The sequence below is a fragment of the Hibiscus syriacus genome, unplaced genomic scaffold (assembly GCF_006381635.1).
Source record: "Hibiscus syriacus cultivar Baekdansim isolate YM2019G1 unplaced genomic scaffold, ASM638163v2 tig00110788_pilon, whole genome shotgun sequence".
NCBI lineage: Eukaryota > Viridiplantae > Streptophyta > Magnoliopsida > Malvales > Malvaceae > Hibiscus > Hibiscus syriacus.
Window position 1 is genome coordinate 1426121 of NW_024062863.1, and position 107436 is coordinate 1533556.

Below are 107436 nucleotides of genomic sequence, written 5' to 3' on the forward strand. Positions count from 1 at the left end.
GTTAAACCTAATTCTCTCCTAAGTGTCCAAAATCTTTCCTTGTCTAAGGGTTTTGTAAAGATATCCGCTAATTGATGCAAAGTATCAACATATTCTAGAACTACATCTTCCTTAGTGACATGGTCTCTAATGAAGTGATGTCTTATTTCAATGTGCTTAGTTCTAGAGTGTTGGATGAGATTTTTAGTGAGACAAATAGCACTAGTATTGTCACACTTGATAGGAATGGTACCTACTTCAATTCCATAATCAAAAAGTTATTGTTTCATCCATAAAACTTGTGCACAACAACTACCTGCTGAAATGTATTCCGCTTCAGTGGTAGATAATGCAACACAATTTTGTTTATTTGAAAACCAAGAAATCAGCATATTTCCAAGGAATTGGCAAGTACCGGAGGTGCTTTTCCTATCTAATTTGCATCCTCCATAATCCGCATCAGAAAAGGCATGCAAGCTAAAACTAGAGTCTCTAGGATACCAAAGACCTATACTAGGAGAGTCCTTAAGGTATCTAAAGATCCTCTTAACGGCTAGTAAATGTGATTCTTTAGGACATGATTGAAACCTAGCACACAAGCAAACACTAAACATAATATCCGGTCTACTTGCGGTTAGATAAAGCAATGAGCCAATCATGGATCTATATAATTTAATATCCACACATTTACCTCCTTCATCTAAGTCAAGCTTTGTAGAAGAGCTCATTGGAGTGTCATGAGGTTTCCCATTTTCCAGTCCAAACTTCTTGAGCATATCTTTGACGTACTTAGCTTGATTAATGAAGATGCCATCTTTTCTTTGCTTGATTTGGAGTCCCAAGAAAAATGAGAGCTCCCCCATCATGCTCATCCCAAACTCACTTTGCATTAGCTTAGAAAATTCTTGGCAAAGAACATCATTAGTAGAACCAAATATTATATCATCAACATAAATTTGAACTACTAATAAATCTTTACATTTTCTCTTTAAAAACAATGTAGTGTCAACCTTTCCTTTTTGAAAAACCTTTTTCAATTAAAAAATTTGACAATCTTTCATACCAAGCTCTAGGAGCTTGTTTTAAACCATAAAGAGCTTTTGTCAATTTTAAAACATGATCCGGAAAATTTGAATCTTAAAAACCTGGAGGTTGTTCTACGTACACTTCTTCTTTTATAAAACCATTTAAAAATGCACTTTTAACATCCATTTGATATAATTTAAATTCATTGAAACATGCAAATGCTAATAACATTCTAATTGCTTCCATCCTAGCTACGGGAGCATATGTTTCATCATAGTTTATGCCATCTTCTTGAGTATAGCCTTGAGCAACAAGTCTAGCCTTGTTCCTCACTATATTACCACTTTCATCAAGTTTATTTCTAAAAACCCATCTAATACCTACAGTAGATTTATTACTAGGCCTTTCAACTAATGTCCATACTTTACTTCTCTCAAATTGATTTAATTCTTCTTGCATAGCCATAATCCAATGTTCATATTTTAATGCTTCTTTGATGTTCTTAGGCTCTATGCATGAAATAAATGCAACATAATTATAGATATTTCTAAGAGAAGATCGAGTAGTTACCCCTTTTGATGGATCACCTATAATTTCACCATCCTTGACATAGTTGTACTCTCTTGGAAAAGATACTTCCCTTTCTTCACTGGTTGGATTCTCGAGGGGATCATGAGTTTCCTCATCTTTTGTTTCTTCCTTTGATGATGATTCTCCAACGTCATGTCTAACGTCATTTTCTTGTACAATACCTACATCATCATTAACAGAAGAATCCTTCCTCGGAAGGGGATTATCATCGAAAACAACATGTATAGACTCTTCTACAACTAAAGTTCTTTTATTAAATACACGATAAGCTTTAGAATTTAAGGAATAACCCAGAAAAATTCCTTCATCACTTTTAGCATCAAATTTGCCAAGGTTTTCTTTACTGTTGTTTAAAACAAAACATTTACATCCAAAAGGATAAAAATAGCTAATGTTAGGCTTTTTATTTTTGAGAATTTCATATGGAGTTTTCTTTAAAATTGGCCTAATCATTACTCGATTTACAACATAACAAGCGGTATTTGTGGCTTCCGCCCAAAAATATTTTGGCAAATTATTTTCACAAAGCATGGTTCTAGCCATTTCTTCTAAAGTTCGAATTTTCCTCTCAACAACTCCATTTTGTTGAGGGGTTCTAGGTGCTGAAAAATTATGGCTAATACCATTAGAATTACAAAACTCAATAAATCCAAGATTTTCAAATTCAGTTCCATGATCACTTCTAACACTAGTGATAGAGTAACCTTTTTCATTTTGGATTATTTTTGAAAATGTGATGAAGTTTTCTAATGCTTCATCTTTAGTACTTAAGAATAGAACCCAAGTGTATCTAGAATAGTCATCTACCAAGACAAATGCATATTGTTTTCCTCCCAAGCTAGTAGTTCTAGTTGGCCCAAAAAGATCTAAATGGATCAATTGTAATACTCTACTAGTTGATACATCATTAATAGATTTAAAAGAAACTCGTTTTTGTTTTCCTTTAGCACAAGCATCACAGATTTTATCATTATCAAATTTAAGCTTAGGCAACCCTCTTACTAAGTCTCCTTGAATTAACCGTTGCAAAACACTCATACTAGCATGACCTAGTCTCCTATGCCATAACCAACTATCATGCTCATCCTTAGCAACTAGGCATAAATTAGTCATATCAATAGAATCTAAATGCACCATGTAAATGTTTCCTATTCTATGACCAATAAGCATAATCTGATTAGATGCAATGTCAATGACTTTACAACCATTAATTTCAAATAAAACATTGAATCATTTATCACACAATTGACTAATACTCAAAAGATTATGCTTTAATCCATTCACACACAAAACATTTTAAATTTGTATGGAATAGGTATTACCTATAGTACCAATACCTTCAATATGACCTTTTGAATTGTCTCCAAAAGTCACTTCTCCTCCATTTTTGGCGTTAAGCTCAATGAACCGGCTTTTGTCTCCGGTCATATGTCTTGAGCATCCACTATCAAGGTACCATGAATTTGAATTTGTTTCCCGTGCCTTGTAGCAATGCTCCTTTCCCTACAAACATAGATTAATTTTTGATTTTTGGTACCCAAATTCTTTTGGGTCCATATTCATTAGTTTCCAAAATCCTAGTCCCCTTAGGTATCCATTTGTGTAGGATATTTTTATCTTTAGTAGTAATGAGTTCTTTAGGAACCCACATACTTCTAATGATTTTTCCATTAGAGGTTCTTTGGGGACCTCTATGATTGTAGTTTCTAAAACTTTTTCTAACAAAGTTGGATTTTGAATTTCCACCTTTTTCAAAATGTTTTGTTCCAAATTTATCAAAAGAAGTTTTAAGATCATCAATTTTCTTTTGATGATCATCATTGATCTTTGAAAGTAAATTTTGCAAATCTAAATTTTTCTTTTCAAACTCTTCTAGTTTGATTTGCAAATCTTTGATTTTACTTTCAAGATCGTTGTTGGTTTTGGATATGAGTTTGTTTTCATTTTTCAATTTTGAAACATCATTTTTATATTTTAAAAACAATTTCTCATAATCCGAAGCCAACCCATTGTACTCCTCAAATAACTCATCATAAGATAAATCATCAAAATCGGATGAGTTAGAGGTTACCTTAGAATCTTCCCCGAATGCCATCAAGCACAAGTTTGCTACTTCTTGTTCCTCTTCATCGGAACTTTCTTCATCGCTCCATGTAGCCATATGAGCCTTGTGCTTATTCTTTGATTGACCCTTTTTCTTCAATTGTGGGCAATCATATTTGACATGCCCCGGCTTTTTGTATTCATAGAAAATGATTGGGTCCTTCTCTTTTGGTTCATTTTTGAGGCCTTCGTTTCGTTTGAATTTTCTTCCTTGGTAAGGTCTCATCAATTTTCTGAACCGTTTGGCAAACAATTTCATTTCCTCATCATCATCATCATTATTAGAATCACTCTCATCTTTTGTGGATTTGAGAGCAACTTCAATATTTTTCTTCTTCTCATTTTCCTTTGGTGTCTCTTCAACTTTATCAAGGTCCACCTCATCTTCAAGCATCATCTCATGAGTGAGGAGTGAATCGATAAGTTCTTCAAGAGTTAAGGACGATAGGTCCTTAGACTCGATGATTGCCGTCTTCTTTGATTGCCATGATTTTTGGAGGGAGTAGACTAACTTCCTCACAAGCTTTTCATTTGAGATGATCTCTCCATATGATTTGAGAACATTGACAATCGTTGAAAATCTATCCGTCATAACTTTGATGTCTTCATTTGGTTTCATCCTGAAATTTTCATAGCTATGCGTTAGAATACTAATTTTTGATTTCTTTACCTCATCTGTACCTTCATGTGTGACTTGAAGCTTGTCCCATATTTCTTTGGCGGTTGTACACGATGAAACTCTTCCATATTTATCTGGTCCAAGAGCACAAAAATAATATGGATGGCTTTGGAGTTGAGCTGGAACATTCTTGTCTCTCCTTCACTCCACAACCTTGGATGAGTGATAGGCTTGATGTATCCTTCTTATACGACATTCCATGCTCCCATGTCACTTTCTTGAATGAAGTACATCATTCTATTCTTCCAATAGGCGTAATTAGCTCCATTGAAGAAAGGAGGCTTGTTGACGGGCATCGAATCAAGACCGGAGTCGTAATTTGAAGTGGAGGCCATTGATGACTTGGTAATCGATGTAACTCTTCCCAAATCGACTCAAGAGGCGATTAAACCTTCAAATGAGTGAGGCTCTGATACCAATTGTTGAGTTAATCGATCGACAGAATCGGCCAAGAGGGGGGTGAATTGGCAATTAAAAATTTCGTGGAAGCTTTTGCAGAAAAATTGAAAGTAATTGCACAGCGATTTACAGTGGTTCGACTTTCTCAAACAAAGTCTACGTCCACTACCTTAGCTATCCACACTAAGGATTTTCCAACAAATTCACTAATTTGTTCTTTCTTTTGAGGCCAAAGAGATAACCTTACAAAATCCCTCAAGAGTATACCCCAACTCTTTAGAACACTCTTTTTCCCAAAGAGAAGATTACAAATTTGCAAACTTACAAGAAAACCTCACAAGGTAAGATATTTGCACAATTCTAGAACAAGAAAAGAACACTCAAAGATAATTACAAATGAGCACAAATGGTGTTCTTGAAAGCAAAATGAATATTGAAATGAAAATTGGCTTGATTTACACAAACTTGGTGTTTGATGCTTTCTCTCTTGTTTCTCTATGATTTCTTGTTGATCAAGGGCTTCAGAACTTGTTTAAATACACCTTGAATCACTTCTGAACGTTGGTGATAATTAGTGGAGTCAATAGAGCTGTTTAAGTGTGAAAATAATTAATTTTTCTAGGTGGAGCGTCTCATGCATCGATGCATGATCAAGGATGCATCGGTGCATTCGTGTAAAATTCAAATATTTTGACCGTTGGAACACTTGATGCATCGGTGCACCAAGTGTGCATCGATGCATGAAATGCATTCGATGTTTGAAAAATAGCCTGGTGCATCGATGCATGGCTTGTGCATCGATGCATCAAATGCATTCGATGTTTTGAAAATATTCAGAGTGCATCGATGCATGGAGAGTGCATCGGTGCATGGAATGCATTCGATGTTCAATTAATTCATCGATGCATGGACTGATGCATCGGTGCATGCCTTTGAATAATTGATTTAAGGCTTGTTTTTGGTTCAAAATACTTTGTGAAAATTGTTTCAAAAATAGTTTAAGTACAAATCACAATTTTACACATTTAGTAAGGTTTAAAATTGATCTTGAAAAACTTGGAGTAATAATTTGATATTCGGTTAATTGAATCGAATATAAAATTGTAAAATCATTTGTAAAATCTTAAAATTCATTTAACTTAATTTGTTCTATCGAAATATCAAAAATGTTTTCAACACTTCCCTTTCTTCAATGGTTGGATTCTCGAGAGGATCTTGAGTTTCCTCATTTTTGTTTCTTCCTTTGATGATGGTTCTCCAACGTCATGTTCAACGTCATTTATATTTATAATACCTACATCATCATTCAAACAAGAATCCTTCCTCGGAAGGGGATTATCATCGAAAACAACATGTTTAGACTCTTCTACAACTAAAGTTCTTTTATTAAATACTCGATAAGCTTTAGAATTCAAGGAATAACCCAGAAAAATTCCTTCATCACTTTTAGCATCAAATTTGCCAAGATTGTCTTTATCGTTGTTTAAAACAATACATTTACATCCAAAAGGATTAAAATAGCTAATGTTAGGATTTTTATTTTTGAAAATTTCATATGGAGTTTTCTTTAAGATTGGCCTAATCATTACTTGATTTACAACATAACAAGCAGTATTTGTGGCTTCCGCCCAAAAATATTTTGGCTAATTATTTTCACAAAGCATGGTTCTAGCCATTTCTTCTAAAGTTCGATTTTCCTCTCAACAACTCCATTTTGTTGAGGGGTTCTAGGTGCTGAAAAATTATGGCTAATACCAAGTATATCTAGAATAGTCATCTACCAAGACAAATGCATATTGTTTTCCACCCAAGCTAATAGTCCTAGTTGGCTCAAAAAGATCTATATGGATCAATTGTAATACTCTACTAGCTGATACATCATTAATGGATTTAAAATAAATTCGCTTTTGTTTTCCTTTAGCACAAGCATCACAGATTTTATCATTATCAAATTTAAGCTTAGGCAACCCTCGAACTAAATTTCCTTGAATTAGCTGTTGCAAAACACTCATACTAGCATGTCCTAATCTCCTATGCCATAACCAACTATCATGCTCATCCTTAGCAACTAGGCATAAATTAGTCATATCAATAGAGTCTAAATGCACCATGTATATGTTTCCTATTATATGACCAACAAGCATAATCCAATTAGATGCAATGTCAATAACTTTACAACCATTAGTTTCAAACATGACATTGAATCCTTTATCACATAATTGACTAATACTTAAGAGATTATGCTTTAATCCATTCATATATAAAACATTTTTAATTTGTATGGAAGAGGTATTACCTATGGTACCTATACCTTCGATGTGACCTTTTGAATTATCACCAAAAGTCACTTCTCCTCCATTTTTTGCATTAAGCTCTATGAACCGGCTTTTGTCTCCGGTCATGTGTCTTGAGCATCCACTATCAAGGTACCATAAGTTTGAATTTGTTTCCCGTGCCTTGTAGTAATGCTCCTTTTCCTACAAACATAGATTAATTTCTAATTTTTGGTACCCAAATTCTTTTGGGTCCATATTCATTAGTTTCCAAAATCTTAGTCCCCTTAGGTATCCATTTGTGTAGGATATATTTATCTTTAGTAGTAATGAGTCCTTTAGGAACCCATATACTTCTAACGATTTTTCCATTAGAGGTTCTTCGGGGACCTCTATGATTATAGTTTTTAAAACTTTTTCTAACTAAGTTGGATTTTGAATTTTCTCTATTTTCAAAACGTTTTGTTCCAACTCTATCAAAAGAAGCTTTAAGATCATCAATTTTCTTTTGATGATCATCATTGACCTTTGAAAGTAACTTTTGCAAATTCAAAATTTTCTTTTCAAACTCTTCTAGTTTGATTTGCAAATCTTTGATTTTACTTTCAAAATCATTGTTGGTCTTGGATATGAGCTTATTTTCATTTTTCAATTTTGAGACATCATTTTTATATTTTAAAAATAATTTCTCATAATCCGAAGCCAACCCATTATATTCCTCTAATAACTCATCATAAGATAAATCATCTAATTCAGATGAGTTAGAGGTTACCTTAGAATCTTCCCCGAATGCCATCAAGCACAAGTTTGCTACTTCTTGTTCCTCTTCATCAAGACCCTCTTCATCGCTCCATGTAACCACATGAGCCTTGTGCTTATTCTTTGATTGACCATTTCTTTTCAATTGTGGGCAATCATATTTGACATGCTCTGACTTTTTGCATTCATAGCAAATGATAGGGTCCTTCTCTTTTGGTTCATTTTTTAGACCTTCATTTCGTTTAAATTTTCTTCCTTGGTAAAGTCTCATCATTTTTCTGAACCGTTTGGCAAACAATGCCATTTCCTCGTCATCGTCATCTTCATCTGAATCACTCTTATCTTTTGTGGATTTGAGAGCAACTTCAATGTTTTTCTTATTCTCTTTTGGTGTCTCATCAATCTTATCGAGGTCCACCTCATCTTCAAGCATCATTTCATGAGTGAGGAGGGAACCAATTAACTCTTCAAGAGTTAAGGATTTTAGGTTCTTAGCCTCGATGATTGTCGTCTTCTTGGATTGTCACAATTTTGGAAGTGAGTAAACTAACTTCCTCACAAGCTTTTCGTTTGGAATGATCTCTCCATATGATTTGAGACCATTGACAATCGTTGAGAATCTATCCGTCATAGCTTTGATATCTTCATTTGGTTTCATCCTGAAATTTTCATAGCTATGTGTTAGAAGACTAATTTTAGATTCTTTTACCTCGTCGGTGCCTTCATGAGTGACTTGTAGTTTATCCCATATTTATTTGGCGGTTGTACAAGATGAAACTCTTCCATATTCATCTGGTCCAAGAGCACAAAATATGATATGGATTGCTTTGGAGTTGAGCTGGACCATTCTTGTCTCTCATTCACTCCACAATCTTGGATGAGTGAGAGGCTTGATATATCCGTCATCTACAACATTCCATGCTCCCATGTCACTTGCTTGAATGAAATACATCATCCTATTCTTCCAATAGGCATAGTTACCTCCATTGAAGAAAGGAGGCTTGTTGATGGGCATCGAATCGAGACCGGAGTCGATATTTGAAATAGAGGCAATTGATGAGTTGATAATCGATATAACTCTTCCTGAATCGACTCAAGAGGCGATTAAACCTTCAAATGAGCGAGGCTCCGATACCAATTGTTGAGTTAATCGATTGACGGAATCGACCAAGAGGGGGGTGAATTGGCAATTAAAATTTTGGTGGAAGCTTTTGCAGAAAATTGAAAGTAATTACACAACGATTTAAAGTGGTTCGACTTTCTCAATCAAAGTCTACGTCCACTACCTTAGCTATCCACACTAAGAATTTTCCAAAAAAATCACTAATTTGTTCTTTCTTTTAAGGCCAAAGAGATAATCTTACAAGTCCCTCAAGAATATACCCTAATTCTTGAGAACACTCTTTCTCAAAGAGAAGATTACAAATTTGCAAACTTACAAGGAAATCCTCACAAGGTAGATTGTTTGCACAATTCTAGAACGAAGAAAAGAACACTAAAAAAAGAATACAATTGCGTACAAGTAGTGTTCTTGAAAGCAAAATGAATATTGAATGACAAATAAGCTTGAAATGCTCAAACTTGAGGTTTGATGCATTTTCTTTGATTCTTTCTTGATTCTTGTTGATTGTTGCTTCTTGTTTTTTATCAATGACTTCTAAACTTGTTTAAATACACCTTCAAATGATTCTGAATGTTGGGGATGCTTAGTGGAGTCAATAGAGCCGTTTAAGTGTGAAAACAATTAATTAAAGCAGTTGGGAGCGTTAGTGCATCGATGCATACCCATGGTGCATCGGTGCATTAGTGTAAAATTCAAATATTTTGACCGTTGGACCCTTAGTGCATCGGTACACTAAGAGTGCATCGATGCATCAAGTGCATTCGATGTTTCAAAATAGCCAGAGTGCATCGATGCATGGCTGGTGCATCGATGCATCAAATGCATTCGATGTTTTCATAAAATCTTCAGTGTATCGATGCATGGTATGTGCATTGATGCATGAAATGCATTCGATGTTCAATTTAATTCATGGTGCATCGATGCATGGATTGGTGCATCGGTGCATCACTTTGATGAATTGATTTTAGGCTTGATTTTGGTTCAAAATACTTTGTGAAAATTGTTTCAAAAATATATTAAGTATAAAACAAAATTTTACATTTTTAGTAAGGTTTGAAATTGATCTTGAAAGACTTGGAGTAATAATTTGATATTCGATTAATTAAATCGAATACACTTAGAAAATCATTTGTAAAATCTTAAAATTCATTTAAACTTAATTTGTTATATCGAAACATCAAAATGTTTTCAACAAAAATAAATTTAGTTGACTATAAGGGTTCATACATTCTTATAAACGTCATATTTGAAACAAAAACCTTAAAGAATAACTATGTCTGTAAACGAGCCGAACGTTTAACAAACTATTCGTTGGGAAGTTCATTTATGTTCGTGTATTTATTATTAAACAAACAAACATGACTAAGATTTTATGTTCGTTTAATTAAATGAACGAACACAAACAAAGGGCTCAGTCGTTCGTGAACGTTCGGTAATATGTTTGTTTACGCTCGTTCATTTTTTTGTTTGTTTACGTTCATTCAATTGTGTTCGTTTATTATTTTAACGAACGAATATGAACAAACTACATTCCTTAACAAGCGAACATGAACAAGAAATTTCGTTCGTTTTGTTATTCGTGTTTATTCATTTGCTTAGTTAAAGTTAAACAAACAAATATGAACATACCATCTTTCGATTCGTTTACAGGCCTAGGAATAACAACAATCTATTAATCACTTAGATTGCTTGATTTGTACTATCACTTATAAGATTAAAATAGCATAATAAAACTAACTTTATTTTGTTTTTATTTAAAATTCATTTTCGATCAAAAATATATTTTAAAAATTAAATAAAATATTTTTAAAGATATTTTTTTATAAAATTTAATTATTAAAACATTTTAAATAATTATAGTTAAAGTTTTAAAAAATTAATAAGTGATAATTTTAGTGGGATGAAGGGAATACAAGTTATACAAAGTATAACGACAAATAAACGACCACACAATAAAAACATGACATAGATTTACATAGAAAATCTTAAAAGATTAGTCTAGGGTGAATTATGAATAGAAGGTAATATATTTCTAAATATTTTTAACAATTTGACAATAAACGTTCATACACTTTTGCATACGTAATGCTTGATTCTCAGACCTAAAGAGATAACAACAATCTCTTAACCATTACAATAACGAGATTATTAGAGATATCTTATTACAAAGATTTTATTCTATTTATAAAATAAAATACTTGGAAAAGATCTTATATTATAAAGAATTAAGTCGGATCAAGAGTTAAATTCTAATATAAAATCATGTTAATATTTTTTTTTTTGAAAATCAATTTATATAATCTTTGTTAGTGAAGTAGTGACTTAATGATGTTTAACATCATGAAGAATCCACCCCTTAGCTTCTCTCTCTCTCTATATATAGTGTATCAGTTACGCCTATATGTATATATATTCCTTCCAATGTGTTGTAACCTTAGAGCCAATAATGTGGATTCCATGTGTAAAGTGAGAGGTATATATGCAGCTTCTAGTGGTATATATATATGCTTTAACCATATCGAATATCTAATCTTATAGTATTATATATTCAGCTAGGTTTTGTCTTGAGAAGAAAAGCATGAGATATTGGCTTGACCCTTGCAATATGGAATAAGTCAATTAACAATGAATAATCAATGCATGACCAATGCAGAAGTCAATGGATGTCGTTGCACGGGGGAAATTGATATCCAAAGCTACCAATTATCTCTATATAAACCCATACCCTGCATAGATCGGTTTACAAGCAACTAAGCATAAATTGGAGAAGGTTCCAGTTTCCCTCAAAAGCTTCCAATATTCCTTCATTGGAGCCTATGAAGGATACTGAAACGCTTACTCTGTCCAGGATGGATCGGGAGGACAGCCTATGAAGGATACTGAAACGCTTACTCTGTCCAGGATGGATCGGGAGGACCGACAGTCGTTTTTTTGAAAATTTAGATTTTTTTTTTATATTTATAATTTATTTTTACTCTTAAAATTTTATAAATTCTTCCGGTAATATAAAATCATGAATCCGAACTCCGCCGCATTATTGTTTGATTCTTCGGCTGCATATGTAGATGATTTGAGGGAATGCTTTCTTTCCTGTTCTGTCTATAGCACGGCACCCTCATCAAGCTGTTCAAAAATGGAGTTAAAGGTACGTAAAAGAATGATACTAGTTATAATTCAGAGCTTTCAGCCCTTAAATATATGTGAAAGATTGGATTGATGCACCTTCAAGTCAAGAATTAACCTAGGCATTTCTCTATTTCTCGGCATCGTCTCTATTGAGCAGTCACACTATTCATATATTTTTGGTCAATTGCTCCTTTAGCCCCCCAATAGGTTTAAAAACATTGAAATTAAGCCATATCCCCCTCAACTTTTGTGGTTCAGCTGCTCTTTAAATCCTATCAATTTTGAAATCAATGAAATATTAAATCTTACCTGCCAATTTTTTTAGTTCGATTACTCTTTAAGCCCTTATTATTAAATTTGATTACCATTTCTTTGTTTAATTACAAAGCATTAAAAGGACAGAAAATGAAAATCAATGTTCTTGAGCTTCAAATTAAAGTGAAATTTAAATGCTTTATTATTAATCTATTTTTTTAGACTTCTACATGATTATTCTTTCGGTGTCAATACTATGCATAGCTCATATTACACTATTTTTAAAAAGATAATTATAAGATAATTATAAGATAATATGTGTTAGTTTGATATGTTATATTTATATATTATTAATTAATAAGATGATTACGTGACACATTTATAAAGATTTTTTTAACTTTATAAATGGTTTTAATCTACTGTCATATATCATTAAATACTTATTTAAATATTTATTTATAACACATCACGGTAGATTAATGTCACTTGTGATGAAATTTTTTATATCCATTAATTGTATATGTATGAATGTATGTAAATTTTGAATATTCAATTTAATTCAACGATTAAATAGGTATACAAATATTGCATATATATTTGATTTCAAATTCGTTATCATTGCAAGGGTAAAAGTATTTAAAATATTTTAGATAAATATTCATACGATGGATCAAACGTTTGACGAGTTACTTTTTCTAACTTGAATCAAGAGTTAATAGTCGATTGAGGTCCAAATAAAATAGAAAAGACAAATATGAGAAAGAGAGAAGAAAAGGTAATCTCTTTCTAAGTTACAAGGGTATAGATATTTGGAATATTTTGGACATACGATAGTTCAAACATTATAAAACGGAGAGACTTAGTCGATTATTGATGGTTTATTTTCTTTGATTTGGGCGAAAAACTAATAATAAATTAAGGTCTAAGTGAAAAGGAGAGAGAAGTATCATTTCTTTCTAAATTAGAAAAAATATGAATTTATATATTTTACATGTGTGTGATACGACGATGCAAAAGAACAATAACCTCCCACTAACACGCTTTGTGTAGGTTAGGATGATTTGATTATTCTATCTTATTTTTATGGAAGGGTTGCCTCTTCGGAATAACTATTACTCGTTATATCTCAATTACAATAAACCTTATAAACAATGTATTGGTTGCTTTCAATCTGAATAAAATAAGGGCCTTAGCTGCTGGCAACTTTATGTATCCTAACGAGTATACTTTGCCGCAACCCAAATATTCCAAATACAATTACTGACAAATTACAAAAGAGGAATTCTTGTCCAAAATCGTATGAATATTTGTCATTATATTTGGACCTGTTACAAATGATTACTTAGTATACTAAACAAAACATGGGAAATAGCCTGGGAAGTTTCGGAGCTAAAACATGTAGCATAAACCCAACTTTGGCAAACTCGCCAACCGGCAAGGGTTGCGACTTTGAGAAGTGGAATATCGGGTATCTGACTGGACTAACGTTAATGGAGCTTCATTTTCAATTGCAGCCCCCTGAGTTGGTTTAGGGGTCATTTTCACCACTACACGTGGCATGCTGCAGCTCGTTAATATCACGCCGATAACCTCATTGCTCTGTGATATTTAAAAACATCTTATAGGGTTACAAGGGGAAGGATCCCTGAAACTTACTCTGCATTGAGATATTGTTTCCTTGTCCTTTTGTTTTTAGCACTTTTGATGGAACCAAAACCACTTCATTGGTTGTTCCAGGTTCATCGGATGTTACAAAAGACACTTCCATTAAACAAAGACTAAACTTTTGTTGTCTTCCCACATGTCAGAAAATACCAGGAAACGTCTTTGTTATTTGTTTTCATTGGGTGATAACACGTCCTCAATTTTTTATGCATATTGAACCCGAAAAGTGATGGGAAATACAGACTGAATTCTCGAATGGAGTCTCTAACTCTCTCTATATAAATCTCCACACCTGGCCTGGTTTTTGTGTAAATTGAGTTTTGTGCTTGCTAGTGAGAGGAAACCAATAGGGACCCGAACCGACCCGACAATCTCTAACTCTCTCCCTCAACGATGCTTCTGGTATTATAGCCTTGTGTTTCTTTTACCTGGAGAGGTGAGAGGAAACCAATGGACCTAACAATCTTAACTCTCTCCCTCAACGGCTCTTATGGTATTGGAGCCTTGTGCTCCATTTACCTGGAGACCCGCTGAGGTGAGAGCGTTAAAGAATGTTGGGCTCTCGGTCTGTTGGGCGCTTATAGGAACGGTAGTTAATGAAGTATTAGTGCGGGATCGATCCTGTCGGGATTGCTAAGCCGTGCTGTTCTGGGATCAGGTAAACTTCATAGCTGACCCTGTCGGGATTGCTACGCTACGCTGGAACCTGGTAAACTTCATAGCTGATCACTGCTTTATAATGCACGCTTAGTGATAAATTCTGAATTCGTTATGCCCCGTTAAATGATGTCCTATAGCATAGGATGATCATAGAGGTACGATGCGCTTTCACTAAAATGTGATAAATTAATGATTCGGTGGTGATGTATAAAATTAGAGAAATAATATTGTCAGAAAAAAAGAGTAGAATGAAAATAATGATAAATTATTTTAAAAAATAAACTAAATACTATATTAGTAGATAAAGTCGTCGATAGTTGAAGGTGACATTGATAAAGTTGTGGACAATTACCACTACTTTACTCCTTTTTCTTTGAAAACATGAAAATGAAAGTAAAGAGGTGGTCGCTTATGGATCCTTCCCTCATCTCTGCTGATTTTTATCAAATTAATCTGCAGGATTGGATCATGGCTAATCTTAATTCCAATCTTATTGACACGCAGTGGCAGCTTCCTTGGCATTGCCTTTTCGTATCGACCCTTTGGTAACTATGGAAAAATCGCAGTGATAAAGTCTTCAACAACACTTCTCATTTAGCTTGTGTTGTTCATTGCAGAAGCATCACTTGGACTAGATATTATGCCGAGAGTAAATCCCATCTACCCTTTCTGCTACCAGTGTTCACGTTCCAGTGCATTGGAAAGCTCCAAACCCGAGCTGGATAAGTTTGAATGTTGATGGTGCCGTGTCTATTCATACTGGTTTTGGATTTATTGGAGGCGTCTTTCGCGACCACGAGGGTGCTTGGGTTTTAGGTTTTAACAAGACGATTGGCATTACACAACCCCTCCAAGCGCAATTTTGGGCGATCTTCATTGGTATTCAGATTGCTTTTGGGATCACAGTTCCGAATTGCTGATAGTTCATACGGACTCCCTTGAAGCTGTCAAACTATTGGAACATCCTAATGCTGCTACAAGTTCTCTTCTCCTCATTCGAGCTATGGACAAAGCTCGTCAACAAGCATGGGTAACGGTCATTCATTGGACTCCTCGTCCAGGCAATGTTCCAGCGGATTCCATAGCTAAACTTGTCAATCCTCTCAGCCACGAAACGATCATAACGGAAGAACCCCTCTCTTAAGTCTTTTAGGGCTGTTTGTTTACTTCAGAATGATTAAACGTTGAATGATTCAAATGCTGAATGATTCAGAGGCTCTGTATGAATTAGCTCTGAATGTGACATGTTGTTTGGTAATGACTCTGAATCATTCAGAATGTACTTCTGTGTTGAATCATTTAGCACTGTTTTGTTGAATCAGTCAGCACTAAATCATTCAGAGGTGAGAAACAAATAGTCGGTTCAGCATTCAGCGCTGAATGATTCCATTCAGAGCCAAACAAACAGCCCCTAGACAATAATAAACTAAACATGAATATGCTGTAAGAACCTGGTTTCCCTTCTTTTAAATAATAAAAAAAGTATATAGACTAAAATATTTTTCTTAAAATTATTCTTTTAAGGGGAGAAGTCTAAAGAATTAAACTTTTGGTATTTAAACTATAATTATATTGTAAAATTCTAAAAGGTCGTTGAGTATTAATAGAGACGATTTTTTAATTTATATAATTTTTCGATATTTATGCATTGACAATGAGTAGATATGGGCATGAGTCGGATTTCGACCAACCTGACCCGACCCGAAAATTTTATATCCTTCACTTGATCTAACTTGTCTCGATCCGATTTTTTGAGAGAAAATCCAAACCCGACCTGAAATAATAATAAAATATTAATTTTATTCAATAAAATAGTGATTTAATTAAAAAAAATAATATATAGAGGGGTATTATTGTAATTATTCATAAATATATAAGGTAAAATTATATTTTCCCGGGTCAGGTCAAGTATTTTTCACTCTAAACCTGAATCTGGCCCGACCCGAACATCATCTTTTAAAAAAACCCAACACGACCCGACCTTAACCTCATTTTAAAAAAAACAACCCGATTAGGTCGTGTCGGGTCAAAACCCGTTGGGTTTGAGTCCCATGCCCATCCCTAACAATGAGCCAAGTACGCATTGTGACTATTTTTTCTCGAAAAATATCATTTTGATATTTAATTTTAATTTTTTATCAATAATTTTTAATCTTCTTTTAATCCGTACCCAAGAAGTATCTTATACAATATATAAAAAACTGAAAAAATAAAAAAATACATTTAAATTAATAATAACAGATCGAATTTTTTTTTTAAATTAGATGTCTAAAATTTTAATATTCTTTCCTTAAAAATAATGGATATACAAAATTTTTTATTTTTTTCCCTTAACAATTTAAATTAAATTATTATTTTTTAAATAATAGGGACGCACTTCGCCCCTAAAGGGCTTAGTGCATCCACCTCTGACTAACAATAACTTTAGTATTCCGAACTAAAATGTTAACATTTTAAAATATTATTTTCCATAAAAGTTAAAATGAATTTTTATACGTAATATAAGATTAAAATATTTATTTTTATAATAAAAATATTAAAACAAACTTTTACATATAATGCAAACAACCTTTATCAGTTTTACTAACGTTTTTAGTAATAGAAGGACAAATTTAACATATATGAATAATTTAAGTATGAAATTAGAATATTGTAAAATTTATGAATTAATTTAAAATAAAGATATATAGTACGAGGATGTCTGATTATACCCTACATACGCTCGGTTGCTGGATTGGCTCAAGTGACAATAAATGATTGGTTAATTACACGTGGCATTAGTTCCATTACCACGGATATATATCTTAAAAGATCAGCAACGTACAGTTACAGCTTTGAGTTTATTAGTCTCATATTAATACAATATATATAAGGAAAAAGATTTCCGATCATAATCAGAGTGAGGGTTCTTGGACTGATGATAATGGGGCATTTCGTGCTTCTTCTCTTAGCATTCACGTCATTGCAACTCCTCTGCTTCGCCTCTGATAATGATGTGGTAATTTGTTTTTATATCCGCATCGATTCGCTGTGAATATTTGAATCTGTTAAAAGAAATGTGATTTTTGTTTGTTTGGGTTGGCTTTAGGTTTTCTATGATTCATTTGAAGAGTCATTCGATGGGCGATGGATTGTCTCCAATAACGCTGATTATAAAGGTGATTTATTTATTTATGGATCTCGTCAGCGGAATAAATTAATAACCATCTTATAGATTTTATTTTTCTCTTTTTGTTATTGATCTTGTCATTGTTTTTTTATAATGAAAATGTTGATTTGTTTATTAATATTGTGCAGCTTATTATAGTACAAGTGAAGATAGTATCTGTTAGAGCCTGAGTTGATTTTGCATTTGAATTAGAATAATGAACATGCTCCTTGATAATATGAAATTGCAGGATCAAAATATGCATAGAAGAAAGCTAAAATGATGGATCATTAGGAAAGTGGAAATCATGATAAGATATACTTTAATGATGTTTAAACCATGTCTTTGATCCTGCTTTTTAACATTGTGATGAATTGGCCATTGGCAATTTGATGATCTTATTCTTCTGATATCAACTTGTATGCCTGGTGTACTTTTCGTTTTTTCGCCATTTAATGTACCTCAGCGATTCGCTTTCATGGACAATGCCTTTCACATTCGAGATGCTGGAGTTTGCGGTGTTGTCGAAACTGTAGACGATGCTGTGTTATAGACATGTTTTTCTGAAGGATATAGTTATATGATTTCCTAGGCCTATTGGATTTTTTCAGAGTGACAAATATACATTGATGTGATTTTCTGGGTTGCAGTTGTATGGAAGCATTCGAAGAGCGAAGGGCACGATGACTATGGGCTTCTCGTTAGCGAGAAGGCACAGAAGTATGCAATAGTGAAAGATCTTGATGAGCCTGTGAGTCTCAAGGATGGGACTACTGTGCTTCAATTCGAGACTCGCTTCCATAACGGACTTGAATGCGGTGGTGCATATCTGAAATACCTTAGACCTCAGGAGCCCGGGTGGAAACCTAAGGAATTTGACAATGGATCACCTTACTCTATCATGTTTGGACCCGACAAATGTGGACTAACAAACAAGATGCATTTCATCCTGAAGCATAAGAATCCTAAAAGTGGGGAATATGTCGAACATCATCTTGGAAATGCACCATCAGTCCCATCGGACAAGCTTACACATCTGTACTGCCATCTTGAAGCCTGGCAACGTGGTTAGAATTTTGGTCGATGGACAAGAGAAGACGAAGGTAAACTTCCTCTCAGATCCTCCACTTATCCCTGATAAGATGATTCCGGACCGAGATGAAAAGAAACCGGAGGACTGGGATGATAAAGCCAAAATTCCTGATCCAAGTGCTCCGAAGCCGGATGATTGGGATGAGGATGCACCTATCGAAATTGAAGATGAGGATGCTGTAAAACCGGAAGGATGGTTAGACGATGAGCCTGAGGAGATAGATGATCCCAAGGCATCTAAGCCAGACCATTGGGATGGTGAATGGGAGGCCCCCAAAATTGATAACCCAAAGTGCGTGACAGCCCCCGGTTGTGGCGAATGGAAGAGACCGATGAAGCCGAATCATGCTTTCAAGGGAAGATGGTATCCTCCTATAATTGACAACCCCAATTACAATGGTACTTGGAAGCCCCGGGACATCCCAAACCCCAAACATTTCGAGGTCGATAAGCCTGACATTGTGCCTACTGCTGCAATTAGTATTGAGATTTGGACCATGCAAGACGGCATATTGTTTGACAATATTTTGATAACCAAAAACGAGAAGGTTGTTAAGTCATATCGGGTACCCAATGGAAGCCGAAATTCGAGATCGAGAAGAAAAAACAGAAGGCTGAGGAAGAAGCTGATTGTTCAGGGCTTCAGGCGATCTGGAAGGCTTCCAGGTTTTATACTGTATAACTTAAAGTTGGCTATACCTCTGTTGCAGAAGAAGGTCTTCGAAGTCCTATACAAGGTTGCTGATATTCCTTTCTTTAGCAAACACAAACTTAAAATTCTCGTGAGTTTCTTTAATTTGATATTTCATGTGCAAATTTATATTTCAATCTACGGATTTCATCTAATGAAGTATAGCTTATTTTTCTTTTTGGATTTCATCGAGAGGGCTGAGAAACAACCGAACGCCACCATAGGTTTCCTGGTCTCCATTATGGTGCTCATCCTCGCGTTTTTCTTCATGCTTATTTCTGGTGGTAAGAAACAAGTGAGTTTTTCGAACCCGTCGTGTCTGGTAACTATGTTCTAGTTTCTGTTTGAATAACTCATTTGATTAAACGACGTGCAGCCAAGATTCGGGAAGAAAACAGAGGTCGCCGAGACATCAAATGATCAAGGAGGCAGTGGAGAGAAGGAAGCTGAAGAGAAGAGGAAGACAACAAAGAAACTGCCGGTGCTCCCCGCCAAAGGAGGCGTGACACTTGAAAAACGTAGAAGAAAGAAAAGAATTTGGCTGGTGATTATCATTTTCAGTTTTGGGCAAAGTTTTGCAGTTTAGGTGGGTTTCCCGTGGCTGAAACATTCTTGGTACATCTGGTTTCACTTCTGAATGTGAGTTGTGTTGATGAAAAGAAGAGTGTAAATGAGACGCTGATTTTTTATTTTCTTTCCCCCTTCCTAAGCAGTTTGAGCATTTTAAGTTTATTTAGGAAATGCCTCTGCTAAAGCATGTGTTTTATCAATCGACTTCAAGCATATTAACATCAGGAAACCCCATGAATTGTTGTTGAATCCCGCCTCCCCTGTTATTTGTCTCTATCTAAGTTGTAGGTTTAATAATCATATTCTAATTTAGTCAATTTTAATTTTTAATAAATAATTCAAATATTACAAGACAGTATGATTAAATTATATGTACTTAAAATGATTAATTGAAAATTAAAAACTAAATCTATAATTTACATAAATTACATGAGTAAAATTTCAAAATAAATTTGCCAGTCATGTATGAACATTTCCGCTCTGCCTTGGTAAACTACTACACTAGTAACTAAATGGTTCTTTCTATTTATTTATTTCAATGAATTGTTTGTTAAAACAATTATACTACCATAATTTTTTCAAAAAAAAATATACACTTCTTATCTAAACTTAAAATGAAATTTCAATTTTCTCCAAGCTATAATTACAAAGTCAATCGCCGAGCATATATGATTTTACTAAGTCAAATAGAATACTCACCCAAATCTGACACACGTGCGTATAAAGATAAAGATACCACAAAAATATCCATAAAGATATTCTTCTTAACGGGGGAAAAAGTTGTCTCTGATGTCTCCTTCGAATGGAAACAGAACAGAAACGCAACAGTTCAACTTAAACATGTTTCAAACAAATGTCAGCCTCACTACCAAAAACGGAAGATAAAGAAAAAGAGAGAGTCAAAATTTAAGCAAGTTTAAGCTTCTAGATGTTCTTTTACTACTTATAACAAAAAGATACCATTTGGGATTCCCTACTCCCAAGTGAATTCTTTTTTTTTTGGTTTACCTGGAGTGATAAAATATTAATATTCATCGCTTAGCAGCTCCGGTCTTCTTAGCAACAGCTGCTGAAAGAGGGGGAAGATCCTCCTCGTCATCCGACCCCACATCCCCGTACTGCCAAATTCCACGCCTACCGGTTTTTGCCTCCTCCTGGAAGCTCTCTAAATTGTCGGTCACCGATTTTCTGTCCTTGGATTCCCATCTCTTCCTTTTCTCCAGCCTAGCTAGTCCCTCCTGAAACAAGTGAGCAACCAGTGAAGAAATTGGATAAGCATGGTAAAATAATATGACCTACTCCAAGGTCGTATTTTGCAATATTAAAAAATTATGACAAGTATTGATGTTCGTATCTTGTGAGTTTTTAGTAATATAGAAAAGGATAATCATTCAAACCTGTAGCATTGCAGCATTAATGCTAAGGTCCGATTTCTCGGCAACGAGAGTAACAATGAGAACGGTGCCAGTTCCTTGTCCCTTGACTTTTCCACCTGAAACATCCCTTTCTTCTATCATAGCAGTAAACTGCAGTGAGCTCCCCAATGTCTGCTCGCTCAAAAACTGAGCAGCCTCGGTACCAAACTCATCATCAAGGTTTGGAACTTTGAGAAATGCAAGACTGCATAGCTGAGCAAGCCCGGGAGATGCTGCTACTGAAGAATCAAGAGGTCGTAATTGACTGTATGGAACCTCCTCTTGATTCCCGTAATCAATATAAAAAACTTCAAACTTGTCATTCGGAGATTGAACTCCTCCTCCAGGTGCATTGACAACCTTCACAAGCCAAAGGAGGAACACAAAAACATGTCAAATGGCATACAAAGATGCATAACAAGCAAACGTGCAGGCACGCGTAAAAGGAAACAACCACCCCCACAAAATTTAAAATATAAACAGTCACAGAGAAGATTAGGAACTTTGAAAAACAAAAGATAAAATAAAAGCCTCAAGGACTGAAAATCAAGTAAATGGAAATAACCATAGCACGATTCCAGGAATTATCCATGCTAAACTGAGCAAGGACAATGTCACCCTTCTTGGGATTAAAAGCACCGATCACAGGAGCTTCTTGAATATTTAAAGATGCAAGCTGTTTTTGAATAGCTGATACTCTCTGATCTCCCACCGTCTGGACATAAAATTTTCCACCACCAAGTACTTCTGTAATAACCACCTGAAAAAAAACAAGAGGAGTAATTCACCAGTTCATGACAGTTAGAAAGTTCTATCTAGTTGAGTTCCTCGAGGACCTGCAGTAGTTCTTTTTGTTTGTTTTCAACAGCAGCTTGTTCGTTGGAAACTTCCTCCCCTTCAACATAGTTCTCCCAAATCTACAAATAGAAGTGTAAAGATAAATAAATCCAAAATGTTGAATTAGCATTACCAAAAGAATAATGGGGAAAAGGATATGAACTGATTCTTACTTTCAGCTTCTGCCTCTTGGCAGATTGCTCGGCCTGTTCAAGAAGGTGAGCATCAGGAATCCTATCACTACCAAATGAAGTTTGTAGCTTAGCCAGGCCAGCCTCAAGGAGTGTAACAGCGATATTGGTTTTTGACTCCCACAAAGATCCCAAAAATGTTCCGGTTCTATCAACGGTTTCAACTTCAACCTATATAGAAAAACATGCATTAAACAAAAGCACAAAAACAAAAATGGCATACAAGCAGTTCGAAGAGAAAGACCGATACCACAACATCTCTCTGCATGATCTTTCTTCTCATCAGTGCTATGGCTTCATTTGAGTAAGGCTCCTCACGACCAGGACACCTGACACCTGAAAATGAGAAGGCAATACTACAAGTTTCCTTCGGAATCAGCAACTTAAAACGATGACCACTTAAGACATATTCCACAACAGCTGGTATCCTGCCCCGATTCAAGAATGGCAAGAAATCTCTAGCTTTTTTGGCCGATGCCTGGTATGAGACAAGACAGACATATATGGAAGTTGGAATTCAGATAAGAAATAAAAATATTCCAGAGAGAATAATTGAACATAAAAGGAGATACAGCTAACCATTGTAAGGTCTTGTATGTGCATGGCCGGAGGATCCTTTGCTGAATGAATTCCTTTCTTTCCAGAAATAGCACGGGATTCAGCAGCCAGAAGAGTATCATAATAGTTTGATCTTTCCTCAAAATCTCTATGTCTTATCACAGTGCCAAAGCCACGTCCAACCACCAACTCTGCCACATTCAACCCAGGCTGCTGGTTGCCTTCTGTGGATGCAGTTGCTGCCGCAACCTCGTCACCATCACCCTTGACTGGAGACATGAGGAAGACTGAGCCAAAATCCATTACCCTTGATTCTCCAGGTGCAGAAGTAGCTGCAGTTCCATCTGCCATGGTGACCTTCCTGGAATATTCCATTTGTACAGTCACCTGACAATAGCAAGTTGACGATTTGTAAATATATGTTCAACACTACCAAAATAAGCTTTAAATGAAAAGGAATTCAAACCTGTTTTCCAATAAGGCGTGTTCTTAAAAATTCCCTTGCTTCACGGGCATAAGCAGCTGGCTTTTCATCTCTACGAGGATTGCCTATTTTTGGACATCTAATGCTTGAAAGATTGACTCGAAGTTCAGCAAGAGGACTGCCATAAGGAATAGAATCATCAGCCACAACAATGCAGTCTCCACTAACAACCTCAACAACCTGAGAAAAAAAATATAATACCGTAAATAATTACAAAAGCAAGAACCTGCTAATACAAATATCATGAGAAACTAATTCTATTACCTTCCCTGTGAAGTTTTGATCACGAATTGCCTTGGAGTTTGTAGCTGGTGGTACATAGTTTGTCCACATCCTCAGCCGAGCCTTCTTGGCTTGAAGCTCTGCAGACTTCAACCGCCGTTTGGCGTCATCCTCCATCATATTAGCACTCCATTCAACATATTTTGCTAGACCCTTTATTTGAGAATAAATGGTTAGGATGAGAGGTGAGGGAGGGGGAGACAGAGAGAATTCAGAATATATTAACACAAAATCAAGAAAAGGGATATTGGTATGAAAAGAACTCTGCTAAACCAAGAAATAGATGGGCATAAAACCAAGGAATTACATAATGTAGCATCTTTAAAAATGTCACAAATACATAAAACAGAAAAATTAAGGTGTAGGCTTGAATGATATATACTTATCAAGTTTGTATAGTGTTTAGGAAAGAGAAGGTAAGCTAGAGATCTAAACCAGAACATTGGACCAAAAAAACACAACTAACAATTTGTTTGAGAGAATGGAAATTAAAGATTTAAGGTACATGAAAAAACAGTCTGGTAAAGATCTGGCAATAAAGGACGGTAAAGCTTCTTTTTCCAACAATAACATGGAACAAAATGATAGTTACACAACCAAAATTATCAGTTCCAATACCGTTGCAATGTAAGAAACCTTTTCCAGAAGCTTCATTTTAAGATATATCAAGTGTACAAAATTCTCTGGCAAGGAAAAATGGTCACATTATAGTTATCAAGAAACTGATGTTTTTGAGGGTATAGAAGATTTTACAAGCAAAGGCAGAACAAAAAACTTATCTCAAGTCTAAAATATGAATACTGCAAACTATAATTCAGTAATAGTCCAATGTTGGCATCATTCATTAAAACATATGTTAAGGTTGAAGCAAAACAAAACCCAAGAACATACATTTTCCACAAGCTCCAAAGCAAGGTCTTTTGCTGTATCACCTTCAGGATAATAAACTGACCCAATCAAATTGCTGAATTTGTCAACACCTTCAAGAACAATACGTACCTACAAAAACAACCTTGAATTAGCCTATTATTCAAAATTAGTGAACAAAAGTCATCTTAGAGTATTCATTCATTCACTTCTCTATTCAAACAGTGAACTTCTGTAAAATATTTTGCTTCTGGTCCAAAGGGATCAGGGGAAACTTCAGCAGAAGCTGTCGATGAGGCAGCAAGCCTCTGTGCAGTTGTTAAGGCGGTCTGTGGCTCAGCTGAAGCATCTCCATTTTGTTCATCAGCAGTAAAATCTGTTTCAATAACAGTTTCGGCAGCAGCCCTTCTACCCATTGATGGGGACTAAATAAACAGGGACCAGGGTAAAGATATTCAAAAGAGAATCTCGTATGATAACCAAAAAATAAAATTAAAAAAAGGGTCATGAATTAGATCTTGTACCTGGATACCAGCAACAAAGACTTGCACAAACTGAAAATCTGGAAGTAAATAGACTCGAATAGTACTACCATCGCGAACCTGCTCAACAATACCTTGCATTGGACTGCCCTTACTTGCAGCTAGAAGACCCATGGCATCCAAGTTACTTGGGTCACCAATGGCGGATGGAGGTAAATTGCGTATAGAAGCCTCAGCAGCACCAGGCACCTACATCCACAAATACGAAGACAATGATCATTTAAAAACTACTTTTTACTAGATCAGTGAATCAAATATATTATGGACTCTCACAAAGGAGAAAAAGATTACCTTGCTCCATCGGCCTAGACCTTCTTGTTTGGCTTGTTCTTCAAGGCGTAACAATTCAGCAAGAAAAGGACTTGCGTCCCCTTTCTGCTGTCCTTGCTCCCTAACCTGTACAAGCCAGGATCAGTCAGATTTGAGTACAAAAAAGAAGGGAAAGTGACCTTTTCCAAGTATTTTTACAAACAGAAAAGCAAATTACCTTTGCCCAGCCTGCAGAGACAACAAGCATCGCCACATTTTTGTCACCACCAAGGTAAACAGACCCAAATTCTCGGCCTATGCTTGGAACTGTGTATTCAACTCTAAAAGTGACTTCCTAAGAACAGAATAAACTAATTAGATCCATAAAAAAATCTAAAAAACCAAATGTTACCTATATCAAGTAAAAACAATGCACAAATTAATTGAAGAGACACAGACTTTTCCAATGCAGAGCTTCCTCAAATACTCTCTGCTGTCCCAGGCAAATGGCTCATCAACACCTCCTCTACGGGCCTATTATTTAGACAAAAAGGAAAAGCAAAGAAAACATCAGCTGGAAGTTTTCCTCAAAAGACATGCACCAGAAACTGTAATCTTAGACCTTGGCAATTATACAATCAAAACACATAACCCAGTAAAAACTCTCAGAAACAACTCTCATCCAACAAAATCATTATTAGCTGACCCTATTCCCATATGTAATGGGGTAAGAGGAGGTAGGGTAGTAGTCTGCCCCAACGCCAGGTTGAGAACAGCTTCCGTGAAAGACCTCCGTTATGAATTGCCCGTCTAACTCAGTTGGAGCGCAAGACTCCCTCGTGGTCGTGGGATCGAGTCCCACTGCCAGCAATAAAAAAAGTCAAACTAACAAGCAAGTCATCAAATTTAATACCGAACCAAGCCAGAAGCAAACTTGCACTCAAACGGGCTTTACCAGTCTAGGAGCAATGAGAGATGCAAGGGTAATGGTTTTCTCAGGGGGAGGTCCAGGCCTGTTAGTGGTCAAAGCCGTTACCACCAAGCTATCACCCGATGGAACTGCTTTGACTCTCCCTTTGTACCACCCCGTGCCACCAGCTGCTGATGTCGCCATCGTCAACAGCTAAGATCTACGTTAAAAGTCAGCAAACACTCTCACTTACTACATCAGTATTTCGATGAATAAACAGAAATACTTGCAACTTCAAAATAACACAATTCAAACAAAAAATCATCCAGATCTGTAACACCGGATTAATAAATTCATCGAAACGGCCGAAAATTCATCGTTTAACATGCTACATGCAACATAAAAACGTCAAAATTTTAATGACAGGTTCGATTCAGAAACTCGATCTGTTAATTTACCAAACAAAAGCTTCGAAAAACAACAAAAATAAGATCAGTGCATGCAAAATCAGATTACAGCAATGCAAACGAAAGAGATCTAATATATGAAAAAAAAAGGATATGGAAAATTATCGGCACTGATGTTTTTTTACCTGGATCAGCTGAGGAAAACTGAAACCTTATTGGTCTATCACAAAAATTGATAGAAAGGCCTTAATTCAGCTCCGTTTATTATTTTCTCAGTGTTATTTAGAGAAAATAAATAAATAAATTTCAAAAAAATATAAAACACAAGCGAAGATACAAGATAGAGACGGCGATCAGGGAGAGATAGGAGATCGATATGTAAACAGAAGTAGGCGACGTGAGCGATGACTATTTATGTACCCTCTTTTTTAGGGAAAATTACATCGACTGCCACGAAATTTACTCGAATTTGACCATAGTGAAAGTGAATCTTTCTTCGGGGTTTAAGATTTATGAACAGATTTCGGGAAATCATAAATTTTATTTATTTTTAAATGTTTTAATCATACTGAAATACTTTTTTTAACTTTTAATTCTACAGTGAAGTAAATTTTAAATTTAATTTTTTGAGATTTTTTAAATTTTAAATTGTATTTAAACAACTCTTTTAACTTAAATTAATATTTATTTAATTAATTTTTTATTTAAACATAACTTTTATTGTGTACGAAATAAATGGTAAAAACTTATTTGAGCACAATAGAAATAGTTTTATATGAATTTACTTAAGCCATACCAACTTTATAAGCTTGTTTAGTAGTTAAAATTTTGATAATATTATTTTTAACGTAGTAAAATAATAAATAATAAACTTTTTTAATAACTTTAAGGCGGCAACCTATATAAATAACTTAACTGTTAAATTATAACACGTGACTTTAAAACATAATAAAAATTTAAATATATTGAAAATGGCATATGACTTTTATCTGCTTGTAAGTTAAAAAAACACATTGTTCCTATAGGAAATATTTAATCTGAAATGAAAAATTAAATATGGAAATTTGAGTTTAATTTCAATGTTAGTTTCGTGCTCAAAGTTTTTTTCTTTTCTAATTAGGTATCTATATTGTTTTACTTTAAAACACGAGTCGAATATTCTTGACATCATTTGCTTTGAATATTAAGGTGAGTATTGAAATTAAATTCAAATATCAAATTAGATACGGAAGTGAAACTATAATAACCTTTTAAAGGAAGCATTTGGTAAATTGTTTAGGTTAAACTAACGATTTAATTCGGATCCAACAAGTTTTGACCCGATCCAATATAAACAGAGTTTTTCTTATTAAATTTGGTCTTGGGTCGGGTTTAATGTGAAAGTTTTTGGGTTCAGGTCAGAATTGGATTTAGACTAAAAAATCTTCAACCCGACTCAAACCAGATATTTTTATTATATAGATTAAGTTATTTACAAGAATGTCATCTAATATATAACTGTTTTAGGGTTTCTTTCTTTCATTTTTCTTGTTCTACCGATGATGCTGGATTTCTCTTCTCTCTAAGATTTCTTCATTTCCTCCCTCAAATCTTATCTCTCGAGTGAATTTAAGAGCGAAGATAAAAACTAAAGGTCCTTGGATTCTTATTAAGTGCAGCTACTCAACCAAACAACCATTTACCTTCTTAAAACGTAGCCACTTACCTGAAAATAATTCTGCTCGAGTCTCAATCTTAGACTTTTTCTCTTCTACATCGTACTTAGGCAAGTTTCATCGTTAAAGAGAATGTTCCAAGTTTACAAGTCATGATCTAAAAGGTGATTACCCAACCCTTTTACAAATCCAAAAGCATGGAGACCTAACTCTTTTACAATTCCATGAGCAAAGGGTTATCTTTATGAAAATTTTCTTTTTGTTCAATTTATTTAATAACATAGGTCAGGTCGGATTGGGTATAATTAGAGTCGAGTTTATATTTTATTTTTGGAGCTGATTCAGATCGGATTAAATAATATTAAATTGGAGTTGAGTTGGAGTCGGATTATGGTTTCATTGTATCGGGTTGGAGCAGGCAAAAATCTAACTTGACTCAACCCATTGGCATCTCTAACATGCTCATCGATCTTCTAATTTTCTCAATCAAACTGCATAATTATTTTAATGATGTTAACGAAGTCATGTAAATTGTGACATGATAGTTAAAAATTTGGTGTAATTATATATTTGGTCCTTGTTACTTACACATTTTATTAATTTGGTCTATCTTACTTAGATATATGCCACGACACATTATCGTCTATGTTAAATGTTAATGACTGATGATTTAATTTATATTATTTAAATAGTTAAGTAATCTGATTGACAAAATTAAAAGATCAATAATCAAATTAAAATATCAATAATCAAATTAAAATTCACCTATAACAGGGTTTCAAATAGCAACCGAATAGCGGTATCGCGACTGTTATATCGCGGTCGTGGCGGTGTCCGAAACCGCTACCGCGGGAAATAACGGTGTGAAGCGGGATCACACCAATAGCGGCGGATTGCGGCCGCTATTTAATGGATCGTGGCCAATCGCGGCAATAGCGGACCGCTATTATGCTATTATTCCGTTATTTTATTTTATTTTTAAAAACATGTTTTTTATTAAAAAAAATCAGCTCCTTCGAAAAAAATTCACAATCGCGATATCCGTAATGACCGCAATAGCATCCGTTATATCCGCAACTGTGATAAACGCGACTCGACCGAAAATATGACCGTGAACGTTATTTAAAACCCTGAATAAGTGATGACGGACATAATTTACCTAATCATTTATCTTTGTTACTTACTATTTAAAATTCAGCAAAAACCCTAATCAAAATAATAAAACATGATTATAAAATCATGAGAAATTCATTCACAACATGATTAATCCGAGTCTCGCGGCAACAAGTTTCTCTCCGAGATCCGCCACCCAAAGATTTTAACTTTGGGAAGGGTGGGAAGCTTCGAAATTTTGGAATCATCCCGAATAGTACATGCCTTTCATAGAAGCCAATTGTATCTTGATTTTGTTGAATAAACTCTCGTGTTATGGTGCTCCCAGATGAGCACGTCGTCCTCACATGGTGAGATGATTGTGCCGAGGATGGCTCTTGCATCAACCTCTGAAAAAATTGAAGTAAATTTTGCTGTATTCCACAAAGGAAGTCCTTGCACCATAAAATCCTTACAACGAGAGGGGATATCTGAATTGTTGATATAGGTCGAGATGAAGGAGATTGGTTTGGATCCACCCCACCTATCGAAATGAGTTCTCACATTACCATTGGCGCCAATCCTACAAAAGTAGCTATCAACAAGAGTCTGCTTAGCTTTGAAAATACCTGACTACACAAATGATGGCCTCTCTCCAAGTTTAGCTTTAAGAATAGATGATCGGGGAAGTACTTGGCTTTAAGAACTTGCCAACTTGGAAAAGCAAAGAATTCGGATTGTGGATTAGCTTCCAAACCTGATTGTCCAGCAGGGCTATATTGAATAACTTTAAGTTGCGAAACCCCATCCCACTGTCTCTCTTGACTCTACATACCTTGTCCCAAGAAATGAACGCCCATCCTCCAGAGTCGTGCTTCCATAACCACCAATATGCTCGCATCTGAGACATAATCGCTTCAATGATACCCTCCGAGAGAAGGAAACAAGACATGGCGTAGACGGAAAATGCTTGAATGACCGACGGGAGGAAGACTAAAACCGAAAGCTTCCAATTTATTACGCCCCACCACAAGTGGGAGACAAAATATGTTATGGGGAAGTGGATAAAAAGCCTGCACCACTTTTCTGCGCAAAAATTGCTGTTTTCCATTACATGAATATACTGTTTCCCTGCTTATGGAAAATGTTAGATTATGTACCAATTATTTTTTACGAGTATGACATAAGCATATAAGATAAAATAATTGATTTTCCATTAATTTTTTCTGTTCAACTACGACATTAGACTAGGGTTCAGGGAGGTAACATGGGGATGCTTTGTCAGAAGGTTAAAGTTCAACATTCTAATGAATAAATTAAAAGTTATCATTTGACTAATTAAGGTCAAACTATTATTTTAGACTTGCATATTTCAACTCAAAATTGTTTGTTCACATGGAGGATCATTTGAAAATAAGTTATAATCCGTTATTACACGAAGACCCTTTTGTTATTCATCAATCTTTGATCATACCAAAATGGATTCGAGGTTGTTTGAGCCTGCTAGGACCGGGAATGTTGATGTTTTAAACAAGTTACTAGGAGAAAATCCTCTGATCCTCCACACCATCTCACTTTAATCAGGTGAAAATCCGTTACATATTACTTCAGCTGCAGGGCACACCGGTTTTATTCGAGTGATTTCGAGTTTAAGGCCTTGAGTATGCCAAAGAATTAAACAAAGATGGTTTTAGCCCTCTGCACATGGCAGCCGCCAACAGACATATCGAGGGCGTAAGAGAGCTTTTGAATGTTGACATGAAAATATGTTGCGTAGAAGGAAGAGATAACCAGACCCCTCTCCATTTTGCAGCTGTGAAGGGGAGGGTTGACGTGATCGACGAAATACTTTCATGTTGTGCCGAGTGTATCAAAGGCGTGACGGTTGAAAAGAAAACCTGTTTGCACCACGTTAAGAACAGCCAATTTGGGGCCATTAAATTTATGGTTTAATGGATTCTATAGAGGATGAAAGAACTCTTATATCTTAAGGATGAGCAAGGCAATACTGTTCTGCATCTAGCTACTTGGAAGAAACAACGGTAGGCAAGTATATTTCATTATCTCCTGCTAAAAATTTGTTTCTTTACAAATTTTATGGAGTTGATTTCCCCTGATTAGAGGTAACAATGAGATGATCAAATGGTATTTCTGTATTGTTTCAGGTGATAGAACTATTACTAGGTTGTGGAACAACTAGTTCAGTCTTGATGGAAGTAAATGCAGCAAACCAATGTGGTCTTACTGCCCTGGATGTCCTGCAAATGTTTCCTAGTAAAGCAGGAGATAGAGAAATCGCAGAGGTGCTTCAACGTGCCGGAGCTGTGAGAGCTAGAGATCTTTTGATATCTCCATTTCCTTCATATGAATCTAGTGATGGAGTTATAAACCAACCCGGAACTTGACCGAGATGTCGATGGCTAACAGATAACGTGGTAGAGTACTTCAAGTTCAAGAAAGGCCGAGACTCTCCCAGCGAAGCACGCAGTGCTTTATTAGTGATTGTTGTTTTGGTGGCCACTGCCACCTTCCAAGTCGGACTCAACCCTCCCGGCAGTACATGGCAAGATAATAGTAATATTAATTCTCTAAACCCGATCAATGGCATCACGGGTCTCAGCCGAGCAGGGAAATTTGTCATGGGAACCAACAATGGAAATACTTTCGCACTATTCGTGGTTTTCAACTCATTAGGTTTTTCGATGTCGTTTTTGTTGCAGAAGATGACTATCGGATAGAGCAAAACCGCAATTGATAATTTGAGGAAAAATAAAAATGAAGATAAAAGAAAGACAAAATTTACGTGGAAAACCCGTAAATAATATAGGGTAAAAACCACAGACAACGGTAGAAGAATTTCACTATGAGAAAATATGAATTACAACCTCTCTCGATCTACTAAGGAGAAAACAATGATAATTCTCTCTTGATAAAAAGAATAAAACAACTCTTAAGAAACTCTCTAAATTCTCTCTAGCATTGGAAGAAAGGTAGAATGCTTTAGGATGGTTTTGAAGCTAAATGAGCTAGGGTATTTATAGTTGAAGTTTAAGGACTAATTTGTAAATACCCTAAATTACAATGACTAAAAATGATTTTACCATATATATATATATATATATATATATATATTATGCACCTTTCGATGCCCCCAAAGACAAAGCAATTTAATGCTTGCTTTCGGTGCACATGGCACCGTTTTTCAACAATCTCCCACTTGAAGATATGTTTGGAACAATCATATCATCACACCATTCTTTCTACCTTGTACCATCATGTTGCTTATGTCTCTGATAGGCCACAAGAGGATCGACACCAAGTAAATTTATCAGCATTGATCGCCTTCGTCATAAAATATGCTATGTTGTCTTTGGTATGGATCTTCTGCATATCTACTGTCACTTCTTCCACCTTTTCACGTATGAATGGTATTGAACTCGTATGTGTTTTGTCCTTGAATGAAATGATGGATTCCTTGCTAGATACAAGGCTCTTTGACTGTCATAAAATAGAGAGACATACTCTTGATTGTGCCCAAGCTCCTCCAATAGCATCTTCAACCAAATTGCTTATTTACTGGCTTGTGTTGCTGCTACATATTCTGTCTCTGTTGTGGATATAGCCACAACTGACTACAATTTTGAAACCCAGCTTATAACTTCACCAGTAACTTTGAACACATATCTTGTAGTAGATTTGCTTTTATCTAATTCCCCTGCATAGTCAGAATCTACATACCAATTGATTAGTAAGTTTGATCCTCCGTAACATAATGCAACATTTGAGGTCCCTTTGATATATCTCAAGATCCTCTTTACTGTATTCCAATGCTCTTGAAATAAGCACAAGGGTCTGCATTAAGTCTGTTGTATCCAAGTCACATAATGAAGGAATCAAATCTCTTATACCAATACCTCGCCGCTTGCTTTAGACCGTACAAAGATTTGTTCAACCTGCAAACCAAGTTCTTATTTTCTTTTTTTTCAAAACCTTCAGGTTGGAGTATGTAAATCTCTTCTTCAAGATTTCTATGAAGAAAAGTCATTTTAATATCCAGCTGCTCTAGATGTAAGTTCAATGTAGCACACGTTGTCAAAACTACTCGAATTATTGTTAGTCGAACCACAGGAGAAAATATTTATTTGAAATCAATACCTTCTTTTTGAGCATATCCTTTGACCACAAATATTGCATGATACCTCTCAACTTTATCGTCACTATTTTCCTTGATTTTGAAGACCCATTTGTTACCAATTGGCTTCCTTCCTTGTGGTAGTGGCACAAGGTCCCATGTATTATTTTTATGAAGGGCTTCAATTTCTTCTTGCATAGCCATCATCCACAGTGAAGCATCTCAGCTGTTTATTGCCTCATGGTATGTTGATGAATCACCGTCCTCTGTTAAAAGGCAGTATGCAATATTACCTTCTATAACATAATCTGAGTGCCAATTGGGACTTCTTCTCATACGATTTGATTGACGAGTTGTTTGAGCTTCAGAACTCTCTGGTTCTTGTTCATCATGTGATGGTTCTGCTTCAAAAGAATCTCCTTGTTCAAACTCTTTTTTCACATGTATCTGAGTAGTCTCTGACTTTTCAGCGCTATCATCGTCTTCTTTTCTTTGTAGTTTATCTTCTACAAAGACAACATCTCTGCTGATGATCACTTTGTGGGCAGTGGGATCCCACAAGCGATACCCCTTTACTCCATCAACATACCCCAAGAATTTGCATTTCCTGGATTTTGGATCCAACTTTGAAATTTCTTAGGAGTTGTGCATCACGTACACAATACTTCCAAATACATGGAGGTTTGAATAATCAGCTGGTTTACCAGTCCACATCTCCATTGGTGTCTTTAGCTCTATTGCAGTTGATGGAGCTCGATTCACCAAATAACAGGCGGTATTGACTGCTTCTGCCCAGAATGATTTTCCTAGGCATGTATCCCTCAACATTGCTCTTGTTCTTTCTAACAAGGTTATGTTCATCCGCTCTACCACTCCATTTTATTGAGGAGAGTTCGCCACTGTGAACTGTCTTTTAATGCCTTCTTTCCTGTAAAAGTCATCAAATTCTTTGCTTGTGTATTCTCCTCCATTATCTATTCTGAAACACTTGATCTTATTTCCAGAATCAAGTTCCACCCGTGTCTTGAAGTTTTTGAAAGTTGAAAACACATCTAACTTTTTCTTAATAGCGTACACCCAACATCTCCTGGAGTAGTCATCAATAAATGAGACAAAGTATTTTTCTCCGCCTAGGGATGTAACTGGTGCTTGTCATACATCAGAGTGAACCAATTCTAAAACACTTTTGCCTTTAGAATTTGACGTATTGAATTTCAACCGGTGTTGCTTACTTGTTATGTAATGCTCACACAAAGTAAGTGATACATTCGTTAAGCCTGGAAGTAGATTTTGCTCCACAAGGACTTTCATTCCTTGTTCTGGCATGTTTCCAAGTTTCTGATTCTATAACATTGCAGAATCTGAACTACATGAGGCAATAGAGGCTTCTACTTCTAGCAAAGTCTCTCCCTTCAGCATGTACAAGTTTGCTGCTATCTTTTCGCCTTTTAGCACCACAAGCGCTTTATAGAACACCTTCATGATTCCTTTTCGTGTTTCAATCTTGCTTGCATTATTATCCAACAATCCGTAGGATAATAAATTTTTCTTCAGGCCTTTTACGTGCCGCACATCTCGAACAACTTTAATTGTTCCATCATACATCTTCAATTTGATGGTTCCCTAGCCAAACGATCTCTAAGGCATGATCATTCCAACTATACACATATCCTCTTGAGACAGGTTCATAATGATAAAACCATTCTCTTCTTAAGGTCATGTGATATGTTGCTCCTGAATCAGTGAGCCATATATCTGCATATCTCTTTCTACCTTCCAAGGTGGTTGACGCTTCACAACATAGAACATCTCCATCATCTGAAGTGATTGCGGTATTACCTTGTGGATTGAAGTTTTTATTTAGACTCCAACAATCATTCTTCAAGTGACCCTTCTTTCCACAATTATAGCACTTTAAATTCTTCTTGCTCCTCGACTTCGATCTACCATGTTTGTGACTGCTACTTTGGTCACGTTCTGTTGATCTCCCTTTCATCGTTGTCAACATTTCTGCTTGTTGCAGATTTACTTGTCTGTCTTCCTTGTTCTTGCGTCGATTTTCTTCTTGTAGAAAAGCAGCTGCAACGTCATCAAAGACTAGATTGGTGACATTACTATTTGTCAAGTTGATGATGAGTTGATCATACGAATCAAATAGACTTTGAAGTAGAAGTTCAACACGTTATTGTTCTCCTATTGTACATCTTAAGGATGTAAGCTGAGAAAATAACGTGTTCAATGTGTTTAAGTGCTCTATCAATGAAGTAGATTCTGGTATCCGGAGAGTGTACAATTTCCTCTTAAGAAAAATTTTATTGTGCAACAATGTGACCTCGTATAATTTGGTGAGATGATCCCATATCTCCTTAGCTGTCTTCTTCTCCTCGATGCTTGACAATACTTCATCTGCTAATGCTAGATGAAAATTTGTCATAGCATTCTCGTCCATTTCGATCCATTTGTTGTCATCTGTGAAATTCACTAGCCTTTCACTGATAGCTGTTAAACAACCGTCTTTCCTCAGGATGACCTCCATCTTCAATTTCCACAATGAGAAATTTCTCCCATTGAATTTTTCAATATCAAATTTCGTTGCCATAGCTTCTTTTACGGATAGCTCCCACTATTTCACTATTGTGAATAGTTCTCTAGAACCTTCAAAGAATGAGTAATAACTTCTTACTTTCTTATGTTGGAGGATCCATCTTTTGGTGGCAACCACAAAGATAATAAGAAGATATTACACACTCTAATCTGGCTCTGATACCAATTGTTGCGGAAGACGGCTATCGGATAGAGCAAAACTGCAACTGATAATTTGAGGAAAAATAAAAATGAAGATAAAATAGACACAAAATTTACATGGAAAACCCCTAAATAATATAGGTAAAAACCACGAGCAACGGTAGAAGAATTTCACTATGAGAAAATAGGAATTACAACCTCTCTCGATCTACCAAGGACAAAATAATGATAATTCTCTCTTGATAAAAAAGAGAAAACAACTCTCAAGAAACTCTCTAAATTCTCTCTACTATTGGAAGAAAGCTAGAATGCTTTGGGATGGTTTTGAAGCTAAATGAGCTAGAGTATTTATAGTTGAAGCTTAAGGACTAATTTGTAAATACCCTAAATTATAATGACTAAAAATGATTTTACCATAAATATATATATATATATATATATATATATATTGCACCTTTCAGTTCCCCCAAAGACAAAGAAATTTAATGCTTGCTTTCGGTGCACATGGCACCGTTTTTCAACAGCTTTTCTGTAACATCCCAAACTATGGGTTAGTGACTTAATTGTAAAGTTTTAGAATTTGGTGATTAAAGTAGAAGAATGGGTTAGTTCAATGATTTATCTGGAAATAAATTCTAAAAGATGTTAGTAATTATAAAAGGTATTAAAGGGCAAAAGGGTCATTTGACCAAGAGATGAATTAAATAATGTTATATATATATGGATAAGGATGAGAGATTTTCCAGAAATCTCTTCTCTCTTTTCTTCTTCATTTTCTCTTCTCCACGTGAAAAACTCAAAGCAAAGGTGAGTTCTCTAATTTCTTGATTGTTTGTTGATTTTAAGCATGAGTTTTGATCCTTAGAGGATAACTAAGCTTAAGGAAAGCTTAAGTTATTTTAAAATCAAAAGATGAAGAAGTTATAAGAGATTTAAGAAAATGAGTTTTTATATGGAATCATGGAATAGAGTTGATAAGTTGAATTTTAAGTTGAATTTGACTTGTCATCTATGAGAATAAGAAGATAGAAGTGTTAGAATTGTATTTAGAACATATGGAAAATTAAGTATGATTCTTGAATTTCATATGAAGGATAGGATTTTGAAGTTATAGATGATTTTCATGGATATAAGTTAGTTTAAGTAATGGTAGTTGAGTTTAATGACATGGTAGGGGTTTAAAATAGAAGAATTGAATGAAAAATTGATGATTTTCGAGCTTAAAATATAATTTATGGGTAGAGGGAACCGATACCCTATGAATGGGAATCGATTCCCCCTCTTAAACGAAAAATTCCAGTATGTTCAGGGGGTATCGATTCCCTTGGGGGGTATCGATTCCCCCCTAAATAAAAATATAGAATTTGATTCATAAAACCGGTTTAAGTTATTAACATAAAGTTTAAAGTTTAGGCTTCTGATAGTTGTTTTGAAATGATATATTTATGTAGATATTGAGCCTAAACAAGTTCCGGAATAATCAAAGGATTATAATCGAATCAAAGCAAGGCTAAGGTGAGTGTATCTTATTTTATAGAATTATATGGAAATTGGACTTGTGATAAGTCTATTTCCTATAGTTATAGTGCATGAAGTCTTGATTATAAGTATGTGAATGACATGAAATGTATGTATGCTTGATTATATGTGTTGACATGTTTTTGTATGTAATGATATGATGACAAGATATAAGATATGCGACAAGATATCTGTAATACATAAAAAGGTGATATAAGTTGTGTAATAAACCATGTGAATTGATATAAATAATTTGGAGAATAAATAGAAAGGTGGGATAAAATAAGTAGTATTTACTTATAAGGTAAAAGGAGATTATATGAACAGATAGTATTGATAGGTCACATAAGACTACATGCCAATCTTTTAATGTAATAAAAGTGTATATGTGAAATGACATGATAGGTGATAAAAATCGTGAGCCTATATGAATATGTGGTATATGTGATGTATGGGAAACATATGAGAACAAGATATGACAATGATTTACATGTCATATGAACACCAGAGAAGTGATATTTCCTATAATTATAGTACATGAAGTAATAAATTTAAATATGTGAATGACATGATTTTTATCATGTATGAATTCATGAGTAAAAACATGTGTGAATATGATTGGTATGCATTATGTCATGTGAACATAAGAGGACAGAGCATAAATTATATGATATGAGATATATGAGAAAAGGTACATGTAATATGTGAATTATATGTTTATGTGAATATGTGATATGATATGAGATTCATAAATACATGTTTATGAGATATATGTTTACACACACATATGGTATGTGACAGAAGAGAATGAACATGTGATTATAAGATCAATGATTACACGTACATTTGGTACGCGACTGAAACGAAAAGATATATGTTCATAAGAGAAAGGATATGAATAAGTAAATTGACTGTTATAAATGATAATGTCCATGGTATATGATAAGAGAGCTAGTGGTATAGTTGGCATGCCAAGAGTTGAGGGTATACTTATGTTCTACGGAACATATGGACAGAATTACCTATGTCTTTCGAGACATATGGACAGTATACCTATGTTCTACGGAACATATGGACAAAATTACCTATGTCTTTCGAGACATATGGACAGTATACCTATGTTCTAAGGAACATATGGACAGTTTACCTAGGTTCTTCGGAACCTATGGACAGTTGCCGAGGATCTTTATGACCTCTGGATAGTTACCGAGGTTCCTTGTGACCTCTGGATATGTCCTTCGGGACATTGATCGAGCTGTGGTAACAGCATATGTGTGCACAACCTCAATGTACTCACATACCTTAGGTTCTCACTAGTGTACATGGGCTAATAAAGAGATTAAACAAACATACTGAATGTGATATGTATACGATGGGTTTATAAATGGTTATCAAAGGTAAATGGTTTGAAATGTGTTACATGAACCATATGATGTTTTGTGTGTTTCTTAATGATAATGATAGAGATTATGATAATGATGGTATATGTTTATGTATGCTTTATGTTATATGAAATATTATATGTTTTATATGCCTCACTAAGTCAACGACTTAGCGTGTGATTGTTTCACACGTAGGTTTCGAGAAGAGTAAAGAGTAATGCGGAGCAAGACAGGTCAGTTCTCCTTACCAAATATCAGATCAAAAAATATATGTACTGTATATAGAGTGTAGTTGGCATGTAGTCTAAAGATATAAATTGTATGAACTCTGATATATTTTATAAACGTTTTGAATAAGTTAAATGTTATAAAAGTTTTTAAATTACTCACTATTTTATACGAATAAATGTTTGAAAAGTCAATGTGACACTTCGGACTCGTATCCGGGTCGGATACGGGTTGGGGGTGTTACATTTTCATGATCAACATCCTCACAAACAAATTCCCGTTGCAGTTCAAGCTCCAGATCTGCATCGTTGCGTTGTTTTTCACATACAACACTACGATGGGTACTATTGTACCGAGTTTAAGCTTATTCAATTTCTTGGTTACATTGGTGTTTTCTACAATCACACCGCTTGTAACCAAGTTGGTGAAACGACTAATCAAAGTGGTCAAAGAACTATTAATGGATATATGCCAAAAATTGAATTTAAACCTTGAAATGACGTTTAATGTGTTCCTTGACGCATTGCGTTAAATTTTTTAACTTATTTACTATGCAATTGAATCATAATATATTTTTTAATTAATTTATTTTATTTACAACATCAAAATTCAAAAAATTTAAACACCGATGAAGATTATAGTTAAAATATATAACATAAAATATATAAATGATATGATAAAGTGCCCAATATGATGTATATATATATGTTAAAACATTTTATGTAGTACTTATGTTTTAAAAATATCTAATATGATACGTGTATTTTAACAAAATATCTAATACAACGTTATTTGAATTATTATCATAGTATTCATGAAATTTAATTGATTGATCTAACACTTACTAACATGGATAACTAACTTTACTGGGAAAAATAGAAATATATTGACAAAGCTTTGCTATTTGCACTGTAAAATACAAGGAAATATGATATCCAATGCTCTAAGTCTCGATAAAACTATAGTGGTGAACGGACGCTTGGTGGTGGTTGGAACGCGTAGGCAAATGCAACACACTAAGGGAATTCTCTGGGTGCAACTTAGTAGGTCTAATGGCGCCCGAGTTTTCTGTTGATTATTCGCTGATTTCTTTTGTTTTCTTCTCTTTGAAGCACGTGTTTTCTTCTCATGGTTTTTTTGATTTCTTGATGGATTGGAGAAAATTATTCAAGTGTGCAGAATCTAATGATCTTGAATATTTCCCCCCAAATGTTCACGATGGTACTCTGATTGTGCTTCCTCCCTCTGAGATTCTTGATGTAGGAATTTTAGAATGGAAATTATCTCTTGTGGGTCAGTTTATTGGGGTCACATCGAGCTTTACGTCAGTACAAAGAATCATTGATGATCTCTAGAGTAAAGCCTTGCTGGGCTCGCGTGTTCAGGTTAGTACTGCTGGCAAAAATCTCTTTATCTTTTCATTTGATAATGAATCTGTCAGAGATTGGGTTGTTGATAATGGTCCTTGGTATGTACAAAACAAAACCCTAATTCTAAGAAAATAGAAACCAAACCTGTAAAGCCTCTCTTTCGATTTAACTAAGATTCATATATGGGTCCATTTATACAATGTTCCCTTAGAGCTTTTCACCCGAGTAGGACTTAGTTACATTTCTAGTGCAATTGGTTTTCCACTCTCGATGGACTCAATCACTGCATCTAAATCTAGACTTGAGTTTGTAAAGGTATGTATAGAAATAGGTGTCAATGATATCATTCCCAAATACATTGATGTTGCTCTCAAAGATGGACAGAAAACTTTGATTTATGTAGAGGTTTCATGGTTTCCTCCTTCTTGTAATAAATGTAAAGTATTTGGGCACAATGATAAAGCTTGCCAGCAAAGAATCAATTTCAATGCCAATTCTAGTCCTACTCAAGTCTGGAAAAAGAAGGAAGCTATTCCTAATCCAGTTGAAATGCATGCTGGAGGAGTTGAAGTCTTGCAAGAACCAACTTGTAATGTCTCTAAGGAAGCTGAGGCCTCTAACATTCAGGAGGGGCTAGGAGGAATTACCTTGAACCTTGCACCTAATCTTGATGGAGGAGATGATGCTTTACAAGATTCATCAAGTAAATACCCAAAGGAAACTGAATTTACAAATCTGCAGGAGGAGTCTGAAGCTACTGTAACTAAAAATCTCGAGCACTCTATCATTCTTGGTATTTTTGTGTATCTTCTACATCAGGATGCTAAAGATGTTACTGTTTCTGACCAATTTCTTTCCCAGCCTGTTGAAGCTTCAATTTCCCAACCTTCAACCTCTAAAAAGGGAAAATGTAGACCTAGTAAGGTTAATGTTAAGGGTTCTATATCAGGATCAAAAAATAGATTTGATGTGCTCAACTCTGTTGATGAAAATCCAAATTTAAAGAACCAACCAAGAAAGACTAGAGAAACTTCATTAGGAGTTGTTGGTTTAGTCAAAGAGCTAAAATTGAAAAAGAAAAATCAACTCGATAAAGCAAAAAGTCTATCCGTTGAAAGTCAAGGTGGATCCTCTGGATCACCAAGCCTATGATAATAAGTTTTTGGAATGTTAGAGGACTTAAAAGTCCTCTAAAACAAAATAAAGTGGCCCTTAGAGCCATGCAGAACAAGGTGGATGTTCTATGTCTGTTAGAGACCAGAGTCAAAATGGATAAATCTGAGGCAATTCTTAGTTCTAAATTTACCAATTGGAATATTTGTTCCAATTATGATCATGCAATAAATGGCAAAATATGGTTGCTTTGGAGGAAGGGAATTGATTTCACCATAATTCAAGTTGTTGATCAGTGTATTATTGCTAAAGGGAAGTTCCAGAATAAACTGATTTTCATCTCTGCCATATACGGCAGTAATGATGGAGTGCATCGTAGGCAGCTTTGGCATAAGATGAATGAATTTTATTCTATCGTTGATCATTCTCCTTGGGTCTTAGAGGTGATTTTAATATTTTTTTGCACTCTCAAGAAAGCTCTGACCATGAATTTTTAGGCCATTACATCACTCCTGACATGAAAGATTTTCAAGATTTCACTCAAGATCTTGCTTTGACTGATCATCCTTTCTTTGGCCCCAATATTATGTGGAGTAATAAACAACAAGACTTTTATCTTGCTAGGAAGTTCGATAGAATCATGATTAATCCTAGTTGGGCCTCTGCTTTTCAAAACTCCTTTGTTGAGTTCCTTGCTCCTGGTGTCTCTGACCATAGTATGGTTGTTATTTGGATTACTAAAGATCCTCCTGCATCTAGACCAAATCCATTTAAATTCTTTAACTTCTGAACTGCCCATCCTGATTTCTTGAGTATTGTTAGACAGTCTTGGTTCCACAATATTCCTGGTAATCCTATGACAGTCTTGTTCCTCAAGTTGAAAAGACTTAAAGTTTGTCTTAAGGGATTTAATAAAGATAACTATAGCAACCTTTCAGACCGTGTTAAACTAATGAGGCTTGAGCTGAAAAATCAACAACTTCTAACTCTTAAAGGAGAGGAAGCCATTGAGAAGGAACTTGGATTACAAGTCCAGTTGAAAACTCTTGAAGATACTGAATCTAACCTTCTCAAACAAAAGGCTAAAGTTCACTGGATTAGAGATGGTGACAAAAACACCAAATTTTTCCACTCGGTTGTAGCCTTTAAAAATAAGAGAGACACTATAAGAGTTCTTATTGATGACAACGGGAATAGGCTCGAATCTTTTGAAGCCATGTCTAACGAAGTGATTTCTTATTTCTCAAAGTTTCTTGGTACTTCTGACCCTTCGGTCAAGGATATTGACCCTGCTCTTTTCAATAACCTCCTCAACTTTTCCATGCCGGTTAATGCTCCATATTATTTTGTTAAGGAAGTTCTTGATGAGGAAATTAAAAATGCAATATTTTGCCAAGGCAACGATAAAGCCCCTAGACTGGATGGATTCACTCCCTATTTCTTTAAAATATCATGGGATATTGTGGGCAAAGAAGTTATAGAAGCTGTCAAATATTTCTTCAACAATGCTTATATTCATCCGGCTTTTAATTAAACCATTATTGCTCTTGTCCCTAAAATCCCCTATCTTAGTATTGTCAAGGACTTTCGGCCTATTTCTTGCTGCTCAGTTATCTACAAGACAATCACTAAAATTCTTGTTAATAGGATGAATGTCTATCTTCCGCAGATTATTACCTTGAATCAGACTACTTTTATCAAAGGTCGAAACATTATTGATAATTCCCTTCTTGCTCAGGAATTGGTTAAGGTATATGGTAGGAAAGTAATTTCACCTAGATGCTCCATGAAAATCGATCTTCATAAGGCTTTCAATTCATTGCATTGGGATTTCATTTCATCAATCCTTCGATCTCTTCAATTCCCAAATATTTTCATTGCTTGGATTGAAGTCTGCTTCTCACAAGCTAAGTATTCAATTTCTTTCAATGGTTCTCTCACTGGATATTTCAAAGGAGCTAGAGGGCTCAGACAGGGAGACCCTATTTCTCCTTATTTGTTCATTCTAGCAATGATCGTTCTCTCTAATATGCTCAATTTAGCTGCTACTAAAGGCATATTTGCTTACCACCCAAAGTGCAAGAAGATATGGCTTACTCATATTTTTTTCGTAGACGACCTTTTAATTTTATGTAAAGGCAATGTTGATTCAGTGGTTTGTGTCCTCAGTGTCCTTGACCATTTCTACCAAGTTTCAGGACTTAATCTTAATTCTTCCAAAAGTGAACTTTTTATTGCGGGTATTTCTTCAAGGACACTAGAGGATATTAAAATCATTTCTAGCTTCAAGATTGGGATCTTGCCTGTTAGATACCTTGGCATACCTCTTGTTACACGAAAGTCATCAATGAAAGATTGTGAACCGTTACTCGGAAAAATCAGGCAACGATTGCAGTACTAGTCTGACAGAAACCTTAGCTACGCTGGCAGGCTTGAACTAATTCGCTCTGTCCTGTTCAGTGTCTATAATTTTTGGTGTAGGCAACTCATACTTCCAGCTTCTATTCTTAAAACAGTGAATCAACTCTGTTCCAGGTTTTTCTGGAAAGAAGCTGACAAATCAGCAGTCGGTGCTAGAGTTAGTTGGGAGAACATATGTCTTTTGAAGTTCGAAGGAGGTTTGGGTCTGAAAAACACTTCTAATTGGAACAAAGCATATATCATAAACCTCATTAGAAAGATCCTTGCTGGTGATGGTTCGCTATGGTAGCATGGCTTAAATCATATGTCTTTAAGGATCATGATTTCTCGAACTTTGAAGCAGGTTCAAATGTTAGCTGGAGTTTTAGAAGAATTATTAAGTTGAGACCAATCGTTTATCCTATTGTTACGTCTACACCTCAGCCGATTAGAAAAGTCTGGGATAAGATTCGGACACAAGGCATGAAAGTTATTTGGCATAGACTGATTTGGTTTCCTATGCATATTCCAAAGCATAGTTTGATCTCTTGGATGGCCTTACTGGACAGGTTACCTACCAGAGACTGGTTACAGCGAAGGGGATTATGTTCTGAATCTATATGTGTTAATTGCTGTCAACACCAAGAATCGCGGGATTATATTTTTTCGCAATGTTCTTTTGCTACTGGACTTTGGAAAGTTGTTTTGAATCTGAATGGTATGACTTATACTGCTCTAACTTGGGAAACAATGGTCTCTCGGGCAAGCTCTACTTGGAAAGGGAAGTCTCTAATCACTACTTTACTGAAGATTTCTTGGAACGCATTCATTTACTCCATCTAGCAGGAAAGAAATCAACGTATTTTTCAGGGTCGATTTAGATCGATTGATATTTTGCTTAAAGACATAGTTGAAACTGTTAGTATTAGACTAAGGGGTAAAGATATAGATAGATATGATAATACTAATCATTATCTTTGTAATGCTTGGGGTATAGTCTAACCAGTCTTTTGTTCTTTTGTAACTAGGTTGCTTAATTTCTTTTGATGATTGGTTGATTGGTTGTAGCTACTTTGATCTTTGGGTTATAAATTGATGAATTATCAACAAAAAAAAACATGGATAACTCATGCACCATTATAACATATGAAATGATAGTTTAGGTATGACATTTATTAATAGTCATAACTTAAGTACAATAATAATATACAAATAATAGTTTGAATATAACATTTATCGATCTATTTAACCGAAATTCCATAATTATACCAAATGATATTTTAAGTACTATATTGAAATTTTGACAATATATATATATAACATTGAACATTTTAAAAGTATAAATATCATATTATACATTTTATCAAAGTAAAGGTACCAAATTATACGTTTTCTCAATAAACATGTATCGCATTTCTACTTTATTGGCATAAGTACCAAGTACATGTACCGAATGTTATATTATCTTTATTTTCTTTAAAGGGCATAATATTGTTCAAAGAGGCCTATGAACATTGAGCGTAGTTCATTCATCAAGGCCTAAATAAGTAGAAGAGAGCATTCGGGCCGGAACAAGGACCCACATGATTCCCACCAGTGATTTTTAGGATTAGTTCGTTTTTGTTCTTCTACTAAAACCCTAATTTTTATTCCTATAAATGCATAGCCACCATAGAGTTCATCATAGCAGCTGCGTTAGCATCAATGTCATCCGCCGTTTCTGATTTTCTTCTTCAGTATTAAAGATCTGACTGTTATTTGTTTTAAATTTATTTATCTTCATCGTAAAGAAGATCGCAGTGATGACCTCATAAAATTCAAGCTCAACAGACCGGAATGCAGCCTTCTCTTTTTGAGAATTTTGCGTGTCGATAACCCCGCTGAACTGAGTGATCTTTTTTTTCCATCTTTCTCTTTTTCTTCAAAAAATATTTTAAGAAACTTTTTTTTCTTGAAAATTTGAAAATTTTGAGGTTTCGATGAGGAGTTATAGCTCCCTCTTCCGACTAATGTTGAAGAAATCAGCTGGCAGAATCGAACCTATAACTCTATCTCCACCACTGAGTAACCTCTTTATTTTCACCGATGTTTTAGAAATCTGAAGAGATTTGATTTTCATGTTTTTCGAGTTTAATCTTTCTAGTGGATGATGATGAAGCAAAAAATTACACATAATCCAACACTTGATCTGAGATATTTCGTTATCGAGTGATGTTAAATCATTGCTTCTGAATCTGCTGCGAATTATAGTTTTTAGTGTTTCAATTGTTAAATTTTCACGGTTTTGGTTTTCAACTTCAAATAAAAATTCAGGCGTGTAGAATCATCAAATGATGAATTTGGAAAATAAATCTTAGGACACCTTCCTACATAGCTTAAAAAGCTATGGATGAGAAGATTATTTCCTTTCTGATGATGATGTTAAGTTTTAGTATATAAATTATCTTTTTCTCTTGTGTTAATTGAGAATTTGTTGAATCAAATTTAAGTAAAATGAAATTAAAATATGGATGAATTCTGACACAACGATGATCTAATCCAAGGAAGTTTTTTCCCATTTGATGATTCAAAGGCAAATGCATACGGTAGAAACATAAGAATCAGAAGGCTTGTCATGTCAAATAATCTGAAATCAACTCAATAAACTCCCATTGTGATAAATTGCACAACCAGCAAAAAATTAAGGATTAATTACATTTTAGGTCAGTTAATTAAAATGAAATTCATATATGATTTTGTGTAATAATTATGAATGATTGGAGTGCAGTAACCAAAAAAAGAGAGTATAATATACAATCAACAAATGTTGGTTTTATCAATGATGTTCCGTCACAATCTAACGCCACTTCTGTGTTTCTGCTGCGTTTCGCCATGGATCTTTGCTGAATTTGCCCTGATTAAGAACTCAATGAAAGCAGTTAGGTTTTTCTGTCAGACCTAATTTGGATCATTGAAGCTTTCGAGCATGAAATTTTGATATTCATCTATTATTATGCAAAAGTGAAGCAGTATTAGCTTGATTATGCTGAAGGGGGTTACCCTTACCTTGATAAATAAACGCATGAACATTTGCCATTTGCTACAACGAAACTGCAAATTAAACAAATAGGATAGAAGGAACATGCTGGACTTTGTAAAAGTCTTCACCTCGAACCCTATCCACGAATGCTTTCGGCATCCCTTCAATATCCAACTCACGGAGAGCACTAAGTGATTCTGTTCCTTCAGGAAGCATCTTCAAGTTCCCACAGTTGATTATCCGCAAAATTCTAAGCCTTACCACTGCGCCTTTTTCAAGATTGAACCCTTCCAATGATTCCAGGGAGTGAAACTCCAGGAACTCAAGTTGGTGAAAGCCATTCACTGATATCGCCATTTCTTTTCCATCATAGGAGCGAGCTTTCAGTCTCATAATCAGTAATCGTGGCAAATTCTCAAGTATCCTCACTGAATCTTGCTTGAGATGAGTGTGCTGTAATGTCAACTGAGTCAGATTTGGTGGGAATTCATGTGAGTCAGGTAACCGACTTATTCTTCCTTCTAGACGCAACTTGACTAGTTTTTGATGATCGGAAAGTTGAGTGAGTGACGGAAAATCAGCATCTTCAGTACGCAGGTACAGGGACTGAAGTTGCTCAAGTGCTAAAATGGAGTTGAATATTTCATTAGTTTTGAAGCTGAAGTTTCCTCTGATACCCAATTTCCGCAGGCTGGTTAACTTTGCCGGGTTATTTTGCATCCATTTTTCTACATTCATTTCTGATAGAACTTGGAGATGCTGCAGTGTGTCGATTCGCAGCTGCCCTCCGAATTTATGACCGCACATATAAAGATGTCGTAACTTTATCAGCTTCCATATTACATTTGGAATTATTGTTAGATGAGCATTTTCTGCTACATCAAGTGTCTGCAGTTTTCGCAAAGAACTTATGGCGGGTGAAAGCTCCTGTAAGTTGGTCTTCTTCAACCCCATGTACTTCAAATGAGTTAGTGCTCCAATTATGCTTGAGACCTTAGTACACGGTATACCCTCCAACTCAAGGATTCTTAGCAATCTGAAGCTTTTGCCAATATAGTCTAGATCACTGCTTTCCATTTTGTAAGGATCGTTGATATAATAATTAGCCTGGCTTTGGTTCTGATCAACTCTGAAGAATAGGAGTGACCGAAGGTGGGGATTTGAGTACTTGCATTGGGGCCACTGAAAGGTTGAGTAGACAGCATGACGACGAGATTTTCCCGAAGGGTGGAGACTTTGATGCCCTTGAATCTCATAAAAGCTCTCTTCTTTGGCCTTTGAGATGGACAGGTCTCGGAGCAGATCATGAAGACGACATTGTTTAACTCGATCGTTAATGCTCCACTTGGCTACTTGAACCATGTTTCTCTCAATCAGCTCAGTCAAGTAATCCTCTGCTACGTCCTCCATCCTTTCGCCTTGCTGCGTAATCAAACCCTCTGCAATCCACAGCCTGAATAATTTGTGTGAGGGGATCAAGCGGTCCTCTGGGAATTGGCCTAGATGGAGGAAGCAAGATTTGAGGTAATATGGCAAATCATTATAACTCAAAGCTAATATTGCCGACACCCCATCTGCATCTCTTGCAAAGTGTGAGCTCATGTTGGAAAGAACCCTTTTCCATTCCCCTAGATTTCTTTTCATTGAAAGCAATCCTCCTACAATAATGATGGCAAGTGGCAATCCAGCACATTTCGCCACTATTTCTTTCCCCGTTTCCTCCAACTGCGGTGAACCATATGAGTCGTTGTTATGAATGAAGGCTTTCTTGCAGAACAATATCCAGCCATCTTCTTCACCAAGGAAACGCAAATCATAGGGAACACTTTGAGGGTCTGCTTTCAAAGCAATACCATTGTTGCGAGTTGTTAGCATCACCCTGCTTCCGTTGTTTCTGTCCGGAAAAGCCCTTGCAATTGATTTCCAGGCTTCGATACTCCATACATCGTCCAAGACTACCAAATACCGCTGCCTTCTTAGGTGTTCATAGAGAATTGCTTCAAGTTCTTCTTCATCCAAAGATTCCAATTTTCTTCTTGCTGATCCCACTTGCTTTATGATTGCCTCAAGTAAGTCTTTAGTACTGAAGTCCTGCGAAACATAAACCCAAGCTCGAGAAGGGAAACGAGCCTGGATATTACCATGATTGTAAACCTTTTTGGCCAGAGTTGTCTTTCCGATGCCCCCCATACCGACTATCGAAACCGCATGCCATTGGTCATCAGTTCGGACAAGTTGTGTCACAAGCTTAGCTATATCATCGTCGAGGCCTACAATATCCTTTTCTTCACCGCGTGGAGATGATCTTCTCAGCTTCCGAAGCCTCTCCCTTGCTGTACTGATTCCCTCCCCAATGTTTCTGATACCGTAGGTTTCACGGCTGATGGATATATTAACGATTCTTTCTTGGATGTAAAGGAGCTCATCAGCGATCTTAGAGCGATGATTCCATTCTTTAAAAAAAGAAGCATACCTTTTGAAGAACTTGTTTCTCTTGAGGGAGTCCATTTTGAGGACGAACCTGTCGATGAGATCCTCGGCATCGTAAGCAACATTTCTGATATCAGACACCCAATTGCGCACTCTCTCATCATCACCTTGCTTTGCATCTGCATCCTTTAAGAAACATCTCATCCGGACCAGTTCCTCTTGTAGACGCTCCACTTGTTTCCGAACATCCGTGTGAAAATCAATTTCTTGCAGTATGTCAGCTAGCCTCTCTGCAACAAAGGAAACGGCAGCTTCCGCCATGATAATTGGCCAGAGAAATAGTGGTTGGAAGAGGGATACAATGAAAAAACTTAGCATACAATAATTTCTTTACACTGAGAACCAGTTCTGTGATGTACCGATGCTTATTTCTTGAAGATCAAAGTCAGTAAACAACAAAGAAGTCTCCTTTTTTGGGTCCACGCGTAAAAAGAACTTTATCATTTGCATTATTTTCTTCGTAATTAATACGCTTTCATGTTATTGCTTTGCCGAAATTTCCAGTCATCAACGGTGGACGTGGGGTCAAATGGATTAACCGACAAGACCTGTGCCTTGATGAAAAACAAAGTTATCTTTTGCCTTGTAATTGTCCTCTTGGCTTTCATACTTGCTGAATTTATTTTCCTTTATTAGCTAATAAAATTTATAGGTTTTCATATTATTGAGCTTCATCTCATAGCTCTTCATTTCTGCAAGTGCCAGTCATGGGAATTTCTTCCTTTCCAACGCTGGTGTTAGCGCATTTCTTCTTCTTGTTTATAGCACATGTTCATTCGTTAGATTTTAATGAGTCATCTGCTCTTCTGGCCTTGAAAACCTACATCAGTCCTCCTGAATCTCAAAATGTATTGGCAAACAACTGGACTACCGCTACTTCAGTTTGCAACTGGACTGGTGTCATTTGTGGCGGCCAACCTCGGCGGGTAACAGCCTTGAACCTTTCTTCCATGGGTCTAAACGGCACCCTCCCACCAATTGGTAAACTATTTTCTCTTTTCTTAATGATTTAGTTCAGTTTTGTACCCTGAAAACTTGGAAACTATTCTGTAGGTACAATTCAATCAGCTTTAGGCAGCTTAACTTCATTGAAGAAGATCGACTTGAGCAACAATAAACTCTCAGGTTCCATTGGTTCTACCATTTTTAATTTGTCTTCGCTCCAAATAATTGATCTTAGCTTCAATAGGCTAGAAGGCAATCTCCCAACAGTCATTTTCAACCGTCTTCCAGACTTGAAGGAGCTTTATCTCTCATGGAATCAACTTTATGGACAGATCCCAGGCAGTTTATTCAACTGCAGACAGTTGGAAGTATTATCTCTGTCTTCTAACAATTTCATTGGAAACATACCGATAAATCTTGGGAACTTGACCACTCTCAGTCACTTGGATCTTAGCAGTAACAACTTGGAAGGTATGGCTGATGCTAGCTCTATTTGAATCGGACCATTTTAGTAAAGCTCTCAACGATGGAAACATGTTCTTTTTGTCTTAATTAACTTGTCTGGAAAGTTGATAAGCTTCGATCTTCAGGATTTCATCTACTAGGACTTTCCTTTTAGCCATAGAACTATTAGTTGTACATTTACTATTAGCAGGTTCTTAAAATTGATCATAAAAAATATGTTTTTTTTCAACGTAAGTCACATTCCAAGCAGTATTGGTAACTGCACATCGCTCAAGGCAATAAACTTCAGTGAAAACAACTTAGAAGGTATAATATAATGGTACTTATCTAGGTCAGGTTTATCTTGTGTCCCAAAACAGAGCGTCATCTTGAAATGGTTTAACTGCAACATCTGTTCTTCTACTAGTTCATCAAATGGATCCTGACACAAAAACATTGCCTGTTTATGGCAGGTGCATTACCATCAGAGATTGGTCTTTTCCTTCCAAATCTTCTTGAGCTTCAACTTCGGGGAAATGAACTTCAGGGAACCATCCCTAGTTCCATCTCTAATGCATCTAAGCTCACTCTGTTGGATTTGGCTGATAACTCATTTACAGGCCATATTCCTACAACAATCGGCTATCTGAAAAATCTCCAAAAACTTGATCTTGGCCATAATCAGTTATCAAGTGAATCCTACACTCCAGGGTCAAGCTTTATACATTCATTGACAAATAACAGGCAGTTGAGAAAGATAGTGTTATCAGGCAATCCTCTAGATACTGTGCTCCCTATGTCCATTGGAAATCTCTCCACCTCTCTTGAATATCTTGAGTTAACAGATTGCAGACTGAAGGGAAGCATTCCAACTGAAGTTGGCAGCTTAAGCAGTTTGATTTCCTTAAAGCTGGGAAACAATGCATTGACAGGTGTTATTTCATATACAATTGGACGTCTGAAAAACCTGCAAAGTTTGCAACTTCAAGGTAATAAATTACGAGGATTCATTCCTTATGATCTTTGTACGTTGAGAAATTTGTTTGAATTGTTTTTAGGTGGTAATGAGCTCTCTGGAGCCATACCAGGATGCCTAAGTAATCTCACTGCTCTAAGGAACCTCAGCTTAAGCTCTAATAGGTTGACTTCCACAATACCGTCCAGCTTGTGGAGCCTTGTGAATATACTGGCCATAAATCTCTCATCAAATTCTTTACAGGGTTCTCTCTCACCAGGAATCAGTAATTTGAAAGCTCTGATCGAAATCGACTTGTCAAATAATCATTTGTCAGGGCACATACCTTACAATATTGGGGACCTGAAAAATCTAGCTTACGTCTCTTTGGCAGTAAATAGATTACAAGGTTCCATTTCAGAACGCCTTAGTTTGTCTGTAGCCTTGGTATTCTTGGATCTCTCTCATAACAACTTGTCCGGAGCAATTCCGGAGTCTTTGGGAAATCTCCGTTACCTTATATATTTGAATGTGTCTTTTAATGAACTCGAAGGGGAGATACCCAGTGCTGGATCCTTTGCTAACTTCACAGCTCAATCATATATGATGAACAAAGCACTTTGTGGTGCAGCACGATTGCAAGTTCGGAGTTGCCGGACTAGTAAAATACCATGGAAAACTATTTTGTTTTTTGGTATGCTTCCATTGATTGCCTATGCATCAATTTATATCCTAGCACAATACAGGATGATAAAACACCGCATGGAAAAGAAAAAGGAACAACTCTTAACAACTAATAGAACGATTCTGTACCAAGAAATCGTGCTAGCAACAGATGGATTTAGGGAAAGTAACCTACTCGGAACAGGAAGTTATGGATCTGTTTACAAGGGAACAATGAAAGAAGAGAAGAATGTTGCCATAAAGGTTTTCGATTTGAATCTAGAAAGGGGATCGAGGAGTTTTCAGGTGGAATCTAAATTACTGACTGAAGTTTGTCATCCTAATCTTGTCAAACTCATGAACACTTGTTGTGATGATGATTTCAGAGCCTTGGTGTTAGAATACATGCCCAATGGTACCCTAGACAAGTGGCTTTACACTCATAATTATTTTTTGAATCTCTTGCAAAGACTTGATATAATGATAGAAGTTGCATCAGCTATGAGCTACCTTCATTCAAAACACATCATTCACTGTGATTTGAAACCTAGCAATGTCCTGCTAGATGAAGACATGGTTGCTCGTGTAAGCGATTTCAGCATTGCCAAACTTATAGATGCTGCAGTGCAAACAAGGACCATGGCCACTATTGGGTACATGGCACCAGGTACTAATGTTTGTACTTTTTTCATTTTGATTCATGTGCATAATTCCTCTGCGGTTGTTATTTTGTAAGTGAATTGTTATTGATGCAATTACTTGACTGTAGAGCACGGATCGAGTGGAATTGTATCTGAAAAAATAGATGTCTACAGCTTTGGTATTCTACTGATGGAAACATTCACTGGAAAGAAGCCCACAGATGATATATTCAACGGAGAAATGAATTTGAGGCGCTGGGTGCACGAGTCATTACCTCATGCAGTGGACACAATCATTGATGTCACTTTGCTGCAAAGTGATCAAGAAGTAGCAACTAAAACAAGATGCATAAAATTGATCCTGGAAGTTGCTTGGTTTTGTACTGCAGAGTCATTTTCTGATAGGAAGACTATGACAGAAGTCGAGTATGAGCTCCGTAAGATTAAAACACATTTTCTAATAGACACTCAATTGATTGAATGTGACGATATGGTCAGATCATGTTCTCTAAGAGACCCTGAATTGACAGAATGTGAAGAATTGGGAACCGATTCTAGGATTTCGCTTCAAGAGCTTAAGTTAGCAACCGATGGATTTAGTGAAAGAAACCTGCTTGTCTTGGGGAAATCTAGTTTTGTCTACATAGGGCGGATACAGGACATGCGCCTTGTTGCGGTAAAGATTTTTAACCTACAGAGAGGAGGGTTAGAGAAGTTTAAGGTTCATTTTCGAGCACTCTCATCTATTCGTCATCGGAATGTTGTCAAAATTCTGAAATATTGCAGTGACGTTAATTTCAAAGCCTTGGTGGTGGAGTACATGCCCAACGGGTCTCTCCAAAGCTATCTACGCTCTGGCAAGAGTACTTTGACTTTGAGCTTTCAGCAAAGGGTTGATATAATGATTAACGTGGCATCTGGTTTATGTTATCTTCATTCTATGCATGTCATTCACTGCAATTTAAACCCCATGAATGTCTTGCTAGATAAGGATATGGTAAGTAATGTATGCCCCCTATTTCCTTACATAATTGATTTGACTTGTGAATATGTGATGCTGATAAATTTTTTTGGTTCGGGACGTGATAGGTTGCTCGTATAAGTGGCTTCAGCTTTGCCAAATGCTTAGAAGAAGGGTTTGCTGCAGTTAAAACCTCTAGAATGGCGGCTGCTCCCGGATATATGACACCAGGTGATCGTGTTTCTTGTGTTATTAAATGAGTTTTAAAATAGTTTGTCAAAATATAAAGAAGAATTAATACATATCTTCTATGCAGAGTATGAATCAACCAGAACTGTTTCCGAAAAAACTGATGTATATAGCTTTGGTATTCTACTAATGGAAACGTTTACCGTTATAAGACCGGCGGAAGAAATGAACTGGAGGAGCCGGATTTGCAATTCCTTACAATCTATAGACAAAGTTGCAGAACTCAGTTTTCTGCAGACTGATCCGGAAGACTCCGTTGCCTCTGTAGCACGTATAAGCGGATGTTTACGTTTGATCCTGACATTGGTTTATTGTTGCACAAAAGAGTTACCTGATGAGAGAAGGACTATGACACAAGTTGAAACAGAGCTTGCGTGGTTAAAGAAAACAGTTGACAGAATTTGAAACAGAGCATGGGATGTTGGAGAAACAGCTTTTTGAGTATATTTATGGAAACATTTACCGCAATAAGGTCCAAGGAAAAAAATGAATTTGAGGAGGTGGTTTGAGAAAGACTGACAGAAATTGAATCAGAACTCAATGAGGGTGATACGGTTGTGACTATGGTTGATGGAAATGAGCCTTGACCATGAGAGTCATTTGCGAACCAGTTGAGTCACTTTGTCTTACTGAAATTTGCAATTAAACAAGCCCCTTCAGCCGTTGCTGGGCGCGGGATTTGTTTTTAGGGGTATAAATAGAACATAACGTTGGATGAATCGTAGGTGGATAGTTCGTATAACATTTGTTTATTAAGTTAAATTAATAAATATGAACAAAATTTTTATGCTCGTTTAATATAGACAATAGGAATAGAAGTGTCTTTGTTTTGTTTATATTCACAAACAAACTTATTTATTGATTCATTTGTAAAATCGTTTATAAGCTCGTTTATCAAATTCTCCTATTCTTTTTTCTTTTACATTTTAAATATTGATACAAATAGAGATTAAATTGAATATAAGGTGAATTTTAGGATTCAAATTGTAAAGTTTAAGGACTAGTGGTGTAATTTCATCATTCTACTTCGACGTGCAAATGGAAGGGTAAAAAGAGTGTTGGGGGCAGAACATTAAATGTCGTGAACGTGAATTGTAAAACAAATCGAACACGAACGACTTCCAAAAAATAAACGAACACAAATATCTTATTAAAAATTTTAACAAACAATGACCGAACATGAATATATTTAAAAATAAATAATTAAATACAAACACAATCTTAATCGATTAAACCCGATTCATTTACTTCCTATGTCTGTTATTGGTGATGCAACACCAATGGCAGGTTTAAAGCTACGCATGCGTACAGCGTATAGTTATTTTGGGTCATGAAGGGTCGGATCAAGAGAGCAAGGTCTGTAGCAAGATATGGAAATCAAAATCCTTTGCTCATCCGAACTGAAGCAATCAGGTTATAGAGTAACCTGCAGGTAACGCCTGATATAGTGTCCGGTGTCCCACTCATTTTCGATACTGCATTAGCAATTAATGTTAGAATTTAACCAATCAGCTAAAGGCATAGTTGATTCTTTTGTCTTGTTGACTTGTTACTAATTTCTTTCATTTTGTCTTTTGGTACAAGCAACACATCTTTATGTTTCAAAGAACAAAATTTGGTCTAAAAATCTGAATGATACATTTAAAAAAGTTAAAATTGAATGTCATGGGGAGTTCTGTTGCATTGTTTTACTTGTATACTTTGCCGCTAACAGAAGAGGAAGCATATGCCTACAATGGACAAACAAGAATCTCAAGAAGAAAAAAAAGTTAATGCTGCTGTATGTTAAATACTTTACATGTTCTTAGTACGTACAATGAACAGATAAGAAAGATGAGACATTTAATTCACCAATAACTGTTACCCAAGTGGCAAATGCCCCAATTGAAACATAGTCAACCCCATGTTTCTCTCCAGCTCTGTTCCTTTGGTCGCAATTGTCAAGCCTTTTCTTCTCTTAGGAGAAGAAGTATTGTACAGAGAAGGCGCATGCTCCCGACGCTTAGCCGTGGCTCTAACCGGCGGTGGCCCATTGTTGCCGATCCTAAGCCGGAAATTAAGCAAAGCCCTGGAGCCACACATTTCAAAAGAAGCTCGATCGTAAGCCAAAGCCGCTTCCTCCGCCGTCTCGTAAGTGCCAAGCCAAACTCGCACCATTCTTGGCCGAGTCTCTTATCTCCGCCGCGAATTTGTCCCACGGCCTTTGCCGAACTCCCCTGTAATGTCTCCCCTTGACCACCTTTTGATTCCCATTTCGAAAGCACTCTGTTCCGTTTTCACTTCGTATTCCCATGAAAGTACTTCCAAATAACATTGGAGTCGACCCTATTGTGTTCACTTGGGTAACCGGCGTCATCACCTCTTCAGGCTCGTCTTTAATGGCTGCCGGCACCGTTGAGCTTAACGGAGACCAACCGAAATTGAGAGCTTCGTGAAGGGAGTTGTAGATGAGCATGTCCTCGGAGTCATCGACTTTCAAGGGCAAATCACCCCAGTGTTCCGTCAGACAAGAGCTGAGACATGTAAAGCTCGATGTTCGAGGACATTGGTGAGAAAAGCTGAATTCACAGAGACTAATCTCTTTCATCATATGCAACTTATGTTTTGAAGCTTGGCTTTGATCAAATGTCCCTAAAGCAATGAAAAACGAAATATGAGTAGGAAGAAATTAAACTAATGAAGGGCTGGATTAAGATATATATATATATATATATATATATATATAGAGAGAGAGAGAGAGAGAGAGAGAGAGACTATTGGTAACGAGTGAAAAAAAAAAGTAAAAGGAAACTGAAAAACGCGTCAGGAAGAAGTATCACTTATTAATTGGGATTTTTTTATTAAATTAAATAATTGTTTTATATCAATATAATATTCAATTTAGATTAGTGAAATTTTTTATTGAATAGATTGAATATATAATTTTTTTAATTAAATTGAATACAACAACAATAAAATCCTATTTTCATATGCAATGGGGTAAGGGGAGGTATGGTAGTAGGCTGCCCCTAATGTCAAGTTGAGAGCAGCTTCCGTGGAAGACCTCCGTCAGTTAGAAAATTAAAAACAAAGATAAAATGCAATGTATGTACAAATAAATAAATACATAGTTGAACAGTATTCATATGCAGTCTGTAATGGGAAGTAATCCCTGCAAATACTCTATGCGTAAAAATCTCTGCATATAGAAAGAAACGTAAGACCCGACTAAAATTAAAAGAGGAAACATGAAGATAATGATACACAGAAGTCAACGATAGCAAGCTACGAGAAGGAATAAAGTCAAATGGGTTAAAACCTAAACTAATGCAACACTACTCCGCGACCCTAGTTCTAAGCCTTCATAAATTCCAATGACAAACGTATAAAAAATAGAAGTCTTGGGAATTACTACAAAGGCATTAAAAGAAAACAGAGATGATACACCCTATGGATCTGACCCTCACTACTCGGGTACCCTGGTCTTAAGTCTCTATACTTTCCTATCAGAGGTCATGTCCTCGGTAAGGGCTAAATCATTCAAATCAGATCTCAAGCAGTCTTTCCACTTCCGCCTTCGCGTCCTCTCCTTCTGGCACCGTCGACTGTAATCGACTCTACCCTCCTGACCACATTCCGACGTTTGTCGCCTAAGGACATGCCCAAACCACCGTAGTCTTCCCTCCCTCAATTTTTCGGATACAGACACCACCCCCAAGGACATCCTAATAGCAGAGTTTGGTGTCATGTCTCACAGAGTCCTATCACATGCCCATCGAAGCATTCTTATTTTTGCGGCCTCCATCCTCCTTACGTGATCCTTCTTGATTACCCAACATTCTGATCCATACAGCAGCGCTGGTCTTATTGTCATTCTATAAAATTTTCCCTTAAGTTTTAGAGGCACCTTCTTGTCACACAAAACTCCAGTAGCAGCCCTCCACTTTAGCCATCCCGCCTTTATACGGTGTGTAACGTCATCATCCACACCCCCATCTTTATGTATCATGGACCCTAGGTACTTGAAATAATCCTTTGAGGGGAGAACGTGTCCTTCTATGCATACTTCTACATCTTCATCGTTTTGGTTCCCACTGAAGTTTGAACATAAATACTATGTCTTTTCAATATTGATCCTGAAACCTTTTTCTTCCAAAGCAGTCTTCCAGGTAGCCATTCTACTATTCAGCTCAGTTTTTGTTTCAGCAACTAGGACAATGTCGTCAGCGAAAAGCATACACCATGGAACACCGTCTGGTGTCGCACAATAGATGTCGTCCATAATCAAAACGAAGATGTATGGGCTAAGAACTGACCCCTGGTGGAGTCCGATTTCCACCGGGAATGTCTCGGTGTCGTCAATTGTAGTCCTGACATATGTAGTAAATCTACAGTACATATCACGAATCGTCCGGATATAAGCAATTGGGACCCTTGGGATGAATCAGCAATAAAAGCGTTGCTTTGTATCTGGTCATTTTACATACAAATCCATGATGGAGGTGTCCAAATAGAAGTGACAAGAACCTTTACAAGAGTTAGTTGCCAGTTGAGCCCTCTGAGAAACCTAGTTGCAAAGTGTTTCTGTCTCCAGATTTGTCGCCATTGTTCACTCCCCCTTTACAATAACCTGGAAGGTCCCAGGCACAAACCTAGTACCAACTTGGAACTTGGCTTTGGTCCCCTTTCTTCTTTATTAATTACCCTTCGGATAAGACCATCCACTTTCCTCACCACAACTTGGGTTGGGTGTGCACAAATATCCTCTCTCCAAACACTGTCGACAAAACCAAAACAATAAATTTCAGGTGAGTCCAACTCTGGTAAGAAACCACGAAATAAAAGGTTATCGATTCCGAACGAATCAACTTATTTAAGTGATTAAAATAATCATTGTTGTTTTTAAAGATCACGGGTTCGAGCACTAATGGCTATAAGAGTGATTGAATGTTTATTGTCAAAAAATTGAGAGCACTTATAACATATATTACTTTATAATCACCTTTAACTTAATTAAAAAAATTTATCAATTTCAAGGGTTAGTACATAAAATAATAAATATTTTTATAATCTGATTTTATTCCTTGTGTTATGTTTTAAAAGTATAAGATAGAATTATCTTTTTTTATTTTTAATTGTATTTTTAAATATTTGAATTTATATATTTAAATATAAAATGAATATGTTCTACATAATAGATTTCATTAATTAATATCTATTTTGTTGAATGTACTGATTATAATATGATTCACCTTCACATCTAAAATACACTTAGAAGTAGATATGTTGCCAACCATCTCTAAAGTATATGGTTAAAAATTCTTAATTGACACTTCTATTTTCACTTATGTTATGAGTTCAATACTTATTAGGAACGGAAAAAAATAACTCAATATAACTCTTTAATCAACGAAAATCATCGTTGAATTCATTTGGTTAAAAGATCATATTAAAATTTTCTCTCCTTAATTTAAGGGTCATATCAAGTATAAAATAAATGTAGTGATTACATTATTTTTAAAAAATAAAACTTAAAATACTATTAAACTAATTTTTAAAATACATTAATGTTTGAATTCAAACAAATTCAAATTATATTATTAAAATCATTATCTAGTTTATTTGGTTAAAGGATCAAATTAAATATTTCTCCCCTCAATTTAAGGGTCATATTAAGTATAAAATAAGTCTAGTGAATAAATTTTTAAAAAATAAAACTTAAAATACTATTGAACTAATTTTTAAAATTATTCAAATACATTTTAAAAATTCAAACAAATTCAAATTATATTCATAAAATAAAATCTATTAAACTAAATAGATAAAAAAAAGTTTGACATCTGCTTACTATCGACAATAAATCTGAAAAAATATATAAAAATATTAAATTTAGATATTTATACGATGTCAAGTTGTGGCAAATTTGTTTTCAAATTAAATTCCTATATAAATATAGTAGCTTGCTCCCTCGCTTCCATTCAGCACAATGACCACTTTTGAAGAATCAACGACTCTCGATTTCATTCAGCACAATCTTCTGGCCGACTTCGCTTCGGCCGATGCTTTCATCGCCAGCCTTGATTTTGGCCTCTCCCACCTACAAAATTACCAGTTTCCCGAACTATATCAACTTCTCTCCCCCAAACCCGACCCGAATCACCAACTCCACGAAATATTCAGCTATGACATAAAGCCCGAGGCTGTTGACATGGATACTCCGACTTCCTTCATTTCGGAGTCAAAAATGGAGTCCAAGGTATCACTTTCTGAAGAGAGAAGGCATTACAGAGGGGTACGGAGAAGGCCGTGGGGCAAGTTTGTAGCGCAGATCCGAGACCCGGACCGGAAAGGACGTCGGGTCTGACTAGGTACTTTTGATTGTGATCTCGATGCTGCCAAGGCTTATGATCGTGCAGCATTTAAGATGAGGGGTCACAAAGCAATACTGAATTTCCCGCTAGAAGCCAGCCCGCCGGCGAGTACGGGTAGGAAAAGGGGAAAAGAGAAGAGAATTCAGTCGCCGGGAAGTGACGTCATGTCTCGGGTAAGTGGCGAGGTGGCTTTGGAGATGAAGGAAGGAGATGTTAAGCCTGCTTGATGATTAGCCGTCAGTGTTAAACTAGTGAACATGATAGATAATGTGAATAGGGATAATTAGTGGTTGAATTAATGCACCATAAAAAAATGTAAAATACTCGTTGCTTGAAAGTTAGAATTTGATTGGTGATCATTTGTCAAAAAAGAAAAAAAGAGAATTTGATTAGTGAACACCATGAGTGAAAATTCAAAAGAAAATATTAAATTACGTGTTGTATTTCTTTAATTCCCCGCCCCCTTTTAGAATGTAGGATGTACGGAAATTTGTTGGTTTGTTCTCAACGATATAATTTCGAAATGATTTGATTTTGGAATTCCTTATTTCATTATGTTAATTTATATATGTGCTAAATCTTTTAGATAATTATGTGGGAAAAAATTTATAAAAAATATATGTTTGAAATTAATCTTTTGAATAGGATGTTTGTTATAGTGGAATCCGGAGTGTCGCATGAAATACCATGCATCTTTACCCTTGAACGTGGAGTCTAGTGCATCTTCACCGTGCTACCTCTAGTTGTTTATCTCATTCAAGATTGAAAACTGGTTATAACTGTTGTTCCGAATTTAGTGGAAATGTGGACCAATGCTTTTGGCTTCACGCCGGTAGAGGATGACGAAAGAAAATTGCTAACAAAGATTAACTTGATGGTGTTTCCTGGAACTATATTGTTTTTCAAGGTATAAAGACGTACTGGGCTCTTCGTGTTCAAGAGTGAAGACAATTGGTGTTCCATAGACACATCATGGTTGCCGTGCTCTCAATGAAATTTCCAATTAGAAAGTGACAGAATTGAGGCAACAAGTTGCAGGAAATGAGGGGGGACCCCCTAATGAATGCAGTTGCCTGAGTTTTGTCCGCTTGTAACCAGTTGTAAATGATAGAGATGCATCACAACTTGCTCCAAACCAACTTGTAAACACACAAAAACTTTACTTTTTTTTTCTTTTCTGTAGCAAAAGAGATATATGTATCACTATCATAACCGTCATCCACCCTTCATTCATATGATCTCATCAATTTTAACGTCTAATAATTGATGTCTCTTTTCCAAATTCGCAAGCTACCCCAACTTTTTATATGATTCAAGCCCACATTAAGGATTTGCAATGTATTTCATTTCGGATCTAATATCGACAGACAACCACTTTCATAAAACACTATTTACTTAAAGATGAAAGGTAAAGTACATCTACCATGAAGGTCATAAATCCAAATCTCAAAATCCCTATAAAGACTAAGGTTGTATTCATAAAGAAAAGTTCAAATTATACTTTATTTAGGCTTATTATGTCTATTAGAAAGAGTAGAGAACGATCAAAAGCATCAAATTAGATGAAGCAAAACCCAATACCTTCAACACCGCTCGAGTACTATCCTCCTAAAGATTTGTTCAAAGAAGAAAAACCTATATAAAAAGAATGTTGATTGAAGGCTGAATCTTTCTTCTTAGACTTGCTCAAAATCGAAGGCGTGAAAAACCTTGATGCATTACATACCCACACAAAGAAATTCAAAAACAAAAAACTCAACTTTACAACAGCAAAAGCCGTAACTTTCAGGGTTTCATCGAGTATTAAAGCCCTAGCCATTGATAAAGAACTTTTTCTTTAACAATCTGTGTACACAAGGAAAAAGAAAGAAAGAAAGACGAAGATGATGGGAAAGTAGGAAAGAAGTTTGAGATGGAAAGACGAGGAATATTAGGAGGCAAGACACGATGAAATGAAACAAAAATACTTAAATACATAAAAGGGTAATATGATAATTATATTGTGTTAGGTCAAATTTTAGTTTTAATCTAAATTTATTTCGGTCTTGACTCTTGCTTTATCAAAACCTCTTTAAAATTTAGAGAACATTAGAAGATTCATTCATAAACTTGATAAAAAAAACTTTGTAACATAGTTTTAAGAAATATTCTAGATGATAAATATATTCATCAACGAGAATATGATACCAAATAAAATAATTTAGAGGTGACTTATTTTCCTTATTTATATAAATTGTGATAGATGAACTTTGACAAATCAAAACATTTACTCTTAAACGTAGCTCATGTTGAAAGTCAAACTAGATTGTCGGCAAAGCTTGGAAATTTATCACATTGAGAAGCCCCATCACGAAAGCAACAAGACGATTTGGCAGCTTGTAAATTAAATACTTAATTGCTAAGGAGATAAGGTGGCGATGAGATGGCAGTAAGTCAGCAAAACTAGTGGCACAAAGTTGCAAAGTAAATCACGGCAAAACAAGTGAAAATTTTCACCAAGGCAAACAAGAATTTTCGGCAAGAAAGTGGCAGCTTCAATTAGTCGATTTACTAGCATTATATATATGTGTGTGTTTAGTTTAGATTGTTAATATGTGTAAGTGAGCGAAAGTGAGAAGAAAAAATACGAGTGAAAATATTAGAGAGTTAGAGAGTGAAGCTTAGCAAAGTTTTGAAAAGCGAGGTTACATTTATAAATTAACTGAAGTTAATATTGTATTTGTATTTTGGTTCATATTAATAATAATATAAGTTATAAACCAAGAGGTCACCTATACTTCCAACAACTCATATGGCTAAAAATAAATATACCGTATGAAGGCACATGCTCCATGCTATGAAAAGCATGGAATTCCGACACAAATGAGCACATGATGATAGTAAGCACCTAGTTGACACCAACACAATAACCGGTAAAAAAGCATGAAAGTATTAGTATAACGAATACTTATGACATTTATCATAAGTTTGGTATTATAATTTCCAAACTTGTCACTAAACCTCTTAATTTTTTTTGAAAATTTCAGTTAAACCCTTTTTGTTGGAAAATTCTCTTTAACCATATAAACTAGGCCTCCAAAAATCCATCGCAATACATACCATTCCTCAAAACTTAGAGTTGACTTGAGACTTCATGGGGGTTCTGAAGCACAATTATTGTGAAAATTCCGATATCACGTAAGACCTTTCGTGCCCCTGCCTTTTGAAGGAGACCAGAATGGTGCATTTAATACGGTCCTCCAGGTAAACTGCAGGGAGGGGGAAATGGAAAACGGAAATCTAAGCATTTAAGGCATCTCCATTAGCTTCCCTAACACCTGACATCCAAAGCCTCCTCAATCTTGGGCAGCAATACGCAAGTGCTTCGATTGCGTCGCTGCTGATTCGCTTACAAGGATCTTGGCCGAGATGGATGCTCTCAAGCATCTCATGTCTCGCTGCTATCAACATCAGTAATGTCACGACAAAGATCACCACTTATTTCTCCAAGTTCCCTTGCTTGAAGACCATCTATTGCACCTGCTGAGCCTGCTGCATGAAATTATGTCTGAAGATTCTTGCATCGTGAGACCGAGACTGCAGCTGCAGTGTCAAATTTGTAAGAACCAAGGTCCAATGACCCCCCATAAACTGACTACTATTAATTGGAAAATACCAAGGCTTTATTGGGGTGATAATGAGTTCTAAATCCATTAAGACTTGGAATCTTTAAAAAAGTCTTAATGTACAATTGGACCCTTAAAGCATACTTAAAAAACAGAAACTTTTCAAGGTACAGATGAGCAGCACACTGCCATCATTCCTGCCCGCTGCCGCCTACAGAATATGCTTGCTTACTTTCAAAGCCGACCCCGTTTGTGTTTTTTAATGACCTTATGCTCGTTTAAAAACATCCCTAATTGTTCGTCTTTAAAGTAACAGCCAAGCTGTTTTTTGTTGACTTTCACATTAACCATCAGTCAACTCCTTATTTGGCCTACGGGATTCTTCTTGACAACTGTGCAGTTTGTCCCATTCCTGGTTGACCTTAACATTCAAACAAAACTACGTCCTATATACGAGGCTTTTTATAACTTTTATTATAATTAACCCCCACTTATTTTGTTATTCATTTTGTCTTTAGATTTCTGAGCAAGTATTTGTGTTGATCTGAATAATTGTAAATTAGAACAGTGCATTGTTCTCAAGAGTTTTGTTGTATAAGGTCTTATATTCGTTGTATTCTAAATACATCTGCCATGTGCATTTGAATGTGTCTATATGTATGTATAGCTAGCTATATATATAAGACCTCAAACCCTGTGAAAGTGACCCATTGTCATGTGCAGAGATAAAACAATGCCGGAACCCCACACTTTTGTCGAGCTTCCGGTATTTGACGTCTCCCGGCCGTTGAGTCCGTCATCTCTCTCATCGCTCTCTCTAGCCTGCACTCAATGGGGCTTCTTCCGCATAACCAATCACGGCGTCCCCAAACATCTTTTCACAAACCTCTATTCCCTCTCGAATCGAATCTTCAGTCTCCCGAATGACTCGAAACTTAAGCTCGGTCCGACTTCATCCTTGAGAAGCTACACCCCTCATTTCATCGCTTCCCCATTCTACGAGAGCCTTCTAGTGTCCGGACCGGACTTCTTTGCATCTGCACAAAGTTCAGTCGATGTTCTTTTCGACCACCCGAATTCCGAGTTCAGGTAAAAAAATACTACATAACCAAATCTGCAGTGATAGTTTTTATGGATACAATATATGTGCTTTTCGTTTAGACGTTTACCAATGCCCTTGTTTTTGCTAGTGAGGTATTGGATGAATATGGGAAGATAATGAAGAAGCTATCGAAGGAGATAGTGAAAGCTTTGTTGCTAAGCTTGGCGGAAGATTTGGAGAAGAAATTTGACGAGTTCGAATTCGGAAACTGCCATGGTTATTTGCGAATAGGCAACTACAGTTCTCCCGAAGATGAAGTTGAAGGGCTCGGCATCCATACCGACATGAGCTGTTTAACGATCGTTCATCAACACGAAATTGGAGGGCTTCAAGTGAGATCGAAGGAAGGGAAGTGGATGGACATAAGCCCTTGTGAAGACACACTTGTTGTCAACATTGGGGACTTGATGCATGCATGGAGCAATGGGAAATTAAGGTCGTCTGAACATAGAGTTGTCTTGAAGAGAAACGTTAATCGGTTCTCTTTGGCTTTCTTTTGGTGTTTTGAAGATGAAAAAGTAATATTTGCACCTGATGAAGTTGTCGGGGACAATGATTTGAGGATGTACAAGCCATTTGTTTGTGCTGATTATTTGAAGTTCAGACTAATCGGTGAAGAGGGCAAGTTTGAGAGGGTTGGATTTACTGTAAAAGACTTTGCAGGAAACAATATTTGACTTTGATTTACATATGGGATGGGACGGAATACATACCAATTTGCTTTTGTTTTGTTCTTCTTTTTAAATTTTTCATTTAAATTTTACCATTCACAAAACCCAAATACACATCTTTAAAAAATAACATTGTAAAGAAAAAAAATTATATTTTTACTTTTTTGGTTCTTGAAATTCTCTTTTTAATAATGTAAATGTATAATGCAGACTCGAAAAGTAAGCTTCCAAGTTGTCAATCGTCAAGTTGTTATTTGTTTTTAAATAATATAAGATAAATTATAAATTTTATAATTTATAATTTAATTTCCATCATATCTTATTTTAATCATTAAATATTTTAAAATTTTAAATTAATCAATAAATTTTCAGATTGTTCTATCTTTTATCATTTGAACACTAAGTCATAAATATTAAAATAATGTGATCAATTTTATACGACATAAATTACATTTTGTAGACATATAAGCCACAGGTTGATCACATCATTTTTTTATACTTTTTTCGTCGTAAAGATAAAACACAAATTTTATTGTTATGTTACGTCCATGTTAGAATCGTCATTTTTCAAGTCTTCTTTAATCACATAAGATACTAATAAATTTACCTTATTGTTCATTGTCACTTTTTCAATTTAGGTTTTTCCCCCAAAATATCTTTAAAACCCATCAAATTCAACCCAAAATCTAGAGAAACGGCTATGATCTACAATCTTCACTGTTTTATTAACATAAAATCAAGATATATAACTCATTTCCTTTTTCTCCATATCTCTATTGTCGGAATATGTAAGAAAAAAGCTAATGAAATCTCAAATGAGGTTTTTCACAAAATAATAAGAAAGTTTTGAAGAACCTTCAGTATTTTTATAAAACAAATACTCAATCATAACACTGTTAATTATTTAACAATAGAATAATAAAAAGAAATAATTTGAAAGTTCAATGGTCAAATTAAAATTCTTTAGAATTTAATGATCAAAATAAAAATTAATTAAATTTGAAGGATGAAATTTATAATTTATCTTTGTATATATATATATATATATCACTAAGGTCAACACCAGAAAAAGAAACTGAAAAAAGTAGTCTAATTAACATGTAAAGCTAGGCCACAGCACAAAACCTACTCAATCATTCATCACGGCCCAAATAATCAAATGCTAAATAATAGAGATCACTGCGTTTGACAGCTACCTAAATGGTGCACGTTTGTAGGCTTAAAATTTCAAAGCCCCCACAGAGGTCAAATTACACCTCGATTCTCCTGTCACCTATGCCCCCACTCTGTGATGCTGACAGGGTAGCACATTAAACTTTGTTTCCATTTGAACCGCAAAGTTTCAACAATCGTAACCGTAAACTCAGGTGGTTTGAGCTCGAGTCACGACCACAATCAACAGGACTATAACAGATAACACTATTGAGATTCTCAACCTTTCATCAAACAGGTCTGCTGTTTTTGTTGTCCAGTCGTCGGGAGGAACCTGAAACAACTCATTGACGAGCTTTGTTATTTTATCGAACAACTCCAGCATCTTCGCTTTAGTGTTGTCGAAAATCCACTTCACCGTGCTTGTTGTCTCGCTCGATTTATCGAAGTTCTCGTCCGAACTCCCATCGAAGCTCATTGAACTACTGTCTTCAGGTGCTATAATCATCAAAAGTTGGTGTAAATTACATAAATATGACCAACATAAATCATTCTAGAAGTATAAAGTTGGACAGATCAACCTGCATAATATGAACGTCGGAGCTCCCTCACCATCTCATTGTTCAAAACAGCATTCCAAACAGCTTCATCAGAAGAAAATGAAGTTACCATTTCCTGCCGAAACACATAAACACCGATTATCTAGGTTGATTTCGTTCATAATTGATATTAATACTAATTTAGCAGAAATATCTATCGATATGCACATGCATAGTGTAAAAGTATTGCCATATGTAAGGCAACACAACATGCTGGTCATGCACAGGAATCAAAGAGTTAACGAAAGAAGAGACCTGAACCGTTGGATCTGTCTGCAGTAAATGGAAAGCATCGAAAATGTCGTTTGTTACGCAAGGATGAAATGCTCGTGCATCATAAAGTTGCATTGAAGGCTCTATCCAGTCTAACTCAGACCCAGCAGAACGAACCCTGTGCATCGAGCTAGCATCTGGGCTTGGAAATTGATCACCTATTTCCTTGTCAGCATTATAAGATAACTTATCCCTGATAAGTTCTCTTGACGAGCTTACACCAGCAACCCTATAATTAGGACATTTAACAAGACGATCGAAGTTGTGTCTGTACGACAACATATTTTTATTTTTATTTTCAAAGTCAAGTGATAGTAGATAGAGATAGAGAGTATATACATCTGTTCTCAAGTTGCCAAAAAGGTATAATTTTACCTACTTTTCCCATGTTTTGACAACTTAATCTAAAACTACCGTAGAAACATTGGTTTTTTAGATGAATACAAATCAAGACTTATATTAGGGAAATAAGTTAAAAGAGATAAACTGACACAAAAGTATCCTTATATGATTACAACAATATCGTCATGTATTGGTTCGAATTTGAAGATTATTTTTTGATATCAGAAGTCGACAATCACGACTCGAATAAAATCAACGAAGAATGACCATGACCTTCAATGTTAAAAGATAACTCCCAAACTCGAACAAAAGAGAAAAAAAAATTAATTTCCCTCTATATTATCATAAAAAACGTCAAATTACTCGGATACCGATTTTTACAAGTGTTTAAATATAGCCTTTATATTTTAACAAAAGTCTATGGACGCTATTATTGTCACCGATTCGATTCGTGTCTACAGTGTGTATCTTTTTAGTATTGTCCCTTTCGGCTTTAATTTCTCGATTGGTCCTATTTTTTTCCTTCGATTTTGTTCCCTTTGCCACCAAGGAGTGGTTTTTTGGTACGAATTTAGATTTTTTTAAACAAATAAAGACAACTTTACCCTATACTATTCTTTCAATTTTTCTAATAGATTATTTCGTTTCCAAAACATTCATTTTCCAATCACTTCTTTTAAACTTTTTCTTGTAAATAGAACATGCAGGTTTCGAGTTGCTTTTATGTTTCCATTGCATCACTATCAAATGCCGCCAACATAATAATCATCACAGTGGAAACAGAGAAGAAGAAAAAAATGGACAATTTCATCATTCTAGTACATACAGAAATGGGTAAATCAAACAATGTTATAGTTCATTTCAATTCAGAAGTTAATCCGCCAGTAAATGAATAAATAAACTGACCTTTGAAGAGCAGAGACAGCATTTTGTACTTCAGCAACAGAAGGGACAGGTCCTAAAACAAAATCACGCGGCTGCTGATTATCCCCCTCATGGCGAGGCACCCACTCAAAGTCATCAAAACAAGGAGGACCCGAGAAGGCAGGCGACGGCGACCCAGAATTGGCAGTGATGGGGACACCACTGTTACTGTTATAAGAACCCAAAGAAGAACTCCCAGAAGAAGAAGAAACATAAAGATAACCATTGGTATTGCTATTATTGTGCCTGCGGGTTGCAGAACTTGTAGAAGAAGAAAGGGGTTCTTGTAAAGTTGCAGTAGGGTTCTTGTAAACTGCTGCCCTTCCAGCGATTGCTCTCAACATGTTGGTTCCTCCCGCACCCCATCTCATGCCTTTGCCGCCTCCACCAAACATCATATAAATCTAGTGGAATTTTCACAGACTGCAAAGTCTATGGGCTGGTTGATGGTTACGAGATAGTTTTCTTTCGAGTTTTTGGAGTTTGGACTTCGGATAGAATACGATTGGATTCTATTTTTTTAGAGAAATTTATAGGATATGATTTAATTGGACAGGAAGTGCTATTTATATTTATATACACTTCTCATCTTTCTTCTATGAAATTGGAGTAGACTTATTCTCACACGGGTAGGCCCGGCTGTACCCAAGTCATATTTGAATGGGTGACCCGACTAGGGCTGTAAATGAGACAAGATAGATCGTGAGTTACTCGAGATCGACTCGATTAAGGCTCGATAAATACTCGAATTGAATGGACTCGAGCTCGAGCTCGACTCAAGTTCTTAACGAGCCTAAACGAGCTACTCGATATTCGACTCGAAAAGCTCGTGAGCAGCTCGAAAAATGTTATATTATAATTTTAGATTTTTTAAAATTACATTATTAAAAATACATTAAAAATACACTATTGATAATTATAAAATTTTAAAAATATATTAAAAATTCTATAATACAATTACCTCAAAATTTAATTAATATCCTTGCAATGAATTCTAAACCATAAATCCTAAATCATAAACCATAAACCTTAAACCCTAAATTGTACTGACCTCATAAATCAGTACTAAGTCGATTAATTAATATCTTTGTAATAACCTGAAACACTAAATCATAAACTATAAACCCTAAATCATAAACTATAAACCCTAAACCCTAAAATCTAAATATAATTATGTGATAGGGGTTAAGTTATGCGCATGAAGGTAACAAACAAATTATGCAAAATGATGTTATGTGACTCCTAAATAAATCCATCGCATACTTATACATAAACATATCAACATGCAAAATAAATATACACAACTAATTAAAGAAAACAATCCTAAACATGGACTAAATTAAGAGAAATCTAAATGTGAGGACTAATTTCAGCTAAATCTACTAACTTTATAATGATGATTAAATTCACGTAAATGTAAAATTAAACTTACAAAATTGGAATTAAACCAATGACTTAAATACAAAATATGCATAAACTACAGGGTCTTATATGCAATTAATCCTATTCGGTTTAAACTAAAATAACATGGAAAATAACATAAATGACACCTGAACATTTAAAACAAATAATAAAATTTAAACAAATTAGGGAGATAATTTTAATTTTAAGCTAACATATATTTGAAACAAATTGGATATTACCATCTATCTTTTAAATGAATGTTGAATTTGTAATCTCATTCAAATAGAGCCTTTCAACCTCAAAAGCTCCAAAATTCCAGCTTTTGTAATCTTTTAAGCAACTTCCTTTTGAGGGACTCGGGCTCGGCATCCTTCGCCTTATTATGTTGGCTGCTGGCGAGAAACCATAATTCTTATTACATGTCGTCTTGGAACAAAGCCTTTGAGACAGGACTGGGAGGGTGAGCTCTGCTATCTCTATGGTCTTCATCAGCTTATGAGTCATGCATAACTATACTCATGTATTTTCAGTACTTACCTGTCTCGTGATTGGATCAAAGAGAATGTTTTGAATTTTCGGATCTTGCATTGCCCTGGTCTGCAACATTTTACCAGATTTACATAGTCAGGGCCTTCCAATCGATTTTCAAAAGGTAGGTGTAAACAACATAAACGAAAAATGAAATAACTTGCCTATCTTTCCTTCAATTCTTCAGGGCTCAAATCACCTCGACTAGCTTTGTTGATCTGTTCTACACACATGCATAATAGTCGACAGGTAAATTATATGGCATTGGTGAAATAGAAACACGAAACCAAAAACATAAAACAGAAAGTCATATATATACCTTCAAACACCATCTAGCAAATATGGGTTATTTGGATCATGTTTCAATCCTTCATGATATATCTCTAAAGCTTTGTCATACTCCTCTTCATGAAGAATTGAACTGCTCCCTTTCTTGTGTAACCCTTGGAAAATGTTGGATCAAGCTCAATGCACTTCTCAGCATCTTTCAATCCCTCAGGCAAAGCACCCAATTTTGTGTAGCATGCGGCTCTATTGTTGTATGCCTGACAAGGTGGCCTTATATCCCACATCTTTAAGATAGAAGCTAGTGCTCCCCAAGTGATTCTATAAATTAAAGCTCAAACTCAGTGTTTTAATTTACTGAGCCACGTGGTGAGCATTCGAGCTTGAATCGAGCTCGAGCTCTTGAATCTTTTGTTTTTTGAGTTCGAGCTTTTTCAAGTTCGAGTTGAGTTTCAATACTATCTTTCGAGTCGAGTTTGAAAATTTTAGGCTCGCGAGTTTTCGAGTCGAGCTTATATTTAAAGTTTTCGAGTTCGAGTCTAGCTTGGCAATATTTGAGCTCACTTGGCTCGTTTACACCCCTAGATTCGACTAGGCTTATATATAATTTAATGGTAAAAAATAACGGGAGTTAATCATATTCAAATGATAATTTTATTGTTGATTTTTTTAAAATTAAAAATAATTATTAAATCTATTAAAATATTATAAAATAATTATTAATTTTTTACATTTGTTATAGCATCGTAGTGATCACTTTAAATAATTTAATAAATTTAATGATTATTTTATAATTTTTACAAATATAAAAGTTAAAACAATCACTTGAATATATTTCGACATCTTATATAATCTATTCTTAATTTAAATAATGTGTATAACAAAACCTACCACTAAAGAACCATGTCCATCATATATTGATACGAAGGAAAAAAAAATTAGAGGAACAAATGGGATTAGATATTCTAGTAGCTTAGTCGTAAAGGATAAATATTTGACGTAGTGTATATTGATTCATACAAGTTACATAAAACTCTAATAAAATTTTATTTTAAAATCGAACTCGATCTAACTTGTTCCAACCCAATTATCTTATAACTCACATGATATTTTTACTGATTTTTTTTATCGTCAATCTTCTAGGTTTTGTGTTCTAGAATGACACTTTAAGTTGACTAACTCTTGAGTTAAGATCTTAATTTTGTTCTTATTTTTAACTAAAATAGTTATTAGTGTTGCTTATTTAAATTCACTGATAACACAATAGAAAAAATTATCAAATTAAAATATATAGATTAAATCTTAAAATCGTTTGTAAATAAAAAGACCAAAAATCATAATTTGACCCAAAACATTTCACATTTAAGTTAGATTTTGTGGGCCATTGTATTGTTTTATATGTAAAAGCGGAGTCTACTTGGATCCGTTTAAATCATTGGCCCAATTGTGGGATCGACCAAACAGCCCACTTGAGCCGAACCCAGAAAAGGGTAAAATGGTGAATTCATGTTACCCGATGCCTTTAGACCCTAATGAGACTCCAAGTTCATCATATTTATATATCTTACGTTTGAAATCTCCTTAGCCGGAGCCAGAGGCCGCAGGGAGTTCAAGCAGCCACGGGTACGCCATTTTAGGTAGCATTTCCCCTCTAATAATCATGATTTAGCCACTAATAGTTTCCTCAGATTGTTTCCTGTTTTTCGTTAATACAATGACTTTCTATATCTGGAATTTGTTTGTATATTCATTTATGTTGAATGGTTGTATTTTCTCAGCTTGATCTATTGTCCTTCATTGATAGAATCTGAAACTTTTCGAAGGTTTGTTTTTGGTTCATCAATAATTTAGCTTCTCAGCTTTGTTTTCGTTTTGTTATATGTTCTAGATACACGGAGTAGATGCTAATTAGTATAAATTGGGGCTTTTGGTTGACTGGATGTTTCTTAAAATGAGAATGGTTACATTTATTAGCTTATATATATGTGTATGTCTGTTTGATTTGGCGCTTCGAGTTATGATTTTATATTTGTTGGGGTTTTGTGAATCTAGGGGCTTACAAGTACGTGTCAGAGTTATGGAGGAAGAAGCAATCCGATGTGTTGAGGTTCTTGCAGAGAGTCAGATGCTGGGAGTATCGTTAACATCCTTCAATTGTGCGAGTTAACCACCCGACTCGCCCCGACAAGGCTCGTCGCCTGGGATATAAAGCCAAGCAGGTAAAACCTATTCATTGTTTCTTTAATCTACTTTCTGCCATTCCATTTTTGTGAGCCTTGGTTTCCTATCTTCTAAAATTTGATATATCTATATTTGCTTTGTTGATTTGCCATCATTTGTGCATCGAGGAGATTTTCTGTGTTTTACTACTTTATATGCCTGTTTGTTATTTCTGGTGACCGAATCTGCTTCTTAATAGGGTTATGTTGTCTATCGTGTCCGTGTGAGATGGGGCGGTAGGAAGAGACCAGTTTTTAAAGGTATTGTTTATGGGAAACCCACAAACCAGGGTGTCACACAGCTGAAATTCCAGCGCAGCAAGCGATCAGTTGCAGAGGAAAGAGCTGGTCGGAAACTTGGTGGCCTTAGTGTTGTAAATTCATATTGGATCAATGAGGTGAGTTAAATACCACAAATAAAGCACCTCTTTTTTTAAGACAATAGTTATTAAGACACTAGCTATCCTTTTTGACCTAAGATTTCATTAAAAGTGACTTATCATCTTATTCTTCAAGTGAAGAATCTATAAACACCATTATTATTTGTATCGTGCATCTTTATAGAGCGATAGCTATTCGTGTATGGAAATTGTGGCAAACCCTTTTTGTTGGATTCCTTATTTTAATGTTTGCAGGATTCAACTTAAAAATACTTTGAGGTCATCTTGGTTGATCCTGCCCACAATGCTATCCGCAATGACCCAAGAATCAACTGGATCTGCATTCCGGTGCACAAGCACAGGGAACTCCGAGGACTCACCTCTGCTGGCAAGAAATACAGGGGTCTTCGCGGCAAGGGACACTTGCACCACAAGGCTAGACCTTCAAGAAGGGCAAACTGGAGGAGGAACAACACACTCTCTCTCCGTCGCTACCGTTGATTCCTCTGGACCGGATTGTCCGTTCTTGTTGCACCTTACCTTCATATCTTTTGCAAGGATGAGAATTTTGAGACTGATAATATATTTGTATTTAGGCATTTAATGATGTGGCTGTGGAGAAAAAAAAAACTTCCTTTAAAGTGTGTAATGCTATGATACTGAGTAGTCATACTCTAGTGTGTTGGTTGAACTTAAAAATAGTGAATGCATATGCCTATTGAAGGTAAATGTACTCGATGAACAAATGAGATTTGGTTAGTAATTTTGTTACGTCATAAGTTTGAATTATGTTTTATACATACTAGATATAATTTTATTAAAAGTAAATTGAGGAGCCTAATCCATAATAGAAAACTAAGTTTCTTGTTTGAGATGATAAAAGTGGTTGAATTTGAAAGAAAACAAACTGAATTGATCGAATTATGTTGAGTTAAAGTTTTACGGTTTGATTATCTAGAAAATTGGTTACTTCTTTTTAATCATTGAATTAAACTAGTATTTTTTAACTTTATTTTAACAATGAAATGCAATAATAAAATAATGTTATGTTAATACTTGCGATAATAATTTATCAATTGAATTTTTATAAATTTAATTACACAAAATCAAATTTTATATATTTAACAAAAACTTACCTAGAATTTTAAAGTTTCTCCTTAAAATTTGAAAGGCTCAAAACTTCAATGTGACAAGATTAAAGTATAAGGATTAAAATTGTAATTTACACATAGTACAAATACTTGTAACGAAATTTCACCACATTAAGCCTTAAACCCTTGAAATCCCCTTCCCACTGTCATCCTTGTCTTTGCTGCCCGCAACTCCAAACAGCAATCATGAATCGATCCAGGGGAATCCTCGCCTCTCTCAGACTCGTCAACTCGGTTCTTTCCACTCGACTCAGCTCAGCTCCTTCCGCCTCCACTCAGGTGACTTGTTTCTCCTGTTTGCATCTCTCATTTCGACCACGCTCTCCTCTTTTAACAAACATCCATCAAAGCCTTTACTTCTCCACAAAACCCAACTCGTTGCTGCAACTCATACTGACCAAAGACTGGTCTGACGAGTTAGAGACCTCCTTAGACGAGTTTAACTCTGCCTTGACCCATGAAACCGTCATCTATGTTCTGAAGAAACTCGATAAAGACCCAAAAAAGGCATCGCATTTTTTCAATTGGGCTCGTGAAGAAAATGGGTTTAGTCCCAATTCTTCGGTTTTTAGCTTTATGCTTAGGATCTTAGCTAATAAAGCTACAATGAAAGAATTTTGGATAACTTTAAGGGAAATGAAGGAACTGGGTTTCTATCTTGACGAGGAAACTTATTACACAATCCATTCTTGCTTTAAAAACGATAAGATGGCTAGTGATGTTGTGGCCTTGACCCATTTTTATAAACGGATGGTTGAAGAGAATGCTAAGGATAGCATTGCGCAAAAGGTAGCTAAGGTGATTCTTAGGGATGAATGGGGTAATGAGATTGAGAAAGAATTAGATGGTACGAACATTGATTTATCTGATAATTTAGTGATTAGGGTGTTGAAAGAGCTTAGAAATTACCCCAAGAAAGTTTTACAGTTTTTCCATTGGGCCGGTAAGTGTTCAAATTATAAGCATAACACGGTTACTTATAATGCTCTTGTTAGGATTCTTGCTAGGCATGATTCTATTGCAGAGTTTTGGACTGTTGTTGAGGAGATGAAGGGTGAAGGGTTTGAGATGGATATGGATACCTATATAAAAATTTCGAGGAACTTTCAGAAGTTCAGGATTTTGGAGGATGCAGTGAAACTTTATGAGTTCATGATGGATGGTCCATTCAAGCCTTCAGAACAAGATTGCCGCTTGCTCTTACGGAGCATTTCCGGTGTTGATGCACAAGATTTGAGTTTGGTGTTTAGGGTTGTCAATAAATATGAGGCAGCTGGATTTTCGCTTTCAAAGGCTATTTATGACGGGATTCATCGTTCGTTAACCAGGGTGGGTAAGTTTGATAAAGCGGCCAAGATTGTGGAGAGTATGAAAAATGCAGGGTGCGAACCAGATAATATCACATACAGCCAGCTGGTTTTTGGACTTTGTAAAGCCAGAAGATTGGAAGAAGCCTGCAAGGTGTTGGATGAAATGGAAGCAAACGGATGCCGCCCGGACATCAAGACATGGACTATTTTGATTAAAGGTCATTGTGATGCTAATCAGATTGACGGTGCATTGATGTGCTTTTCAAAGATGCTGAAAAACTTTGAAGCGGATGCCGACTTGTTGGACGTCTTAATAAACGGTTTCGTCGGCCAGAATCGATTAGATGGCGCATACAAACTGCTGGTGGAGATGGTGAATGTAGTTCATTTGAGACCTTGGCAAGCAACATTTAAACTTCTTATAGAGAAGCTTCTGGGGAAAGGAAAACTTGAAGAATCAATGAACCTACTTAAGTTGATGAAGAAACATAACTATCCACCTTACCCAGAGCCTTTCATTCGATATATTTCGAAATCAGGAAATGTGGATGATGCTAAAGGATTCTTAAAAGCACTGAGTGTGAAGGAATATCCAAGCATTGGAGCCTACATTCATGTTCTTCAATCTTTTTTGGAGGAAGGTAGAAATTCAGAGGCCCAAGATATACTATACAAGTGCCCTCATCATATTCGTAATCATCCTAAAGTATCTGAACTCTTTGGTACCAAATCTACTGCTTGAATTGTTTTTCCTGGGGTTTCCCCTGCTTTAAATGTTAATTTTAGACGGATTGATTTAATGTTTTTAATAATCTTTTAATTGAATTGGTGTCCCTCTACTCTTAGATTGAATTTCATCATATTTGATCATATTAAATTGACCAGGATACAAAGCCTTGGAGGTCATATGTTCCAATCTTAAAACACCCCTTGAAAACTAAAGTTGAGCGTTGCTACTTGACAAGGCTTAGAGGCACACTATTTATTAATAAAAGCCTGTCCATCCATGAAAACGAATCAATCATCATCCACTCATTTACGTCGTTTCTCCGTTTAGAAGATCGACAACAACTCCCGTGATGCTCCCATTGTGCTTCTTCAGTAGCATTTTGTTCATTTCCACATCACAGAAACCCTGCAACCGCATAGCATAATCCTAATCAACAACAGAAAAATAAATAAGTAAATCAAAGGGAGACCATATTTTCTGCAGACGATTTACCATTTCATGCAGCTCTACAAGCATAGGAACCCATTCATTTGCTCCACAAAGATCATCAATAGACTTCACCAGATCGTATCCGTTCATCCTCAAGATCTCTTTGTTCAAATTCACCAGCTTGAATCCCATGTCTTCAAGCTCCATCAGTAGGGTTTGCTCAACGGCAGTTTCACTTTCTTCTTCAGGTGGTGTAAGAGGGGTAGCTCCAGCAGTTGCTGCTTCTGAGAGATCAATGACAGGAAAAGTCGACGATGGAGGTGGAGTTTCTGGTGAAGTAGGGACCAGGAAGCCTTTGGGAATGAAGGGATATGCCGCAGATGAAGATATTGCGGGAGGTGAAATAGGGGTTGGGACATCTCCGCTGTTCAATGTCTGCTCCTTTGTTGACTGTTCATTTCTCGGGGGCTTTACCGGTGCAGCCTTTGCATTAGAGTTGCAAATCTCAGAGTCTCTCGGGCAAGTATTTTTGGGGGACAAATTCAAGTTCAAGCCACGAAAGTTATCGCTACTCGGAGAGGCATCAACCTGGCATTAGCGAATCATAATCAGAAAGTGATTATTGTCCAGAGATTAAAGCTCGGAAAGCATATCAACCTTTTAGAAATGGAAGACTTACATGGAAGAAAACCCAAACATATTGCCCGAATTCTATGCCAGCTTGTGATGCCATCCTCCAGTAAGAAACATATGGACCAGGGACAGGTGGTGCAGTAAAATCAACAGCAATATCAAGTTCCCCATCAATAGGTACACCATCAGCAGGAATCTGTCATAAGTTAGGAAGACTGATAATTATGTACAGCCTTGAACAAAATCATGAAGATGCTAAACAAACATGAAACAGTGCACTCGGAATTTAATGTAAAAGCTAAAACACACTACCTCTAAATCAATTGAGGTTGAACTTCTTAACTTATCGCCCCCAATCCAGACAAGCTTCAACCCGTGAAACCAAGGTGTAGTGCCATTATTCCGCATCGGCCACATCTTTGTGAATGGAGTAGACGGAGCCAACACAGCCCCATCTATTATATTGATGTCTGAAATGAAGCAGCTTTCCAGCATAGGCTGAGCCGCACGATTCCTCGAGACATGCGGCAGCGCCCTTGGAATCTACAGATAAAAGTGTAAAACGTTGCTGAAAAGAAGTTTACAGTTACGAAGAAAATTACAAGGAAATTACTTGATCGTTTGATACCCTCGAAAACCATGGGTTAGAGGAATGCACAGGCTTGTCAATTCGGATGTAATCAGCTTCATTTCCCATTTTGGAAAAGCAGATGCTGCAGAGATCATATTCGTCTTTCCTGCATTCCCAATTAAACAGAAATCAATATCACTGGCAATTAAAAAAGGAAACTAAAAGTAATAATAATCAATGGCTAAAAAGATTTCTTACACTTTGGACTTGAACCGAGGTCCAGTGATGGGAAGAACCCCACAACCATCACACTTAATTCCCTTGTGGAATGGACCCAGCACGCCATTTCCATCAGTTGAAACAAGGATCCTTTTACTTCGACTGAACTGTGGGGCCACAACAGGGTCATTTTCTGCCGGCACTTCACCGGAGTGGCATTCTTTTGAAGGATCCCTACCCATAATGTTGATTGGATAATATTTCTTTGCAGCGTCAATAAATGGAGCTGTTGTATTGAATTTAACAGTCTTCCCCTTCTTACGATCCATGGTATCCTTCGTGCTTTTCTGGTCATTACAAGCAAAAACATTCGATGGATATTGTTGAGAAGACACAGGAGCACATACAGTCGGGTTGTTGTTAAAATGTGGGTCAACATTCAAATCAATGGTACCAGGATCAGATATAGCACGTACATCCACACCTCTAGTTACGTTTCCATTGTTGCCTTCCTTGCTAGGCTTGCAAGTTGAATCAACATCTGTAACTTTCGATAAAACTGCTCACAAGCCACCACCCGGGCCGGTTGCAACAGATGTGGTACAAGGGCTCCCAGAAGACACAGCAGGCATGCTCGAATCAGAAGCAGCTCCAGGCTTCGAAAGATTGTCCCATCTTAGACCAGCACTCCACAAAGTCAGCCACTTTCAAAGCAGCATCAAGGGAGAGCTTTAAGAAAGCTTCACCAAGAGTCCCACGCAGAGGATCCTGTACAGATTTCAGAACATCAGCCGCACCAGCATTAAGCCCCTCTAATGGACGCTGAGAAGATGGAGTTCTCAAGGGAGTTGGAATTCGGCTCGATGCACCATACGGTTTACCGAGATTATAATTATTCAGCTGCACAACAATCCTCAAGAATTTGAGGCGTTGCCTCATCACATCATACATATCATCATCACCCACAAGTGTAACAACATCCCCATCTTCATCCATATATGTCAGAGTAAATTCAGAATCAACAGGAAAACCGAAAAGCCCAGTAATTTTTGCCCTCAGTCCAGCCATATCAAGACCCAGCTGTTCACCATCATCAATGCGAGCATTGAAACGCCTTAGAGTATCTCCATGCTTAACCTGTATCCATAACAAATTTTACGTTTGGATGACATATAAATCAGGGAAACAATATTTCAAATGGAACAGTTTAAAAAGCCTTGAACTGCATTTGCATATGATAATCAAAATTCAAAACAGGGGAAACAATCATCACGAGCATAATCGCAGTCTCAGTTTGAAAAAGGGAAAAAAACGAAAAACGAAAATGAGAAAATTTCCCATTCTCCACTACCACATTTCATCAGGAAACAAACATAAAGTTCCGGTATTGAAAAATCGAATCTTCCCGATGAAATAAAAAGCCGGAAAGATGAAGATCAATGAATTACAAGAGAGGGAAATGAACCTTGATTACGAGATTGGATTCCATTGATGAAGAGATGAAATCAATAAAGACGTAGGAATTAAAATAAAAGGAAACATAAAGGTAAAAGGTTAGTTATTAAGAAACCATGGATTGGGAAATGGTATTAGAGGTGGTTAAGAAGGTTTCGGTTTCCAAGTTCTCCTTCAGGGTGTAGCAGAGGTAAATAAACCGTGCGAGATTCTCTATCATTTTATTTTGTTTATGGAATTACATCTACACGTAAACTTTCTTCAAATATGCAATACCGTATATGAATTTATTTTGATTTATATTCTTTATATTTAAAATGTATATAATTAAATTAAAATCAATATTTTACTTTTTCCTAAATATTAATCATATTTGGAAACCTCTGTTGTCTAGCTTTGAATCATGGTCGTTTAATCTCTATCCAATGGTGCAACAACCCAGCTCGTTCGTTGTGCATGCATGCATTAATCTTCACTCGTACTTATTTTTTTCTTACGTTAGACCTTTAAAACTATATACAGAAGAGAAAAACACCCAAATAAATGTCAATCATTATCATTTTTTGCTTTGTTCAATCTCTTCGATCCTCCTCAAAACTTCACTTATTTTAGGCCGCTCCTCCGGCGCCGCGGCGGTACACTCCAAAGCCAGATTCGTAAGCTTCAACATTTCATCGTGTGCTTCTCTCGTACCTAAAATCTCTACATCCAATATATCCGTCGACCAATCATTGTTCACTACATCCCTAACCCACTCCGACAGCTCGCCGAGTTCTCTCTCTTCGTCCCCTTCGTCTCCAGGTATCCGGCCAGTTATGATTTCCAGTATGATAATGCCGAAGCAATAGACGTCGGCTTTGTTCGTCAACTTCTTTCCTTGACAGAATTCTGGGGATCGGCTAATGGCCAGCTTTTCTAAGGATATTCGAGACGATAGCAACGGGTAGTAGCCGTAATCTGTCACCCTGGTATGGTAGTTTTGGCTCTGGCCTTGGCGATGGATCAGAACATTTGAAGACTTGAGATTTGCGTGAGGAACTTTGTGGTTTGGTAAGTGTTGGTGAAGGTAGTTCATAGCCATCGCTACACCTTTGATTATTGACAGTCGTGTACCCCAGTTAAGTGGTATTCTTCCCGAACCTCTACTTTCTGCCATATCCATATACAAACAAAAGCTTTAATTCTATGTAAAATTATAGAGAAGGGTTAATTCCATCAGATATCCTTAAACTATACTTATAGTTTAGATTTTGAATCGGTCTCTATATTTAAAAAATGTTCAAAATAAATCTTTAAAGTGACTACTTTATGCGTTAAGTGGCAACTTCAATTTGATGTGGAGCATATTTAAAGCTTGTAAATCAAACTATAAACATGAATGCACATATTATACAAACTACTTTAAATTTGATTTATAAAAAGAAAAGAAATAGTCTCCTAGTAATGACACTAACTATTTTTTAACACGTTAGAGTCAAAATTATTCATATGTTAGTACATGCATATGTTTGTGATTTGATCCTCGTGCTTTAAAGGTATTTCATGTTAGATTTGAACTGAAATATAACGCTCGTGATGATGATTAAGGGAGAGGCAGAAAATTGTTTTAGGAGTGGAAAAGTAAAATTACAATTCTTTAGGACTAGATACATAAATTTTCCATTAAAAAGGTATAAGTTTTGACTAGGTTTACCCATTTGAATCTATGGGAGCCAAGGCCCCAGCCTACTGACTAGGTTTATAGAAGGACATGAATGACTCAATACTAGAGAACTCAATTAGGAAGTTTTGTAGTTTAAAAGACCAATTTAGAATCTAGACTATAGTTTGAGGACATTTAGTGAATTAACAACCCAAATCAAATCTCAAAGAAGTGATTAAAGAACCAAACTGACCGTGTAATAACTCGAATAAGCTGGTACCAGGCACAAATTCATAGATGAGCAGCTTCTCCTCCTTGGAATTGTAGAAAGAGACTATCTGCACCAGGTTCTCATGCTTAAGCTTTCCTAGCAACTGCATCTGCTGAACGAATTCCTTGTTGCTCAACCCTTTCATGTCTTTAACTCTCTTCACCGTAACCACAACTCCTGCTTCCAACGATGCTTTATACGTAGTGCTTAATTTCCCTCTGCCCAGAACTTCAGCCGATGCTCTTAGCAAATCATCCAAGTCAAAAGCTGGCATGTTCTTGTCGAAAAACTCCAATTCAGCTTCTCTTTCTGGATCCGCCTTCCTTTGGGAAGAACGCTCATCCAACTCTATAGAAATTTAAGCACATTAATTATTGAAATATGTAATGTCGAATACATGGTACTTGTACTGTACATACCTGTGTTCTTGGCTGTTTCTTTTCTATGCACTTTCCTATAATACCATAAGAAACCCAAGATAACTAGGAAAGGAACCAGGGCCGAAACAGCAATAATGAAAGCCAAATCCCGAGTTCCTGGACTCTTTTTACCGCCGTGCGTTGGCGATGGGGATGGGGAAGGTGGAACCGGGCATTGCTTCTTTATAGGACTGCCGCAAAGACCCGAGTTATGTTCGTAAGAGCTGTCGGGGAACCCTTGAAGCACGTCGGTCTGAGGAATTGGACCCTGAAGACTATTATAAGAGACGTTGAAAGTGACCAAGCTTTGCTGATCGAAAGGCGGAATCTCCTCTTGCAAATAATTCTCTTGCAGCTCTATCTTCTTCAGGTTCGGCAACCGAACGTAATGAAAAGGTATCGAACCCGTGAACAGATTATGCGAAAGGAAAACGTATTCCAAATGAACGAGGTCGCTAAGATCCGGAAGTGGTCCGTCGATCGAATTGCTTCTCATGCTTAGTTTAGTCAAGAGAGTTAAATTCTTCAGCAACAACGGCGGAAGAGATCCGGCAAGCCGGACTCCGTCGAGGACGAGATGTACCACGTGTCCCTCGGAACAAGCAACGCCACCCCATCTGCTTTGGTTGTTCATACAAGGAATGCCGGTCCAATTCGAATACAAATTCGGAGAACCAATAGCGTCCCTCAGCCGCAACAACGCTTCTAGTTCGCTCGGGTAGTACTCCCCCACAATCGGTATCAAAGCAATGACGCCGCTCGACATTGTCACCCACAAAAGCAGCGACACGGGGTTGGGAGCTAAATTCATGGCCGCCGTTGAAGTCATTTCACCGTTGAAGTCATCGGGTTTTGCCTCGTCGTTGATCCAAAGACAAGGCAATGCTTCCCCAAAGGAACCAACATTCGATTGCGTAATAAAGTCATACCTTTCTTTGAGTAAATCACAAAGTAGCTGTTGGTTGACGAAGTTTGCAAAGCTATACGTAAAAGATTCCTATCTTTTTTTTTTTGGCAGAAACAAGAGAGTTCCTATCGGTTTAATACCATGTGACAGCTTTGACCTGTTTTTTCCCCACGAACTTTGTATACGGTTTTCGAATTAAAATACATCTTCAACCGCCATTAACGTTGTGTATAGACTTTTAAAGGAGAATTTAATATATTGAAAATCAATACAAAATTTTGTGTTGTTAGATGTCGTGGGAAGCAAAGAATGAGAAAGGCCGGGAGATGCTTGACAGCTGCAACAACCGTAAATAATTGTTCCATAATGCCTGACCACAAACTTCAAATATATTAGAAATAAAAGTTTAAGTCTAGGGTTCATTGGATTTTGATCATTTAATTTAAACAAAGGGTTAAAGTCTACGGTTCGTTGGATTTTAGTAATTTGTTTATTTGTCCTATCAACATAAATGTAATTGAATCGGAGGACTCCACTTTGATTAGGGATGGTTATAATTAGGATGGGTTGGATTTTTTTGTTATTCTAATCTAAATCGAGTAATATATCATTTTATTCACAACTTGAATCGATTTAGGTTTGGAGAGATATTATCTTATCAGAAACTCGATCCGATCTAGGTTTAGAGATGTTTCACCTTACCTGAAACTCGACCCAATTTTTGGATTAAAATTTGTGTTGATCAGGTAATGTATTTTTCACCTTAAGCCTGAATTTGAATCAACATCAACTTAGAATTCAATTTTTTTTTAAATAATAATCTTAAATGATTGGGTCGAAACACATCGTATTCAAATCAAATACATATTCCTAAGTATAATTGGTTCAAGGGTTAAAAACCCTCGATTTTTTTAGGAAAAAATGATTAAATTCTTAAAAAAAAAATCACTCGATTAAGCATGTACTTTAAAATTTCATCAATTCATCCCTTTTATTAATATTGGTAGTTAATTCTAACAATTTTTTCAATTAATTAGTGTCACATATCACATCAAAACATTTCCAAATGATACTTTTTTTCTTTCAATAAAATTTTAGAATTTTTTAAAATTATTTTAGAATTTCAATATTTTTATAAAAAAAATATTTGGAAAAAATACAGTAGGTAATGTGACAATAATATTTTAAAAGATTATTAATATTTAACGTTCAAAATTAACTAAATTAAAGGTGCTAACGATTCATTTTTAAATTAAAGAATTTAATTAATTTCATTTTCTAATTTAAGAATTAAAATAGGTGAAAAATTAAGAACCTAATTGATTTTCTTTATTTTAATGGCTTTATACATATTTAAACCTAAAAGGTTTGACGAGTCTTAAGTGTATATATGACCAAATTCAATTTTTAGAAAAATTACAATTCCTATTTAATAGTACATGATTGTCTGGAAATCACTTCGTTGTATGCGTCACGGGCCTGGAATTTTTGCTTGTGTATGTGGCGGGCCTTTATTTTAACTTAACAAACCGTGCTGTTTTAGATTGAGGAATCCATTGCTGAAAACCTATCAAGACTGAAACTGCTAGCATACACGATGAGTCATATTTTTAATTGTTTCGATTTTTTTTAATAATCTAAGGTGATTATATGATAATATATGTTCATAATATTTTTTAATCATTGAGAATACATACATGTATTGCAGACGCAACTACAATGAACAAAGTATTCGGTGAACCGCTCGTATAACGTTCGTTAAGCTAAATAAACGAGTATGAACAAAAATTTTAATGTTCATTCAATAAACAAACGAATGCAAATAGAGGTGTGTTCGTTTCGTTTATATTCACAAACCAGCTTGTTTGAAGCTCGTTTATGAGCACATTTATCGACTTGTTCATTTATGTTCATGAACAAGCTCGTTTACTCGGTTATCTTTTTCCTTTTCTTTTACATTTTAAATTCGGTGAAGGACTGAAGGTAGAGACTAATTGAACACGTGATAAAAGTTGAAATTTAATTTGTGAATTTTAAGGAGTTTAAGCACTAGTGGCGTAATTTTATCACATTTCTTTAGATTGCAAATGAAGAGATAAAAATAAAAATTAAATAAATAAACAAACGAACGATAAATTAACAATAAACAAACGCTAAACAAACATGTTCGTGAAAATATAAATGAACATGTTCGCTAGCATTAAACGAACATAAAAACCTTCAAAAATAAATAAACGAACATGAACACGATATTAAAAATTTAAACAAACACGAACCAAATATGAACAACTTTAAAAATAAACAAACGAACAAGAACATAACATTGTTCGTTGAAGTTCGATTCATTTACCCCCTATTCGGGATGAAAACTTTATACTTTTTTTATTAATTTCTTTCTCTCTTTTTCAAAAATAGCAAAGAGAAATCAAGATGGGTGCTTTCTTTTCTTAGTCCTATTTATTTGATAACTATGTCGTTGGGCATGTGAATTTAGGTAGGAATAGTCCATTCAAAAGTATAAGAGAATAAATGTCAAAAAATGAAAATACAAACTCAAAGATTTATAATACTAATTTTCTGTGGTTTAGATATTTCAGCTCTGCAAAATCATAATCAACACTGAGAAGGAAGGAAGAAAAGGGAAACTAGGCAGCCTGTGAACCACATAATTAGAATTATTGATGGTCCAAAAAGGTGAAAGCTATGAGATTTATGTGAGATTTAGCATTGATTAATCATTTAAGATTTTGTCTCAGGGATTTTGTATTTGAATTAAAGACATTGTTTTAAATTTATAAGCATCAAATGAATTGTCAAATGTTTTAAATTACATTCATAAACATGTTTTTAATGGTATGATAAATGGAAGTTGTTAAGTAGCCTTAATTGTTAACGGAAGTGTTGTTCTCTGTTGAAGTTCTAGATTTGAATAGTTACGTATGTAGTGTGTATATTGTCAATAGTTAAGAAAAATTCTGAACATATATTATCTTATAATCATCGCATATTATTAAAAAAATATAAGAATAATTAATTTAAAAATATTTATCATAAATATTGATGACAGAAAAAATCAAAATAACAAAATAAAAATCTTGTAGGGTAAGTGCCCTTACAACTTTTAATATGAAAAATGATGAATTGTTTTTGTTTCCAATTTGGTCAACCAAACATGAAAACTTACACGGTCTCTCCAAGAATGTAAAACACAATCATAATTGTGTAATGTCATAAGGTGATTTTGTCATTTGTGCTTCAAAAGTATACACAAGAAATTCATGCACGGTCAAATCAAGCTATGTAAGCTTAAGGTTTCTTTCCATCACTAAGAATAAATTACATCCACAAAGATGAGACTGAATAAATTTTTTATAAAATATATAAATAATTTTTTAAATTATTAAATTTAAAGTGTTATCGTTATATATAAATTAACATTAATATTATAAATTCTTTTTTAAAATAATTAATACTCTAAATAATATCTATCAGTTTGGTACATATATCCAATCACATGGCATTTTAAAAAAATATTAAAAAAAGGAATAGAAATTATTAGCATTAATAAATTAGAAGTTTATTAAAGATTAATAATTTTTAAATAGAAAATGTCAATTTATGTTCTAATAATAATGGAATTTAAAAAGATAAAAAAAATTATCAATTATAAAATAATATTAAACTTCAATTTATATTGATATCTTTTTATTTATTTTAATTTTGTTTTACGATATTTTTAATCATTATTATTGTTAGCATCAAATCTTTCAGGACCATCTTGGACCCATATTAGCATCAAAAATATATATATCTAGTAAAATGAGTCCTTAGTTGTTAGTAGGCCTCACTTGTGTGAAGAAAAAGGCTTTGCTTTAGGCAAATTGGATCCTTTCTCCAAAAGTTTTAGGGTTAATATAAAAATAAATATTTTAATTATATCATTTTTTATTTGAGTGTCTAAATTATTTTAAATGTCAATTCAAACATTTAATGTTGTAAATATTATTATTTTAAGTGTCACAATTGTAACAATAGTTAAAAGATTCCATTAAATGACACATGTGGGTTCCTCTCACTCGTGACACACATCTTATGTTCATGTCAAGATTTTAATAAAATATAATTCTTAATAATATAATTGTTAGATACATATTAATATAACGTTTCGTACAAATAAAAAGGTTAAAATTAACATAAAAAATGAATATAACCTTTTAAATTTATACATTATCAATGGTTAACAAATATTTTAAACATATTGATAAACATCTAAGACTTTTTTAAAAAAATACACTCATCAAATAAAGTATAAAATTATTAAAATATTTTTATAAAGAAAAAGTAAAGTAAAGCCTTTTATTTTCACACGCACGCTCATAAAAGTTCCTAGATTTTTCGGTTGGATGGGCGATCCATATGAAATGACGGATGGGTCATGGTCCACCGCTGCGTCATACTCTCGATCACTGGAGCGTGCCCAAATGGGACCGTGACTGTCAATTATTGTTGTCTTTAGCTTGCATTTAGAGCTCGACGAGTGACCAAATTAAAATAGGGATTAGGCTAAATCAAGTTGAGATAAGTAAATTCTAAAGATGCTTTTTTATCTGAACATCTTGTCGACCATTCTGATTATAGATTTGATGGTTATAGTAAACTACAATATCTTCATTTTAGAATATTGGTTAATTGGCATTAAACTAGATCCAGATTCTCACATCTAGCTGGAACTAGGAATTATACTAACATTTGACAGGGATTAACAGTGCAATTATCCCACTAAACCAATGCCACCAACGCCCCTTCCCTCCCTCCTAAAGTTAGGGGTTACATCTTATTGTTTTTTGTGCACAAATCCTTGTAACATTATGAAAGTTCAACCATATATTCAGCGATGAAGTCTTACAAGACATTATTAGTGTCACGTGATTTGTGAAAGAATAGTTGCATGTCAGATTAGATCGAATTATTAAACTCAATTTAAATATAATATTTCTTATTAGTCTTTAATTTAATTTAGATTAAAAAAAGAATTACTTGATTCAGAATTCGATCGAATTTTGAGATGATAAACAGAAAAACATTGTCCGTCCACATGTAGTCCACATATCCAGAGATAACCGTCCATTCCAAGATGAGTTGTTGGATAAACTTGGTTGACGTGGCAATGTTTGAGCCTCTTTGGAACAGTGTTGTCCAACAATGGTGTAATGTAAATACAAAAAGGAGACAACAATGGTATAATGGACTTAAATGCAATTTAAAAAATTATATTTTCCATATTTAAAATATAAAATATTTGATAATTTATACTATTACATTACTTTCAGAGGAGATAGAACTATTAAATTAAGGCTTTAGTAACGCATCGTTAAAAAAAGTTCGTAATGAGGTTTTGCGGTCATGCGTTCACCTTTGACCCTTTAAGACAACCACTCACAGCTCACCAAATCATTGCGCAATAGGGGTCCGAACACCTCCAATTAAAAAATAACTAAATTTCTATATTTTGTTCTCACTTTAATTGACTCTCCTTCGATTAATTAATATTGTTGGAGTTTTTAATCTATATTTTGTTCTAGTATGATTTAAAAGATACATAATAACATTTATTTGATGAAAAAAAATAAAATTTTAAAATATTTGTATTAGATATAGAAATTTTTGAAAACTTTAAGTTTAAAAAAGAATTTTGTACATATTGTGACATGTTTAGAATCTGACGTACGATTTTTATGATTTCTCTTGACAAAGTGATTTTTTTTATTTATAAGTGATTTTTCTTGAAAGAATTCTTTAGTAAAATATGTGTATTTATTTCTTTTATTATTATCATTTTATGATAGATTATCCATTGTTATTTGTAACAAATACATTTAAGATGGATTTTTATTTTAATATATTATTTTAAAAAAAATAAATATTAAAATGAGATTTGTCTCTAATTATTTATAAAAAAATGATATTTTTGGGTCTGATTAGATGCACCTTTACTCATGTAGCACCTAAAATTAGAAAATACGCGACTAATAAGATATGTTTTATTCATGTGATATGATCATTTCTTAAATTTTTAGTAACACATATTCAACCTCATATCGTCAATGACCAAAATGAAGATAAAATAATGAAGGAAATAAATAAATAAATTTTATCCAAATGAGAAACAGGCGTGATATGTATCGAAAATACGTGTTAGTATGAGCATAAATAAAATCGCTTGATTCTCGTTAATATAAACTCCAAAATATATTACTAAAATTTTGAAAAATAATATAATTTATTAATTGAATCTCTTACAATTGTGTCACGTAAATAATAAACTATTCAATTAATTATACATTTCTCATATTTAAGTTAAAAAATGCATATAAATAAATAATGTGAGATGGATATCATTTAAGTATTTAATTTTATAAAATGATGTATTTTAGTTTTGAGAAAGAAAAAAAAGCTTTTTTCTTTGGTGGTTTGGTTCTCTATAAAGATAGTAGAGCATATTTTCTCCTCTCTGCCCAGATAGCTTCCTTTTCCTTCCTCTGAAAAAGAATGGGAAACTGCCAAGCTACTGATGCAGCAACTCTGGTTCTCCAGCACCCGTGTGGGAAAGTGGAGAGATTCTATTGGCCGGTGACTGCTAGTGAGATTATGAAGATGAACCCCGGTCACTATGTGGCTCAGCTTATCTCCACCACCATGTACCATTCCCATTCCAGTTCCTGTAACAATGGCAAAAGTTCACTGTCACAACAAACCGCCACTGTCAACCCTGTTCGTTTAACCAGGATCAAGCTTCTCCGATCCACGGATACTCTTCTTCTCGGCCATGTTTATCGCCTCATCACCACCCAAGGTATCATATATATATATATATATATATATATATATGCACATATTCTGATTGCTTGTTTTCTTTGGGTTTGTAATCTGATAGAGTTTTTTCCTTTTGGATTCTCAGAGGTGATGAAGGGTTTGTATGCAAAGAAACATGCAAAGATGAACAGAGACCAAGAATCTGCGGCAGAGAAGCCATATGAGAAGGGTGCTGGTCAGAGATCTGAACCGGAAAAGGCGAGCAAACTTGAAAGGCAGCGATCGAGGTCAACAACAACGAGCAACTCAGCGGGCAGATCAAAGACATGGCAGCCTTCATTACACAGCATCTCCGAGGCTACAAGCTGAGGATATTTTCATGTTTCTTGCCCCCATTAAATTGCTGCATAAGAGACATAAAACCCCAAGTTTCTCCTTTTTTTAACCTGTAAAAACCAATACATGCAGTTCCTCCCACTTTAGGATCCATATATAGGCTAGCAAACCCAGAAAACCACATCTTTCTTCAACCTGCAGTTCTGAGCTATATGCATAATTTGTACATCAAAAAAAGAAGAAGAAAAAAAGAACAGAGTTGCAATATCCAGCACTGTTATGTAATCGATTCCTAGTAATTTCCTCCATTTTTTATTGAAATTATAATCATAATCAACTATTATAAACCATGTATATAAACCCAACAATAATGTTAACGAATCATAATATAACCGTACAAGTTTAATTTATATTATAGTTGATGCTTTCTAGGTGATGAATTTATAAAGTTCGGATTTGAATCTTATGAACTAAAATCAATAATTTTATTCGATTTTTCTTGATTCTAGGTATCATTTGATTAGTAACAAGCGATCTCATACTAAAAACAGAGGTTGTTAAGCAACAACAATGTCATTTGTTAGGGCAGCATTGCTGTTTTACAGAGCATATACAGTGTAAACGAGGTATTCCGAGGAAGAGAGAGAAGCAATGAATTGAGAAGAGAATATGAATTATAAGTAGACAAGGGAAGGTAGGTATATGTCAACAATAATTGTTTATGCAAGTAGGGTAGGGCAGGCCATATATCATATCAATTCTCGTTTATACTATAAATAAAAAAAATCACTATTTGTTCAAACCAATAGGCTCTACTAAAATACAAAGGAATCGAGGTCGTAATAATTGCCTTGATGGACCATTGCCTTTCTCTCTCTTATATGGTCCCTAAAGCTCCATAACTACGAATAGCTAATTAAAAGCACAGATACCAGCTGATAATGTCCCTCCTTTAATGGCTTAATTTTTCTAGTTTGAAATCTTACTACATAGATATCATTTTTGCATCCTAATCATTGTCACGATCCAATCTCATTTAATTTGTCAGATTATATCACTAGCAATTAAATTTAAATCTTTAAAATTTTATCCTTCTCAAATATGTCCATATATATTCAAATTCATATCTTCAAATAAAATAAATACACTTTACAAAATGAATATCAACTGACCTCGATTGTTATTTGCATTTAAATATGTGAGTTTAAATACGTAAAATATCGAAGAATAAACAAATAAATAACACTAAAATTAAAATTAACGTCAACAACTAACATTAAAATTAAGATCTTCATTTACAAAATAAAAATAGAATAAATAAACAAGAAACAAATAGTTAGAGATAAGAAAATAAAGGAACGATTATATTTAAAATATTTTATAAATTTTGTTACTACTTTTATATATTATATATATTTGTTAATGAAAGACGGTGGGATAGCCTTAATGATAAAGTATTTACAGTTTATTAAATTTGAAATTGCCCATTATTATTTATTTACTAATAATTTTGGGTCCATTAAAAGAAGAGGAATCTTTTGTAACAGTGAAGAAAGCATGATTTGTAATCCCCTTATGGTTGCAATTTTAGTCATGGATATATTGCATTTTCTATCGTAATGACAACATTGTCCCTGGGCAAAGACGATTTTCCTTTAAGGTCCTCATCTGCCGGCTTAAAAATTCAATTGTTGAGCTAAACGGTCGATCACTGATGCCGATTTTACCCGGTTTCGATGACCTTCTATTAATAACAGTTGGATTCGTGTTAGTTAACGTTACGTTTGATAATATAAAAAAATGTATTTTGTATCAATTAAATATTAATTTTTTAAAATATATATTTATTGAATGATTAAAAATAAAACTCATACATATACGTTATCTTTATTGTACTATCTAACTTGTTCTTTGGTTTGTACCAACACATATTGGGACATTTCTGAGATAAAGTCGTCTATTTATGTTGACGATCTTAGTATTATCGAAAAATAAAATATTATTAAATAATTTCTAAGAACCATTATTTCCATAATCCTTTTATTCATAATTATTTTTTACCAAAATTGCCCATTATGGTTTGATCTTTTTGTTTAATAAGGTAATAATAAAATTATTGCTCCACTTCACTCTTAACAATTGAGTGAAGACAACTGCAACCAACTTTAAAAAAAGTGATATTCTCCGTAAACCATGAAATTGAATAGATCAACTTAAAACGTATTCAAGGACTCTCAAGTCTAAAGACGACTCAATCGTTATATAAAAAATTAAATTAAAATTATTTTATTTTAATATGTTTTTATATAATCACTGATATCTGATTTATTAATCGATTAATTTAGATCGGGTACTACAGAGATGAAGACGATTTCTCAGTTCAGTTTACTCCATTCGCAAACGTTAAGATTCAAACTCATGACCTTACTTAAGATATCTAATATCTCATCCTACTAAAACAACTAATTATTGATATTTCGACATTTTAATTTTCAGAATATTTTTTCTCAACTTAAACTTAAACTTTTGCGGAGAACACTAATAATATAATCCCTTTAATAATTAAAATTGTTTTATTCTTTCAAATAAATTATTCGCGTAAAAATATGAATAATTCCGAGGCTGGACTAACACAGAGGAACAGGATCCCTTTTTCTGTGGGCCATTGTTGGCTTGCCTGATACGAACTTTGTCTCTATTGGTGTTGTTAAATTCAATGAGATTAAATGGTAGCAGTTCCCCTATGCATACAACTGTGCATTTGCGTTCACTGAAAGTATGAAAACAAAGGGATACCTACCCTACACCAATTATTATTTGCTGCTGCTCCTAAACGAATCCGACTATTCTTTACCGTGGACTTTCAGGGTTCGGCAATCATCACATGTTCTTTTACATATTTTTTTAACTATTGGAATCGAATCAGGGACTGTGATTTTAGCTCTGTTTGGACCCATTCTATGATTTGCACTTACAATAACATTATATGACCGACTAGAAACATTCATATGAGATTGAAGGTTGTGGTCAACACCAATAATCTTGGCATGCATTTAAAGCACATTTAGTGATATCTGACTCTCATTCATTACCGTAGACTTAGGGACTTGGGAGACGAGCTTCAAGCGTTGAATGAGAATAATGATGCGGCGCTAGCCTTAACATGGCCTAGCCGCTTCCTTTGAATGGAATGAACTCCATGCACATGATAAAATAGCTTTTTTGTATTCATCATAAACATGAAACTTAGGTTTTAATTTTTGTTAATATGTTTTATTAAAGGTAGATTTTTATACATCGATGATAAAATGGTTTAATTGCATTACACATCCTTAAACCATATCTCTCTTTTTAAATTAATCCTCAAACTTTTGAACATTCTAATTTCATCCATAGATTATGACTCAATATATATGGGTCCCTACACTTTAAAAATTCTAAATTCATCCCCAAACTATGATCTTAATTTCAAATTAGCCTCCAAACTTTTAAACATTCCAATAAGATCCCTTAAATCACTTAAAATTTTGGGGTTGAAATTAAACACTCAAAAGTTTAGGGATTAATATAGAATGATGGATATAGTTTAGGGATGAAATTAGAATGCTCAAAAGTTTAAAGATAAATTTAAAATGAAATCATAGTTTAATGATGAATTTAGAATGTTCAAAACTTTAAAGACCAACTTAGAATGAGTCATAAGCCATAGTCTGAAGAGGTTTAGTGCAATTAACTCTAACAAAATTGTTATCTTGACAAAAAGGTATAAACTGTTTCATATTATTAAGGATGTCTCACACAATAGAACGTGAAGAGTCAAACAATCAATCAAATAGTATTCCACATGACTAAACATACAAAGTCAGTTGATTTAATGCGCCATATCAATATATCGTTACTGTAATAATTGTTATTAATGGTGAAGGATTGATTTGCTATAAGTCAATAATATTGATAACCAATTTTTTACTTTTAAAACTTCAATGGGAACAATAAAAACTTACTCAAATATTATGACCATTTGTATAATTTACCCTAATTAATTTGATGTATAGCATAACTTATCATTCAAATAACCCAAAATTACTTATCAATTGCTCTATATTTACGGTTATAAAACAATGTTATCAAATTTGGGCCAATCAGTTCGACATAAAAGATCATCTTCTTCAACGGGAAATGCACATAGAGCAAAGCATCAAGAACTTTATTTATTTTTATTGAACAGCATCGTGTACCCGTTACTTTTTAACCGCTGAGTATCAATTATATTTTATATCTACCCCTTCCGCCAATACATTAATCCTTTGCCAATATTCATTTTCTAGAATGCATTCACTTCCGTGTGCACAGCCATAACTATGAATCTCTATTAAAAATAATAATAACTCAGTTGAATACAAGTTGGTCACACCCAGGAACATAATCCTGTGGGAGATTAAATTAACGAATCTCTATTAAGCACATGAATTGTCAATGTTATCCGAGTCAGAGTGAGCTACAAACATATAACACAAAGATGCTCATTTTAAAATATTTATCATGTTTGAAATCCGAATAAAAAATGTGTGTGTGATTCTTCTTAAAAGGTTGGGAATTACCCACGGAAAGAGGCAGCAAAACATTAGTAGAAAATAGCATGCATTCGTAACTTACGTTCAAAACAGGTCGCCCAAATACATCACATGCATATTAAAGCGAAACTCAACTATTTGACAATGGTCCAACAAGTTAAAATTCATACATACATACACACACAGAGAGATTTAGGTGGATCGGATGGCTCACGTTTATTACCGGCATTTTTAGTGGAGCAGCAAATATTTTTAATATTTCCATGATGAACTTCATTGCTTCGGAGGCTCGTACCAACCCCATTGTTCATCAGATACGTATTCTGTAACCTGTTTCACACTCAAGTAATTTTTGAGTCCCCTGCAAAGAAAAACAATATCCACATTACAATCCGATTACAGTCATATTCTCATACGAGAAACATAAAGAGGATATCAAATCCCAGGTTTTTGAGTTTCCACAAACAGGATATAGCAAGTAATAAGGACAATAATCATCCAAGAAATAGCTAAAAGCTTGCGTAAATACCATTCCCCTAGTTCACGCCCAAAGCCACTCCATTTGACCCCTTCGAATGGAGATTGGCAGAAGCATGGCTGTGAACAATTCACCCACACAGCGCCTACCTGCAGAGCCTGCACGAAAGAAGCAGAGATGTCAAATATCATATCACACTTTGGTTGCATGATTGGGTGATGCTTCAAGCACAGATCTTACCTTGCTTACACGATCACACCTTTCTATATCCTTTGATACCACGGCGCCTCCCAAACCGTAACTAAATAAGATATTTGAAAGGAATTAGTTGAGCTCTGTGATCAAAATGATAAGGCCTTTTTGGCCCAGGGAGTGGAGGGTAGGGTTGGTTAAAAGGGTAAAGGATGGGCTAAACAAATTACTAAATCGCACTTCGTTGTCATTATCCATATGTAAGGATTAAATCATTGGCTGTATATGTTGACTTACTGGGTATCATTTGCCAATTCAATGGCTTCGTCTTCTGCTGTAAATGTTTTGACACAAAGAACAGGTCCAAAAACTTCTTCTCTCCATATTTGCATGGAGGTCTTTACGTCAGTGATGATGGTTGGTTCAACATAGTATCCTTTCTCTAAATGCTGGCAACCATTTATGAATTAGAAATGGTAAATGATTTTAAAAGGAGAAAAATGCTAATCATCGAGAAGCAGAGAACTATACCTTAGGACGATTCCCACCATACAAAATAGTAGCTCCCTCATTCTTAGCATTTGAAATGAACTTCATTACTTTTTCATACTGCAGCAGAATTAATCAAATACTTAATATGGAACCTTAGATATTACCATAATAGCTATAATTAGAATTAAATCAGTTTCCACATCAAAAGAATTATAATCATGACAAAGTAACAGACTACTCCAAAGCAAGTTTTATCAAGCACCAGATAATCCCAATCCAGTCACAAACTTAAATATATAGTTAAACTACGAAACAATATACAGTAACAAGAAATTTACTTACCTGCCCTTTACTAACAATGGGACCCAGTTTGCAATCTTCTTCCCATGGATCAGAAATTTTGATTTTCTCACTCCATTTCACCAGCCGGTCCAAAAATTCTGCCGCAATACTTTCCTGTGAAAAAAGAAAGAAAGTTTGCCTCATCCAGACTTGGAAAGAAAAATATTTACATATAATCACAACTGACAAAAAACATGCTACAAGCTTAGTTCAAGAACTCAAGGTAGCAGAACCATAGTGATATTTTTCTTGGACCTAAGTTATGTCTTTGACTCGAACCCTAATAAAATAATTTTCATCCAACCACTTTCCAGTACAAGAAGGGTCGTGAAGCTATAACGAGAAATAGAATAGTCACCAATGACAACCCCTTTTTAGGAATTTATCAGATAGGAAGAAATAAAAATGAAATATGGAGCCTGTAAAGAGATTTTTTTCATACTTACTCAAAGATACATGTGGCAGAAACTACTGCATTTACAAGTGCTATGAAGGATAAAAGAGTCCATGAGGTTGGAATTTTTTTGTTTTCTCTAAGCTGTTTAAATCTTTGGTGTACTCCCATAACACAGTAATTATTGTCTAATGGTGTTTGTGGACCTTTTGAATTGAGATTTATACGGGATTGGTTTGCTTGGCTAATGTGTTTAATTTAGCCAGTTTATCAGTTTATGAATGGACTGGAATGGTTCCCCTCTTAGTTGTGCCAAGCAGGGAACGACGGAGAATATTATGTTGGGGGAGGGGGCGAAATTCTAAAATTTTAGGAGGGAACGAACTTATAAAATGCCAGTGGCTAAAACAGATTTTCAATATAAAATATAAAGAAAAAAAAATCTAAAATATATAGTAACTTTAAATTTTCAAAGGGCGACTGCCCCACCCCTTTGGTCCATCCTTGGTGCCAAGTGTGAACCAAATAATATTAAAAAAAATCACACGTGGCATAGCCTCATGCCACAGTAAGATGAAATAAAAATGAAATCAATAATTCTAAAGAACAAAATTGGTTCATGCACTTACATGCACAATAAGGCGGGATGTTGCACTGCGGATCTGGCCACCATTATAAAAGCAACCAAATATGGTCCACTCAACAGCTATTAAAAGCACAGGTGGCTAAATTAGCAACTGAATAAAGATATACTATTTTTCTGCATTGAAGTTTCATGAGTAAAATATGAAAAAACTGTTCTGATGAGAAATAGAGGTAACATGAAGGCTTAAAAGTGATTCACATGGACTAACCCTTGTCAATGTCAACATCCTCAAACACAACTATTGGACCTTTGCCACCAAGCTCTAAAGTAACAGGCTGCCGCAGAAACCATAAAGAAAATTTTATGCACATGATCATTAAAAAACTCAGTGATCATATGCTAGGACTTCAACGAACCTTGACCCTTTGAGCAGCAGCTGTCATTATCTTGATCGCTGTTGTTGTGCTTCCAGTAAATGCAATCTGTTGGAAAATGGTTTTTCAAAATTTGGTAGATGTTTGTTGAAATATTGTAATGAGATAATCATAATTAGTTACTAGACTTTAGGGTATTTACAAGATTAAGTCCTTAAGCTTCAACTATAAATACCCTAGCTCATTTAGCTTCAAAACCATCCCAAATCATTTTCTTTCTCCCAATACTAGAGAGCTTTCTTGTGAGTAGTGAGTGTTTTGTAAATTTTCTCTCTTAGTAAAAGATCTGCAGCAGTCCGGAGACGTAAGCAAAATTGGCTGAACTCCGTTATCAATTTCGGGTATTATTTTCCGCTTTTATTTCACATTCTCACTAATCTGGTTATAGAGAAATTACTTGTTCTCGTTTATTTCCCAGCAACTGGTAATCAGAGCTTTTGGTTGTGAATTTTGTCAAATTTTGCGAGGTTACTATTCATTACCATTCACGTGAATAGTGAAATTTTGTCAGTGATATGAATTTGTCGACGGAGGTGTTCTAATACACAGCGGTTCGCAAAAATTGTCAGAATGATCCAAAGAAGCCAGATTCGAGTGGGAGCGATGGCTACAGACGAAGGGAATGCGAAAATTGAAAAGTTCGATGGTGCGGACTTTGGCTTTTAGAAGATGCAGATTGAAGATTTTCTGTATCAGAAAAATCTATATCAACCTCTCTCAGGAAAGCAACCAGAGGGCATGAAGAATGAAGACTGGGCTCTTCTCGACAGACAAGCCCTCGGAGTTATCCGACTGACGTTATCTCGCAATGTTGCTTTCAATATAGCAAAGGAAAAGATCACGGCGGGTCTTATGGCGGCTCTCTCCAGTATGTATGAGAAGCCATCGGCCTCAAACAAAGTTCATTTGATGAGGCGATTGTTAAATTTGCAGATGACGGAAGGGACATCAGTGGCTCAACACCTAAATGAACTCAATACAATCACAACCCAGTTGAGTTCCGTGGAAATTGAATTCGATGATGAAGTTCGAGCTTTAATTATCTTATCATCTCTACTAGACAGTTGGAATGCTACTGTTACAACAATCAACACTTCGTCGGGAAACAACAAATTGAAATTTGACGATGTTCGGGATCTGGTATTGAGTGAAGAAATTCGACGGAGAGAATCGGGTGAAGCATCAAGCTCCTCAGCCTTGCACACGGAGTCTAGAGGGAGAACTTCATAAAGAAATTCAAATCGTGGCATATCAAAATCCAGAACGGGAAATAAAGATTTTACCTGTTATAATTGTGGCAAGAAAGGTCACTTTAAAAGAGACTGTCGAGCACTGAAGAAAGATACCGGCGCACAGGAGTCTGTCAACGTGACAGAGGATACAAGTGATGCCATGATTCTAAGCGTCAACAGTCCGATTGAATCATGGATCTTGGATTCAGGAGCATCTTTCCACTCCACCCATGCCGAGAAATCATGGAGAACTATGTCAGTGGTGATCATGAACGTGCCAGAAGCATGAAGATACATGCCGGATTGCCCAAATTTCTATGGGCTAAAGCTATCAACACTGCAGCTTACCTAATCAACCGTGGGCCCTCAGTTCCCTTGGATGGTGGAATACCGGAGGAAGTTTGAAGCAAAAAAAATAAACCTTTCACACTTAAGAGTGTTTGGTTGTATTTCTTATGTACACATAGACTCTGCTGAAAGAAGTAAACTTGATGCTAAGTCCAACAAATCTGCCTTTGTTGGTTATGGTGATGATGAGTTCGGTTACCGATTTTGGGACTATAAAAATCGGAAGATCATCAGAAACAGAGATGTCATTTTCAATGAGAATGTGATGTACAAAGACATATCAACCATAGAATTAAGTAGCTCAAACAAAGAAGCTGAAACAAAGGAATTTGTTGAGTTCGAGGAGATTTCTGAAAATGATATTCAGATCAGTCTTGAAGCAGTTCAAGAAGAACCAGGCACACCAAAACTAAGACGCTCCTCCAGAATTCCTAAACCAACCCAGCGGTATTCTCATTCTTTGCACTACTTGTTGCTGACTGACAATGGTAAACTAGAGTGCTATGATGAAGCAATGCAAGTGGAGGATTCAGTCAAGTGGAAGTCTTCCATGAAAGATGAGATGGACTCGGTTATGTCAAATCAGACGTGGGAATTAGCTGAATTACCACCAGGCAAGAAAACGCTCCACAACAAGTGGATTTACAGGATCAAAGAAGAGCATGATGGGAGCAAACGCTACAAAGCAAGATTGGTTGTCAAAGGTTTTCAGCAAAAAGAAGGTATTAACTACAATGAAATTTTCTCTCCAGTCGTAAAACTGTCTACAATTAGACTGGTGTTGAAAATTATAGCTGCAGAGAATTTACATCTTGAGCAGTTAGATGCAAAGACAACTTTCCTTCATGGTGATTTGGAGGAAGAAATATATATGAGGCAACCAGAAGGCTTCATAGAGGCAGGCAAGAAAAATTTGGTATGCAGGTTGAAGAAGAGCTTATATGGTTTAAAACAAGCTCCTAGACAGTGGTACAAGAAGTTCGATAGCTTCATGAGTAGCAGTGGTTTTACCATATGCCAAGCAGATCATTGTTGCTATATCAAGAGGTTCGACAATAGCTTCATTATTTTATTGTTGTACGTTGATGACATGCTCGTTGCAAGCTCAGACATACAAGAGATTATAAACTTGAAGCAAAAATTGTCGAAGCAGTTTGCAATGAAAGATCTGGGCGCTGCAAAACAGATTCTTGGGATGAGGATCAAGAGAGACTATGATGTATCACAGGCTGAGTACATCAACAAAGTACTCTCCAGGTTCAACATGCAAGATGCTAAATCAGTAAGTACACCTTTAGGTGTTCATTTCAGACTCTCCAAAGAACAGTCACCAAAGACAGAGGAAGACGTGCACACATGATGAAGGTGCCGTATGCCTCAGCAATTGAAAGTTTGATGTATGCCATGGTTTGTACCAGACCAGATATTGTTCATGCAGTGGGAGCTGTTAACAGGTACATGAATAATCCGAGCAAGGTACATTAGGAAGCAGTCAAATGGATCCTCAGATATCTGCGAGGTACCACAAACAAAACACTTTATTTCAAAGGTGGAGATACGATACTGACAGACTATGTAGATGCTGACTTAGCTGAAAATGTTGACATCAGAAAGAGCACTACAGGGTATGTCTATACTCTAGGAGGAACCGAAGTGAGTTGGGTTTCTCAACTACAGAAGATAGTTGTTCTCTCCACAACTAAAGCAGAATATGTCGCTGTTACGAAAGTTAGCAAGGGGATGGTCTTGCTCCAAAGTTTCTTGGAAGAGTTAGGCAAGAAACAAGAAAACAATGTCTTGTATTGCGACAGTCAAAGTGTTATCCATCTAGCAAAGAATCCGTCTTTTCATTCTAGGACGAAGCACATACAATTGAGATATCATTTTATCCGATCTCTTCTGGAAGATGGGATTTTGAAACTTGAAAAGATTAGTGGAGCTCAAAATCTGGCAGACAAGTTGACAAAAACGGTGATTACAGACAAACTGAAGTTGTGTTCAGCTTCAGTTGGCATGCTAGAGTAACAAGACTATAAAAGCTGTTGCATTGATCGAGGTGTGAAGACAGATTAAAATCAGTCTTCAAGTAAGAGAGATTGTTAAAAGTTCAAAGTTTGGCAACCAATTTTGAAAAAATGGTTTTCAAAGTTTGGTAAATGTTTCTTTGAAAAATGGTTTTTCAAAGTTTGGTAGATGTTTGTTGAAATATTGTAGGGATAATCATAATTAGTCACTAGACTTTAGGGTATTTATAAGATTAAGTCCTTAAGCTTCAACTATAAATACCCTAGCTCATTTAGCTTCAAAATCATCCCAAATCATTTTCTTTCTCCCAATACTAGAGAGCTTTCTTGTGAGTAGTGAGTGTTTTGTAAACACATGTAAATTTTCTCTCTTAGTAAAAGATCTGCAGCAGTCCAGAGACGTAAGCAAAATTGGTTGAACTCCGTAATCAATTTCGGATATTATTTTTTCGCTTTTATTTCACATTCTCACTAATCTGAATATAGGGAAATTACTTGTTACTCTGTTTATTTCCCAACACAACCAACTAGTAGCAATTTGTTTTGAAATGTTATTTTGCCAAACATCTTATGAAATTCAATTTCATAGAAAGGATCACTGAAGAAAATGATTAAAATAAATTTAACCTTGTCAACATGGGGGATGAGATGCCAAAGGTGCACCAGCTTCAGGACCTAGTCCAGGCAGAATGCTGAGGACACCAACAGGAAGATCAACCTCCCTGCACACTTCTCCCAGCTCCAGACAGGTCCTGAAGTAGGAATGAGAAAAGAAAAATGAAAAGCTGGCTAAAGGAAAACAACAAATATTGATCTCAAATGAAAAATCAAGACAAAATCCCCCTAGGGCCCCTACATATGATTTATGAAAAGTGATGAAGTAACATGAAAACTGGAGCAAGTTAGTTGAAAGCATAAACAAATGCCAACTCAGAAGGCTTCAGTATTGCAGCACAACCTGCAGCCAAGGTTGGAGCAACTTTCCATATAGCCATCAAAAGTGGGTGATTCCTTCAAAACAAAAGAAAAGATATTTTTAGTTATTGGAAATCAAGATAACCATTAAAAGCAATATGAGAAGAACCATTGAACCGTACAGCACTATGTTCTCAAAGGATAAAGATTCCCATCACTAAAAGCAATACTGCATGAGTGAACATAAACGTTTAACACTAAACAATATATCAAACCATGGGAAGCCCTTAAATGGTCTCAAATGATGTAGGAGACGATCATCATAAATCATCTTAATAAATCCACTTTGGAAGCTACAACGCTTAAAATGTTCTGCCCCTAGCATCCATAATAAGTTTACAATCTAATATCAGGAGAAACAATTAAGTGAATTTATATACCAACTAGGCAACTAGGTCCACTAATACTAGATATAGAAGTTAAAGACCAACACATCCACTCACTCTATTTTTTGGTCTATATAGAAAATGAAACTAGCTTTAGGCAAATCAAAGAAGCAAACCAAAGAACAACACCAGGTTAAGCAAATATCTCACACAAGTATTGGGTAAATGGAGAAGAACAATACTTAAGGATGATTTATCAAGAAAACCCGTGCAGTGTGGCCAATTAAGCAGCAAAATTATTAAGACAGAGAAAAAAAAGTGAAAAACAATGCTAACAGACTGGAAGTACCATGGGACAATCAACCCAACAACTCCAATGGGTTCCTTGATCACATGGCTCTTAAATGCCTTTAGAGGAAGGGAGATAGGGGCTTTTTGCTTGGCATCTAAACCTTCAGCAAGTTCTGCATAGTACTCAAAGCAACTGATAACATCATCCTAAAACACACAAATAAATAGGTTAAAATCCAACTAAAAATAATAACATAACAGTTGGATACTTGTTGCAGGCATACCATGTCAGCTTCTGATTCTTTAAGTGGTTTCCCACAATCTACTGTTTCAAGTTTGGCAAGTTCAGGCTTTCTCTCTTTTATTTGGATCATTTAAGAAACAACATTGAAAAGTGGGTCAGACAATAAAAAGGTTGCAGCCATTTCCATCAACAAAGCAAGCATAACAATTGCAAAAACTCATAAACATACAAGTACTACAGTTAAAAGAAAACTCAGTTAGAAATTCTGCTTAAAAGGAGAACACATGTTCAGCAGTTGAACCCAGCAAGCATGGTTATATTAGTTTAAATCAACTACACCTGGTTTATCTGAAGCCATATCGTTCTGTCCACTAAAGTAATGAATCAATGACATGAATTTTTTGTTAAGAGAAAGAAAACAGCTTGCAATCTGACTGTAATCCCAACAGAATATCCATAAATTCCTTTGTAGGAATTTACATATATAAAAGGAAAAGGGTGCGATTTACAAGTTTTGTGAAGTTAGGTTGATCTATCTAGTCCCAAGTTAGCACATTACACTTTATTGCAGAAGCAATGTTCCACTTTGGCAACCATTATTCAGATAAATGAGACTCATTCAGTAAACAGGGGCAAGTTGTAAAGTTAAGCTTCATTTGAGCACTATTTTCCACAATTAGTAGAACTATTTATATCACAATGTTCAATATCATTTTTCAAACAATTCGCCTTGCATGGAAAAGAAAATTCCGAATTTATACTTTTAATTGCAGCCATTACTATTGATTTGATGTTACTTTTAAATTATTTCACCATTCAAACCAAGCTATAATTCTTCTTGTTATGCTTTACATTCTAAAGCAAAGCTCCCAAAAATGAAAAATGCAATCACCGAAAAGGGACTAAAAAAACATTTGAATTCGCAACTTTTACATCAATTCCTTTTAATTCAAGATTGTAATTAGTTAATTGCAGTACAATAATTGTTTGATTTTTTTTAAAAAAAAATCAAAGTAACAGCAACAGCAAATAGTAAAGAATTAAGAAAGAAAAGAAAGAAGAGCAATTACCTTAGCAGCAATGGCACGCAAATACTTAGCACGGACAGCACCTGAAGCTGTGGCCCAATCTTTACCTTTGTTCCGAGTAAGTGCTCTCCGAGCAGCCTCGACTGCAACATCCACGTCTTCAGCAGTCGCCGCTGGAATATCACCTGACGAAAAACAACAACAACAATTATGAACAACTAAACCACAATTTTTGTAAAGATCAAAGGAAGGTAGGGAAAAGAGAAAAGAAACCGATGATTTCTTCAGTAGAAGGATTGATAATTGGGATGTGTTTCTTAAGCAAAGGCTCGGTCCAATTGCCGTTGATGAACAGTTGCCGACTGGGGATAGGGATCGCCATTGATGCTAGAATGTCGTGTGGTGAAGTAAAGTGGATTGATAATCTGATATAAGCCAATTAATAATGTTCCTGATGCCATTATTTGACGAGCCAACTGAAAGTGACTTATTTCCTCCTTTTTTTGCTGTACTTTTTTTTTCAATGGCGATTTTTTGCTTCCCACTGTCTTTTTGCCTTCACAAATCACAATGGCTCCAAAATATTTTGTCGTAATATATAATCTGGTTGTTATTGTTGCTTCCACGTGTTGTCCAGTGAATGTGATAATTAAGGATTTGCTGATTAAACGTCGAAAAGATGCTGAGCAGTGGGAGGACACGTTCTGATGGAAAGTTAAAGCTGTCATTCTCGGCCTTAGATGTGCTTTTTAAGATCCAAAAATTACTGGGTTAGTTTTTTTTTTCTCCCAAGTTAAATTTAGAGTAAACTACAAATTTAGTGTCCTAACTATCATTTTTGTTCTATTTCAGTCATCCAACTATTTTTTTTCAAAATGATATCTGATGTTTAGTTTTGATTTCATTTTGGTCACTATCTGTTAGAAAATTAACGACGATATTGATGTATCATCCTAAGATAAATGTCACATCGTTATTAAAAAGAAAATTTTTAGAAAATGTCATATCAACACTTATTACAAACATAGTTGCTCTAAATATTTGGGAGGCTTCCACCAAAGACAGGCTACTGCAATTAGGGATTGTTGTGGATGTGAATTGTGTCTTCTATGATAACCTTGAAACCTTAAAACCATCTTTTCTTTTATAATTTTTTTGTTCAAAATATTTGAGAGTCTATGTTGGTTATGTCTAACTTTTCCAGGAATGCGATGAATAGGAAGGAGGTGTTGGAGTGGGCTTCATTGTATCTTTGGGGTAAGTCCTTAATTTTCTTATCCTTAGGATAGCCAGGAATGCGATGAATAGGAAGGAAGAGTTGGAGTTGGTCTTTAATTTTCTTTATCCTTAGGATAGTCCGGAATGCTCTTGCTTATTGCATTTAGGAATAGAGGAACGACAAGCAATTTAAGAGACTTGTTAGGAATTGAAAGGTGATTCTGAATATAATTTGTGCGATTGTGAGAATTAAGCTTGCCCATAAGAGTATATATAGGGGAGATGATGTAAATAGGAGCCTTTGTATTTGTTGGGGGTATTACTTTGTAGGGTATCCTCGATTTTTTTGGCTATTTTGTTGACTGTAGCATGTTTCTGCTTTTCTTGTATAATACACATAAACAACTTCATATATGTATATATGCTCAAACTTAGAATTATTCAGAAAGAATAACATTGTTTTCTATTATTAAAACAACTTGATAGATTCATATAGAATTAATTCTTAATCAACTCTCATCAAGTATTAGAGTTAAAATCTTCACATACATCACCGTTATGTTACCCGATGTGTGTTTACATATATATTTGAAATGTATACATAAGTTTTATTTTTAACAAAAGAAATTTATTTTTTAATAAACAAATAATTAAA

General features: G+C 35.3%; 11 protein-coding genes, 4 non-coding genes and 6 pseudogenes across 20 annotated transcripts; 14 read left to right on the plus strand and 7 right to left on the minus strand.

Moving 5' to 3' along the window:
• The first annotated feature begins 17552 nt into the window (after window positions 1-17552).
• On the plus strand, window positions 17553-20097 carry LOC120140714 (annotated as a pseudogene).
• Window positions 20098-21141: 1044 nt separating this feature from the next.
• LOC120140713 (ribonuclease TUDOR 2-like) lies at window positions 21142-27246 on the minus strand. The gene is made up of 17 exons (XM_039155703.1): window positions 27067-27246; window positions 26520-26694; window positions 26024-26098; window positions 25803-25919; window positions 25607-25711; window positions 25298-25504; window positions 24983-25198; window positions 24798-24905; window positions 23889-24059; window positions 23607-23804; window positions 23162-23527; window positions 22833-23060; window positions 22565-22753; window positions 22391-22471; window positions 22120-22314; window positions 21537-21914; window positions 21142-21377 (listed from the first exon to the last, which is right to left on the minus strand). Exons 2-17 carry the CDS (start codon window positions 26676-26678, stop codon window positions 21171-21173), a joined length of 3000 nt encoding a protein of 999 aa, XP_039011634.1. The 5' UTR covers window positions 26679-26694; window positions 27067-27246; the 3' UTR covers window positions 21142-21170.
• Window positions 27247-31332: 4086 nt separating this feature from the next.
• LOC120140933 lies at window positions 31333-32033 on the plus strand. The gene is made up of 2 exons (XM_039155919.1): window positions 31333-31575; window positions 31794-32033. Exons 1-2 carry the CDS (start codon window positions 31333-31335, stop codon window positions 32031-32033), a joined length of 483 nt encoding a protein of 160 aa, XP_039011850.1.
• A 10190-nt stretch (window positions 32034-42223) lies between these two features.
• On the plus strand, window positions 42224-43650 carry LOC120140934. Its single transcript, XM_039155921.1, has 3 exons — window positions 42224-42491; window positions 42614-42837; window positions 42943-43650. The coding sequence occupies exons 1-3, from the start codon at window positions 42224-42226 to the stop codon at window positions 43648-43650; spliced, it is 1200 nt and encodes a 399-aa protein (XP_039011852.1).
• A 114-nt stretch (window positions 43651-43764) lies between these two features.
• LOC120140935 lies at window positions 43765-45225 on the plus strand. Its single transcript, XM_039155922.1, has 4 exons — window positions 43765-44510; window positions 44598-44812; window positions 44881-44997; window positions 45086-45225. Exons 1-4 carry the CDS (start codon window positions 43765-43767, stop codon window positions 45223-45225), a joined length of 1218 nt encoding a protein of 405 aa, XP_039011853.1.
• A 1083-nt stretch (window positions 45226-46308) lies between these two features.
• On the plus strand, window positions 46309-46411 carry LOC120141010. The gene has a single exon (XR_005517748.1). It is a non-coding gene; the product is annotated as a small nucleolar RNA Z107/R87 (small nucleolar RNA).
• A 74-nt stretch (window positions 46412-46485) lies between these two features.
• Window positions 46486-46584, plus strand: LOC120141014. Its single transcript, XR_005517751.1, has one exon. It is a non-coding gene; the product is annotated as a small nucleolar RNA R30/Z108 (small nucleolar RNA).
• A 75-nt stretch (window positions 46585-46659) lies between these two features.
• On the plus strand, window positions 46660-46754 carry LOC120141011. Its single transcript, XR_005517749.1, has one exon. It is a non-coding gene; the product is annotated as a small nucleolar RNA snoR31 (small nucleolar RNA).
• Window positions 46755-46838: 84 nt separating this feature from the next.
• LOC120141015 lies at window positions 46839-46936 on the plus strand. The gene has a single exon (XR_005517752.1). It is a non-coding gene; the product is annotated as a small nucleolar RNA snoR31/Z110/Z27 (small nucleolar RNA).
• Window positions 46937-47560: 624 nt separating this feature from the next.
• LOC120140774 (putative disease resistance protein At1g50180) lies at window positions 47561-50465 on the minus strand. Its single transcript, XM_039155754.1, has one exon. The coding sequence runs from the start codon at window positions 50341-50343 to the stop codon at window positions 47614-47616; it is 2730 nt and encodes a 909-aa protein (XP_039011685.1). The 5' UTR covers window positions 50344-50465; the 3' UTR covers window positions 47561-47613.
• Window positions 50466-50705: 240 nt separating this feature from the next.
• Window positions 50706-55614, plus strand: LOC120140652 (probable LRR receptor-like serine/threonine-protein kinase At3g47570). 5 transcript variants are annotated; one of them, XM_039155621.1, is made up of 7 exons: window positions 50706-51006; window positions 51079-51441; window positions 51670-51741; window positions 51888-53699; window positions 53802-54679; window positions 54763-54865; window positions 55209-55614. In XM_039155621.1, the coding sequence occupies exons 1-7, from the start codon at window positions 50733-50735 to the stop codon at window positions 55286-55288; spliced, it is 3582 nt and encodes a 1193-aa protein (XP_039011552.1). In that variant the 5' UTR covers window positions 50706-50732; the 3' UTR covers window positions 55289-55614. The 5 variants fall into 5 exon arrangements, with proteins under 5 accessions (XP_039011552.1, XP_039011549.1, XP_039011553.1 ...); XM_039155618.1 differs by having other exon boundaries at window positions 50707-51006; window positions 54951-55613; XM_039155622.1 differs by having other exon boundaries at window positions 50707-51006; window positions 53802-54670; window positions 55209-55613.
• Window positions 55615-56635: 1021 nt separating this feature from the next.
• Window positions 56636-57511, minus strand: LOC120140805 (annotated as a pseudogene).
• A 3337-nt stretch (window positions 57512-60848) lies between these two features.
• LOC120140807 lies at window positions 60849-61485 on the plus strand (annotated as a pseudogene).
• A 4061-nt stretch (window positions 61486-65546) lies between these two features.
• LOC120140804 (gibberellin 20-oxidase-like protein) lies at window positions 65547-66617 on the plus strand. Its single transcript, XM_039155789.1, has 2 exons — window positions 65547-65927; window positions 66029-66617. Exons 1-2 carry the CDS (start codon window positions 65554-65556, stop codon window positions 66615-66617), a joined length of 963 nt encoding a protein of 320 aa, XP_039011720.1. The 5' UTR covers window positions 65547-65553.
• Window positions 66618-67677: 1060 nt separating this feature from the next.
• LOC120140803 lies at window positions 67678-70416 on the minus strand. Of its 2 annotated transcripts, none has more exons than XM_039155788.1 (4): window positions 69884-70416; window positions 68618-68864; window positions 68345-68438; window positions 67678-68261 (listed from the first exon to the last, which is right to left on the minus strand). In XM_039155788.1, the coding sequence occupies exons 1-4, from the start codon at window positions 70297-70299 to the stop codon at window positions 67975-67977; spliced, it is 1044 nt and encodes a 347-aa protein (XP_039011719.1). In that variant the 5' UTR covers window positions 70300-70416; the 3' UTR covers window positions 67678-67974. The 2 variants fall into 2 exon arrangements, with proteins under 2 accessions (XP_039011719.1, XP_039011718.1); XM_039155787.1 differs by having other exon boundaries at window positions 68618-68903.
• A 3416-nt stretch (window positions 70417-73832) lies between these two features.
• Window positions 73833-75331, plus strand: LOC120140936 (annotated as a pseudogene).
• Window positions 75332-75976: 645 nt separating this feature from the next.
• On the plus strand, window positions 75977-78020 carry LOC120140800 (pentatricopeptide repeat-containing protein At3g48250, chloroplastic-like). Its single transcript, XM_039155783.1, has one exon. It carries the CDS (start codon window positions 76055-76057, stop codon window positions 77918-77920), a length of 1866 nt encoding a protein of 621 aa, XP_039011714.1. The 5' UTR covers window positions 75977-76054; the 3' UTR covers window positions 77921-78020.
• A 194-nt stretch (window positions 78021-78214) lies between these two features.
• On the minus strand, window positions 78215-81290 carry LOC120140940 (annotated as a pseudogene).
• Window positions 81291-81771: 481 nt separating this feature from the next.
• LOC120140941 (probable inactive receptor kinase At3g02880) lies at window positions 81772-84673 on the minus strand. The gene is made up of 4 exons (XM_039155924.1): window positions 84659-84673; window positions 83548-84502; window positions 83111-83476; window positions 81772-82364 (listed from the first exon to the last, which is right to left on the minus strand). The coding sequence occupies exons 1-4, from the start codon at window positions 84671-84673 to the stop codon at window positions 81772-81774; spliced, it is 1929 nt and encodes a 642-aa protein (XP_039011855.1).
• A 6275-nt stretch (window positions 84674-90948) lies between these two features.
• LOC120140808 lies at window positions 90949-91910 on the plus strand. Its single transcript, XM_039155792.1, has 2 exons — window positions 90949-91307; window positions 91413-91910. The coding sequence occupies exons 1-2, from the start codon at window positions 91004-91006 to the stop codon at window positions 91634-91636; spliced, it is 528 nt and encodes a 175-aa protein (XP_039011723.1). The 5' UTR covers window positions 90949-91003; the 3' UTR covers window positions 91637-91910.
• A 4523-nt stretch (window positions 91911-96433) lies between these two features.
• On the minus strand, window positions 96434-105995 carry LOC120140812 (annotated as a pseudogene).
• Between the last annotated feature and the right edge of the window lie 1441 nt (window positions 105996-107436).

Bases quoted from the DNA above. Each gene is read 5' to 3' on its own strand.
- LOC120140713 (XM_039155703.1), bottom strand. From the start codon at position 26,678: ATGGCGACATCAGCAGCTGGTGGCACGGGGTGGTACAAAGGGAGAGTC. The intron at 23,805-23,888 runs GTAATAGAATTA...TTTTTTTCTCAG, and splicing joins ATCAAAACTTCACAGGGAAG to GTTGTTGAGGTTGTTAGTGG. The intron at 23,528-23,606 runs GTTTGAATTCCT...TGCTATTGTCAG, and splicing joins CACGCCTTATTGGAAAACAG to GTGACTGTACAAATGGAATA.
- LOC120140933 (XM_039155919.1), top strand. From the start codon at position 31,333: ATGGCAGCCGCCAACAGACATATCGAGGGCGTAAGAGAGCTTTTGAAT. The intron at 31,576-31,793 runs GTTTAATGGATT...GTATTGTTTCAG, and splicing joins TTGGGGCCATTAAATTTATG to GTGATAGAACTATTACTAGG.
- LOC120140934 (XM_039155921.1), top strand. From the start codon at position 42,224: ATGCAGAACAAGGTGGATGTTCTATGTCTGTTAGAGACCAGAGTCAAA. The intron at 42,492-42,613 runs GTAGGCAGCTTT...ATGAATTTTTAG, and splicing joins CAGTAATGATGGAGTGCATC to GCCATTACATCACTCCTGAC. The intron at 42,838-42,942 runs GTTGTTATTTGG...ATTGTTAGACAG, and splicing joins GTGTCTCTGACCATAGTATG to TCTTGGTTCCACAATATTCC.
- LOC120140935 (XM_039155922.1), top strand. From the start codon at position 43,765: ATGAATGTCTATCTTCCGCAGATTATTACCTTGAATCAGACTACTTTT. The intron at 44,511-44,597 runs GTACTAGTCTGA...TTTTTGGTGTAG, and splicing joins AAAATCAGGCAACGATTGCA to GCAACTCATACTTCCAGCTT. The intron at 44,998-45,085 runs GCATGAAAGTTA...CTTACTGGACAG, and splicing joins GGATAAGATTCGGACACAAG to GTTACCTACCAGAGACTGGT.
- LOC120140774 (XM_039155754.1), bottom strand. From the start codon at position 50,343: ATGCTAAGTTTTTTCATTGTATCCCTCTTCCAACCACTATTTCTCTGG.
- LOC120140652 (XM_039155618.1), top strand. From the start codon at position 50,733: ATGGGAATTTCTTCCTTTCCAACGCTGGTGTTAGCGCATTTCTTCTTC. The intron at 51,007-51,078 runs GTAAACTATTTT...ACTATTCTGTAG, and splicing joins CGGCACCCTCCCACCAATTG to GTACAATTCAATCAGCTTTA. The intron at 54,680-54,762 runs GTATGCCCCCTA...GGGACGTGATAG, and splicing joins ATAAGGATATGGTAAGTAAT to GTTGCTCGTATAAGTGGCTT.
- LOC120140804 (XM_039155789.1), top strand. From the start codon at position 65,554: ATGTGCAGAGATAAAACAATGCCGGAACCCCACACTTTTGTCGAGCTT. The intron at 65,928-66,028 runs GTAAAAAAATAC...TGTTTTTGCTAG, and splicing joins CACCCGAATTCCGAGTTCAG to TGAGGTATTGGATGAATATG.
- LOC120140803 (XM_039155787.1), bottom strand. From the start codon at position 70,299: ATGATGTTTGGTGGAGGCGGCAAAGGCATGAGATGGGGTGCGGGAGGA. The intron at 68,439-68,617 runs GTCTCTTCTTTC...GTGTTTCGGCAG, and splicing joins AGACAGATCCAACGGTTCAG to GAAATGGTAACTTCATTTTC. The intron at 68,262-68,344 runs GTTGATCTGTCC...TGATGATTATAG, and splicing joins CCGACGTTCATATTATGCAG to CACCTGAAGACAGTAGTTCA.
- LOC120140800 (XM_039155783.1), top strand. From the start codon at position 76,055: ATGAATCGATCCAGGGGAATCCTCGCCTCTCTCAGACTCGTCAACTCG.
- LOC120140941 (XM_039155924.1), bottom strand. The intron at 83,477-83,547 runs GTATGTACAGTA...AAATTTCTATAG, and splicing joins AGAAACAGCCAAGAACACAG to AGTTGGATGAGCGTTCTTCC. The intron at 82,365-83,110 runs GTCAGTTTGGTT...TGGATATGGCAG, and splicing joins CTTATTCGAGTTATTACACG to AAAGTAGAGGTTCGGGAAGA.
- LOC120140808 (XM_039155792.1), top strand. From the start codon at position 91,004: ATGGGAAACTGCCAAGCTACTGATGCAGCAACTCTGGTTCTCCAGCAC. The intron at 91,308-91,412 runs GTATCATATATA...TTGGATTCTCAG, and splicing joins TCGCCTCATCACCACCCAAG to AGGTGATGAAGGGTTTGTAT.